At 40.4% G+C, this 143,234-nt stretch overlaps 2 protein-coding genes and 1 pseudogene across 2 annotated transcripts in view; 2 read left to right on the top strand and 1 right to left on the bottom strand.

The window, feature by feature from the left end:
• The window catches only part of Yae1 (YAE1 maturation factor of ABCE1), a 4,910-nt gene extending 3,448 nt beyond the window's left edge, over positions 1–1,462 (top strand). Inside the window, exon 3 of the mRNA XM_028860123.2 lies at positions 343–1,462. Coding sequence (XP_028715956.1) covers positions 343–772 — 430 coding nt within the window. The 3' untranslated portion in view covers positions 773–1,462. The remainder of the gene's footprint in view (positions 1–342) is intronic.
• Positions 1,463–58,172: 56,710 nt separating this feature from the next.
• Rala (RAS like proto-oncogene A) lies at positions 58,173–121,508 on the top strand. The gene is made up of 5 exons (XM_028860108.2): positions 58,173–58,365; positions 101,695–101,844; positions 106,300–106,508; positions 111,336–111,510; positions 119,581–121,508. Exons 2-5 carry the CDS (start codon positions 101,731–101,733, stop codon positions 119,701–119,703), a joined length of 621 nt encoding a protein of 206 aa, XP_028715941.1. The 5' UTR covers positions 58,173–58,365; positions 101,695–101,730; the 3' UTR covers positions 119,704–121,508.
• A 15,407-nt stretch (positions 121,509–136,915) lies between these two features.
• On the bottom strand, positions 136,916–137,373 carry LOC114685820 (annotated as a pseudogene).
• Between the last annotated feature and the right edge of the window lie 5,861 nt (positions 137,374–143,234).

A 143,234-nucleotide genomic window follows, 5' to 3' on the forward strand; every position in this document is an offset into this window, starting at 1 on the left:
GGAAAGAAAAGAGAAAACTGGTTTTTCTGGTCTTTATGTAAGTTATATCTTATTGCATAGAAGTTACATGGTAAAATTGATACAGAGCTGTGAAGGAGGAGGTATGAGTTATAAACAGTTTATATAACTAAGTCTTCTTGGCTAACTTGTATTAAAAGATGCTTTGTTTGCTCTTTAGTGTTTTTTACATAGTTACTTTCTCATTTTGACATGCATTATTATCATTAATCTATTTTTGCATGGTATTGTCTAGAAGAAAAACATGTGGGACCTGGCATTTTAAATGCCTGTGACTGTTAGATTTTTTTTTCCTATTTAACTCTTGTTTATATTTTCACTCAGTGCTTTGCTCTCCTGGTGTCACCTTCATGGCAATAGTTCAGCTTTGATCAGCAAAATAAATCATCTTCTGGATGCAGTTGGCCAGTGCGAAGAGTGTGTGCTCAAACGTCTGAAATCAGTCACGTCACAGCCCCAAGTTACAGATTTATTGGACTCCATTGAGGATATGGACCTTTGTCATGGAGTTCCAGCTGAGAAAAGGATTGATGAAGCTAAAGATGAAAGACTCTGTGAAAATAGTGCTGAGTTGAACAGAACCTCTGACGAGAGTCCTGGCAGGACAGACTGTTCACTTTCCGAATGGTGCAGAACACAAGAGCACACACACTTGGAAAAACCAAGCCTCGCTTGGATTCTGGACCAGACTGCCAACTTAGTGAAACAGCTGGGGGTATCAGTGGACATATTGCAGCACCTGAGGCAGCTATAAAATTATCTCCCTTCTGTAGTGGAAGTAATGCTCCGAATAGTCCTCAGAGCAGTGTGTTTCTAGATGAGGGGACCATTGGTTGAGCCCGTCTACTCTAGTTACCCCTTATGGAGGTATGAAGGGTCTTCAGTGTTAACACCAGTAAATGGAATATAAGCCTTTGTCTTTGTAATTGGTAAATTTTTAAATTTTAGATATACTCAGAAATCCTCATTGTCGTTTTCAAATTCCAAACAAAATCAGTCATTTTTAGACTAGCCAAACCTAAGAACAAGAGAAAAAAGAAATCTAATGCTGCTTTCTGTTTCTGTCAGTATCTGGTGGTTCAGGGCCTCGTCACCAGCAACCAAACCAAAGTTGCCAGAAATAACCTAAAGGTTAGCATAGATATATAGAAGGAGATATGTAGATAGCTACACATTAAAGTCAAGAGACCATAGAAACTGACAATATATATATATATATCATTGAATAAATAATTAAAAACAAAGTACTAAAATTCACCTTATTTACATATTGGATGTAGATGTTCAATCTATGAAAAATAGAAAAAGTACATTTCATGCTATATTGTAAAGAACTGCTTAGTTTTCTAGGTAGTGAGGAGTTGGCCATGTTTTCTCAAAACAGACTTATTTCTGAACTGCAACCTTGTTATTTACATTGGAATAAAGCACTTGAGACCATTGACCTATATTGCTTCGACATGAAATGTGTAATCTAGCATAGACAGAATCACATTCAGATTTTTTTTCCATGACTTAGAGATCAGGAAAGGATTTTTTATCACTTTTCCCCACCTGGAGTTAGTATGAAGTGCCTGACTTGAGAGGCACCCAAGTAATTGTCCCTTACTGACAGCTTCGGTTGCTGTTTGGCCAGGATTTCACTGTGCTGAAAGATGCTGTACTAGTGAGAGGTTGTCAGGAAGACATGGGGGACTACGAAAATGTTCTGCTGGCTTCTTCAGTCCTCTTTAAAATGCACAGAATATTCAGAAATTGAGGCAGCAAAATTTGAAGTGTTGTAGAGTTTCCAGTCTACTAAGCCATGCTTAAGATATCAAAGTAACATTTCATGGCTGGTTTTGTTTGTTTGTTTTAAACTTTATTTTATGGTACTGGGACCTAGGACCTCATAAGTGAGTTTTATATTAAAATCTCAAATCCACAGAATATTATAAATAGTCTCTAGATCAGTGGTTCTCAATCTTTCTTATTCTGTGACCCTTTAATACAGTTCTTCATGTTGTGGTGACCCCCAACCATAAAATTATTTTCATTGCTACTTCATAGCTAATTTTGCTACTGGAGTGAATCTAATATAAATATTTTTGGAGTTCGAAGTTTGTTAAAGGGGTCGAGATCCACATGTTGAGAACAGCTGCCCTAGTCACTGTTGTTCGACCTTGTATATTATATGGAAATAACCATTTCTAACAGTGCATCTCAAAATGGCTACTCTAAGTAAAGATTAGAGGTTTACTTGGACATTCCCTGATAAGATTCCCTAAAGATAAGACCCCTTGAAACCATTAATCACGTAAGGTGTCCTTATACTAATAGTCACAGAAAAGGAAATTAGCTAGGGGAGCTAGAGAGGTGGTTCAGTGGTTAAAAGCATTTGCTGCACGACCTTGAGTTCAGGTCCCAGTATCCACTTAAAAGATAGATTTGGGCTGGGTGGTGGTGGTGGTGGTGGTGGTGGTGGTGGTGGTGGTGGTGCACACCTTTAATCCCAGGGGAGAGGGGGCGGCAGGTGGATCTCTGTGAGTTCGAGGGGCAGCCTGGGCTATAGAATGAGTTCCAGGAAAGGTTCCAAAGCTACACGGAGAAACCCTGTCTCAAAAAAACAAAAAAAAAAAGATTTGGTCCCAAGTGTGCCTTAACCCCAGTGTGGGGACAGCGACTACATGATTGCAGGGACTTGCCAGTTTGCTGAAAGACATCCTGCCTCAAAGGAGTAAATCAGAGATTGCTGGAGGAGGACATCTGATGCCCTCCGACCTCTGTGCATGCAGAGATTTATACCAATGTGCACATACACACTACACACACAAGAGGCTGTTGGGTTAAGGGGGAAAGTCTCTTTACGTTTTAGAGAAGTCCCTGGACTACAGAGGAGTAGCAATGGTATGATGAACCAAGAACAGTAAAGAAAATCTATTTGTGCCCTTTGTCTTGCTTTCTGTGCTGTGAGCCAGCCATGTCTCCCCTGAAAAGGCCCTGGGTGAGTGTAAAAGGGAGTGCCTGCACCTGTGACCACAGTTTCATGGCCAAGAGATCACGTCTGAAACAAGTTGTTTCTGGTGCTAACACATCGAGGTCTCTCTAAGCAAACAGGGCAAGGACCACAATACTGTTTTCCTGACACTTAAGTCACTAGAACTACTAAGGCCAGTGAATTGTGATTTGCAGAAGAAGTAAGCAGCTAAATTCACCTACTGGCATCTTTATTTACAGCCATGCATCACTTGCTGGGCATGGATTCAGAGAAATGGTGACCGTGGGCAGTTCTACTGTGCAAACATTAACAGAGAAGCTCCTTATGATGTCACTGAGAGATAGGACCTTGTGGGACCATATCACGTCTGAACCTCATTTTTGGCCAAAACATAACTGTGTGGCACTTGACTATGCTGCACTGCTTGCTAATAGCTTTCATGGTAAACCCAGTTAAAGGCCAAGTTCAGATTCTTACCCTCTTCAAAGGAAGGTTACGGCTTTGTGTTCTAGTCTCAAGATCCAGGGCAAAATAGTTACATATATGTAGATATTTAGATGATAAAATCTTTAACTTATTTTTTAATTACTGTCAAGTTTTGACCAGTAGATGAAATAAACATATGCTGTTCATAAACTACCAGACAAGACTTCTTGCTCTACAGAAATCACAAATCTCCACTGTGAAGATGCCATACCCTCCTAGATGCCCTTTATGACTAACAGACTTACAGAATTGGATACTCCTGCCTTAACTGCTTGCTGCCCACTCATACCAGCTTCACACTGCTTTTTCCTACAGTCACTCACTGTTAGGTAAGGCCACAGCTGCCCATCACGGGAATGTTCTCAGTCTGGCCAGTTTCCTGTGTCTGTCAGTGAACTTGGTTAGCCACCCCTTCCGATAAGTTCCTCTGCTTGTCTTTCTTGTTAGTTACTATTGTTCTTTATCATTCTGTTAATGCTCCTCTTTTTGTCCACTCTTTACATTTCTGGGGCTTTCTTTCTTGGGCCCCTTCGGTTTTTTGACTCTAACCAGATGATCTTGCCTCCCATAGTTTCCACTGTACTGTCTCAAAGCTAGCATTTCAGCTTCCATCCTTAGCCCCAAGCTCCAGACCTAAATTTACAACTGCCAATTTCTCACACCTATTTCAGTGGCTTAACACAGCCTGTCTAGACAACCTATTCCTTTTGCCTGACTCACTTTGCCTTTGTGTTTTGACTCTTAATATCATCTGGGCTCTTCCAAAGCTAGAAATCATTAAGTCTTCTACTGATTTTCTTTGCCTTCATACTCTACATACAGTTGAGTATTTTTACACCTTCAAATCGTTGGAATTTGGCCTTTCATTCAAATAGTCAAGTTGTTCTTTTAAAATAAAAAAGCCGCCCTCCCCCCCCCCCCCCGTGTTCTTTTTGTTGTTGTTTTGTTTGTGGTAGGGTCTCCCTGTCCCTAGATGTGTTCCTAGATAGCCTTCTGATCATTCTGCCTCTAACTTCCAAATGCCAGGACCCAGGCATATACCATTAAACCTGGCTTCATCAGATATTAATTAACCTTGGTATTAGCCTCTCACTAGCCCTATTCTTGTCTTTTGTTTCACTTGTCTCTGCCTTCCTGAGATAGTTTATTAAACAGAACCTTGTATAGTTAGTTCCCTTTTTTCCTACCTATAAAATTACAAACTTGAGTTCTGGGTCCAAGCAGCATGGTGAGCCATATTTCCCATCCTGCCTCCTCCCCATCATATATTTTATATTTATGAACAGACTTTATTATGCTACAATACTTACTTAATAGAGCTGTTCTCAACCTCTGATTTTACTTATTTTCAGCTCCTGTCTAGGCTACTTTATCCCACACCAATCATACCCTGAAAATAACCACTCTTCAATTTAAATTTCAGTTTTATCAGTTTTTTCCAGTGTTACCTCTACATCATGTAGAGTGTCCTTCAGCTTCAGAGTTCTTCTGGAAAATGCCTTGTTCAGTGTTAAATACCCAGCATTTAGCATCCTACACTGTACAGAGCTGCATAGATAATGCTGGATGAGAAAAGAAAGTGTGAGTGAATTGTCTAGCCTAAAGAAAATACAGCGCCAGGCGGTGGTGGCACACCCCTTTAATCCCAGCACTCAGGAGGCAGAGGCAGGAGGATCTCTGTGAGTTCGAGGCCAGCCTGGTCTCCAAAGTGAGTTCCAGGAAAGGCGCAAAGCTACACAGAGAAACCCTGTCGAGAGAGAGAGAGAGAGAGAGAGAGAGAGAGAGAGAGAGAGAGAGACAGAGAGAGACAGAGAGAGAGAGAGGGAGAGGGAGGGAGGGAAGGAGGGAGGGAGGAAGGAAGGAAGAAAGGAAGAAAGAAAAAGAAAGAAAAAAAGAAAGAAAGAAAGAAAGAAAGAAAGAGAAGGAAGGAAGGAAGAAAGAAAGAAAAAAGAAAGAAAGAAAGAAAGAAAGAAAGAAAGAAAGAAAGAAAGAAAGAAAGAAAGAAAGAAAGAAAGAAAGAAAGAAAGAAAGAAAGAAAGAAAGAAAGAAAGAAAGAAAGAAAGAAAGAAAGAAAGAAAGAAAGAAAGAAAGAAAAAGAAAATACAGCTAGGAATGTGGGATTTCAGAATACCTATTTAGGGGAGATTTTTGCCCTTTAAAAAGATGTTGCTGGGTCTGGAGAAATAGCTCAGCAGTTAAGAGCACTGCTTACTCTTCCCAGGACTCAGTTTCAATTCCAAGTACTCACATGACAGTTCACAACCATCTGTAACTCCAGTTACAGAGATAGGAGGCCCACAGCTGGCTTACATAGCTACAGCATTCATGTGCTACACAGTCATGCATAAATTTTTAAAGATTTTTTTTGCATGTTAATGATAAAGATTCATATATCCAAACTTGGTCATTTTATACCAGAATAAATAGTAACATCAGGAACTAGTATTTCTGCCAGGCAGTGCACATGCACTTTAATCCCAGCACTCGGGAGGCAGAAGCAGGCAGATCTCTGTGAGTTTGAGGCCAGCCTGGTCTACAAAGCCAGTTCCAGAGCAGCTAGGAATGTTACACAGAGAAACCCTGTCTCAAAAAGTAGAAAGGAAGGAAGGAAGTGAGGGAGGCGGGGAGAAATAGCATTACCAATCTTTAACCAATCCTTAAAATTATAATGATTTGACTATAGCTCAGTAGTTGAACATTTCCCTAGTATATGTGAGGCCCTAGGTTCAATTCACTGTACCACCTAAAAGATGTACTAATGATTAAATAATATTACACTATAATGCTAATTTAAAAAAAAGAATCTATTTCATATTTGGGGGTATTAAAAAAGTACAGAAACTAGCCGGGCAGTGGTGGCACACACCTTTAATCCCAGCACTTGGGAGGCAGAGCCAGGTAGATCTCTGAGTTCAAGGCCAGCCTGATCTACAGATCGAGATCCAGGACAGGCACCAAAGCTATACAGAGAAACACTGTCTCGAAAAAACAAAAAAAAAAAAAAAAAAACACAACCAAAAAAAAGGTACAAAAACTGCCCAGAACTGGATAGAAGCAGTTTAATACATGCTTAGTGTTTAGCAAGATTCCTCAAGGTTTTAATAACAGGAATTGGCAGTAGAAGAGGAAAGTCAGTGAATACACTGTTTAGTATGCACAGTCCCTATTCTAAAAGCTTTACATACATTAATTTATGTAATCCTTATAACAACTCTGTATCAGAGAGAGATCCATTAGCCCCAGGCTAGAGATGAAGAATCTGAGTCAAGGAGCAGGTTGAGCAACTTAACCCAATTCGTAACTTCAAAATGGCACAGATGAGATGTAAAATAAGGTAAGTCTGGCCCCAGAGTTTGTGCTCTAGGTAGAGGCTCACTAAATAATTACATGGTAGCAGTGATAGTGTTTAATGGTAAGGCTAGGAGATCTATTTTCCCGTTTTCTTCTGTCTACATTTCACAAGTCTTCCCCATGAGCAAGTGTATTAGGGTTCTCTAGAGGAACAACCCTGAGAGAATAAATAATGTTATTAAAGGATTTGTCACATCAGATTACACAATAGGGATTTGGCAGGTGGGCAGTGACTTTCTACACATTGGAGAGGCTGAGAACCCGGTAGCTGCTTGTCCTCAAAACTGGGCACCTCAGCAGTCCAGGCACAGCAAAGGCCTGGAAGATTCTCTGAGAGCTGCTGGTCATTAGTTCACACTGGAAGCTGGTTTCTGTAGTAATATATTGTGTACTCTAATAAACTTGCCTGGGGATCGGAGGACAGAGCCAGCCACTAGATTAGACATAGAGGCTAGGCAGTGGTGCTATACACCCTTAATCCTATCACTCGAAAGGCAGAGATCCATCTGGATCTCTCAGAGTTCAAGGCCACACTGGGCTACATGAGAGAACCAGAGCCAGGCAGTGGTGGCAAACACCTTTAATCCCACCACATGAGATCTCATGCCTTTGCTTGGGAAGCATACATGCCTTTAATCCCAGGAAGTGATGTGGCTGGGCAGAGAAATGTATATAAGGTGTGAGGAAACAGGAACTCACTCTTGAACCTGAGGATTTCGTATAGATAGGAACTTGTGGCTGGCTTGCTCTGCTTCTCTGATCTTTCATCTTTCACCCCAGTATCTGGCTCCAGGTTTTCTATTAAGACCATTTAACAATTCATGTTTCATCTGGATGCTAGTCCAGAATGACAGTGATGGCAGCAACAGACACACATTCACCAACAAGAAATGAAGGCAGGTAAGCAGGCAATATTGCTTTTTCTTGGAACTTATCTGTATCTGGGGTGCTACCAGAAGGTGCTGCCTACTCTTGGGAGAGTCTTCTCCCCTCAATTAATCCCTGGTAATACCCTCACAGACCTGCCCAGAGGTATGTCTCTCTCTTAATTCCAGATCCAGTCAAGCTGACAAGATTAACCATCACAGCAAATATTACAATAAAATCTTGTTTTGATAATGTGAATAATAACCAGAAGTTAAAAGGAATGAAAGCACCTTTAGGAAAGAAAAAAATACCATTCCACACTTGAAGGAGAAAATTTTGATCACCTCTAAAGTGGTATGGCAAATTGTATTAGCATATACAGAAACTAAATTCTCAAACTCAAAACCCATGTTTGTGATAATGTGTCTTTCTTTTTATATATTCCTACTTAGTTCAAAAAGGGCCTGTTAGGGGGATGAAGCCATGGCTCCATGGTTAAGAGCATTTAAGTTCAGTTTCCAGAACCTACACAGGTTGGCACACAACTTACCTGTAACTCTGGCTCTGAGGGATCCAATACCCTCTCCTGGCATCTGTGGGCACAGGAACAGAGTGGTTAGTATATGGAAAAGCAGACTAAAAACATATAGTTGAAAAAGAAACAATTGTTTCAAAATGGAGCTGTTTGCAGACCCTTTCATGCTGCTACAGATTTTCCCAAAAAGAGCCACGACTCTCAACCTTTCCAGTACTGCGTTTTCTTGTCCTATCTTTTGTGTGTTTGTAAACAGCTCGCCATCAGGGAGGCCCGGGCATTTGAATTCCAAGAAAACTGTTGAATGAGTTCACAGCCACTGGGTGGTGCTGGTTCACTCTGCTGTGTCTCATTCCCACAAGAAGCTAGGCATCACCCCTGAAGTTGGGTCAAACTGGTTGAATCATTTGTAAGATTAGGCAAGTAGGGAGGGTTTAGGAAGGCTGCAGTAACAAACAAGAAACTAGGGTGTCAGCCTAATTCTAAGCTGAGAATTCTTCTAATATAAATCAGCACGGGCCTGGCACCAGTATTATGTAGCCAGGTATATGTTGAGACCCTATACCAAAAAGTACCCTTTATTCTGCTAAACTGAAGTCGAAAGTAAAAGATCTAAAACCCAAAGCACAGTTTTCAAAGAGAGACTGTGTGCAGTTACAGTCTCATGTGCAGGAAGAATCTACTTGCTAAGCAAGACTAACTTTTTCAAATACTTCTAAGCCATCCTTGTTCTCTACCTCTGAGTCCTACTTCTCTCTCACCCACACAATCAACTTTTTATAACGTAAAGGTAATGGTAGACACCTTTTTAATCCACTCTAGCACATCTTAACAAATTCACAACTAGATGTTCCTCACATAAAATACATGTCATTCCAGTAGTTAAGCTGTTCACTTAGGAATTGCCTAGTCATTATTAGGGTTGTAAGTGCTCTGATACTTTCTTTTTAATCCGTGCTCTCTGGGCAGGGGGACAGGAGTACCATGGCCTGAGTGTAAAGGTCAGAGGACACTTGCTGAGTTAGTTTTCTTCTCTCACCATATGGGTCTTGGGGATCAAATGCAGGTCTTCCGGCTTAGTGCCATGTGCCTTTACCAACTGAGCCCCCAATACTTATTTTTAAAAGCATATTATTCTGTATGAATTTTTAAACATTTTATCAAAATTTTCTAATAAAGTAAGACTGGTTTAACAACACTGGCAGCCCTTTCCTTTAAAACAAACCATACTGATATGATACCGAAATTTTCATTTTTTTCTTACTCAGAGAAACTGCAAAATACTTTTCTCCCATAATCAAAACCTAAAAACAACAGGGACTCTATAACTTACAATTATAAATTGTGGTATGAAACATCAGATCATTTTCATATTAAAAAACTAATTATGGAGCTGAGGAGATGACTCCGCAGTTGTGAACACTGGTTGCTTTTCCAGAGGACCTGGGTTCAATTTCCAGCACTCACATGGCAACTCACAACCATCTGTAACATCAGTTCTGGGGAATTCAATGCCCTCTTCCAGCCTCTGTGGGCACTGTACACATGTGGTACACATACATGCAAGCAAAACACATAAAATAAAAATGAATCTTTTTTTAAAAACTAATCATTAATCATGATATTGCTACTGATTCTTTGGTGAAAATCAACTGTGAAAATCTAGCAACCAATTTGTAATCTACTGCTCTAGAAGTTGATGCTATGGAGTTGATTATGGAAGAAAAAGGAATTTTATGCATTTAGACATTTAAATGTTTAAAACCCCACATGGGTTAAATACACTTTTCACTTGAAATCACTACACTGCATCAAGACGATAAATGATGTGCTATTGGCATGCCTGTATCAGGTTCATTTGATGTCTGGAAACAGGCACAGTGTCCATCACAACTCAAACATTTGTTAGCTTGAACAGCATTTGTGTCTGTGATTGGACAAAATGAGATCTTCATAAAAGATGGCAACAACTTGAACAACTTGAGATAAGGAACAACTTGAGAAAGTTAGGCAAAATAAGTTGCTGATGATAAAGGTATACATTGATGGCAAGAATGATTAGAGAAGGTGACTAGTACGTTTTCTGCCCCAGATAATAAATTTCTTCACCAACGCAGTGAGCCAGATCAAGCCAAGTTGAAAAAGTCTAACAGCAGGCTTATTGAGAAACAAAGCAACTCCCTGGCAGGTTCATTGGTCTCAGAGAATGAGGCCAGAGAAGTCACAGGCCTGAGCCAAGGCAGGAAAGTTTTATAGACTGTAGGTAAGGGGTAATGACTGTCCACCACAAGCTGGATTTGTGCCCAAGTATGGTCAAAAGCTAAGTACTCAGGCAGGGAGTTGGGCGGCTGTCAACTTCAGGGCAGGAAGTTGCAGTAGCCGCCAAGATTGCAGAACTGGAATTTTGGAGTCTTTCCTTTTTTTGGAGACTCCCTGTGCTGGTGGAGTTTGGAGAGAGAGAGAGAGAGAGAGAGAGAGAGAGAGAGAGAGAGAGAGAGAGAGAGAGAGAGAAATATGGTTTTCTGGACTGTGCAGAGGTGAGTTGGAGTGTCCAACCAAACATCCTAACCTTTTGGGTTATATGGATCTGGCTACTTCCTGTTGGCATGGGATGATGTGGAGAGGGGGAGTTGGGAGTCAGTGGGCTGGTCTTTAAAGGAAGGTACAAGTGTGGGAGCATTTGGTTAACCACCACCCTGTAGACCTTGCAAGTCTGTTCCTGGAGGAAGTGGAGAAAGCAAAGGGCTAGAATCAAAACTAGACCAATGAGAACAACTGGTCCCATAATAGGGTCGAGCAAAAGGGAAGACTGCCATTAGAGTAAGGGACAGGAAGTGGGTTTGGTTACACCATCTGAGAGTAACCCCAGTTTCTGGAGTGACTCCATCTGGGTCTGCACCAGGCCAGACTCACTGATGTAGCAGCAGCATTCTTACCCCAGGAAGACGCAGGGGCTTCCTTTGTTAGCTGTGAGGAAGTCCAGTGCTCTGCCATTCTATAATGCTACCTGAGCCACTGAGGTGATCTGGCCTTGGAGAGAGGCCAAGGACTCTGCTGAGTCCTTGATGGATTTGTTCAAATAGTTATTTATTTACAGTAACCAAGTGTGCTATGGCGCCTGTGCCTAAGCCAGATGCCACCAGGGCTGAGGTGAGCGAGATGTACACCATTGCGGAAAGACTTCGCAGTGTGTCCAGCCCAAGTCGGGCCTAAAAGGGGAGGAGGAAGTCATGGCAAACTCAGCCTGTCCACAGAGTGTTAGCTGTGGGACCCACGTTACTGAAAGGCACCTGGAGACGGATGGAGAGCTGGATTGGCTCATGTCAGCTTTCAGCAATTCTAGAACTCAAGCAGCTTGCAGTCCACAGGTGCTCCCTGGATGGTGTCGTAAAATGGCTAGAACAGATTTACACTTTGGCATCATAGCAAAAGCTATGGTTTTGTGTTAAAAGGCATGAACATTTTTTCTATTCCTAGAGAGCCTGACATTTTTAGTTTTCAGTTTTAGCCCAAAGAAATGCACCTTTAAGTCTGCACTTAGAAGACAACTAAAGGAAATTTAAAATCTTGAGCTCATGGCTGAATAGTAAGTAGTCAGTGCTCTATCAGTTTATCAGAACTCCATTAGTCAATGCTAAAACTCTGAACTTTTGAAATTTTCGTGTAACAATAGCATAGAATGGGAACAGAAATCTTAACCATTTCCCATCTTCACCTACCTTAAATTACTCACTTATATCTTTACAACTTGCATTTATACATCTTAAATCATTTTCTCAGACCCTCAGAACTTACTTAAGCTTCCACATCCTTGTGGTGATATATTGTGTACCCTAATAAACTTGCCTGAGGATCAGAGGACAAGCCAGCCACTACATTAGACATAGAGGTCAGGCAGTGGTGGCACAAACCTTTAATCCTATCACTTGGGAAGCAGAGATCCTTCCAGATCTCTGTGAGTTCAAGGCCACACTGAAAACAGAGCTAGGCAGTGGTGGCACACACCTTTAATCCCAGTACTGGGAAGCATACACGATTTTAATCCCAGGAAGTGACATGGCTGGGCAGAGAAAGGTATATAAGGTGTGAGGAAACAGAAACTCATGCTCTTTAGGCTGAGGATTTCATAGATGTAAGAACTAGTGGCTGGCTGCTCTGCTTCTCTGATCTTTCAGCTTTCACCCTAATATCTGCCTCTGGGTTTTTTATTAAAAGACCATCTAAGATTCAAAGAACACATCCTCAGACCTTTATATATCTTAAAATATTCTTAGATCCTCAAAATTTGCACAGACTTTAACCCTTTTTCCCTATCTAATCATTTATGAGACACATGTAATTATTACTGAAAACAATCATTGCAAATCATGTTCCTTGAGTGGAAAATTAGATCTGAAACCTGTTTATCCTTTAATATGAAGCCTGTGAACAAGGCAAACTTGTCTATTTTTTTTTAACAAGAAACCTAACTAATGAACTAACTAATGAACTACCAAGGTGGTTGTAGCCTTGTGGAAGGAGCTGATTGTCTGCTGTTACCTAGCTGACAAAACTAAAGTTAGTCTGATCACTGTGATCAGAGATTTGAGAAGGATCAACTAAAATGACAGAGACTAATCCATAGTCCTTACCTAGAAAGTTATCCCAGGCTCTTGTGGTCTCCATGGTATTGGGTGTAGGGGTACCAGGACAGTAGCCTCAGCTGCCAGGCCCAGAAGATGAGAGGCTTTTCTGTGGAGAAGGAAGAGAGAGACTGACCTTACTTTGTCTAGGCAAAGTGAGGCAATCAACTTTCCAATGTCCAGCTTGGTCAGAGTTTGAACTAAGCCTTGGCTGAAGGCTAGGCATTAGGGCAGTTTTGCCCTGTGGTTAGCATTACCACAGTCTAGGAGGAATTATGCATCACTGTGTCCATTGTCTTCTTGAAGACTTTGGGGGTCACTCCTAGGATCTGGGCATCTCTGTCTGTCATATAAGTTTAAATATCTTAAATGCCATACTTAGCAAATCTCTGACAGTTTGAGGGCCATTATCTATTATAGTTCTGAACATCTCAAGGCTTAATCACCTTTAACAGTTTATAATAAAATAACAATTTCTGAATTGAAGCTTTTTTAGTATCAAGATAAGACTTATAGTCTGCAAAAAGACTGGGAAATTCCATGATCCTTATATAGTGTACCACTATAGAAGTTAACAGTTCCATGTGTGACTCAGTTTACCAAAATAGCCATGGCTTAACAATGTTAGCAAGTGGTTCCAAGTTGTTTTGGGGTTTTTCATTTGTTTTTGTTTGTTTGTTTGTTTGTTTGTTTTGTGCTAAACTGCTTAGGTCATCATGTTATTGCATCATAGGATAGGAATATCCCAGTCTCTGATGTTTAGCTGTGGTCCTAAGTTCTAGATTTATGTTTACATATTTATCAAGATCATATATTAACAAAGACATTATAATAAAATATACATTTTAAAATGTTCCATAGTCTTATAAATTTAACCATTTAAAAAACTGTTTCTTAAAAATATCCAGTTTATTTAAATTTTCTGAAAAACTCTAAAATTTCCTTTTAAAGAAATTTAAGATCTCTCAACTATGTATTCTGATAATATTCAACTACAGTACCTGTTTTTATTTTAAGAATGAAGACACAGAGCTCAACAATAATTTGTAGAAAGCAAAACAAAGTTTTAATAGTACAAACAATTCAGTGTCTATAAAATCAATACCAATTGGATTGCTCTTACATAACAAAGTTTGGCTGCCAGCAAGCTAGATGAACACATGGAGGTTCTGCTTTAATACCTCATTAAACAAGTATTGTTTTAAATTCTATCTTTTATAAACCTGGTTTTAAGACAGAACTTGAATTATACAAAAGTCTTATCCCAATTTAAAAGTGTCATTTGAGACCTGTTGTCTCTTTGGCTGGCTCATTCTATGTGGTTGCCCTCAGTCAAGATGGCTGTAAAGCCATGACATCCATCTTCTCCAACCCTAGTCAAAATGGTGACTGCCCACATGGCTGCCCTTAGGTAAGACAGCAGCAAACCGAATGTTATTTCCCAAAAAGCTCCAAATCTGAGTTTTAAATTTTAAAATAACTTTTTGTTACAGATTTTTAACTGTACTCAAGTCCCTTAGCTGTATTGCTCTTGGTTTGTTTTTTGTGTTTTTGTTTGTTTTGTTTTGGTTTTTTCCTGCCCACAAGTTTTTTACCTCAGACATAGAGACTTTAAAAGCATGCCTGGGTCTGGGGCTGAGCCATAACCAATTCCAGGCTTTTTGTTGTTTTTTTTTTTAAATGAAATAGAACAGCATAAAACAACTTTAATATTATTTATACTCAAATGACATATGAATCTCTGTCATTACATCAGATTCAGTGGCCAGAAATCCCCCCCGAGGTAAATTCTGAACTTGGGTGGCTAGTTGCAACAGTTTGAGCTATTACCAAGACACACAGAACATAGTAAACTCACACACTCCAGACCAGTAAGGAACAAACATTCAACAGCCACATACATTTATACATTGAACTGAGCCTGACTAAATTTTATGTGGCTCTATGTCTGCAACAAAACTTACAGGTAAAAATCCATCCATAAATACAAAATACTTTTCCTACCTCCTCTAGTGTTGGAATTTTAGGGGAGAAGTACCTCGTGGGCCATTGAATTTAATTTTTGTGGGTACAGTAGTATTGGAACAGGACTGACTGCCAGATTTCCTACAGGAGGAGGATGGGGAGGTTTAGTTATAGGGGATGGCGTTGACCATTAGGTGGAGCCTATGGTGGTAGAGAAGGAGGGATAGGAGGAGGAAGGAGAGGAAAGAGGGTGGAAATAAAGGTGCGGAAAGGGGAAAGACTGGCCACTAGGTGGACATGTGGCAGTGTAGGAGGGGGGGGGGTTCAGGAATGGGTGGTGGTGCCAATGACTCAGGCAACTCAGTCAGGGGGTTGGGGTTAAGGGTCTGAGGATAAGTGAAAGGACATCCAGAGGCACTGTAATCCTGACCAAAAAGACTTGGGCCATTGAGCATTGACTACAGAGGCAGGGACTGGAGCGCAGTTCCCAAAAACGTGGACTTGAGAGAGTTCACACAGTTTGCCCATGCATTTGCAGAAATTTTCAAGATCACAGAAGACATTAAAGTCAAGAGTGCCTACAGGTGGCCACTTAGACTGGTTATCTAGAGTGTACTATGTATGGTCAGGCCACAAAACAATGGAAAATCAGGCATTTTGGCCATACAGTCTGAGAGAGTCACAATTTTGTATAAATTTTGCAGAAGACATCCCAGAGGTGGCTGAGGACCAAGTTTAGACCCAGAGCTGCCCACTTCCAAGCCAATGCCAGAGACCAAAGACATCCCACACAAAGCTTGGGGTCGAGCAATGGGGGTAGGGTAGCCTTTGGAAAGACATCTCCAAATCCAAAGGCTCCCTGGAACCAAGACCATCTCTGCTCCAGAACAGGCTTGCCCTGGCACAGCCACGACTCTTAACAGGGGATCCTGAGAGCCTGGACAATGAAGAGGCACCGGGTACCTCAAAGGTGGTAGCTGGGAAAATAATGACTTACTATGGTGATATTTTGTTTGTGCTCTAACAAATAAAGCTTGCCTGGAGGTCACAATGTGGAACTAGCCACTAAAGGCCAGGCAGTGGTGACACATATCTTTAATCCCAGCATTTGGGAATCTCGTGTCTTTGATCCCTGTACTTGGGAGGCACACACCTTTAATCCCAGCGCTTTGGAGAAGGAAACATATGGCTGGGCGGAGACGGGAACTCAGCCCTTTTCAGTCTGAGGATTCCTAGAGGTGAGAAGTCTTTCTAGTGGCTGGCTGCTCTGCTTCTCTGATCTTTCAGCTTTCACCTTGATATCTGACTCTGGGTTTTTATTATTAAGACCAGTTAGAATTCACCTTATAACTTACCCCGAATTGAAAGTCAGTAGTGTCCAGCAGAGAGAATAATGGGGGAAGAGGAGTGGTCCCCATGCAACAGGGTACCTGGTCCACTGGGCAGGGAACTAAACTCTCAGGTTTTGGCATCAAGATAATAGATTTTCTGCACCCACATATTAGGTTTCTCCACTAATGCAGTGAGCCAGATCAAGCCAAATTGGAAAATTATAACAGCAGGTTTATTGAGAACAAAGCAACTTCCAGGCAGGTTCACTGGTCTCAGAGAACAAGGCCAGAGAATTCACATGCCCAAGCCAGAGCAAGAAAGTTTTATAGATTGTAGGCAAGGGGTGATGATGTGTCCACCACAAGCTGGGTTTGTACCTAAATATGGTCAAAAGCTGAGCACTCAGGCCGGCAAGCTGCAGGCGCCACCAAGAACGTGAAACAGGGCTTTTGGTGCTTTTTCTTTGTTCAGAGACTCTCTGAGCTGGTAGGTTTGGGGAGAGAGGGGGGGAGAGAGGGAGGTAAGGGTGGGGAGGGGAGGGGAGGGGAGAAGAGAAGAGAGAGAAATGGGGCTTCCTGGACCAGGCAGGGGTGGGACATAGGTTCCAATCGAACATTGATGAAAGAACATTCTGGAAATCAATGTAGTTTTTTTAATTTGATATGGCAGAATACATATTGAATAAAAAGTAATAATATATTTGCTAAGAAATTCTAGCTCTGGGAATTGGGTTGAGGAAAGTAATGAGGAAATTTAAATTATTAGCACAAATATAATTTGTTGCCATACTACCTAGAATGGAATAATAAAAGACCAACAATTTAACAGTTTAAAAAATTATTAAGCTGGAGCAGTAGGATTACAAGTTTGGGGCCAGTTTAGGACATCTAAAAAAATTTTAAAATACTTTTACAACCTTAACTAGATTAAATGCTACAAATATAGCAACTGTAGAAACAAGATGTTTGGGAATATACATTTAAGTAAAAGTCACTACAAAATGTTATATAAACACATAGAGGCTCTATTCCAATGTTTTATGTGTATTTTGCAGATAAATCTAGATCCTTCTCAAATATGGTAGTTTTATATTGTTGTAGCGAGGTTATAGGGCTTGATTTATCAGAATTAGTTTTACTGTACTTTTTTTTATGGTAAAGGAAAAAAGGCCAGTGTCATGGTTCATGCCTGTTTCCTAAAACTTTTGCATAGGAGGCATGAGGTCATGAGTTCAAGACTAGCCTGGGCTGATCAAGGAGAAAAGCAAAAGTACTTAATTCAAAACATTTAATCAGAAAATATTCTTGTGGGAATAAAACATACAATGGGAAATCAGAAAAAGGTTTTTTCAATTATATAAGACCTCAAGTTTATGTCTTAATGTATACATGGTGTTATGGTTTGGGTCATAAACATCTCCCAAAGGCTTATATGTTAAAAGCATCTAGATCTCAGGATGTAGGTGCTACTGAGAACTGATAGGACCTTTAGAAGATGGAACATATTGGGAGGAAACTAGGTCCCTGGACGCATTTGCTTTAAGGAGATATGTAGACCTCAAAACTGCTTCCTCTCTCTTGTTACTTCCTAGACTGCACTGTGGTAGGCACAGTCCAGCTACGTTTTCCCAGCCATAATGGAAACACTTTGCTCTGTCACTCACTCCTTCCACTCTATATGTTGCCTTTAATGGACTAATCACCCTTCTGCATTCTGAATTAGCATTTTCAAGAGTCAAAGAATCAATTAATATTTGTCTGACTTCTGGATATGATACTATTCTATTTACAGCTGAAGTCAATCTTTGCAAAAAAAATTAGTAAAGGCTTCTTTGGGGCCTTGTATAATTTTAGTAAATGCCTCAGACCTCAAGCATTCAAAGCTGCTAATCAACATAGGACCAAGGTGTGATCATCAAATTCAAACTGTCTTTGCAAATCAGCATATTGGTCTTTACTGAGAAACTGATCTTAGGAAATATCAATATCTCTATGCCTGTCTCATTGTTCTATGGTCCTAACTTCATCTTTCCACCATGTTCTCCCTTATAACTCAAGACCAGCTTCTAATATATTATAATGATACACTATATTATATAAATAAACATTTTATATGCATATGAGCTATGATATAATATATGATTTGTATTGATATATATTATATGTTATTATGTCATGGCTTAGCATAATAATATAATATATATTATATTATAATCTATACTATATTATATATATATCCCTATTTTTAACCATAGATAGATAGTATATAATTTTTAGCAAATATAAAACAATACTATTCATTGAGGCTTTATCAAACAAAGGTGTTATTTGTCTCTTAACACCTCCTTTTCCTTCTGTATTGACCTCCCTCCTCCTCAGTTGAAGTTCCTCCACCACTGTACCATTTCCCACTTCTTATTACCTGTATCTTGCTCTTCCTCTCTCAGTGCCTTGTCCCACCTATGATCCCTTTATGCTTTCCTGGTTTCTGTGGTTACTCCATGTTGTATATTAACATTTGAGGATATGGACCTAGGAAGAGCAGATAAGAGAAAACATGCCAATTTGCCTTTTTTTAGTCTGGGTTACCACACTCAATATGATCTTTTCTAAGGCCATCCATTTGCTTGCAACTTTCATAATTCATTTTTCTTTACCACTAAATAGCACTTTTGTGGTGATATGTTGTTTATTATCTAACAAACAAAGCTTACCTGAAGATCAGAATGCAGAGCTAAGCCACTAGTTAACCATAGAGCCAGGTAGTATTGGCACACACCTTTAATCCCAGCACTCGGGAGGCAGAGGCAGATGGATCTCTGGTCTACGTGAGATTGATCCAGTCTAAAAGACAAACAGAGCCAGGCAGTGTTGGCACACACCATTGATCCTAGCCCTTGGGATCTCACGCCTTTAATCCCAGTACTAGGGAGGTAGAGACAGGAAGTGATATGGCTGGGCAGAGAGAGGAATACAAGGTGGAAGGAGACAGGAGCTCAGGGTTCTTTCAGGCTGAGGATTCAGTAGAGATAAGAACTCGAGTGGCTGGCTGTTCTGCTTCTCTGATCTTTCAGCTTTCACCCTGATATCTGATTCCAGGTTTTTATTAATAAGACCAATTAGAATTCATGCAACCGTATTTCATAGTGTATGTGTTCCACATTTTCATCAGCCATTCATTTGCTAGAGGACATTTAGGTCATTTCCATTTCCTGGCTATTGTGAATAGGACAGCAATGAACATGGCTGGACAAGTATCTATGGAGTAAAATGTTGAGTCTTTTGCACATATGCCACAGACTGGTAGCTTGGTCATATGGTAGATTTATTTTTAGATTTTTAAAAATTCTTCATACTGATTTCCAGAGTGGCTGTACCAATTTGCAATCTCCCTAAAACTTAAAAAGTCCTGTACAGCTAAGGAAACAATTAAGCAAGTGAAGAAGAAACCCACAGGTGTGAGAGAATCTTTGCAAGCTATGCACCTGACAGAGATGTATAAGCAGAATATAAAAAGAACAAACAAACAACAAAAAAGAAAAAGACAGAGTGAAAGAAACAAATGAACCAATTATGAAATGGGCCAGGATCTAAAAAACACAGTTCTCAACAGAAAAAATAAAAATGATTAAGAAATACATCAAAAAGTATTGTCATCATTAGCAACCAGGGAAATACAAATTAAAACAACATTGTGATTTCATCTCACCTCAGTCAGAATGGCTAAGATCAACAGTACATCTAGCAACAAATGCTGTTGAGGTCCTGGAGAAAAAGAAAGTCACATTCACTGCTGGTGTGAATGCAAATTGATGCAGTTGCCCTGAAAATCAGTATGGAGAATTCTCAGAAATTCTTAATCAGAGTTTTTATCAACTGCAGAATCTGGAGACCCAACTCAGATTTTCAGGTTTGTGGGGCAAAGGCTCTTTCCTGCTGAGTATCTCATCAAAGCCTAGCTGTTAAGTCCCCTGTTGCAGTGTTGCTAGCTCTGAAAGCTGGTGTTATTTACTACTTTGTATGTGTCAGAGGCTGGGAAGCTGGGGAGAGCTTGCTAACTGGAGAGGTGGCAGCTGTGGTGGGAATCACCACACACTGTTTTTCTAATACTGAGAGTCCTGTCTCACGGGAGACTTCCTCCTTGATATCATCAAGCCTGTGGCTCTCAACTTAGTAGATTCTTGCTGATTGTATCACTTACTCAGTCTTATTAACAGATTAAGCCAAGGCTTTCTATTTATTCTCTTGGCTCCTTCTGATTTTCAGGGGAAAAATGACTTGAAATTTTACTTTTAAAATTTAGACATAATTCAACTTAGTTTCAGTTGAAAATAAATATATTTTTTAGAGAACTAATGAAATATGAAAAGCATCAAAATAAAAATGAAGCTCCATGGAAATAGTTAAATATGTAGAAATGGTAAAAACCAAAATACTATGACATTTTCAGTAGCACAAATGGCTTTTATTACAAAACTTTACATTATAATCTTAGGTGGGACAGAAATTAATTTAACTTATAAACTGGTGAGTTTTGAAAGTGACAGAAGTAGATAAAAATTTCTGCTGTGTAGCTTTCTATGTGACTATTTCAGTAGTAATATGATTACATACATGTATTTTAGAATCTTAAATCTAAAATTGAAATCATTCATTATTTGTTTGGGAAGAGCATTCTTAAACAGGTAGAACATTGGCTCTTTCAGACTAAACATATGAACTAAGAATAATTTCATATTAGTATGAAGACAGGACTTCTGTATTTAAATGTGCATCCCTCTTAACTACTGCTAATAAATAGACAGTTCATTTTGATCACTTATTCTGTTTCCAGCCTTTATGTTTTCCATAATTAAAGGCAATTTGCTTAAGTACTCGACGTCTCCATTACCAAATAGGTTCCTGTTTCCCAGGAGGCCTATCAAAGGTAACTCCCAGGAGAAGCAGAACAGCCACAACAGCACCCAAGCAGCTGTAACCAGTCAGCCTGCCAAGGAAGTGAAGCCTTATTTCAGGAAGCAACACTCAGAGGCAGTAGACAGAGGACAAGGTCACTCACCACCAAAGACCCAGACTATGACTCACCAAAAGTCCCTTACCAAACCTTATGACTCAGACAGAGAAAACACCCAGTGGAAGATGCATGTGCTGTGATTTGTGGTTTGTGATTGTAAAAGCAGAGACATTCAGAGTAAAATGCAATGGGATTTCTATACATCCTAGTCCCATAAGGAAGAAAGTCATCTATGTATATATGTCAGTGATTACTAAATATATACTAAAGACTTAAATATGTTGTGTGTTAAGTAATTACTAAGCCTCTGCATTAACAATATACACTAGGCTAACATTATTGTTAACTTAACTCAAATGTTAATCATTTTAATTACTGGAGACACTTTTGAAGATTTTTTACAAATTTTAATAGTGTGTCGGCGGGGGTGGGGGGGGGGGGGGTGGTTGGGGGGTTGTGGGTGTGTGGGTGTGGGTGTAGGAACATGCATATGCGAACAGGTGCCCTCCAACACCAAAGGGATCCGTTTCTCTGGAGCTAGAGTTGCAGGCAGTTGTGAACTGCCCAAACTGGATTCCGGGAATCAAACACAAGTTCTCAGCAAAAACAGTGCATGTTATTATGTTATTAGCCATCTCTCCAGCTCTGGAGATACTTTTAAACAAATTATCACCTTAATACTAATTTTAGAGATTTAATGAAATAAAATGAGAATATGATGCTTATTGAACACCTGAAAATACATCAAGCCCAGTCTAATGTCTTCACAAGGATCATATTCTTCTCATAGGATCCTAGGAAGTTGTCTCTATTTTACAGACCACCATCACAATGAACCTCTATTGACCTCACTCTAAAACCGTTGTCTTAATTCCTGCAGCCACACCAAGTTGTTCGCCCAGAGGATGATCCCAGTCTTTTATTAGCTGCCTTTCCTCCCCTTTCTTGCTTTTCCAGTCCTTCCATGTTTCTGCTGTGACTGCGAAAACATACACCCTTGTTTGTGTGGTATATACAAGACATTCGTTCTCACAGTTGTGGGGGATAAGGAAGTGAGAAACAACTGTCACAGGTTGTCCTTTCCTGCACACACACACACACACACACACACACAAATACACACTCACAGAGAAGCACAAATAAATAAAATGTGAAATTGTGTTCTTTTTAAAGAAAATAAGTATTTTTTTCCTTTTTATAATGATACCAGTCCTGTTGGAGTAAGACCCACCCTTGATATCTCATTTGAACTCATTTGAATCGGCAAAAGGGCCTCAGCGCCAACACAATTACATTTGAAGATGGCATTAGAACTTCAACATATAAATTTAGTGAGGGTGACAAAATTCAGCCTGCAACACTAATCCAATAAAGCACTTCACCTGAAACTCTATTTTGGGTTGTCTTTAGCAGACATAAACCATGACACAAAACAGGAATGATATTATCTAATTTATTGTACAAAATGTGACTTTTTTTTAAAGTGTTGGTCTGCTGACATTAAATTCTCTTAATTTTCTTTTTTGAAGGAGTTTAAATCGCCATTTTGCCGTGGTTTTACATTTTTAAAATTCTAGTGTGTGTGGGTGGGTGTGCCTGCCTGTACACTGGTGGAGGCCAGAAGAGGGTTTGAGGATCCCTCAGAGCTGGAGTTACAGATGTCGGCAGGATGCACTGTCTTACAAGGGAGCTGGGATTTGAACTCCAGTCCTCATGACTGCACAGCAAACATCCTGGACTGAACCGTCACTCCAGCCCCCAGTTGGTTCACTTGTTTGTTTTTGTTTTGTTTTTTAAAGACAGCATCTCATATAGCTCAGGCTAGCCTCTACCTCACTCTGTATAAGAGGCTGGCCTTGAACTCCTGATCCTCCCTCTCCCACCTCCTGAATACCGAGTTTAAACTAGTCTCCCTTTATAAATCAGACTTTAGGTTCACAGCAGAATTGAACAGTAGGTATAAAATGTTCTCTTCCTGCATGCCTTATTGCAAACAGTCCCACCAACAATAATGACTCCCCATTTATCAATATCTTCAAGTTAGCATTTAAGGACATTTTTTAAATCTCCATGGGACACATCATTACATCAGGGTTCACACTTGGTGGTGTATATTCTATAGGTTTAAACATATACATAAGGGAATGAAATCCCCTATTATACAGAATACTTTCACAGCCTAAAAATAACCCAACTTATTCCATCCCCCTCACTGGGCAATCAGAATCTTTTTATTGTCAACGCAGTTCTACCTTTTCCAGAATGTCATATATTTGTAACCATGGGATATGCAGCCTTTTGTATCAGCTTATTTCACTAAAGAACATGTATTCAAGTTCCTCCTCCATCTTTTCATAGCTGTGTTCACTTCCAGTCAACACTGACAACGTCCCATTGTCGATTCATCACAAGTGTTTTCGATGTGCATCTACTGAAGGACAATTTGACAATTATGAATAATATAAATACATATGTGCATGGTCTTTTTAAACAAATTTTTTTCCACCTTTAGGTAATTGCCAAGAAGTACAACTGCTGTGTCGGGTGGCAAGAGTGTTTTGTTTTGTGAGAAATTGCCGAACTCTTTTCCCAAATGAGTCAGAATTTTGCAGTCCCACCAACAATGATGAACCTTCTTCCTATGGTTGCATGTGCTCCCAGCATGTGGGCCGTTCTAACGGTAGCTCCCTTTAATTTGCATGTGAGTGAGGATATGTTTCCTAGATGTAAGATTCTGCATACCTTTACCAGGTTCAAAATCCATATAAAACTCTGTTTTCTTTTTCTTTGGGGCCCTTGTAATGTGTAGCCTTTGAGTACATCAGTGATCACAGGCACCATTATTACTTGCTACCTACTGTTCTCTCTTTAAAGGTCTTTCTTTAACCTTGCTTTCAATAGTTTGATTAGGATGTACCCAAGTGTGGCTCTCTTTGTCTTGTCCCATTATGAATTTGCCAATACCTTGTACATTTCACCTAATCTGAAAACATTTTGACTTTTAGTTCTTCAAATATCCCATTTCCTCCCTTCTTTCACCCTCTTTCCCCCTCTAGAACCAATTACGCATATGTTAGGACTTTTATTTCCTCTTATGTCTAGTAAGTAGGGGTGATATTCTGGACATAGTGAATGGGTAGTATGTTGTAGAAATTGCAAACTTTGTCATGGTTTCTCAAGAATATGGACTTTGGTTTTAGTGGTAAACAGCTAACATGGTGGAACTGAAACTCAGAACTCTATGTGCTCTGTGTTGATTAGTAGTTGTCATCTCTGTTCAGGTTTCAGCCTTAGGTGGGTTGCTTAAATTCTGCCTTGCCTATATTTTGTAGAGCTGAGATTTTCAAAACAGAGTTCATTCTGTCTCCCACCTAGGACTCCCTACTTTCTGAAATACTCTCCTTCCTATTTCAGTTGTGCTTATCTCCAAATGAATCTGAATACTTAACCTGTAAGAGTGCACATTTTTGGATTTTACATTCCCTATGCAAGCTGAACACTATGCTCAGTCAACAACAAATGGAAAACTCACATCATCTCTCTCTTCTAGGGTTGACTACTCTCCATTTTCTTCCTGATTTGCTCATTTTTAATGCTTTTGTGTAGTTATTTTTCACATTTTGTCTAGAGTTTATATGTTCCTTCTGGGATAGTTGATCTGAATAATGCTACTTCATCATTCTCATAATTCACCATTTACTTTAAAAAGAAACACTCACTTTTAAAGAAAAAAATTCAAATTTATTATTGTTGTTTTATTATTTATTTATGTCAACTCTGTTGCTTCCCATGAACATATGCTTTGGTTTTTTTCTTTCCTTTTTTTCCCCCCAGACATAAAGCCCTGGAAAAGAACCTGCTCACACATTAGTGATCCTTGTGGTTGTATTGTGTTCCCCCAAATATTATGCACCCTAATAAAATTATGTGGAGTCAGAGAACAGAACAGCCACTAGATACAGAGTCTAGAAAATGGTGGCACTCAGACCTTTAAACCTAGCATTCCAGAGGCAGAAATTCCTCTGGATCTCTGTGAGTTCAAGGCCACACTGGAAACAGCCAGGCATGGTGACACACGCCTTTAATCCCAAGAAGTGAGCCTTTAATCCCAGGAAGTGATGGCAGAATGCAGAAAGGTATTTAAGGCTTGAAGACCAGAAACTAGAAGCATTTGGCTGGTTAAGCATTCAGGCTTTTAAGCAGCAGTTTAGCTGAGATTCATTTGGATAAGGACTCAGAGGCTTCCAGTCTGAGGAAACAGGATCACCTGAGGAACTGGTGAGGCGAGGTAGCTGTGGCTTGTTCTGCTTCTCTGATCTTCCAGCATTCATCCCAATAACTGGCCTCAGGTTTGTTTTTATTAATAAGGCCTATTAAGATTCATGCTACAGATCCTTGTATAGCTTTTCTGGTTCAAAAAATCAACAAGAACTAGAGAGCAAATACTGCTCTGAGAACCTGATTTGGGTTCCCAGTACCAACATTGGGCAGCTCACAACTGCTCCAGTTTCCTACAACATACTCTCCATTCACTATGTCCAGAATACCACCCCTACTTACTAGACATAAGAGGAAATAAAAGTCCTAACATATGCGTAATTGGTTCTAGATGGGGAAATAGGGTGAAAGAAGGGTGGAAATGGGATATTTGAAGAACTATAAGTCAAAATGTTTTCAGATTAGGTGAAATGTACAAGGTATTGGCAAGTTCAATTGAAACTCCAGTTTCAGGGAATCCAATGCCATCTCTATGGGCACATTTACATGTACACATCCCTATACTGATACACACACATGCAACAGAAAACTAAAATAATGAGAGCAGATTGGGAGAAGTTAGGGGGATGGGGGTAGACATGATCAAAGTACATTGTACAAAATTATATAATAAGAAGAAAAATATTGTATTGAAAAATAAAATAAGAGGCTGGAGAGATGGCTCAGAGGTTAAAGGCTCTTGCTCTTACAGAGAACTGGAGTTTGATTTCTAGGACCCAACATGGCAGCTCACAACTATCTGTACCTCTAGTCCTATGGATCCCTTTTATGACCCTTATGGGTATCAGGAATGCATGCAGTACACAGTTATACATGCAGACAAACATTCACACATATACATGAAAATTAATCTAAATAAATAAACAAATTAAAGAGATTGAAATAACTTCCTGTATCCTATCTGATCACAACACAATAAAACTTAAAATTGACAGAAAACAAATCTCTAGTAAATATACAAAGTCATGGATATTAAACAACTCATTACTGAATGATGAGTGGTTCAAAGAAAAAAATTTAAAAAAGGAGAAATTTAAAAAAACTCATGGAACTAAATGAAAATGAAAACATAACACAGTGGAAGCCCTGGCACACTGGAAGAAAGCAGTGCCAGGAGGGGAATATATAGCTCTGATTGCCTATATTGAAAACTCAGAAAGAGCACAAATAAATGACTTAATGATGCAACTGAAGAATTTTGAAAGACATGAACAAAAGAAGCCAAAATCCAGTAGACAGCAAGAAATAAAAATCAGAACAGAAACTAATAAAATAGGAACAAAGAAATACAAAGGGTCAGTGAATCAAAGAGCTGGTTCATTGAGAAGCAAGATTGACAGACCCTTGCCCCAGCTAAACAAAAAAGAGAACCCAAACTAACTACAGTCAGAAATGAACAGGAAAACATTACAACAAACATCAAATAAATTCAGGCTATTTATAAGGGAATATTTTTAAAAATCTATAGTCCTGCCAGTGCCGTGGTGGCACACGCCTTTAATCCCAGCATGGGAGTCAGAGCCAGGTGGATCTCTGTGAGTTCAAGGCCAGCCTGGTCTACAGAGCGAGATCCAGGACAGACACCAAAACTACACAGAGAAACCCTGTCTAGGAACAGTCCACTAAGCTAGGAAACCTAAAAGAAATAAATGGATTTCTAGATTTAGCCAAACTACCAAAATTAAACCAGGAAGAACTTAACAACCTAAACAGACACATAACAAATAAGGAGGTTGAAATATTAATAAAGTCTCCCAGCTTAGAAAAAAAAAAAGCCAGATCCAGATGGATTCACAACAGAATTCCACCAGACAATCAAAGATTTAGGCCAATCCTTCTCAAAGGATTTAGAAAATAAAAGAGGAGTGTGCTCCAAACTCCTTCTATTAAGCCAGTATCACTCTAATACCAGGTAAAGATACGACAAAGAAGGAAGGGAGGGAAGGAGGGAAGGAGGGAAGAAGGAAGGAAGGTATAGGCCAGTATCCCTGGTAAACATAGTGTAGTGGAATTTTTCTTGGAGTCACCAGCTCACAAATAACAATGTGGAGACTTATTATTAATTATGAAAGTTCAGCCTTAGCCCAGGCTTGTCCCACTAGCTCTTACAACTTAAATTAACCTGCTTTTATTAATCTATGCTTCGCCATGTGTCCTTTTACCTTGCTTTCATTCTGTATGTCCAACTCCCTCCATGTCTCATTGGCATCTCCCCTACATCTCAATTATCTCCTCCTACCTCTTCTCTCTGTATGGAAGTCTGCCTATACCTCCTGCCTAGCTATTGGCCATTCAGTTCTTTATTAAACCAATCATAGCAACATATCTTCACACAATGTACAAATGTCCCACAACAACATAGACTCAAAAGTGCTCAATTAAATGATTGTAAATGAATACAGACATATGCAAGTTAATAATAAAGGTAAACCACATAATAGACTTAAAGACAAAAAAAATCACATGATCATCTCAATAAATGCAAAAAAAAAAACCTTTGACAAAATTGAACATGGCTTTTTGATAAAGGACCTAGAGAAAGTAGGACTAGAGGGAACATAGTTCATCATAATAAAAGCTATGTATGAGAAACCCACAGATAACATCACCCTAAATGGAGAAATACTGAGACAATCCCACTGAAGTCAGGAGTGAAGCAGAGATGGCCACTGTCACCTCTCATTTTCAATATTGTGCTCAAAGCAGTAGCTGGAGCAAAAAGGCAAGAGAAAGAAATTAAAATAATATGAATAGAAAAAGTCAGAGCATTCCTATTTGCAGATGACATAGTATCATAGCTCTTACTTGTCCTGAATTACCCTTCAGTTCTATTCCTGTGACTGAGTGAGTAGAAATATAGACTGTTTTCAAGGTTGCAGACATTTTTGGGAATATGTCCAGGCATCCCATTAAATTATTCTGTTATTGATGAAGATTTTATACAGCTCTTTTGGAAGTTTGAACAGTAAGTTTCTGAATTAAAGGAATTTGAATTCATTTGCAGTGGTATTAATTAAAAGGAGAGAAGACTGTCACCATGTGTAGCACAAATCTTAAAAGTCCTTATTAATAAAAACAAACCTGAAGTCAGTTATTGGAGTTAAAGCTGGAAGATCAGAGGAGCAGAACATGCCACAGCCACCTCACCTTGCCAACTTCTCTGCCAATTCGTGTTTCCTCATACTGGAAGCCTCTGAGTCCTCATCCAAAATGAATCTCAGCTGAACTGCTGCTCAAAAGCCTGAAAGCTTAATCAGGCTCTAGTTTCTGGTTTTCACGTCTTATATACCTTTCTGCTTTCTGCCACCACTTCCTGGGATTAAAGGCTCTTGTTACCATGCCTAGCTGTTTCCAGTGTGGCTTTGAATTTACAGAGGTCCAGATGAATTTCTGCCTCTGGAATGCTAGGATTAAAGGCGTGTGTGTCACCATTTTCTGGCCTTTATATCTAGTGGCTATTCTATTCTCTGACCCCAGATAATTTTATTAGGGTGCACAATATTTTGGGGAACACTACAACCATGAGACATTGTCTCAAGGAAAATGGGACCACTGCAGAGGAACCAGAAGTACCATAGAGTCAACCCAGTTCCACAACTGCATATGTGACAGACTGCTTGCCTGAAGGGAGCACTTTGAAATAGACCATCCATGGCTTTTAAAAAACAGCATTATTGGGTCTGAGGATGTACCTCAGTTGGTAGAGTGCCTGAGCAGCCTCCATAAAACTCTGGGTTCCATCCCTAGAATCACATAAGCCAAGTGTGATAATGCACACCTATAATCCTAGCACCTCAGAGATGAGGGCAGAAAGATCAGAAATTCCTATATCGTCTTCAGCAAGTCCACTCTGGCATACAAGGGCCCCTACATCAAAAAGAAAAAGGAAAGACAAATCTCAGATTTTTAAGATATGCAGGCCCAATGTCCCTAGTCAAACCCTGGAATCTGAAATGTTCCAAATGAAAAATTTTGGGGTGTGAAGGCAACATTACAGATGGAAGCCGCACTTGACCTCATGATGAGTTTCAGTTAAAATCTGGACACGTGAAAGCACAGTATCAAACGGCTTCAGGTCATGTGTACAAACAATACTTTTACTCCCAGAATTCTGTCACTTATTAGAAAGAAAGACAGATGTGTATCTGGGAGCTTGTTTCATTTATCCCAAGTACTTCTGGAGAAGGCGCTCTAAGAAACAACTCACCTGTCTCATCACATTTCGGGTTTCCTTCCAGAGGTGGCTTTACTGAGCTGTTTTCAACACTGACACTGCTTTCCATCGCCATAGCAGTAGTTCGTTTGGATTTGTTGACAGCTCAGAAGTATTTTTACACACTGGAACAGCTGAGTTATGCTTTTGCTTAAAGCTTCAAGTGAAAACAACTTTTTGAAGCATGGAGGGATGCACTGAAGTACTTTTCAGAAAGGAAAACAATCCAGTGTTGGATAGGGCCTACCCTGGGTCGTTTTACTTCCTATAAAGTATTTCACTACATCCCTCCACACTTCAAAAAGTTTCCCTCTAAAGAACTAAATGTTTCTGGCCTTTGTCCTAAACTAGTAAGCCAACCACTTCCCAGTTACTCTTCCAATAAGAGAGACGATTACCCATCAACACTCTCACTTGGGATTTTCTTGAGCTTGAACCCAAGGCCTTGCATTGGCCAGGCAACTACTACATCAATAGGATACATCCACATAACCAGCATGTTCTGTGGAGGGAATTCAGTGTCTAGGTAGAAATGGGGGGAAAAAAGAAGATAAAACTCTTTTTTAGGACTAAATATTGACAGAAGAGGTAAACGAATTTTCAAATGCTGACAAGTAAAACAGCAACACAGGGAAGAAGAAATTAGCAGATTGATGCTACCTTCCATGCATCACACAGAAAGAAAAACTGTTTTTTCACGTCTTTCCACCACTAGAAGATATATATTGTGTGGTTGTGTGGCTTGGGGAAGCTTGCTCAGGGACAGATCATGCTGCATTTTGAGTCTCACTCTGCTCCTCGGTAGGCTTCTCAGAGTCTTGGTTTCTTCACCTGTAGACAGAGGTAGTTACAACAGTTCCCACTGTGCAGTGTTGTTTTAAGAATAAAATGGCAAGCTGGGTAGTGGTGGCTCATACCTTTAATCCCAACACTAGGGAGGCAGAGGCAGACAGATCTCTGTGAGTTCGAGGCCAGCCTGGTCTATAAAACAAGTTCCAGGACAGGCACCAAAGCTACACAGAGAAACTCTGTCTCAAAAAACAAAAACAAACAAACAAAAAGAATAAAATGGCAGAATTAATATGATGATGCTTCAATAATGTTCAAAAAATATTGACCACTGTTATTGTTTTTAGTTATTATGCCCTGTAATCCTTAGTCATTTAAGCTCCTCCTATTTTTCCCCCCTTAGGAGTGACAAGCTATAAATAAAAAGCCACAGATCCTTAAGATGTTGCTTCCTAAGAACAAGAACTATATTTCATCTATTGCTATATTCCCAATGACTAGCATAATGTCTGATACATATGCAAATGTTTGTTGGTAAAATAAAAAAATCTTTTCTCTAAAACATAATTTTAATTGCTAATGGAATGAATTGAATTATGTCACCTCAGAATCATATGCCAAAATCTTAATTTCTGGTATTTCATAATGTGATCTTACATGATAATACTGTTGACATAATTAAGATAAAGTCATAATAAAATAGACTGGACCCTTACTCCAATACCAAGAGAGGAAAATGACTAATATTGACATAATTCATCTTCAATCCAAGGAACATCATAGATTTACATAAATTCAGAATCTGGGGGAGGTACATGGAATCTGTTCCATATCAGAAGGAGATAACTCAAAGACTAAATGGATAAGAATGCTTGCCACAAAGCCTGATGATCTGGGTTTAATTCCTCAGACCTACATTGTGGAAGGAGAGAATCAACTCCCACAAGCTGGCCTCTGACCTCCACCTTAAGCACGGCACATTTGTGTGTAGATGGATTTTTCTTGGGGCTTCCAGCTCACAAATAATGACACAGAGACTTATTATTAATTATGAAGGCCTGGCCTTAGCTTAGGCTTGTCTCACTAGTTCTTATAATTTAAATTAATCCATTTATTTTAAACTGCATTCTGTCATATGGATCACTACCTCATCTCTCCATACTACCCATGCTGCTTCCTCCACATCTGGCTAGTGACTCCATCTTTCGTCTTCCCAGAGTTCTCTGTCCCAAGAAGTCCCACTTAACCTCTTCCTGCCTAGCTATTGGCCATTCAGCTCTTTATTAAACCAATTAGAAGATGCCTTGACAAATACATATCTTCACAGTGTAAACAAATATTCTGCAACATATATATACTCACAAACTCACACACATAAATGTAAAAATTAAAGAAACTAACCCCTCAATGACATTGTGATCTCACATTTGTAGCTTCTAGAACTATGAAATTATAAACGAATTTCTAAATAGTCTTATTAAATAAGAAACATGGAGCCAAATACAGTTAAAGCCCAAGAGATCAGAGTGATTAGCCACGACTAGCCTTAGCTTACCACCAGCAGTAGCTTCTACAGAGAGTTTCTTCCTGTCTGGTCTGTGCTTTTATTGCCTTCCTGTTCTGCCTTCTCATTGGCTCTAAGCCCAGCCACATGACTTCCTCATCACTTCCTGTCTATACAGACCTCCAGGTCTCTGCTTGGTACTGGGATTAAAGGTTCATGTCACCATGCTTGGCTGTGTCCTTGACCACACAGAGACTCTGCCTGCCATGTGATCAGGATTAAGGGTGTGTGCTACCACCGCCTGACTTCTGTTTATGACTTGCTGACCTCTGATCTCCAGGCAAACTTTATTTATTAACATACAAATAAAATCACATTTCAGCACAAATAAAATATCACCACATGAAATGATAAATTTCTGTTGTTTAAGCCATTCAGCTTGTAATATTTTATTATTACAGCCTAATAGAATGATAAAGATTCTCTCCAGATGCTGTAATTTTCTGATGATTGAATGTGCTCTGAAAAGAACCTTCAACTGATACTATTTTATATAAGCAGGGAAAATAGAAAATGAAATTGCTTTTCAGGTACATCTCTTCTTGTGTTTTCTTTCATTTTGTTTTGTTGAGACAAGGTCTCGCTATGTAGTCTAACTTGGCCCTAAACTTGTGGTCCTGCCTCTTCCTCTAAGATGGTTGGATTATATGTATGTATCATCATCACTTTTTGCAGTTAAGCACAAGGACAGATGAAGTGCCTGGCTCCAAGGCAAGAGGGAATCAAGAATACAGCCCATTTCAGAGCAAATGACTCTTCCATTTACCAAGACATGGCAGAATTGCTCTTCCTGCTAAGAGTAGTTTATTGATAAGCAGACGCAGTAAACAGGCTGAGACAGTAACAGAGAGTTCCATCTATTGATTTTTCTGTAATCACTTTTTGCATGTTTACAAGGCCAACTACTGCTGGTAAACCAAACTTCTGACTATGTGTATGAGTTAATTAGGTTCTTCATAGCTGTGAAAGTATACCAGACAAAAGTGACTTATTGAAGAAAGGATTTATTTTGACCCACAGTTTAGGAAAACATAGTCTATCATGGCAGGAAAGCTGTGAAACATATCTCCAATGCATCTGCAGTCAAGAAGCAAAGGGAGATGGATTCTGGAATTCAGCTTGCTTTCTCCTTTAAAATATATATATATATATATATATATATATATATATATATATATATATATATATATATATATATATATATATTCAGTATATGGGACCCTAGCCTTTTCCCTGCTCAACTAACTCTTTCCAGAAACACCATCAAGACAAGCTCAGAGGTGTGTCTCATTGGTGGTGCTAAACCCCGTCAAGCTGACAATGGTGATTAATAATAAGTCCATCCCATATCAACTTGACACTGAAACACATCACTTTAATATATAATATCCCACCCATTACCCCAAAAGGCTTATGACTATTTCATAGAGTAAAGTACATTTTTAATCTCCAAAAGTCTTAATAACTCTAATATCTCAAACTACACATCTCTTCTTAGATTCAAGGCAAGCTCTTAACTGTGAGTCCCTGAAAAACGACTGTAAACAAATAGTTAAAGATTAGATAGTTATAATTATAGTTCTCCTTGTTAAGACTTCAGAAAAGAAACTCACTAAAGAGGTGTAAGTGTACAAATTTGAAAGACATTATAAGATAGTTCTCTGTTAGTAATATAAATTAGGATAGAAAGTGAATCAGGTACATTTTGGACTTACCAAAATAGGATAGATAATAGAATATTTTCTGAGTCTGTCAAATGCAAATGGATTAGACATTAAGTATTTATTGCTTGTATATATCGTATATAGTTATTGTACTTATTGTATATAGTTTTTCTTATATTAGTTAGAATTCTTTTTTCCTTTTTTCTTTTTATTAGAATAATAGGGGAAATCTGGTGAGATTTTAATTGCTGAAATGTGATTTTATTTATATGTTAATAAATAAAGTTTGCCTGGAGATCAGAGGTCATAGTGAGCCAAGGATAGCAGTCAGGCGGTGGTAGCCCACACCCTTAATCCAATCACATGGCAGGCAGTCTCTTTGTGGTCAAGGACACAGCCAAGCGTGGTGCCTGAATCTTTAATCCCAGTACCAACCATAGAGACCAGGAGGTCTGTATAGACAGGCAGTGATGAGGAAGTCATGTGGCTGGGCTTAGAGCCAATGAGAAAGCAGGACAAGAAAGCAATAAAAACACAAGTCAGACATTATAAGGTCTCTCTCTGTGTGGAAGCTACTGCTGGTGGTAAGCTAAAGCTAGGTGGCTCTTGCTCTGATCTCTTGGGCTTTACCTCTGTATTTGGCTCTGTGTTTCTTATTTAATAAGACTGTTTAGAAATTCATCAACAAACAACCAACCAACCAACCTGCAGAGTCACACACTTTCATATACAATGATATAGAGAAACTATCCCCATTACTAAAGAGAGGAATGGGGAGATAACAAGGAAAGACTAGGAAAAACAAAAATGAAATCCAGCAAGGAAAACATCACATCCTGCAGTTTCATATCCAGTATCTTTGTGGTGGCATTATGCAGGCATGAGAAGCCCCTAGCCTCTGACTCTGCGGCTTGAAGCCCATGTGCTAGCTCTCTTCAGCTCGCCCACCCAATGCCTACAGCTCTCTTCAGAACATATCCCACGATCCTGGTACTTCAACACCTCAGAATCTCCATAGAAACTTCACTGAGGCTTCACTTCACAGGCACACAGAGACTTCCTTACAGGCAATCAAGCCCTGGTATGCATTCCAGACCTCAGCTTTCCAGAATCATATTACAAACCTTCATGATCCTGTAACTCTTCAATTTTGCATGTCTGAAAAACTACATAGATGAATTGCTAAGTTATCCAGCCAGCTCCAGATATAGTCTGGTCCCCCAACACAGCTGTAGGAGCCTTCGTGTACCTAGGCAAACACCTTCGTGAACCTGGGAAAACACCTCCCTAACTGGCTGGGGGGTGGAGGTGGGGGTTGTTTATTCAGTTTTTAATCAGGAAACACCTTCAGTGACCTTCTCTGTTCAATGTCTTCCATTTCAAACAGATTTGCACTTTTATAAACTGAGCCCTTGGTGAGTGAGGTCTTGATCCTCGAGTATTCTTCTTATTAGCTCAGTGCAAAGCCTGAGGTTTCTCTCACACGATTCTAGTTGCTTTCCCCCACCTGATTTTCTGTCAGTTCAAACTCTCTCATTCTCTCTTCATTATAAAACTGGACAGTTTTAATGTTTTCCTGCTTCAGCTTCTCATTACGCAGTAATAGCCATGCCACAGGTGAATGTTACACTGCCTTGAGATTTCCTCCTCTTGGGGATAGTAGAACATTTATTTGTAACATGAATGTAGAAAGGTGAACAATGAGGACAGAAAGGCTTAAGCAGAGATGGAGGCAGAGAGAGAGAGAGAGAGAGAAGAGTAAGAGATTGGGAGGGGCAATCAAAACAAAAGATGTATGAAAAAGTCATGTGGGCAATAGTTTGTACTATTGTGCAACTTAGTGTACAATAACTTTAAAATATAATTAAAATGAGACTTTTGATGGATATAGCCTACATGGGTGGATAATGCTGCTCCCAGAAGCCATAGGTTATTCAATGAAAATCCTAGTACCAGGTGATCCCACCTCCTGTGAGTGGTTGGTTAGGAAGTTTCCAGAGGCCACCAAAATAATGCAGGCTATGGCCATTACTCTTTGTAGCTAGAGTTTTCCAGCCTTGCCCACAGTCAGGACAAATCTTTGTCACCCGCCAATCCCACAGCCGCTCAGACCCAACCAAGTAAACACAGAGACTTATATTGCATACAAACTGTATGGCCGTGGCAGGCTTCTTGCTAACTGTTCTTATAGCCTAAATTAATACATTTCCATAAGTCTATACCTTGCCACGTGGCTGGTGGCTTACTGGCGTCTTCACATGCTGCTGGTCATGGTGGCGGCTGCAGTGTCTCTCCGCCTCAGCCTTCTGCTTCCCAGAATTCTCCTCTCTCCTTGTCCCACCTACTTCCTGCCTGGCCACTGGCCAACCAGTGTTTTATTTATTGACCAATCAGAGCAATTTGACATACAGACCGTCCCACAGCAACTCTTTGTTGCCCACCATAGCTAGATCACAAGGCCCTTTGAGGACACTACATATTTTGGGTTTAGGGCATAGACAAATGCAGCTGGAACTGAGCTGGGAGCTTTCTCCCTATTGGCTAGCTTCCTTCGTGCTATGAAAATGCGGGCTACTAAAGGAGAAAAATCATCAACAGTCTTACCCAGCTGTGAACCACTGAGTTACAGTGCCAACCTGTCAGGGAAGGTGTGTGCACCGCTGCAAGAATGAACGACTATGTGGTTCATAGGCCCTAGTGGGGAACTTACTGCTATTACTATCCAAATATACCTATTATCTTCAGTAAAGTTACACACACACACACACACACACACACACACACACACACACACACACACAAGTTTTTATGTCTAATTTGAGTGAGTTTTTAACTGAACAAAAGAGATCTTCCATGACTGGCTCAGTCTAGGGCTCAAGAGTTCAGTATCAGGAAAATGGCTGTGGAAAAATCATCCAGAAAGAATTAAAAGAAATACTGGACTTCCTATCAAATGTGATATAAGGATTAGCTTAATTTTAAAATATGTAAGGACAGAATTTATCTATTTATATGCCTTTGTCAGTAATGGAAAACTTGTGGTTCAACTTGTCTGAAACAACCAAGGAGTCATTATCTTATGTCACAGGGATTACAGAAAAAGAATGGAAAATATGGAGAGATGGTTGACACCAAGGACTTTGGTTTTCTCTTATGTTCACTAAACATTTTCAGCTGTTACCAAAATGGCTCTAAAAGTGTCTAGTAACACAGCCACAGAAAACTCAGAGGCAACAAAGGGGCCCTTTATTGAGTTTGTCTTTAAATAAGTCTTCCAAAAACACAACTCCAGCAGATTCTCTGACTTGTCTGAGGAGCCAGAACTTCATCACACACTTACCACTAAACCAATCTCATGCCAGGAAAAGTTGCTGTCATTCTGGAATTCCTTGATTGACTTAGGTCAGAATGTATTCAGACCTACCATCTTCACCCTAGTCACAATGGGGATGCATTCCTGAGAAACTCAGGATTACTGGGTGTACAGTGTGACCAACACTGACATTGAGTCTCAAGGAAAACACAACATTTCAGAATTGCTAATAGGTATGCCATATAGATATTGCATATATGTGTGTGTGCATGCGTGCGTGCGTGCGTGCGTGCGTGCATGCATGCGTTGTGCGTGTGTTGGGGGGGTTATTTATGGATAAGATTAATGTTTAGATCAGGAAAGAAGCAGACTGACTTCTATCATGGGGCACAATTTCCAAATTAATAGAATAAGGAAGTGCTGACCTCCTCAAGGAAGAAGAAACACCTCTTGCCAGACCTGGAGCTTCTCTCTCTCTCTCTCTCTCTCTCTCTCTCTCTCTCTCTCTCTCTCTCTCTCTCTCTCTCTCACACACACACACACACACACACACACACACACACACACACACACACACACACACACACACACACACACACACACACACACACACACACACACACACATGAATTTTGTTTTCATCTCCAGTTAACCTCTTTCACCCCTTTCCTGATGTAACTCACCCTTTTCTCTCTTCTTGACTTCTGTCTCCGATTAAAACATGAGCTCCTCCTGGCACCAAGACTGGTTCAAGAACTTAAGCACAAAGCTGTTAAACACTAGCACATGGGAGTGGAAGTGGAAGGATCAGGAGTTCAAAGCCAGCCTCGGCAACATGAAACAATTTCTCAAAACTTTAACTTATTCCATACTTACACTTGGACATCTCAGAGTAGAACTTAATATCCTGTTTTGCTGCCTGGGGGTCTTGGGACATCTCAGTTTTTATTATCAAAATAATCTTTCTTTTTCTCCTCCTCCCCCACCTATATACCCATGTAAAATTGGTCCTGTTTCTCTGGAGAAACTTAATACATAGGCTGTGGTGGCTTAAATGTAATTGGCCCCTATAAGCTCATAGGAAGTGGCACTACTAGAAGGTATGGGTTTGTTGCAGTAGATATGGTCTTATTGGAGGAAGTGTGTCACTGTGGTGGTGGACTTTGAGATCTTCTATGTTCAAGCTATGCTCAGTGTCACAGTTCACTTCCTGCTACCTGCTAATTAAGATGTAGAACTTACAGCGCCTTCTCCGGCACTCTGTCTCCCTGCTTATTGTCATGTGCCACCATGATAATGGACTAAACCTATAAACCTGTAAGCCACCCCAATTAAATGTTACCTTTATAAGAGTTGCCCTGGTCATGGTGTCTCTTCACAGCAATAGAAACCCCAAGACATAGGTTAAAAAATTCTCCCAAAGTAAGTCCTTTCTTGAGTTCTTATAGGTAAGTGATACATGTCCACTATGCTATCCTTGTTGGGTTTAGGGATGAATAGAATTCATTATTTTTTATTTTTATTTCAGAATAGATTGGTTAGAGCACAGGTGGGGTTGTCCAGACTGGGCTATAGCATGGGACGTGGGAACCAGGCTCGGCTGCCAGACTTAGTGGTGGCAGGAGAAGAGGATGATGAGAATTCTACTTTCGCTTTCATTTTTATAAATTCATTCATAACCACCTTGCTCTTCTTAATGGAAAACTGATAGAGTACTAGAGGTCATGGTAAATCTTTTTGAAAACCTTTATCTATACCATCTTATAAATCTACAGTCTTCAAATCTCATTATGGTATCAACGTATTACTTTATTTTTTTTCCTTTGTGACTTCTTTCTCTGCCCTCCCCCACCACAGTGAGCTCCCAAAGAGAAAGTTTTATCACAAGTCAGCAGTAGAAGGATGGGAGATATAGATTGCATTTTTAAACTTTGTATTTTTTAAAATCGTATTTTAAAATGCATTTCAAAACTACAGAGACATTTGGATTTAGATTTCAACTCCCATTTTACAAGTTTTTGGCAAGTAGAAGAGTGCTAGTGTATTAAACACCCACTTACAGCTAAATTTCCCTTTATCACTGGAAGGCTTATGCAAATGCAAAAAGAACACAGAATTCTATTCTCCCTCTCTTTGACAGTGATTAGTCTGTGGCTCCTTGAAGAACAAAAGGGAAAAGTGGAACCATTCTTCTGCACGGTTCAGATCGACTCCACCCTGGTGCGTTTGCTGAGATGCAGTAGAACCAACCCAGCAGATGGTGGGAGACAGACTCATCTTACTTGTTAGATTTCTGCATACACATGAGGGTGTGCCCAAGATTTTCTATCTAGCTTTAGGGGTAAAAATCTCGTTACATCCCAGATGTAATACCAAAATAGCACTGAAATAATAAAAATAACCAGTATCACTTATAGGATATAATTCTTTTGTTGCCCTTATACTTTGTTGTTTCAGAATGACTTACATGTAATTACCTACTGCCAACATCAGTTCATGCTGTTAAAGGTAGTCTCATCTACTTGAACTGCCAATCGTTAAACAGCAGCTACATATAAATTGCCTTTACAGAAATATCTAGATTGGAGCTTGCTTAAGTAACAGCCTGGAGTCTAGTCAAACTGACATATAAAATTAGCCATCACAATCCTCCATTCTTGAGGAGTGGGTGATTGAATTTGTTCTCTGACTCTGTTAACTGGTTCACAGACAGCTGGTCCAGAAGGATATACCTGACTCCTATGACCCAGATTTATTAAGAAAACTAGAACAAGAATGACAAAAATGTAGCCTTCCCTGGTGAGGTAGGAGCCAACAAGCATGAGGCTTGGAAGGACCAGTGGCACTAGGGACAGCTGATCATGCTGTGACAGAGGTTGAAGCAAACCTGTGGAAAGAGACACCACGTGGGCTGTCTTGGCTCCCAGCCAGTGAGGCCTAGGTGCATTCTTTCGTTTTCACTGATACAATTACTTCAGTCTTATGAGCTATTCTCATTGTTTCCTTCACAAATCAAGGGATGTTCTAGCAGCGCTGAGCTGGATTTATGTCATATACAACTAGAAGTGGCTGTATTAAGATACCCTGAAAAAATTGTATCACTGGTCTATATACAAACATTTATATCGCTCTTTCTATGGGCATGTGGTCTGCTTACCCACCTTGAACAGGAATAGTACATAAGTAGAAGTATGCCACTTTAAATTCAGAGCAACATTTGGAAGGTCCTCTGTGGGCATTGTGGTGTCTTGAATGGCAGAGTTCCTAATATTGATAAACAGCAAACCCAGAAAATGGTACATATATCATGAACAAGCATGAGGTTAAAGACACTGAGATTTTTAAGTTTTTCTGTTACTGCAGTATATCCCAGCTTATTTTAATATAAAGGTGTGCTGGCTGGTTCTGTGTGTCAATTTGACACAAGCTAGAGTCATCAGAGAGAAAGAAGCCTTAGTTGAGGAAATGCCTAATGAGATCCAGCTGTAAGGCATTTTCTCAATTAGTGATCAATTGGAGAGGGCCCAGCCCATGGTGGGTGGTGCCATCCCTAGGCTGCTAGTCCCGGATTCTATAAGAAAGCAGGCTAAGCAAGCCAGTAAGCAGCACTCCTCCACAGCCTCTGCATCAGCTCCTGCCTCCAGGTTTCTGCCCTGCTACAGGTCCTGTCCTGACTTCCTTTGGTGATGAACAGCAATGTGGGAGTGTAAGCAAAATAAACCCTTTCTTTCCCAACTTGCTTTTTTTTTTTTGTTTTGTTTTTTTTGTTTTTGTTTTTCGAGACAGGGTTTCTCTGTGTAGCTTTGCGCCTTTCCTGGAGCTCACTTGGTAGCCCAGGCTGGCCTCGAACTCACAGAGATCCGCCTGGCTCTGCCTCCCAAGTGCTGGGATTAAAGGCGTGCGCCACCAAAGCCCGGCTGCTTTTTGATAATGGTGTTTTTGTCACAGCAGTAGAAACCCTAACTAAGATAAGTTGGTACCAGGAGTAGGGTATTTCTGTGACAGACCTGACCATATCTGGGGGAGGACTGTGGAACGATTTTGGAACTTTGGGCTAGAAAAGCCATTGAGTACTAAGACCTTAATAGGATGTTTTGTAGGAGATTGGATGCTGTGGAATGTCGATAAGAATGTGGACAGCAGTGCAGAAAGCAGATGGAGGCCTGGCTTGTGAAATTACAGAGGGAAGATTAAAGACTCTATCAGGGCCGTTTGCTATTTTAAGATTCTGTGGTTCTGGCTAGCTGGGGTTCTTAATCATCTGTGATTAAGAAGATAATGAGAACTGAAGTGAAACCTTTATGTTACTGGAACAATTGATGCTGGTCAGCTGGAGCTAAAAAATTAGCAGTGATTAAGAAGAGATAGTAGAGCTGAGGTAAAATCTTCTGGGAAGAGTTTTCTGAAAGCACAGAGAATCTGTGTTTCAGAAGCAGCCAAGGCTGTACCTTGTGCTGGCAGCCGGACTTGGTAATGTGTAAGAGTCATCCAGATGGTACTGGTTTTGAAGGGATGAAGGGCTCATGGAGAGCAGCTGAGGCTTGGCACTGTGAGAGGCCAGGAGAAGCCATTGGTGAAGATGCAATCTCAGTGGCAGTTGAAGGCCCAGGACTGAAGGGGTCATACAAAGAAGTTGAGTCTTGGCACCATGAAGAGAGCCCATGAGAGGCTATTGGTGAAAGTGCAGCAGAAGACCCTAGCATTTTGGATATGCCAGTACCATGGGATGACCACTAAGGATAGCAGTAGCTGTGGAGTAGAGCCAGCTGGAGCCTAGAAGACAAGCTATGTGCCACAGAGAGCAGAGCTGGAGAAGTGACCCAAGCCCTTTGGAGGAGTCCAGAAGATCATGTGAATCCCAGCCATTGGACAGTTGGAGGTTGGTTTTGCTTTGGTTTGACTGTGACTGTGCCCTTGCTTTCCTCTCTTGAAGTAAGAAAGTATTTTACTGGAGCCCACAGTTGAAAGACTTTGAATTTTAAGAGATTGGCTATTTTAAAGGACTGGAATTTTAATGTGTTTAAATTTGTGAAGACTGGGACTTTTAAAGTTATTTGCTTTTTTTTTTTTAATGTGAGATCTTGGGGATGAATAAGAAAGGAAGGGTTGTGCTTAATAGTGATGTGTTTGTGTGTCAAGTTGACAAGGGGTAGGTTGTACTGGATAGTTTTGTGTGTCAACTTGGCACAAGCTAGAGACACTAGAGAGAAAGAAGCCTCAGTTGAGGAAATGCCTACATGAGATCCAACTGTAAGGCATTTTCTCAAGTAGTGATCAGTAGCAAGGGTCCAGCCTATGGTGGGTGGTGCCATCCCTGGGCTTGTAGTCCTAGATTCTATAAGAAAGCAGGCTAAGCAAGCCAGTAAGCAGCACCCCTCCATGGCCTCTTCATCAGCTCCTGCCTCCAAGTTTCTGCCCTGTTACAGGTCCTGTCCTGACTTCCTTTGGTGATGAACAGCAATGTGGAAGTGTAAGCCAAATACACTTTCTTTACCCAATTTGCCTTTTTATCATGGTCTTTTTTGTCACAGCAATGAAAACCCTAACTAAGACAAGAAAGAACTTTCAAATATTTTCCTATAATTCACCCATCTTAGACAAAATCAGTACTGAACCAACATAGTGTTAATAGCAGTAAACAAAACTTACTATCGATGCAGTTTCTGCCCTCTCTAGTAAGAAAGCCTGTTGAGATAATCTTCGTGTACACTGTGTGAAGATGTGTCTCTGTCCTTCCTCACCTGCCTAAGGCACCTTCTGGTTGGTTTAATAAAGAGCTGAAGCCAGGCGGTGGTCGCACACACCTTTAATCCCAGCAACTTGGGAGGCAGAGCCAGGTGGATCTCTGTGAGTTGGAGGCCAGCCTGGTCTACAGAGCGAGATCCAGGACAGGCACCAAAACTACACAGAGAAACCCTGTCTAGAAAAACAAAACAAAACAAAAAGAGCAGAATGACCAATAACAAGGCAGGAGAGGACAGGCAGGACTTCTGGGAAGAGATAGGAACTCTGGGAAAGAATCTGAGGTGCAAGAGATTCAACAGCAGATGTAGAGGGAGTCAGAAGCATAGCACTGAAGAGAGGTGATGAGTCACGTGACAGAACATGGATTAATATAACTGGGTTCATTTACGTTTTAAGAGCTAGTTGGGAACAAGATTTTATCATAATAAACAGTTTCCATGTTATTCAGGAGCTGGTAGTCCAAAGAAAGACTAGTTACATATATCCAAGCAAAGAGCCTGAGAAAGCTGAGAAAAGTTCAGGACATGGAGCCGATGTAATTTCCTAGAAACATCAGTCTCTCAGGCAGTGCTAGTGGGTGCTCACCAAGTACAGAGGTACTGCTCTTTTAAGAGGCCCTATAGTGCAGCTGAGCATTTGATAGGGCCTGTGAATAACTGGTGTGCTACTCAGCAGGAGACTAGGTAGTATAGACAGTCATAAAAAATAGTTTGAAAATAATGAAGTGAAGTTCTTAAAGAGAGAGTAAGGTGATATAAAAGGGTAAGTCATGTAAGGGTAGGAAATACCATAACACAGGGTGTTTGGACTCTATTTAGTGCTTTATTAATTTTAAATTTTTTAAATGCTAACGAACAAAAAAACAGCTACTGAGAGACATTGGATTTGTGGGGGAAAAAACTGCTGAATTAAACCATCTTATATATTTTAAGAATGTCTTAACTTCAAATAGAAGTCAGGAAATGTGTTGTGTTGGGGGATAGGTTATGCCTTTGTTTCCATGGGAAACAAAAAAAAACTATGGATTCCTTCAAAGTTAATAAAGATCAGATTTAACAAGGAGAGACCTGAAAATCTCAGCTGCAGACATGAAGAAAGAAACCAAGAAAAATGACAAGACAGGTGATACATATGCTAATCCCTTCTACATGGGAACAGCTCTGATAAGACATGATAAATCTTATTGACTACAGAGTCCTAATGGCTCATTATTACATGTCATCCTTTCATATGGCACGGGTGGAGATTTGTATTACAATTTGGTTATACAGTCCATACAGACTTATAAATTTGACAGATCCCTTTTACCTGCTCAAACAGAGCAGAGAGTTGTCTTTAGCTGACTTGTGCACATTGCACATTCAATAATTGTGTGATGCATATATGTGTGTTATCTTTAAAAGCTTATATGTAGCCAAATTTCTAAGCAGTCTTATTAAATAAAAAACATGGAGCCAAATATAGGGGTGAAAGCCTTAGAGATCAGGGAAATAGTAAAAGCCACCAACCACCTTATCTCACCAGCTCTGTAGCTTCCAAAATGCCATGACTTCCTGTCTCCCCAGACTTTTTTTTTTCTTTTTTTTCTTTTTTTTTTTTGAGACAGGGTTTCTCTTTCCCCAGACTTTTATTGCCTTGCTGTTCTGCCCTCTCATTGGCTCTTAGCCCAGCTATCTCACTTCCTTGCCACTGACTATCTGTACAGACCTCCAGGTCTCTATGGTTAGTACTGGGATTAAAGGCATGTGTCACCATGCTGGGCTCTGTTCCCTAGTGTGGCCTTGAACACATAGAGACTCTGCCTGTCAAGTGATCAGATTAAGGGTGTGTGCTACCACTGCCTAACTTTTGTGTTTACTTAAAATGGCTTGGTATTTCCTCTGATCTCCAGGCAAATTTTATTTATTAACATACAAATAAAATATCACATTTCAGCACAAATAAAGTCTCACCACATTTGTATATTTTCAGAGCAAAAGGACAAGATATAAATGAAGACAAGTAGCCCAGGTGATCCAGCCTCACAGAATGCCTCCATTGCTGTTTCCTCAAAAATCTGCATCCAGGACAACTTAAAAGTGGTTAGCTAAGATGGTCCAGCCTCACAGACTACTTCAGCCTTGACTTCAGTTAATCCCTGCACTTTCCCATCACACAGAGACTAGACAACAAATGGCACAGCTAGCTCTCCCAGGACATGACCATTATCCTGATTTTTTTCAGAGTCCCCTAAAAATGTCCTCACCTGCAGATAGCAGGAAGCAATTTTAAGATCATGATGCCCACATTCCCAAGAGGTGGGGTGGGTGGTTTTTTGGTTGTTCAGTGGGTTATTTGTCATCATTTAGAGGGATTGGTTGCAAGTTGTTATTGGTAATGGTCAGGGAGATAATTAAGCAAAGAGGTTAGATTTGGGGTCCTTTCTAAAAAACAAGGAGGGGATATAGGAATGATAAGATAAAAGGGTAGATTATTGAATCTACTTTTAAACTAAAAAGTAACAACTAGTATCAAATATTTTACATTAATATGGATTTTTGTATATTGATAGAAATTTAAAAAAAAGAAATTTAAAGTTATTTCTATTACAACATACTATGTATATATGTTTCTACCCTTGTTTAATGCATTGTACCTATGCATCTCATTTGAAACTGTAAAGTTCTAGTCCTTAAAAGCTACTATTACAAACTGTTTAGAATAAGTAAGAAATGCAGGTTAGTTGTTAATCACCTATACAAATCAAATTTGTAGTCATGTTAGGTATGCTTTCAAGCTTAAACAAAGATATATTTTAGATAGGTTATCTTCAAACTCTTCAGAGATCTACATAATATGGCATTTAAGATGTTTTAATAACATAAGGCTTTTCATGACAGTGAGACATGTCTGCTCCTGGCAGCACTAATCTACTTCAAAGATGATAAGCATCAAAGAACCTCCATATCATTTACCTCAAACGTGCAAAGCTAACCACTGGGACAGAAACTGTCCTTGCCTCAACTGTGGACAGTATGCTGTCCAAATTGGATGAGCAGAAACACGGCCTAAGTTTGCCAAGACAAAGTAGGACAGCCCTTCAAAATTCCTGCTTCACAGAAGAGTTTGTCAGATATTCTGGGCCTGTAGGCCAAAGATGGATGCTCTAATGTTGCAGAGGAACCTTGGGTAACTGTCCAGGCAGCCTGCATTCTTTGTTATTTCTATAGTTTTGGAAATTGCTTGCTCTGCACTTCCTATTTACTCAGGTAATATTTATCCTTCTTGGGTCTCTAAGAAGTTGAAAACTAGATAGTTATAGTTTTACAGTTTTTCTTGTTGCCAAATTTTTAGAACAAAGAAACTCACAAAAGAGATGTAAAGTTTATAAAAGTTAAGAGGCATAAAAGCTTAAGTCATTTGTCTAAGAAAATGTTTTAAGGTGTAAAAAGATATTTTTAGGTTGTTATTACAAGTTATGATAGACAGTGATTTAGGTACAAAACTTTGGGCTCACCAGGATAGGAGATTGTACTTTCTCTGAAGTTCCCAAATACAAATGGACTGGACATTGTGAATGAAATTCTTACCTGATAATTGTTCATATTGTATATAGTTTATTGATGTTAGAGAAAGAGACTTTTATTGGACTAAAAGGGGGAGATGTTGGGATAATCTTTTTGTACACTGTGTGAAGATGGGTCTCTGTTTTACCTTACCTACCTAAGGCACCTTCTGGTTGGTTTAGTAAAGAGCTGATTGGCCAATAGCTAGGCAGGAGAGGATGGGGGAGGGCTTCCAGGGAGACATTGGAACTCTGGGAAAGAACCTGAGGTGTGGGAGATTTGCCTGCCAGATGTGGAGGAAGTTAGGTGTACAGTACTAAGGAGAGGTAATGAGCCACATAGCAGAACATAGATTAACATAAACAGGTTAATTTAAGTTTGAAGAACTGATTGGGAACAAGCCTACACTAAGGCCAAGTTTTCATACTTAATAAGAAGTCTCTGTGTCATTATTCAGGAGTTAGTGATATAAAGAAAGACCCTTTACAAAAAGACACCCCCAACTATTCTGGGATTAAAGTACTCAAGAAATTTAAGAGGAGGAAGTGTAAGGTCATATTTTTCCCCAGACTCTTGTGGTTGCATGGCTAAGATTGGATTTTAAACAGCAGTAATAATAGGGAGTTAGTAACAGCTTAAATTAAGAAAATTAAGAAACAGAGTGGAATGAGTGGCTTCAAGATACAGCAGGGAGGGATGGGGTAGTTTGAAAGAAAATGGCCTCCAAAGCAGGTGGCACTATTAAGAAGTGTGGTCTTGTTGGAGTAGGTGTAGTCTTGTTGGAGGAAGTGTGCCACTGGGGAACCAGGCTTAAAGGTCTCATACGGTCAAGCCACACCCAGTGAGACAATTGACTTCATGTTGCCTGCAAGATGTAAGATTCTCAGCTGCTCCAGCACCATGTCTGCCTGCATGCCACCATGCTCCTTGTCATAATGAACTGAACCTCTGAAACTGTAAGCAAGCCACCCCAATTAAACGTTTTCTTTTTAAGAATTGCTACAATCATGGTGTCTTTTCGTAGCAATAAAACCCCTAAGACAGGGAGATAGGGCGTTGAATAGATATTGAAGAAATAAAAATTGAAAGAAAAATTTCACATTTTTTTGAGTTTGGGGATTCAGTTTAAACATGCTAGGTTTGAGTTGGGTGCCTTTAAAATACCCAAGAGACATTAGGTAGAGAAATGCACGTGTGGGCATCAAGCTTACCAGTGCCCTATGGAAGCCTCACAATCCAATTTTAAAAAGTAACTGGAGGGAGTAGAATACGTGTGAAATGAAAGATGAGTGAAGAATACTGTGGGTTAAAAGATTAAGCAGGGATGGGCACAGAGACTAGAAGGGGATAGTGTTGCATTAATCAAAACACAGGATATATAAAATAGCCTTATAGAAGCCCACTAGTTAACAAGCTAATTTCAAAATGCAACTTAAAAAGTTTGAACAGAAGTACTTTGCATGGGTGGACAGTGTCACCCCCAGAATACATGGGTTATTAAGTGCAAGGCATGGGATATCTCCCAATGAGTTACTGGTCAAGGAGGTCCCAGAAGCCTCCAAACCACCAGCTATCCATTGCCCTTGGTTACCCACTGTGATTACATGGTGGCCCATTGCTGAAAACACCACACACTTTGACTGCAGGACATAGATAAATCAATCTCAAACTGAACAAGAAACTTCCTCTCTGGTGGCTAGCTTTCCTAGTGTCAAAGGTACTACGCAGGCTCCTGGAAGAGAAGAAATATTAATGGACTTACCAGCACAGTACTTGGCATGATGCAATACAGATCTGCCAGGAAAGATGTGCTCACTGCTGCAATAGTGGCATGACTGTTATGGAGTAACTAATTGCTTTCTGATTGGATGTGAGGCCTGCTCCATGTGAGGAATTTCATGCCTAGTACTGTAATTCTGGTCAAAAGCCTATCACTAGAAAGGTTATAGGCCTTAGTGAAAAACCTGATGTTGTCATTTTGCTAAATGGTCAGGCTGTCAAATTGCCACCTAAGCATTTATGTTTATACATATAGACCTGGGCTTCTCTCAAGCTTGATCAGAAAGCTTTTTGCAGTGGACACCAGTTGATGGGAAGATGTGTATTTAGTCAAAGTACTGAGAATGAGTCTAAATACTTGGACCTAAATGGGATGTTTATAACTAACACACACACACACACACACACACATATTGGAGAAATTATTTTGGCCACTCCACGTAGTTAAAAGGATATTTATTTAATGGCGAAACTCACAAATTAAGTAATGGGTAGGTCGCAGGGTCTGGGGAAGGTGTAATGCAGTCCAACGGTGTTCTCCGGAGCTCTACACAGTCAATCTGCACTGGTCAGCGTCCCGGCACGAGAGAGCGCCCAGAGCGAGCGCTGGCCCATCCAGCTCTCCGGTCCCCAGGCGCCTCCCCTCGCCCCGCCTCGTAGGCGTGACAGTTGCCAGAGTCTCAATGGGGGTTGGAACTTCCAGAACCAAGTTGGAATGGCTACCCACTACACACACACACACACACACACACACACACACATACACACACACACACACACACACACAGCTTAGGAAACATTTCAGAACAGAAGGTGGAAAGAATATAAGAGCTGGAGAATGGGGAGGAATGCAGTGAAGTGCTATCCTCTGGATATGACATGGCTATCATACTTACAAATTCACAGAAGCTGTAGTTACTTTCATAAGACCAGCATAAGGTCAAGCCAGCTAAAATTCTGGTTTATATGGGGTAGATTATCTCCATGCCCCACATATTCCTGAGGAGCTATTGATGGCTGATAGTTTCTGGGGCACAGAGAATCTTTCTTTTTTGGAGACTATGGCCAACAGATAGGATTCCTATGCTCCAGTAGACAACTGCATGCCCATGCACATAGAAGCAGCACTAATTGAACTTAGTGGTTTATTTAAAAAAAAAAATGTTTGCAGGGGTCAGGCTGGGGGAGTATGAAAGGAGTTGAAGGTGGAGAAAAGGGTATATTATTGCATTTAAATGTGTGAAATTCTCAAAAATAAGAACAAAGGACTTAAGACATAAAAAATAAGCATAAGTGGGCTAACTCAAGAAGCATTCGTAGCCTGGCTACACATGGCACCGTCAGGATTCCTTAGAGCTGCAAAGACAAAAACACCAAAGGGAAAGGGGAAGTGAAATAAAGAGTGAGGTCCAGTGTCAGAGAAGCCTGAAGAGATTGTTTCAAAAAGGAAGGAATGTCCAGCTGCTTTCAATGTCACTGAAACATGAGAACTGGGAGACAGCAAGTAATAGTTTCATGGCAGTTTTGAGGGTGAAATTCTGAATATAAATGACTGAAGAGTAACTGAGAGGTGAGCGAGAGGAGGCAGCAAGCACAGACAATTTTCAAAGTTTCTCATAGTGAAAAATGACAATCTGAATGAGAAGCTAAAAGGAGATGCATGATGAAGGCACTTCAAAAAAATGAGAATACAAATGGCACAGTACAGAGTGAAAAAATGAAGATACACAAAATGAGTAGCTGACTATGAAGGTCTCTAAAAGAATCAGAAGGAAATGAAATCTAAAACACAGATTGAAAAATGGCTCTTCTGGCCCTGTCCCTCACCTGAGCAACTTGGGAGAGCTGGCTCCTCCCCTCACCTGAGCAACTTGGGAGGGCTGAACAGCTCAGCTTCTACCCAGGCCCAGATTCAGGCCTTAGCGTTTGCCCAGTCCAACATCCACCCCATCAACGAGCTCCTGGAGCTGGGAAGGGGCCAGTCCTCCAAAACCATAGCCACAGGATCTCCATGACTCAGGACAACAGCACAATATCGGAGAGGAGTCTTGGTGAGGGTCTAGCATTAGTGTTGAAGCAGAAGCCAGAGGCCTTGATCCAGACCTACAGCTCATTGCAATGAACCTTTGCAAGTAAAGCTGTTTGGGCAAAAGGGTCTACTGAGTGACACACAGCAGCTTCCAACAACAAGCTGATATGTGACGGAGAGGCAGGAAAGACAGAGGAGCAGAATGGTACATGCACAGTGGAACTGCAGGGGCAGGTCATGCTCAAAGGGATCAGGGAGATTTTTGCTTAAGTTTTACTTTAACTTTTTAAATTTTCTTTTATGGGGGGAGGTTACAGGGTGGAGGGTGGATATGGAAGTACTGGGAAATGAGTGGGATTAGGGTGCATGATGTGAAATTCCTAAAGAATCAATTAAAAAATATGTAAACAAGAAAAAGAAAAATGGCTTTTTACTATGAAAAAGAAAGAAGGCATAAACAATATGCTCAATAAGTTAACTTCACTATATTCAATACTATGCATCCTTAATTTTTCAGTGGCTTCTTACAATAAACTATGCAATAGTGTTACAAAAAAGAAAGCAGCAGAATTTATCCAGGTGTCCTACTTATTACTACTATCTTTTATGACTCCAAAGACTCAAACACCTATACATTAGGAACATTTTGGGACATTTCTTCTTTTCTAGGGTACCTAGTACAGGGTCTGAAATACATTAAGTGTTCAGTAAGTGGTGACCTCATCGCCCTTCCTTGACTCTGAGCTTAAATAGCTGCTTCCTCTCTAACAGCATTTGCTGCTTCTGGCTTCTCTGCTCTGTACTTGCTGGTTTAGTTCACTGTCTGCTAGATCCACCCAGCTTTTATAAATACTTTCTCTTCTGCTCTGTCCTTATTTCTGCTCTTCTCTGGGAAAAACCAATCTGTTTATAAAGTAGCTCATTTTAACAAGTTCATTTAAATTAGCTTAGAACTCTGCATGAAGATATGAAGGTTTTCTGTTGACACATATATCCATACCTGTCTGTGGACACAGGAGCAATTAGAAACTGATGCTAAGTTGTGATAACACCTCTGGAAAATAACATAAAATTGAATAAAAGCTAAAGTGGATCTCAATTTTGATATTCACAGACGCTGACCAAAGTTCATTTTCATACTTTGTCAAAACACATCAAAGAGCACTTTAAAACATTAATTTGGGTTCATTCATTTCCAGTGATAAAATGCACAATTTTTTATAACTAACTAGTATAAAACATGTTCAATAATAAAAGACTGAAGAAATTTACAGGGAATTAAACAGAATTAAGTATATCTATTACCTCATTTAAAAGAAATTTTTCATTTGGAAGATCACACCAAGCAGAAAATGTCTTCTAAATAATTAATACAATGATAAAAGGATAATGTAAAATAATTTGTGTACCTTAATGATATCTTAAGAGTACAAAATACTACACAACTATAGAGCCAAAATTTTATTTTGTATTATTAACATTTCTTATATCAGAAAAGGGACACTAGGCATTGTAGTGAATGCCTGTAATACCAGTATTAGGGAGTTGAAAGCAGGAAGATCTGGATTTCAAGGCCATTGTGGGCTTCATGAGACCTGTACACAGGCACACATAATCATCTCAAAAATTTCAAATCAGAGCATATTAAAATAACAATATAAAAACATCTTCGGCTATATAAATCAGGGACTTCATAACAAATGAAGGATTGCTACCACCTTTATTTGTACTTTTTTTTCTACACAGATAATATCTGATGAGATTTTACATGATTTAACCCAGAGCAAAGTAACTATTAGAACCAGACAATGAAAATTTGTGAATTCATCTTTTTTATCCTTACCACACACCAGAATGTGATTTAAAAAAAAAATCTCAAGAAAAAATTTCTTTCTGTCTCACCTCTCCATTCTGCAATAACATATAGTCACGAAGAAGACAACAAGAGCCTAATGACAATTTAACTTAAGACTCATGAGACTTGGGGCAGTTATTGGCTCTGTTTAGTGTTCTGTACAATGTCAGACATTATGAGAACCAGAACTTCCCAAACCCAGCCACTCATCAGAATCCGAGGGAGCAAATGCCTTGTAGTTTACCCAACATGTTTTAATTGACTATGCCTGGGGTGGGAATTGAGGCAACTGAATTTCTGTTACTCTGATGTTCAGTTGCGTTGGTAATCACTGAATAGTCTTTCCCTCTAACCTTATAGGAAGTCTGAAAATGTGTGATCCACAAGGGTAGACATGGAGGAGTGAGTTATAAGGTCTTAAGTTGTCAGAACACCATTCTTTGTGTTCTCACTAATGTAGCTATATCAATGAGGCCATCTAGAATACCTATACCCAGATAGATACATTCATGTTGACATACAAGTGATACCCATTCTTAGCCTCTACTTAGGCTTGCCTATCTCCATGACATGATACCAACAAAAGTTAATCTGGAAACTGAGCCAATAGTCCTACTAACTTAAAAGTATAAAACAACAAACTACCTGTTCTGGTTAGTTTTTTTGTCAACTTGATACAAGTTAGTCATCCAGGGAGAGGGACCTCCAATTGTGAAAATTCCCTTACCAGTTGTTCTGTAGGCAAGCCTGAAGGGCGTTTTCTTGATTAAAGACTGATGTGGGTAGGTCAAACCCATTATGGTTGGTGCCACCCTTGGACAGGTCATCTGGAGTTGTACAAGAAAGAAGGCTGAGTAAGCCATGGGAAGCAAGCCAGTAAGCATCTTTACCCCAAGGCCTCTTCAGTTCCTGCCATGAGTTTCTAACCTGACTGCCTTTATAATGGACTGTGATATGAAAGTGTAATATAGAACAGTAACTAAGATACCTCCCCACTTTTAACCATGGTATTTTATCAAAGCAATAGAAAATCTTTATTTCAATGTGCAGGAAATCTGTGTACATACATGGCTCTTGAAGTTTCATAAGCAAAATTGGGGTTTTCGTTCCCATTCAACTAAATACAATATGCTTTTTATTCATTGCTAAAAATATTTTCTGAATACTTACATCTGACCCCATGAAGAATACAAAGATAAGTAAAACAAAGTGCTTATCTTCAGGCTGGCAAAGATACAGCCACAGATACACAATTTAGTCTAAGATTAAAAGATGTAAGTTTTGCTGAATTTTAAAGATTCTGCAAGCATTCAATAATAAGACAGAAATACTCAAGTAACAAAATGCCCTGATATAACTATCATATCCAGATGAACATGGTAGGAAATAACAGAAGGAACAGTGCAATTGAGAGTCTCAGGGGCGTTTTCTCTAAACATTAGTAGCCTGTAAGATTCCTGCAGAGTCCCTGGTCCCTAATCAATGATGAAAGTTTGGAAGTGTTTGTTCTGACATCAGGGAAGGAATCCGCAGCAGCAGCAGCAATGGGGAAAATAATTCAGCAAGAAGCAAGGCCAAACAACCAAAATGCAAGATGATTTTCCTTCTGTCATACCTTTTATCTGTACTGCAACCAGAAGGTGCCACCCACAGCCAGGATTGGTCCTTCTACATCAGTCAAAGCAATCAGGACACTTCTTCAAGTGATGCTCCCTGCTCAGGTCATTCTAATTTGTGGCAAATTGACATTAAAACCAATCATAATACAAGGTAAGTCTGATTCTATTATTTGAAAATGATAAAGATTTGAGTGCTTAGGCATGTTGTTAAAGCCTCTGGGACAACATCTTGGAATAAACAAAAAAAATCTCATAAGCTGTTGTGCAGACAAAATGAAATACAAATGTTAGCTTGTCATGTGTCTTAAGATGTTCATAACTGTAACATTACTTAAACACATACTCTGATTTTTTTTTTTAATCAATGGTGACAAACTATTAACCAACCACTTTTCTATTTAGCCCCCAATACATCTTAGGGATTTTAATTGCTGTTTTAAGATGTATAATTAGTGTATCTTTTTCATATATTTTTATAAATTGGTATATAATAAACATATCTATAGGTATGCATTATTTAGCCAAGAATATGTTTAAATATTTATAATGCATAAATCTTTCCCCCAAGGAATACTGATGCTATGAACCTAATATCTACCATCTGTGATAAACCCCTGGACAATCCTCACGGGACTCCACTTGCCACTATACATTTTACTAACCAGTGATACCAATTTCAGGTTCACAGGAATGCTGACATTAAGTTTCAGATAAGCATATAGGTGAGTGTAAATTCCAATTATTCCATAGAAACATGAGCAATATTTTGAACACAAAAATCTCAGGTGACTACAGTAGCTGGTCATGAATTCTGATGTCTCAAAAAAATCTCAATTACTTTGTATTTTTCCCTAAAGCATATATACCCTATGAATAGCCATGAACATATAAACTGTTTACTTAAACTTTCCATGTTATTATTATACTACATGTATTTTAATGTATAAGTTTGGCTCATAAATAACAAAAGCAAATTTGTAATTCAAGGGGAAATCTAAGCCTGTTTGAAAAGATCCTTCATGTTCTTTGATTTGCCCAAGGAGCAAATCTAGTAATGAATGCTCCTGGGTTCTACTAGACAAGAGTGATATTCTGAGTTCTAGCTAATATTAGTTCACTTAGCGATACCTACTTATGATACCTTTTCATTTAAATTCTTGGAGAGCTTATAATACTGTTATTTTTTTTATAGTGTCTCTGAAAAGCAGACTAGTAGAAAGTTTTTGCCTTTATTTTATAGGTAGAGAAAATAAGGCACAGAAATGTTAAGTAACTTTGCTAGGGTCATACGATGAACACTGAACAACAGAAAGTACTCAAGGCAGGTGGGGTGACAAAGGTGGTCCCAGAACTTGGAAGGTGGAGTCAGAATGATCAGTGCTTCAAGGTCATCTTTGGTTATGTAGAAAGCTATGAGATTAGCCTGGGTTACTCAATACTCTATCTCAAAATTCTACAACTGGGGGTTGTAGAGGAGAGAGCAATGGCAACAAAGATTCCAGTTAACTGTTCTCATTCCTAGTTCATAGACAAGTTTTGTTTTTTTGTTCTTCTTTATTTTGTTTTGTGGTTTTGTTTTAGACAGAGCTTACTATGTAACAGCCTAACCTGATCCCAAATTGACCATCATCCTTCTGCCTCACCTTCCTAAATGCTGGGATTGCAATCTCGAGTCTCTACATGCAGCTATATGGTTAAAACACCTAAACATACTTCTCTTCCAAGAAATGAGAAAGTGCACTTAAGTCATCTAAGAACTAAAGGTAAATAAGTAAATATCACTATGTATTCAAAACACTATTCTACAGGCATATAATAGAGTAAAAACTACTAATTTGTTTTGGGCTGGCTGCTATAGCTATTATATGTAGGTTTTGTTACTTGAGGCTTTCAGAAGCTCCTGTTTTAAAATGAACTGTTTGATTTCTGTCATCTGATGCTAGGTGAACACAGCTGTGAACAACTCAGCATTGGTTGAGACAGTCTGATGGATCTGAGGTTGTCTCTACTGCTCACTCTAGTTCTCCATTCAGCAGCTATTTGTGAGGCCCACTGTCCCCAACCTTGATCTGTAGCTAGTACATGCTGTTACTGATTATTAAAAATATTTTACAAATATCAACATAGACAACACTTCATCTGAGTTTGCAATACTATATGAGGGTTAGCACTAACTTCTGTTTCTGGTATGCCTGACCTTTATAGTCACTAGACCATTAGGTATTAGAGCATATTAGACTATTAGAATGTCTATGGATAGTGATATACTAATATAGTAGTTTAAATTTTTCTCAAGTAAAGGCAGAAAGGAGAAAAGGTTTTGCAATTGTGCCCAATGAAGTGAGACTGCATCTGCCTGAATGTGGTAACATAAACCTGTGGTGTGTCTAACTTCAGCTCCTCCAGCCCCCTCCAGCCCCCTAAATCCACCACACAGCAACTGCCATTAGATAACACCATTCATTTCAAACTAAAGAAATCCTTCTCCCATAACCTATGTCCATCCTTCTTCATCTCTTTAGTAAAGTACACCTTTATGCAATGGAGATATAGCTCTGTTAGTGTTTGCTGGCTAGGCATGAAACCCACGGTTCTATCTCCAGCATAAACCAGACATGATGGTGCAGGTCTGTATTACCAGCACTTGAGAGATGGAGTTAGGAGAGTCTGAAGTTCAAGGTCATCTTCAGTTAAGTGACCAAATGGAGGTCTGTCTGGGATAAATGACATTGTCTCAAAACATCAAAAACCACACATACACAGTAAGGAGGAAGGGGGAATACTTTCATCCTGCATTGTGGTATTTTGTGTATGCTCTAACAAATAAAGCTTGCCTGAAGATCAGAGGGCAAAGCCAGCCACTAGTTAGCCATAGAAGCCAGGCAGTAGTGGCATACACCTTTAATGCCAGAATTTGGGATCTCATGCTCTTCCTCCCAGTACTTGAGAGGCACACACACCTTTAATCCCAGTACTAGGGAGGTTGAGACCGGAAGTGATATGCTGTGCAGAGAAAGGAATATAAGGCAGGAGACAGGAGTTCAGCTTTCTGCTGAGGAGCTGGTGAGATGAGAGGTGGCTGTGGTTTGTTCCTTTGTCTCTCTGATCTTTCAGCATTTACCCTGATATCTGGCTCCAGGTTTTTATTATGAGGAATCGTGCTACACTGCATCTCTCCCAAGGCAAAACAAAACATTCCCATGGCCACTTCCATTCTCTTATGCACCAGTTGCCCCAGCAAACAGTTCTCAGCTTATATGGCTTCATCGTTCAAACCATCTCCTTTAGACATTCACTGCCACGGCCACAAAGATCCTTCTCCTTCCTCTTCTTTACTTCTGCAGGGGTTCACGTCTCTTCTCTGCTTGCCTTATGCACACCCGCCACCACCACCCCACATTAATCTGTCCTCCTTTCACAAACCGACAGCTTAAATTTTAATCTGTCTAGCCACTGTACTCCCAGAATTTAGAAGACACAGCACAAACGACAGCTCAGGATTTGACTCCTGTCTCCTTCTGCAGCCCTATCTTTCTCAGCAACTCAGGTTGACGTAAGTGCTACTCAGCCTTCTCAATGCCCACGACTGGTCCCTGTTCATCAGGGACCCCCTTTGGATCCATTTTTACCATCTTCTTTTTGTACTGGAAAAAGATGCCTGCTTATGTTTAAAACTAGTTAGTAAAGTCATCAATTATTCCCTCCACACACACGTTCAAAGACAATTTTACTCTTTAAAATTTATTTTATGTGCATTAGTGTTTTGCCATGGGTGTTGAGTCCCCAGGAACTGGAGTTACAGACAGTTGTGAGCTGCCATGTGGGTGCTGGGAATTGAACTAGGGTCCTCTGGAAGCAGTGAGTGCTCTTAACAGATGACCCATCTCTCCAGATCCAATTATTTGTTTTCTTGACTGAGTGGGCATTCCTCGAAATAGTTATGCCAACCAATTTGCTGGTTCTCAATGGGGGCGGCCAAGGGAAACGAGAATTTTAAAGTTCAGGGAGGGACGCTAGGCAAAGTATTTCGAACTTGTGGGAAGATTTAAAGAAAACAACCGATTCAGTTAAACTACTAATTTAGGACATCAGTGTGTCACGGGGCCACCGCCTTATCTGGGCGCCGTATCTAGTGTGGAAGGGGACCTTAAACTCCTCCAAAAGGAACCAGAAGCCCATCCGCAGAGGCCAGTTCTTCAGGTAACCACTGAGACCCTCCAACCAGGGCAGGCGACCAACCCACCTCCCCAGACCTGATCTGCGATAAGCCACGTCGCAGGCTGCACTGGAAAACGCCTGTCCGAGAACCCTGCAGCCCCCAGCAGCAAGATGGCGGCCTCCCCTTCCCCTCCTTTCCCCAGGAGCCCCTCCGTGTCCTGAGAAGACGAAGACGCCGCAGCACCGGAACCTCGGCCAGGCGTTGGGAGGTGCTTGCGCCTCGCAGACGGAGAGAGCCACCATGAGGCCGCCGGGAGCCTATCCCACTGCCCTTGGTCCGCGCCCGTAAAGCTTTTGTTCGCGCCGCCATGGCCTTTCCGGCCCCGCGGACAGGAAGTGCCCGCGGGCGCCCCGCCCCGCTCCCCCGTGCCCCGGAAGTGATCTGGGGCGGCTGCTGCAGAGCGGCCGGGAGGAGGGTGGGTCTCCCCAGAGCGGAGCGCAGGAGTCCTCCTCCTCCGCCGCCCAGGCCGCCGCCGCCCTCCCGACTCCTGCCGCGCTCCGCGCGGAACTCCGAGCGCAGTGCCGAGCGCGGTCCGATCGGCGCAGCCGAGGCCCGAGAGCCCGTGGGGCGAGCCGCTCGCGGGGCAGGTGAGCGCCCGCCGGCCGGGGAGGCCGGGCCGCGGCGGGGGTGTGTCCGACGGGCCAGGCCCACGGCCGCCGTGATTGCACGTCCCACCAGCCACCCGGGCTGGAACCTGTCTGCGCCCCGAGCGCTGGCGGCCTCCCCGGAAGGTCACCTGCATCACGCCGGTGGCTCCCAGGGCCGCGCCCGGGCGGTGCCGGCGACCTGGGGCCGCCGCATCCGCAGTCCCTGCGCCGCACTCCACCCCTGTCCTCCCTCGCTTTCAGTCCACTCCTTGCTGGTACAGAGCAGCTGCTTTTCACGCTTCTCCGCCAGGGTTTGGTGCCAGTTAAAGGGATGGCTTTTGGTCTTTAGACGCTCCGCGTCCAGCCGAATGCTCATGGGTTCTTGTTCAGGTTTAGCGTCTAGAAGAGGAAGGGAATGTGGGTATTGTGTGATGGGGGTGTCTTCCGTGCTTGGTTCCTGAAAGATGTCCAGGACTGGAAGATAAGATTTGTGTGCTTTAACTGGTGTATGTGTGCTTGAGTGGACGGGCGTGGCGGCTTGAGGTGGACTTAGGGAAAATTAAGGAATTAACTGGCCTTTGGAAACCAGAATGTCCAGACTTGTGAGAGCTCATCCAAGTGTCTTTGAGCTACTGTGAGAACTCTGGTGCCACGCCCTACCTGTCAAGCTGGAAAGCACCCAATCTACAGTGTGGGTTTGTGTGCTGGGAGAACCTTTATTTCTATAAATTCTTTCCCTGTAAATAAATCACAGCTTTAATCACGTTCCCCAAATTGGGTAACAGATTCATTACTCACGATGTAGAAGGCATTCTTTTTGGCTTATGTTTGTTAATAGGTCTAAGAGTATTATTGGCTTATGTTTTTGTGTGTGTGTGTTTGTTGATACAATATTCTTGTGAATGACTCTTGAGACCCTTAAGATGTTTCTTACACCTTAACTTTTTTCAGAGTAGGAGCCATTTCATCTTCCCTTCTGTTTCCATATGAAGTGCTTGGAATTCCCCACATTTCTTCACTGAATGAATGACTGTAGTTGATCTCATAGTCACTTTCCAGAAGCAGTTGATTGTGGCTGGAGGTATATGTAGCTTGATGACAGCAGTTCCCTACAAAGGATACTAGATTCAGTCTCTAGCAAGGCCCCGAACAATTTTGTTAGAGTAGTTTTGTTCCTTTGATATTCTTGGAGTATAAAAATTTTGCTTTGTCTTTTTGTTCTCCAGAAGATCAAAGAACAACTCAGGAAGAATTTGCTTTTCACAACTCTGTTCTTGTAATTAGATGATATAATAATTTATATTTTGTTGTTCGGTGTTTACTTCTAAAGTATATCCAGGGTTAGAAGGAGATTTCCTGGCAAAAGGCAGCAGGTGTATGCTTGGAGTTGATAATCATACCCAGTCTCAATCAAAAAGAAGTTAAGAGTTGATGCTGCTCAGAAGCATGCTGCAGAGGAGGATTGTCAGAGTGGCTCATTTTGAAGTCTTCCGACACCCTGATGTGACCTTGGCATCTTTTACCAGCCGGCACTTTCATGTTTTTGTTCTAAGATCCACATGCTTCTTTCCCTCTGCTGAGTGTGCAGTTGTGTGGAACATTTATTTTGAAGCAGTATTTCATTACAACACTTTTTCCCTAGGGTTTTCAGGGTGGGGGAGACTAATTATAGGAAAGAATCTTGCTCACCACTTTTAAGGGAACATCTTGGTCTATAGATGGTTGCATTATTCTCAGTTTAGGGATGTCCAAATAAGAACAAGCTGCTGATGTCTTCTTCTAATATGTGGTGACCCTGCATTGGCTTTCTAAGCACTGTTTCTAAAGAGCATAAAAAAATAACAATATCATTTCTTATATGTGGGTCTACCAAACTAATAAATACATTCTCGTGTTCTTTCATAAATGAATGTCAAGGACAGTCATTTTATAAATACTGGAATAAGAAACTGTGATGTTAACTAGGGAAGAAAGTAGGGTCTTGAATTGGCAGGAGACAATAAGTTTCCATTTTTTTATAAGACATTTTAATTCTTAGATAAAGGAGAGGGAAGCCTTTGGTTTCTTAACATTACTATAAAGAAGTTCGGTTTCCCTTCTTTAATTCAACAGCCATCTTAGCATTAATAGTTCTCATATATTGATTGCCCTTCAAGCACTGTGGTAAGAGGATTGTGATACTACTAGTACTGCTTATATTGCACAATATCTCTGCAAGATAGGTGGACTTTCCCAATGCTAAATGAAGTTATTTGGCCAGAGGCTCACAAGATAGTGTGTAGCAGAGCTCGTATTTGAAAGTACAGTAACCATTTCTAAGAGCACTGAAAATTGCAGCTAATCCTAAAAGTCAAGGGAAAGGTGATTGTGACTGAGCTGAGCTTCCAGAAAGCAGATACTACTCTTAGTACTCTTAGCTATGAAGTATGGCCTGGAGTCACCAAGGAACTTCAAGTGGGAACTGCTGGCATCTTTATCTCCAGGGTGCTTGCAAACACAGTGTACCCCTACATACAGTCTTTGTGTGCCAAGGTGGAAAGTGGTCAAACATTATTCTCACTGATGTCCTGGCAAAGTACTAGGAACTCAGCACGGGCACTTTGATGACTTTCTACTTTTGCAGCACCTGTTTGCCATGGCCTTGTTTTGAAATGTTTGCTTCCTTGTTCTTTCTTCCACTAATGTAGGTGGGGTCCAAGTAGGACAGTAAACGGAATCTTTAAAAAAAGCAAACAAGAATTGTACAGACCTCTGTACGTGTAGGTCTGATTGTTTTCCCCCTGTAAGTATGTACTTTAAAAAATACTGTTTTTAATGGGCTTGGTCTGGAGAATGTGTCCATCCCTTGGTTTAAAAGATGGGAAGGAAGAGGCTATCAATCCAAATAGCAAAGCTCCTTTTCAAGCCCTCCCCCCCAGGAACAGTTATTCTTTGTTTCTTTTCTTAACTGTGAGACACCTTTCTTATTATGTTACTGTGTTTAGAAAAAATTGCCTATCAGAGAGACAATGAAATTAAAGCTCTGTGAGTTTTTTTTTTTAACACTGCAGACATTTTAAAAGGGAATTTTCATCATTGATTTAATCATACATGAATGTGAAAGTTTATTTTCCCCAAAATTAAGAAAGTAGTATTTATAAGCCATTGAATAAATATTCTTAAATGAAAAAAACTTTGAAAAGCTGAAGGGAAAAGTACCAATAAATCATATAGAAAATTAAATATTATGATACTTTTCTGAAAACTCTGCACAGTGTCCTGTATTATACACAAAAGACAGAATATCAGACGTACTTAATTTCCTTAACTCTGAGTTCCAATTCTTGTGTTTGATTCAGTTTTGAAACTGAGTGTCAGGGTTTCACAGTATAATTATGAACAGTCAAACACAAGATTATGAAATGATCTTGACTTCCAGGTGCAATGTGAAGACAGATAAAAATCCCATTTGCACAAAGAATATGATGCTGGTCGTTTAAGCCACAAGATCGCTGTGTCTTTTTTTTAGCTATGGTGGTATTATTGAAAATGGAGGCTGCTCAGTGAGTTGGGAGTGCTTTATGGATAGCACCCTGTCTGGGTTTATTCTAATTACTGGGACTCCTGCTCACCATGGTTTGCCTCCTTGTAATCTTTTCTCATATTTAAAACAGCCATCATACCCTACTTGTTGAAATCCTCCTGTGGCTCCTTTTTGAACATTATCCTTAATATGGTATATAGAACCTTCCAGAAGTACTACTTACCTAACTCCCTCACTGGCCTCAACCCTTTGCAGGAGCACAGTTCCAACAGTGCTGTGATCTGAGAATCCCGATGTTTACTCAGGTGATCCCATTTTCCCTTCCTGGAGTTCTGGCCACTCTTCTTCCCAGTCTAGTAAACTGCAAGCCCTTCAGACTCAGGTTAGGTTACACCTTTCCCAAGAATTGTGTCTATCTGGGCTTTTTTTTTTTTTTCTTTCTCTCTCTCTTCCTGGACCCATATCTCGAAAGAAAGAAAAATCTTCAAGGCTGGGCTAAATAGGAGTAGCTGGGCACTGTGGCCATTCCTATAATTCTCAGCTGAGGCCGGATGACTGAGTTGAAGTAGTGAGACTCCGCCTTAGGTTGAGGGGAGCCTTATGTGCTTCCGTGACTCTCTCTATTCCCGTCTGTACTGGAGTAAGCTTGTGGAGAATGCTTTTGTCAGCTTATTTCAGGTTTTGTTGTACTCTCCTGAGTACTGAGGTCCAGGGGGGTGCCATAGTTTTCTTTTGTATTTCTCTTATTATAAGTGAGTTGAACACTTTTTAATATGCCTATGGACCATTTTATTATTGTTATTAGCCTGGTTTTCTACATGATTTTTTGGTATTTTTCCTTTATCTTTTCAATTTTTTTTATTTTTTGTATTTAAGAACATTAGCTTTTAATTTTGTCATAAGCTAAATATTTAGTTCAGTCATCCTTTGGTGTTGCTTATGCTGTTTTTGTCATGAAAAATTTTCTTTTGTTTAGTCAGATATATTTATCTTAAACTTACTTAGGGTTTTTTTTTTTTTTTTTTTTTTTTTTTTTTTTTTTTTTGGTTTTTCGAGACAGGATTTCTCTATGTAGCTTTGCGCCTTTCCTGGAACTCACTTGGCAGCCCAGGCTGGCCTCGAACTCACAGAGATCCGCCTGGCTCTGCCTCCCGAGTGCTGGGATTAAAGGCGTGCGCCACCACCGCCTGGTGCCTTACTTAGTTTTAATCACAGAAAAGAAAGCTTTTCTGTGCCCTTAGGTTGTGGAGGAATTAATATTTTCGTATAGTTTTATTTCTCATATTTAGTTCCACATGGGGCATATTTCTGTATATGGTGTGATAAATGAATCTAATTTACTACCTTCCAAATATTGATGGTAGTTGTCAAGTGCCATTTATGAAAACCAGTGTTTTGCTTGTTTACACACGCTCTATGAACTTACTCTGTTGGCTTCTCTGACCAGTGCTGTGCCTGTACCAACACTCTGGGCATGGAGGCTTCCATCACACTGAGGGAGCTCTGATGTACTGTTTGACTGGGTACTCCCCCCCCCCCCCATTGCTGCAGCTCCTCCTCTGTGTTTCTATTGCTATTCTAGTTTGGGTTTGTTTTTTCCCTGGTGAGTTTTATCACCAATTTGCCTGACTGTTGTTATTCTTACTGGAATTGCATTAAATTTATGAATTGACTTAGGAGCAGTTGACTTCTTGATGATATTGAGACATTTTAACATTAACATAAAATGTCTTTATTTCCTAAAGTTTATTTTTGTCTTTAAGAACTGACATGTTTTTAATACAACTTTTGTATGTTTCTTGTAAGTTTAGTCATATTTTATCCTTTTAAAGCACATCTTCAAGCTGATTATTATTTATGCAGATAAATACTGTTGATTTCTGCTCATTTTCCTGATACTTTATACTGTTTTCTCTTAGGCTACTGTTTTCTCTTAGGCTTTCCGGATACTGTCACATCATCTGTAAATACAACTCTTCTTTGTGTTTATGTGTTTTTACTTGTCTAGTTACTTGAGCTGGTCTCTAAAACAATATTAAGTGGCTATACAGATGCATACATTGTGCCTGGATGTTAATTTAATTATGGATACACATTTCAAAGACTGAAGTTCTCTGCTGTCTCTTTAAGAGAGACTTAACTAGAGACAGATACATTGAGAGGCAGTCAAGGTTGGGAGCAGCAGACTACAATGATGAGCAATGTTAAGACTGCTTGGTGGTTCATATATCAATCCTGTTTTTTTCCAGCTTCTCTTTGGTGGTCTTCCAGATTTTACTGTTGTCTTCTCCCAGCCTCCTAAGCTAAAACTGCCATAAATATAAAAATTGAAGGGATGTCCTATAGGATTTCTCAGTCTGAAGTGGTTTCTGAACTTTGCAGATGAATTCAGGTCACTTTGTCATGCTGTGGCTCTGGCTTGCATCATTGGTTCTCTAAGGCATATAGCAAAGCTCGTGTGTAATCCAATGAGTGTATCCAGGGATAACCGAGAGCACACAGCTATGGGGTGATTGTAGACAGGATTATCCAAGGGCCTGGATCATCTGGCTTTGAGGTTATACTTTCTTAAGTTTATTTATGCAGGCCTAGTCTTCTTCGTAGAATGATGTGTTGATGTAAAATCAGGTGTTGGTCCAGAATCCTGCAGACATTTTGTTCATATAACAGTATACAACACATACCAGTGTTCAGTCTTCCGAGGCCCAAAGAGTGTGTTTATTTTACTGCTATGTAATTCATATAGAAAACATTTCCAATAGTCTTTTTTTTTAAACAGGATCTCGTGTAGCTCAGATTGACCTGGAATTGCTATGTAGCTAAGGATAACCTTGAATTTCTGATCCTGCCACCACCTCACAAATACTGGGATTATAGGCTTATACCAACCACTATGTCTCATGAGAATAACTTTTTGTTGATGATGAGGATTGAACCTAGGACCTTGCCTATGCTGAGCAGGTGCTCTTATCACTGAGGTACATCCCAGTTAGTATATAGATTCTTATAATTTCTGGATTATGTAGGTCCATGTGTGAATGCCCAGTCCATATCCCATTGTCTATTGTTTAAGTCTTTCTTAGGGGTGCTGGATGGTAGGCAGTTATTTTTTTGGACCTTAGGCTGCAGAGCTTGTCCCTAGATGTCCCTGCACTGGCCTGTTTATCTTTACAGTCTTAGTGCTATCAGTAATTTTCTCTGCATCTTGCTGCCTCACTGGCCTGGAATTCTGACTTGCTTGAGGGTTTGAGGAACTTGATACTTTGGAGAAGAACCTCAGATCTCACTCTTGGGCACATGTTGCTGTTCTAGTAGAGTTTGCAGTAATTGTCTCTTCTTTTTTTGTCTTCCTTTTCATTACCTTCTTTCCAGAGAAATATGTGTCCTTTCACTTTTCTTCTCCTTTCTTCCCTCTGCTCCCCACCTTTTTCTGAAGGGGTAGGATGGCTCTTTTTTTCAAGAACATCTGGCCTGGAACTTTTGATCCCCTGCCTCCATTATGCTAGGGTTGCAGGAATGTATCACCTCACTTGGCTCCACCCATCTTTTTGCTGAAGACATTCCATCAGTGAAAGAAAATCTCTGTCTTCTGAGGCTTTAGGTTTCTGGGACACCAGCCCTGATCACTTAGTGCTTAGATAATTGGTACCTTTCCTGCAGCCCTACTAGTCTCTCAGGTCTCCCTGATTCTCCTGTCTTTGTGCTACAATTAGGATAATTCTCTATGCCCCTTACTTTTTTTTATTATTGTTTGCTACTTTTGTTATTTGTTGTTTCCTTAGTCCCAAATAAATGAAAAAATGGCCTCTTCTTATTCTTGCTTTCAGTTCAGAAAAATTTAGTCTTGTTGTTGTTGGGTTTTTGTTTTGTTTTTACTCTAGGATTGTCTTCTTATAGTGGTTTGAAATTTGTATATTTATTGGTCATTTGCTTTGCTTTTCTGTGACTTGTTTTAATGTTGTTTGTCCTCTTTTTCTGCAGTGAAGGTGCTAATTCTTTTTTAAAAAACATTATTGAAATGTAATTCATCTACCATAAACTCATCTTTTTTTATTTAATTTCATAGTTCAGTGGGTTTTGGTCTAGTCAGAGAGCTGTGTTACCTTTACCACTACTAGAACACTTCCAGTGTCCCTTAAGAAGAAAGCCATGCCCATTTGCTAGAGCTGTCATAGTAGATTTATCCTGCTTTGGCTGCTGTACTTCATGTCTCTACAGATTTGCCAATTCTGGATGTTCTAGATTCCATAGATGGTCTTTTATATCTGACTGCTTTGATTAACAGAGTGTTTTTCAGGGCTCACCATGTCAGAGAATATATGAAAAGTTCATTTTTTTATGGTTGAATGATCTGTTGTGTGAATATGCTGTGCTTTATGCATTCATTAGTTGATTGATATTTGAGTGCTTTTGCTTAGGGGTTTATATGAGTGTCTTAACACTGAACTATATCTGCTGACTTACCCTTGATATTTTGAGGAATGGCCAAAGTATCCCCCAAGGTACTTGTTCCATTTGGTGAAGATATGGAAGAATTAGCAGTGTATTTTCAGTTTTATTCCATCTGTTATTTATTCCACTTGTTATTGTCCTTTCTTTTTTTTTTTTTTTTTTTTTGTTTGTTTGTTTCTAGCCATGGTAGTAGGTATAATTTTACATTCTTTCATCTGCTAGGGTAATTTAAGCAGTCCTGTGTATGAAGTAATCTGTATTTTGGCATACCATGTCATTTCTTCTTACATGTCTTTGTTTAAGATCAAATGCTGAGAAAGCTTTATTATAAGAATTATAGCTGGGCGGTGGTGGAGCATGCCTTTAATCCCAGCACTTAGGAGGCAGAGGCAGGTAGATCTCTGTGAATTCAAGGCCAGCGTGGTCTACAGAGTGAGTTCCAGGACAGCCAAAGCTACACAGAGAAACCCTGTCTTGGGGAGGAAAAAAAGCCTTTAACTGAGGGTGTGGCTCAGTGGTAGAGCACTTACCTAGAGAGCAAAAGGTCCTGGATTTGATTCACCAGACCAGAATATTCCCCCAGGGTTTTTAGTGGGCGGGAGAGATGGGTCAGTGGTTAAGAGCCTTGGCTTCTTTTCCAGAGGACCTAGGTTTGATTTCCAGCACCTACATGGTGACTCACAACTGTCTGTAACTCCAGTTCCAATGGAGCTGGTGCCTTCTTCTGGCCCCTGTAAGGCACTGCATACATGTAGTGCACAGACATACATGCAAGGATAAAATATAAAATAAAATATGTACACATAAAATACAAGAATTATAATGTGACTTTTTTGAACTTCTAAGTAAATTTCCTTTTTAGTTCACTAACAAGATTTATGTTTTACATTAGAGCTTTTGATGAGTTTCATACTATTAAAATTATATATATATATATGTTTAATGTGTACATGTCTGTATCCGTGTATCTGCTGTGTATATGTGAGTGCCCAAGGAGGCCAAAGAGGGTGTTGGATCCCCTGAAGCTTGAGGTACATACAGGTAGTTATGAACTGCCTGACATGGGTGTTGGGAACTGAACTTTGGTTCTTTGGGAAAGCAACAGATGCTCTTAACTGCTGAGCCATCATCTCTTTAGTGCCACTGTTAAAACTTTAAATTGTTGAAATGCATCATTAGAATTTGTGGAATAGCAAGTAGCAAGAAAAATGAGGTGGAGGAGTCAAGAGTATTCATAGGGAATACTGGCTGGGTCTCATAAGTGAATAGTGTAGTGTTGACTACAACACTGCAGAGCTCAAATTCGGATAAAGAGTAACCGAAAATGGTAGTTACATGTTATATACATCTTAGTATGTAATATTAAATATATAACCATGAAACTTAACCAGTTTTATATATATGATATTATTTGGCTTTTTTCTTTTTGAGACAGGACCTTTCTCTGTACTACTGGAATTGTGTGATTGTGCTGCTATGCCTGTTCTATCTATATCTCCTGTTTGTTCCATATAAAGATCCAGTGAGGGCTAATGATATGGTTCAGTGAGTAAAGATGCTTGCTACCAGGTCTGACAATCTTAGTTTCATCCATAGAACCCACATGTTGAAAGGAGAGGATCAATTTCCACAAGTTGTCCTTTGACCTCCACCCACTCAGTGGCATACTTGCGTCCATGCTCATACGTCACACACATAAATAAATAAATAAATAAATAAAGACAGATTTAATAGAGATCAAATGAGAAGCTGGGTGTGGTCCCACGTTTAAACCTCAGCACTCAAGATGCTGAGATAAGAGGACTGAAAGTCTTTTGGAAGCCAGCCTGAACTACACAGTGAGCCTCTGTCTCCTAAGACTAAACAGTAAAACTAATATAAATTGAACAAATGAGAGTTCCATTTGGAATGTTTGATTTTGAAGCTATTCACACCTACAGAAAAGTTAGAAGAGCAGTGTAGATGTAACCAACCATCTTATTAAATAAGAAACACAGAAACAGTGTAAAAGAGAAAGCCAAGAGGTCAGAGCTAAAATCTCACCCTTCCTCCTGCGGTGTCCCAGCTTCCCGAAAGAGTGCTATTTCCCTGTGTGTAAGTCGTTTCATAGTCATTTTGCCTTCTCATTGGTTGTAAACCCAAACACGTGACTGCCTCGTCACTGTCTGTATGTACAGCACCCCCCCACCCCCGGTCTTAAAGGCATATGTCTCCAATGCTGGCTGTATCCCTGAACACACAGAGATCTATTTTTTTTGGGGGGGGGGTGGTAAAAAGCAGAAAGATATATAAGGCGTGAGTACCAGAAACTAGCAGCATTTGGCTGGTTAAGCATGTGGCTGGTTAAGCTTCAGGCTTTCGAGCAGCAGTTCAGCTGAGATTCATTCTGGATGAGGACACAGAAGCTTCCAGTCTGAGGAAACAAGACCAACTGAGAAGTCGACCAGGTGAGGAAGCTGTGGCTTGTTCTCTGATCTTCCAGTTCACCCCAATACCTGGCTCCGGGTTTGATTTTATCAATAAGAACTTTTAAGATTCCTGCAACAGAGCAGTATGTTGGATACGTACAAACCCCAACCTGTATTCACCATCTATGGATTATCATGTTTTCAATGTATTTGTTCATCCATCGACCCATTCAGTTTGGTGCTGGGGATTGAACCAGGGCCTCATGCATCTGCTGGGTGTGCTACTGATGAGCTATATGCCAGCCCTGATTTTCATCTTGCTACCTTTGCTTTTCTTTCAGAAGTTAAGGGATTCTTGTTTATTTGTTGATTAATTCATCATTTAGCTCTTTCAGAGTAAATGGAGAACTTAATCTCTCTGCTCTTTTACTTGCATCTTTTGAGCATAAAGGCAGGCTTCTACATAACTACCATATTCTAAAGCCCAAGACAGTAATATTTCTGCAATACTGTCTAGTATTTGGTTCAAATTAATATTTCTCAGTTGTCTCTTAATGTTCTGAATAGCTGTTTTTTCCTTGTCTTAGGATCCAGTTAGGGTTTATGATTTCTCTTTCCCAGTTATGTCTTTAGTTCCTTATCTTTTTGAATGAACCAACCCATGAACCTTTATGAGATATAATTTATGTAACATTTATCCACTTAAGGTTTATGTCATTTTTAATAACTCCTGAATTGTGTAACCATTGCCATAACATAATATTAAAACTAAGTTTTCAGACTTTGATAAGATTCTCTTTTATGCATATGTGTATGTACTTGGTATGTGTGTGAGGCCATCAGGTGTCATCCTCAGGAACTGCTCTGATGCACTGTCTCTCATTGGCCTGGGAGCCCCAGTGATCCTCCTGTCTCCACCTTTGTAGCTGGAATTACAGGTGTCTACCATCATGCCTGGCATTTGTACATTCTTGGGATCAGACCCGGTCCTCATATTTGCTTTACCAACCAAGGCTCCCCCACCTCTAGCCCAACTCTTAATAAGATTCTGTAGACCCGAGTTAGCCCCTATATCTACTCCCTAGTACTAGGCAACTACTATTTTATATTCTTTTCTAGGAATTTTCCCATTGCCCTTTCTGGACAGAACATAAATATTGAATCATATAATATGTGGATTTTGTGCTGTTTTTTTTTTTTTTAACATGTGTGTTTTTTAATAGCTTGTTCGTTTTGTAACATGTACTAGTAGTTTTTCCATTTTTATTGATGAGTTTTCTCCATTCTATAGATATATTACATTTTGCTTATCTGTTCGTTGGTTTGTGGTATCTGGATTAGTTCTATGGATTTTGGTGGGTTTTTTTTATTGTTAAATAATCTTGCTATGAATGTTCATGTAAAAGTCTTTATATGAACATGTTTTCATTTCTCTTGGTATATACCCAGGGGTATAATTGCTGGGTTGTGTGGTACATTTATTCTTAACTTTTTATGAAACTGCCAAGCTGTCTTCTAAATTGGCAACATACTATTTTTTTTTCATTCCCATCACCCACTTTTGAGGGCTCCTGTTTGAGGGCTCAGCCATAAAAACATATTTACCAGCCATTGTTATGATGTTTTTATTGTCATTTTGTGTTATATAGCCATTTTAGTGGATATAAAATGATATCTCATGGTGGTGAATTCTGTTTATATGGTTGTTTTTTTCTCCACCTCCCAGGTGCTGGGATTACATGTGTTCATAACTGCTTTGATGGTACTGCAGGTTGAACCCAGGACTTTGTACTTGCTAGGCATGCCCTCTTCAGACTGAGCTATGTCCCTAGTCTTCCTTGGGATTTAATGTGCGTGTCTCTAATGACCATGGTGTCAAGCATCTCTGTATGTCCTTAGAGGCCATTCATATATCTTCTCTAGTGAAATGAGTAATGAAATTTTCTTCCCTATTCCTTTTTAAATTGGGTTGATACCGTATTATTATGGAGTTGTGTGAAATCTATATCTATATCTATACATATTAGCTTTTCCTTAGATGTGTGTCATCAGTAAATGATTTAGTTGATGAGTGCTGATATTCTGTAATGATGTTAACCATGAGTGATGTATAATGCTTCATTTGCTATAAAGCTGTTTTTTGAGGGTTGGAATAAAAAAAATGAACTTTGCTTAATTTCTCTGCATGTTTATTCTTGAGCCACATACATAGCTCTTGATTTAGTTTTGTTGTGGTGGAGTGAGGAGATAGTTAATTTCCCTCTCTAAAAAGAAGAGATGATACACAGACAAATCATATGTGTGCTTGTCTTACGGTGTTACATATTCTATAGTGACTAGAAGGTTGGTTAATTATGAAGTATTTAAAAGCAAAAACATGTTTCTTACCTGATTAATTTGACTCTGATCAGACTTTGTGAGTAGCACTTTTTTCAAATCCCATTGAGGTGGGAAACAATGAAATAACTTGATAATGGCCCAACTTGGCTTCTCCTAACCATTCTTTTATGTTTTCTTTAGCTCTCTGAAGGCTTATATCCAACTGTTTTGGAGTCCCTGAATTCCTACAGATTTCTGAAATCAATCTTTTATAATTAGTTTGCTACCCTTTCACATTCACTGAAGTGGGGTTCTCAAGCTGTGTCAATGCCCATATGTTACATGATTCATCTTTGAAGTGATTTTTTAAAAAGTAAGGCGTTCCCAGTTTGTTTTCATGACTGGGTGTGTGATAGATATAGTGACAATCATGAGGACTGTTGATGTAGCTGATTTTCCTGCTCAAAACCAGAATTTTTTTTTCTCACTTGAAGTGTTGTTGTTTTTTTTTTTTTAATCTAAATCCTGAATCAGTAATACAACTAGTTGTTCATATAATTGAGCAAGTAACTTTGGATTCTATGTGGATTTTGCATTTCTCCCATATACTGCCTTTCAAGATTTTTTTTCAGCATGTAAAGGGGGAGGGATTTAAAAGGTCATCTAGTGTATTTCTCCACTTGCCAGAGAAGCATCTTAGTGTTTAACTGCCATGGGTTCTCTAACAAAAGATAGTTGTTAGAAAGAAAACAGTGAGTTTCTTAGTGCATGTGACACACAGAGGAAAGCTCAATGAAGAGTATACAGAGTAGTGGCTAAAGAGCATCTTCAACAGAGAATGATGTATTTGTGGAGAAAGAGAGGCCTCCCCAAAAGCAGACAGACAAACAGAAAGGGACAAGAAACTGGGAAGATGTGTGCATGGGAAAAAACTAATGCAGTGATATGTATGGATTGATTGTGGTATTGTTGTCCAGAACCCACTGCAGTGAGGGTTTATCCTGTCTCTTGGCAGAAAAGAGGTGGATAGAGAGCTGGCACTTACTTTCTATCTCGTGATTGACTTCAGGTTGTTGTTTTTGGTTTTTTGTTTGTTTGCTTTAAAGTCAGAGACATGTTTTCTGTTGTGTAGCTAGAGTTTTCCTGGTCCTGCCTGGCCTACAGTCAGGACAAATTTCTCTCACTCGCCAGTCCCGCAGCTGCTCAGACCCAACCAAGTAAACACACAGAGACTTATATTATTTAAACTGTTTGGCCTAATAGCTCAAGCTTCTTGCTAGCTGTTCTTATATCTTAAATTAACCCATTTCTGTTCATCTATAAGTTGCCACGTGGCTGGTGGCTTACCGGTATCTTAACATCTTCTTATGGCGGCAGCTGGCAGCATCTCTGTGACTCAGCCTTCCACTTCCCAGAATTCTCCTCTCTCCTTGTCCCGCCTATACTTCCTGCCTGGCTACTGGCTAAACAGTGTTTTATTTATTAACCAATCAGAGCAACACATTAACATACAGAACATCCCACAGCACTTCCCCTTTTCTTTTCTTTTTTTTTTTATTTTTAAAGGAAGGTTTTAACTTTCACATAGTAAAATTACAGATAACAAAACAATTTGGAAAACTCTAGCTACACTGTTGTTTCTCCCCCCTCATCTTTTAACAAGTGCGGGCGCACACACAATTATCCACCCACTAGCCATTGTTAAACACTTGTAGTGGTGCTGTGGAATATGCTTCATTGGGTGCTGTTTGCATTTAAAAATATGTTCCTAATCCGGGCGGTGGTGGCGCACGCCTTTAATCCCAGCACTCGGGAGGCAGAGCCAGGCAGATCTCTGTGAGTTCAAGGCCAGCCTGGGCTACCAAGTGAGCTCCAGGAAAGGCGCAAAGCTACACAGAGAAACCCTGTCTCGAAAAACCAAAAAAAAAAAAAAAAAAAATGTTCCTGTAGGGAACATTATCTTGAGGCTTCTCTTGGTTCTTTGTTTGACTTTCTGGATTCTGCACTTGAGGACTTGTTAAACTACATCGGCTAACAAACTGGGAAGTAGCCATTTACAGTGTTGTGTACCTTACTCAAGCTGGTAGTTATAAAACTGGTGCTTCCCATGTGATCCACCAGTTCATCTCTTCAGTTTGTCACCATCCTACTTTTAAAAGATATCGTAGTTAACATTCACTTATTCAAGCTTAAGTTTTAGAGATCAACTATGAATTCCTAGAATCTGCAGATTACCTTCTGGGACCAGGCTCTAACCTAGGCAGTTTCAGTGTTTCCATGTACTCATCCAAACACACACCATGTAGCAGAAAATCACCCAAGTTTAAGACTGTATCTTTAAGAATTAAGTAGTCTGCCTGCCTGCCTGCCTGCCTGCCTCCCTCCCTCCCTCACTCCCTCCCTCACTCCCTCTCTCTCTCTCTCTCTTTCTTTCTTTCAATAAAAAAAAGATGTGTTACATTTGTTAATAAATAAATAAATAAATAAAGTCTAATGTAACCAAACCTTTGATGAATATAAAGTACCTTTTGGTTAGAAATATTATTATAATCATAATCGTAACTTTTAACATCATTAGGATTTAGAACTGAACACACACACACACAATACTGTTGCTTATTGTCTCAGTTAGAGTTTCTATTGCTGTGAAGAGACATTATGACCATGGCAACTCTTATAAAGGAGAACATTTAATTGGGGTGGCTTACGGTTCAGAGGGTTAGTTCATTATCATCATGGCAGGACATGGCAGTGTGCAGGCAGACATAGTGCTACAGAAGGAGCAGAGTCTTACATCTTGATCAGCAGGCAACAGGAAGTGAACTGAACTAAGCTTGAGCATAGGCAACCTCAAAGCTCACCCCCTCCAACAGGGCCACACCTACTTCAGCAAAGTCACACCTCCTAATAGTGACATTCCCTGTGAGCTTATGGGAGCCAGTTACAGTCAAACTACCACACTTACATTACAATTATTAGGCCAAGGGTAAATAACAGGTTTCTTTTTTGGCCTTTTTTGTCATATTAGTCAACAAAGCCCATTTTTTTGACTTTGTTAAGGTGTGGGATATGAAAGAGGTTCAGAAATGACGTTTCCTTTTTAAGCTGGTTATATGAACATAGGTTGAGATGAAAGTGGTTATTAAGGGGTTTTCTTCATACCCAAAACTGGGGTGAATTGAAAGTTATTGCTTCATAAATGAAATAGAAAGAGAAAAATGACAGCAACTGGGGGTTTTGTTTGGTTGGTTGGTTTGTTTTAAGACTCTATTGGTTGTTCTTTAACATTTGGAGGAGCTAACGTATACATCTGTTATGTGTAGAGTGTAAAATCTCAAAGCAGCAGCCTGTGGTGGAGGAAACAATGTGTGGCACCACAGTACAAGTCATGTTTAGTGAACAAAACAAAAACAGGCCTAGACTTTCAACCCTGCATTCTTCACTTCTATTTTTCAGTATTGTCTTGGGTGTGTGGAGCCTTAGTATTTTCACATTTTCAAACTAACTAACCAGTTTCCACACTGAGCCTATAGATAAATTGGGGGAGGAATGTCATTTCTGCAGTCTGAGTGTTTGTCTTAGTTACTTGTTTCATTGCTGTGATAAAGTACCCTGACAAACCAGTGGAAGGAAGGAAGGGTCCATTTGGGTTCCCCCTTCAAGAGAACCAGTTCATCGTGGAAAGGAGGAGCATGGGGCAGCCACAGTCAGGAAGCAGAGGAAGAAGAATGCTTGTGCTCAGCTCAAACGCTTTATTTAAGAGAGTTTTGTAATTTTATTTACCACCCTCAGTAAAGGTGGGCCTTCCCACCTCAATCAACCAAATCTAGGTTGTCCCTCACAACATGCCCAGAGGGCAATCTACTCTACATAATCTCTTACCTGTATGCCTAGAGATTATCAAATTGGAGATGTTAACCATCACTATGTTCTAATCCATAAACACAATCTAAATTATTTAGGTTTCTTAGCAATGTTTTCTAGTTTTCTAGCAAAGTTGTTTGTGGTAGCTGTGCTCCAAGATGTCTGCCAAATGTCTTTGCTTCTTTATATTCAACCCTTTGTGTGATTTCTTTCACAATAAATAATGGCAAACCTGCAGAGCCAAAAGACTATTTTGAGAAATAATATTACCATGTGACTTCAAAGGCTTTTAAAAGCTTTGCCTTCTTAGATAACCCAGTCTAAAAGAAGTGAGTTATCATTATGATGACCTTAAAGTAGCCCAGTGGAGAGGCCCAAGTGGCAAGGAACTGAGGTCTCCTGCCAACAACCACATGAGTGAAACATCTTAAAAACAGATTGTCCTGGCATAACAACATCCTTAAGAGTAACTCCTGTTGATACAGTGGTGTGAATTGTATCAGGAGATTGAGAAAGGTGGCTGGATCTGAGGCGTGATCCATAGGATTGGGGATGACTGTACACATGAAGAGTTAAAAGGAACAGCAAGAGTAACTTCATGTTTGTGGTGTGGGTATCTCAACATAACTGAATGGTAATGCCATCGACTGAAATTTGGAATCTAGGAGAAAGATCAGGTTGTTTTAATGAGTTCAAGCATATGAGTATCCCACGGTAGCAGTTGGAAACAGGTGGGTTCCATCACCTCAAGTCTTTAACTGTTAAGATTGTATTTTGAGGCAAGATACATAATTCCTTGTGTAGTCTTATGAGTCTTAATTTACACCTGTCTGGTTCCTGCTTTATGAAACATTTTTATGAATACTATAAAATATTAGGAGACAGTAGGTATTCATCCTCAGAAGTTAGCTTCATTTCCTTTCAAAATAAGCAGCGGTATCAGTATGGATTGAGACCTCTAAAGATTTCTTTTGACTTAGGAGACAGTTACTTCTAGGAGAACATTTCTGTCACCTCTGCCCTTATGGGTCTTGCCCTGTCAGTGTTCTTTGTAATGACTCAACTGTGAAGATTAGTTTTGTACTTGTTAGAGTCTAGTTGGTTATCTCTGATTAAAGAGTTCTTTAGGTGTCTGCGGCTATTCCAATGTATTTCCTAAAACTAAAACTTGTATTGGTATAGTTTGGGGATTTCTCTAGCTCCATATTTTAATTCCAGTTAAGACATGCATGTTTATGTATCCCCAACATTCATATACTGAACTCCTAACTTCCAAGATGATAGGTTTAGAAGATGGAGCTTTGAGGTGATGAGGTCGTGAAGGTAGAACCCACAAGAAGGGATTTGTATGGCCCTAGAGAAATCCTTCACTCCTCATACCATGGGAAATTATGATGAGGAGAGAGCTGTCTGTGAACCAGACTCCAAATATTCTGGCACTGTAACACGAATCTTAAAAGGTTTTATTAAATAAAAAACATGGGAGCCAGACACTGAGGTAAATGCTGAAAGATCAGAGAAGCAGAACAAACCACAGCTGACCTCACCAACTTCTCAGCCAATCCTGTTTCCTCACACTGGAAGCCTCTGAGTCCTCATCCGAATGGATCTCAGCTGAACTGCTGCTAAAACCTAAAAGTTTAAAGGGTTCTAGTTCCTGGTTTTTACACCTTCTATATCTTTCTGCTTCCCGCCACCACTTCCTGGGATTAAAGGTGTGTGCCACCATGCCTGGCTCAGTTTCCAGTGTGGCCTTGAAATCACAGAGACGGATGAATCTCTGCCTCCAGAATGCTAGGATTAAAGGTGTGTGTGCCACCATTTTCTGGCCTCTATGTCTATCTAGTGGCTGTTCTGTTCTCTGACCCCAGATAAGTTTATTAGGGTACACAATATATTGGGGGACACAATACCACCACATGGCACCCTGCTCTTGGCTTTTAAAGTCTTAAGAATTAAAAGAAGTAAGTGCTTGTTGTCTATAACCACTCAGCCTATGGTGTTTTGTTCTAGCACTCTAAATGGCTTTGGGGTCCTATTTGTGTGGCATATCATAAAAATAAAAAGTCCAGAAATTCTTCTTATCTGTGTTATAATTAAAGACTGGTGAGTTTTTAAGTCCTTGAATAGTCTTTATCCACTGGTGTGACACTTAAGTATATCAGGACATTTTCCAGGAAGTCACACTTAACACCTTCCTATCAGTCTTTAAAATGCGGTCTCTAAAGTCACACCTGGGAGGGCAAGATGGCTCACTTGCCATACAAGTCTGACTACCCAAGTTTGATTTCTGGGATGCAGGTAAAGGTAGGAGAGAACCAAGTTCACACAGTTGTCCTCTGACCTTCACACTTGTACATACATACACACATACACGATAATTTTTTAAATCAGTTATATCCAAATTTTAGAGATTTATAGATTTTTTTAAGGTTCTAGGGCTTTCTGTTCAGTCTTTTCATGCTATACATACAGACCTGAAAAACATGGTCTGTAAAGATTTTTTTTTTCTTCTGGTTTTTTTGAGACAGGGTTTCCCTGTGTAGCTTTGCGTCTTTTCCTGGAACTCACTTGGTAGCCCAGGCTGGCCTTGAACTCACAGAGATCTGCCTGGCTCTGCCCCCTTAGTGCTGGGATTAAAGGCGTGTGCCACCACCTCCCAGCATGTAAAGATTTATGAGCATCAATAAACCAGAATTTTTAGAGGGTCAGCCCCAGAACCTAGGCCCATTGCTACAAATTCTAGACCTCTTTCTGGTTTAGTTTATAATCAGAGCTTTGATTGTTTAAAATACTGGAAAAGTAAAAAATGAATATATAAAGTGTTTTGCTGACAATTTTCCATTAACTTTAGGAAATACACACTGCCTTTTTCACACTTCATTCATTCAGTCAACAAACATTAAGTGAATACTGTATGTCAGGAACTATCCAAGGCAGTAGTTCTGTAACAACAAACTGAGTAGAGTCCATGTCTACATGGATGTTCTGTTCTACAAAAGAGTATCCGTGGACATAAGAGAGTGAGCTATGCTTTATTTTCTTCCTATATAAAGATAGCAAAAGCATATAGGATAGATAGAGGCCCTGTGGGGCTTTATTCTGATCACATGGAAGTCTGGAGTAGATACAGTTTGAGAAATTTGTCAGCAGAAAAGATCTTAACTATGATAATGAATCCAAGGGTTTTAACCTAAGCAACTTGATGTATGGGGTTGCCCCTTTACTAATAGAGGGAGAGTGAAGAGAGACCTGTTGAGTAGATGAAATCAGAGTTCCGTTTTGGTAGCTTGGAGTATAGATAGTTATGTTAAAGATAATTCAACAGGTATCACTCCACAAAACTGTCTTCTTGTCATTCATCAATTTGTTTCTGACACACATCCCTCCCTTCATCTTAACAGTAACTGCTCTGCTCTACTTCCATTTTTTTAAATTCATTGACGTGCTCCTCTCATTGTCTCTTGTTGATGTAATTAACAGTCTTATTAAATAAGAAACACAGAAACAATGTAAAAGAGAAAGCCGAGAGGTCAGAGCTCAGAGCTAAAATCTCACCCTTCGGCCTGCGGTGTCCCAGCTTCCCGAAAGAGAGCTATATCCTGTCTGTTTGTTTTTTTTATAGTATGTTGTTCTGCCTTCTCATTGGTTGTAAACCCAAACACATGACTGCCTCGTCACTGTCTGAATGTACAGCCCCCTAGGTCTTAAAGGCATATGTCTCCAATGCTGGCTGTATCCCTGAACACACAGAGATCTATGGGATTAAAGGCGTGTGCCACCACTGCCACACTCTGTCTATGGCTCTAATAGCTCTGACCCCCCGGGCAACTTTATTTATTAACATACAATCAAAATCACATTTCAGTACAATTAGAATACCACCACAGTCTCTCATGCCTATCTATTCTTCCTGGCTCTCGTCAAGGACGTCAGTGATCACATTGCTAACACCAATGGCCAGTTTTAAAGGTTATTAGACAACTGGCTCTGGTATTGGGTAGGAAAATGAATATGACTCTGGCATTAGGGGAAAAATAAAATCTGAAGTATAAATGAGTATCTTTACATATTGTCGTACCTAGTACAGTGGTTTAAATGTTCATCACCTCCAAAGTTCATATTGAAACTCAATCCACAAGGCAGAGTAATACCAAGTGGAGCTTTGGGGAGATCAAGCTATGAGGACAGAACCCTCACAAATGGGATGTGTGTATTTATAAAAGACTAGAGAGAACTGCTCTCCCACTGTATGAGGACAGTATTTGTCATCTTGGAGGTACCATCTTGAAATAAGAATAGTGCTCTCGAGACAACAAACCTGTGGCATCTTGATATTAGATTTACTGCCTCAAATATACAAAAAGTAAATTTCTTTGTTTTATAACCACTCAATCTCAGATACTTTGTTGTGATACAAATAGCACAAGAATTGAGTTGAAGTCCTTGGCTAAAGATAGATAGAAAAAGGAGGTCCAACTAAACCAACATTTAGAGTGGAGTAAGTAAAAAAGGTAAATAGAAATTTGTGGGGGAAAACAACAATTATAATACCCCGGAAATCAAGTTTTATAAGTGGCTGGCAAGATGGTTCAGTGGTTAAAAGATCTTGCTGCTCCTCCAGAGAGCCAGAGTACAGTTCTTAGTCCATACCAGGCAGCTCACAATTACCTGTAACTCCAGCTCCAGAGGATCCAGCACTCCTGGCCTCCATGATCACCCCCACACATACATGGCTTACATACAGATACACACATACATACACGTAAGTAGAAATAATTTTTTTTTCTCCCTGATATAGTGGCACACACCTTTAATCCCAGCACTTGGGAGGCAGAGGCAGACAGATCTCTGTTATTTTGATGCTAGCCTGGTCTACAGAGTAAGTTCCATGAAAGCCAGGTTATTACATGGAGAAACCCTTGTCTCAAAAAAACAAAAACAAAATGATTTCTCAAGGAAATTGTTTATGAAAAAGAGAATGAGTGTCTCAGTGAACTGCTACCAACAAGTGAAGAATACTGAAGATGGAAAATTGGCCATTAGTGTTAGCAATGAGATCACTGACGTCCTTGACAAGAGCCAGGAAGAATAGGCATGAGAGACAATGAGAGAAGCACATCATTGAATTTTAAAAAATGGAAGTAGAGCAGAGCAGTTACTGTTCTTTAAGATGAAGGGAGGGATGTGTGTCAGAAACAAATTGATGAATGACAAGAAGACAGTTTTGTGGAGTGATACCTGTTGAATTATCTGCAGGGAATGGGATCTGATGTATAAGTGGAAGCATTAGGATTATCAACATTTATTAAAAAAAAAAAAAAAAAAAAGGCAAAGAGCCAAGTCCACCCCACTGCCAGATTTTAGATAAAAGTTGTTTTGGAATCCAGCCATACTCTTTTACTTAGGTATTGTCAGTGACTGCTTTGGAGTCCCAGTGGCATTGTTTAGATGCTACAAAGCTTTACGTACTTGCTAGAAAGCTTGCAGACTCTAGATTTATAGTAGCTGAAGAAGAGGAGTTGAAATATGAATGGGAAAGGCAAAGAAGCAGAAGTTAAATAAGGGAACTGAAGTTTTTCAAGAATGAGTTCAACTATCTGTTTTGTTTTGGTCAAAACATTGGAAATCAGAACCTTGAACTTATTAGCAAACTGGCTTGCAGCTTAGGTACTTTCCTAAGGTGGGTTTCTGGAAAGACCTCAGTCTCTGTTAGCTTTCCATCTACATGACAAAATATTGAGGAAAAAAAATCAGTGTAAAAGAAAGATTGTTTCCGGGCCCTTGTGAGGCAGAGCATCACGACATGAAGTACATAGCAAAGCAGAGCCACTTGACTCATGGGACAAGCAAAGGAAGGAGTAAGGGAGGAAAAGAGAGAAAGGGATTGAGGAACTAGACCTTGTCTCCTCAGGTTCCCATTGCCTCCTCCCCAATAGTCTATTTATCTATGACTCCATTAGTGGATAATGTATTGATAAGATTAGAGTCCCCAGTCCAGTTACTTCCCAAAGGCTCTACCTCTGATTCTTGTATTGGAGGTCAAGCCTTCAGAACATGACGTTTTAAATCCAAATGTTAATCCAAATCATAACGACCTCTAAAATTGTTAACTAGCTGTGCAGTTATATATTGCTATAGTACAAATCATCCCAATCTCTGCTCCTTGGAACAGCATACATTTATTTCTCTCACCCCTTCTGTGAGTCACGAGTCTAAAACCTGCTTAGCTATATGGTTCTAACTCAGTATCTCACCAGACAGCCCTCAACTGAAACTTGGCTAGGTCTAGAGAATCTGCTTCCTAGTTTGTACTGCTGTTCACAAGAGGCCTCAGTTCCTTGCACCTTGGGCCTCTCCATAGAACTACTTACAGCATGGTTTACTCCCAAATAAAACAATGAGAGAACAGCAAGAACAGAAACTTTGATCCTTTATAACTATGTCCTAGAAATTACATGCCTTTATCTCAACTGTATTGTATTGGTCACACATACCAGCCCTAGTACAACAGTGCTTGGGAGCCTTCTTGGGGCTGTGGCCCACAATGGACTAATAGAATGTTAATAAAACTCTTGAAGTTGTGTTCTTCTAGCCCTGCCATGTGGCCAATGTTTTTGTAGTTGCCCAAAGTAGTTACTTGTGACAGTTTGGTTATATTATAATCATAAACACTTGTAAATTCTTTTCATTTTCAGTAAGCTTTTTCTTTTTCTTGATTTCAAGAGTAACATTCAGGGTAAAAAAAAAAAAAAAAAAAAAAACAGGAATGCAGATAGCCAAATGTCCTAGGAATTAAACATTTTGTATGTATCCTTAGGTCAGGTTACTTTTACTGAAATTTTCCTAATAGTTTCTTGTTTGTATTCATGTGTTAAAATAAAGCTTCTACATGAATGCTGTTTGCTAACTTCTGTATTAGTTACTTTCCTGTTGCTGTGACAAACACTATGACCAAGAAGGCACCTTATAAAAGAAAGCGTTTAATTGGGCTTACAGGTTCATAGGGTTAGAGTCCATGATGGTAGAGTGAAGGCATAGTGGTGGGAATAGCTGAGAGCTCACATCTGGATCTGTAAGCAGGAGGCAGAGAGAGCACACTGGTAATGGCAAGAGATTTAAATAACTCACCTCCCCCCCTCCCCAAGTGAAATATCTCCTCCATCAAGGCCACACCTCCTAATCCTTCCTAAACAGTTCACTAACTAGAGGCCAAGTATTCAAATATATGAGCCTGTGGGTGCCATTCTCATTCAAACCACATAGACTTCTGGCCATATCTTAATGCTAAATGTATTAGTCCAACTTCAAAAGTCCTCATAGTCTTTCAGTCTCAACACTGTTTTAAAGTCCAAAGTCTCTTCTGAGACACAAAGCAATGGACTACAGAGTGAGTTCCATGAAAGGCGCAAAGCTACACAGAGAAACCCTGTCTCGAAAAGCCAAAAAAAAATAAAATAAAATAACATTGGATTCAAATACTTTATTTAAAAAAAAAAAAAAGATACCTCTCTCAGGCTGGTTCCACTCTCTGTGTGCAGCTCTCCTTGGCAGATAGATGTACCACAGCTCTGGCATCTCTAACTTCTTGGCATCTCTAACATAATCCAGGCTTCACTTTCATAGCTCCACATAATGATCTCTCAGGGCCTGCATGCAGGGGGCTCCCCTGCCACACAGCTCTAGCCTCAACAGCTCCCCTTAACTGTGGAGGAGGATTCCACACCCCTCTTTGTCTTGTGTCTTCATGACTAAAGCCGGAACCACATGGACAGCACTGCTGAGTGCTACCTGCTTGGAGTGGGGCCTGGCCCCTTGAGTCACATTTGCAGCAGCTTTTGTTTGTTGCTTTGGAGGAACAGCAAAGTGTGGAGGCCATTTTGTAGTTGGAAGCTTAGCCAGCCAGGGTGGGGAGTGTCTTGCCCTGATGGCACTCCTCCCTTTATTCCAGTGCACGTCAGGCCTCACCTCAGTCTCCTTAGCTCAGCTCAAGCCTTGGCTCCAGCATTAAATTTCCAGGTGCTCTTTTTCTCTTAAAACCATATTTTGTATTTCTTTTTTGCCCCATTTGCTCTTTTTCATGGTAGACCTGTATTAGAGTAATGATTATGAACATGTGACCAAGAGTCATTAGTTGGTTTTGAAATCTCCTGTGCCCTCATTGCATGAGTTGGTTGTTTGAAACCTGGGACTTATGCAGGGACGCTTGGCTCAATCTGGGAGGAGGGGACTGGACCTGCCTGGACTGGGTCTACCAGGTCGATCTCAGTCCTCGGGGGAGGCTTTGCCCTGGAGGAGGTGGGAATGGGAGGTGGGCTGGGGGGAAGGGGAGGAGAGCAGGAAGGGGGAGAACAAGGGAATCTGTGGCTGTTATGTAGAACTGAATGGTATTGTAAAATAAAATAAAATTAAATTTAAAAAAATAAAAATTAAAAAAAAAATAAAAAAAGAAATCTCCTGTGCGAAAGAGATTAGTTCATTATTTTTCAGTTTAGCTTCAGGAAAATTCCCAGGACAAGGACAGAAAGCAGCCACATCCTTTGCCAGACTATCACAAAAAATGGTTTCTAGCCCAGTTGTTAATATTGTTCCCCTCTGAAACCTCTTAGGCTAAGCCTTCACAGTCCATGTTGTTCTCAGCTCCACTGTCTTCCACACTTTTATTTGATAGCTCATTAAGCTCTGCTTATAGCATTCAACCACTTTTCTAGTCCAGCATCCCAAAGTCTTCTGCATTTGTCTAGGGAACCCACATGGTCAGGTCTGTCACGGCACTACCTGCTCCCTGGTACTAATTTCTGTCTTCTCTTGCTGCCACAAAACACCATAACAAGGCAGCTTATAAAAGAAAGTGTTTAATTGGGCTTACAATTCAAAGGGTTAGAGTCCATGGTGGTGGAGTGAAGGCCTGGTGAAAGGAACAGGTGAGAGGTCGCAGCTGGGTCTGCAAGCAGGAGGCAGAGAGGAATGGCAAGAGTTGAAATTTCAAAGCCTGCCCCCAGGGCCACACCTTCGTCAGGGTCACACTTTCTAATCCTTACTAAATAGTCCACCATCTGGGGACCAAGTATTCAAACATGAGCATGTGAGGGTCATTCAGACCACAGCAGCCTTTGCATTTTCCTGAAAATTTACACTGACATCCAGTACTTTATTCTTTTGAGACAGCATCTTGCTATGTGTAGCCTGGGCATTGAATTTAAGATTCTCCTGTGTCTAACTCCTGGGATTATAGTTGTGTGTCACACATCATTGTGTGATGACTATCTCTCAATACTCAACTTTCAGCATCATGATTAAATGCTTTTCTGTAATTAAATCCTTTTTATGAGTACTGTCATAAACAGATATTAACTTGCTAAGCACAGTCATGATCCTATTAGCTGTTCTATCCTAAATATCAATTCTCACTAATAATTCACATATACATTCAGCAAAAGCAGTAAATTTACCAAAGGTGTATAATGTTTGTTAAAAGGAACATAGTAGAACTTATAATTGAGAAATTATTGAATTCTCAAGGAGGACTGGGATATTCTTATGCTGAGAAAATTTGCAAACAGCACAGTCACTATAAACATGTCATATAGATTGTTTAGCTGGATATAAACTGTAGCAGTTATAATGTTCCTTAAATTTCTAAGTCTCCAATTGCCTTTAGAAGGTAAGAAGAAAGGCTTTATAGAGATTCACCTCTTGCTAGAGCTTTGAGTTGATGATTACCATATCAGAAGATAGAATTCCATTGTAGTCAAGTCTTCTATAAAAGACTTCTATTGATATGTTTGGATTAATACATTAAGGTAATTGCATGAAAGTTGGCTGAACTTGGCAGAATTGTCTCTGACAGTTCCATCTTATTATGAACACTTAACACAACTTCTGAGTCCATGTTTCATTTTCCCCTGTGCGGTATAGACTGGGAGCAGTCTGACTCATCGACCCTGATTTGCTGGTTCTTCTTTTACTGCCCAGACCTCCAGTTAGGATTTTCAGGGATGAGAGTTGGGAACTGGGGCAGTGGTGGTGTAACCCAGAACATTACATATCTAGGCAGTCACGTTACTACTGAGCTACATCCCAGACTTTTAATGAAGAATTCTGAGTAGTGTTCCTGTTCCTCCTGGGGTATAACCCAGTTTTATAAGTACTAATAAACTATTCTTCAAGGTCATTTCCTGGAGTTGTTTCCTGTCCAAATATGTATGTGTGTGGTTTCCTTTACAGAAAGTGTACTTAGTTGAAGTAAAACAGACAGCTCCCACCAGGAAATCCTGATTACATGGGGAGGAACACTGATAGAAATCTGGTCTAGAAATTCTGGGAGATCACTGAAGAGTTGACCACATGGAAAGCAGGCAGGAGGAAGGGAAAGCAGTGCAAAATCAACTCTGTTTAACAGCTGCCTTTACCGCCATGGGCACATTTACTTTACCCAACTAGAGAAAAATGGGAGTTTGTTTTTCCTTTTTTTGAGACTGTCTTGTCTGTAGTCCAAGGTGGCCTAAAATTCATGATCCTCAAGGGTTTCCGGCATGCATCTTGTGAAAAAAAATACTTTTATTTTTGTGTGTAGGTGTGTGTGTACACGTGGGGAAGTGTGGGTGCCCATGCTCTTGAATATGGAGGCTATAGATATTGGGTGGCTTCCTCTGTCACTTTATTCCCTTAAGACAGGCTCTCACTGAACCTGAAGCTGGAGGTTTGTGCTAGACAGACTAGCCAGTGAGTTCTCAGCATCTACCTGTCCTGCAAATGCTAGGGTGATAGCCCCGCCTGGCTTTTATATGTATGATGGGGATTCAAACTCAGGTCCCCAGGCTTAGACCGCAAACACTCTTACTCACTTGAGCCACCTCTGCAGCCCCCAAAATGTTTTTAATTAAAAACATTTTGATTGAGTTGTTTGGACCACAAAATAATTGCTGTGTTTATCCCCGACTGTTATAGCAAATCTGTATTAAAGTTGTCATCTTAGAAATAACTAAAATGTGTACATAGGATGAGAAGAAATTTAATCAGCTCAGTCTTCTGCCCCATTTTTGTGTGCTTAATTCTTTGATGAGTGCTTATAGGCAGTCCGTTCCATTTTTTACAGTAATAAACCAGAAAGATTTTGCCAATGGGACAAAATCTGCACATTTTTGCCTTTTCTGCGGTAATTTTATTTTTAAATTGTAAAAATCATCTCCCATTCAGAAGCTTATCTATTTCAGTTTCTTAATTGTATTTTCAAGAGCAAAGTTTTCAATTTGATGAACTCAACTTCATCCATTTGATCTTTCATGGATTTTGCTTTTGGTGTTAAATATAAAAGATATTACCTAAGTCAAGGTCACATGCCTACTTCCATGTTTTCTTCCAGAAGATTCGAGGGTTTAGTTTGTTTATCTAGAATGGTCCAGTAGAGTTAGTTACTTGTGTATATGGTATGACATGGTTCTGTGTTAACTTTTACATATGGATATTTAGTTATTTCGGCATCATGTTTGAGAAGCTTATCTCTACTGTATTAATCACCCTTTGCCCATTTGTTAACAGATGTTAAAAGTTGTAAGCAATAGCAATGCCCACGAGAAAGTGAATGGATAAGGAATTGCATGCAGTATGTCCGTACTGCAGAGACTACTTAGCAATGAAAGGAAATGAACTATTGATAGAAAGCAACAGGGATGGATCTCAAAATTATGCTAAATGAAAGAAGTGAAACAAAGCATTGTATATTGTCCCATGAATAAATGTAATTTTTACATTTTGTTTGTTGATTTCTGCATATCCATGCTTGCCAGGCAAGCAGTTAATTTTCTTTCTTAGCTTTTTGTAATTTTTCAGAAATCAATATAAAAGAAAAAAGCAGTACATATTGCATAACTTCATTTTTATGTGACTCTAGAAAATGCTTAACTAATCTTTTATAGAAAAATCAGATCTATGGAGAGTATAGGGGAAAGAAGGGATTATTATGTCCAAATGTGTGAATATGTGCAGTTTACTTACTATATAGTATATTTCAGGAACCCTGTTGCAGGTAAAAATTCTAAAGTTATATGTAGAGTAACAGTGGTTAGGCCAAATTTTAATAATGGAGGCTTTCTTTTCCCATCTAAACATAACATTTGGGGGATTCTCTGTTGTAAATTAAGTATACCAAGTCATGGCATGTCAGTCCTAATAGGGCCTGTTTTTGATACCAGTATTCAGCTGTTTACAAATCCATTTTGGTAGTTGACTCAAATGTCCACAAATTGTCCTCAAATATTTCATTAGCAGAAATTGTAAAATGCATCAGAATTAATATTCAACATTTAAAAGGTGAAGAATGAAAAAAAGAAAAGAGCCATGAAAGATGGTGCTAAGGTATTAACATCTTAACCTGTGGTCAGGATACAGTCTTTGGAGAATTTTAAATAAGCTATGCAAACTACTTTCACTTTTTTACAAGGTGGATTTACCTTTCATTACAGTGCAGTTAGTATTCCTAAAAGGAGTTTTGTAGTCCCTGTGACATTGTAGCTAATCTGTAGATGTTTTGAGGGTCAAAGTCAAACCCTTTATTCTGCTGTCTTATTTAGTCCCAGCTTCATTATAGTTGTGTCCTGTTTACTGAAATGTAACTCATGATTCAAAATTCAGCATTATTTGATCTTTCTTAGTTCTGAATATTCCTTTGGTTTATGAGAGTAACAACTATATTTAGGCCTAAGAATTTATTTTACTTGAATTAAACACCCCAGGCTTCATCTGCTCATGCTTGTAGTTTCTCAGGTTGAACTCTTGTAAAATAGCATGTAAAGAGCTTTAACCTTTTCTTTTCTTCTTTCCGAGCCTTAGAATCAAGGCTGACTCATTTGGGATTAGTTATGAGGCAGGTATGATTCATGATCAGCAAGAACTGGGAAAGAGAAAGGTGATGTAAGCACTGCTGCAGATTCCCTGGCGACGGAATGCAGCTGCTAAAGCGTCCACTGAAACAAGTCTTTGTCTTCAGAAGCTCCCACTGCAGCCAAGGTGTGTTCTAAAGCCCTGCTCAATAAGAAGCTGCTAAGTCACATTCTGGCCAGCCCTGCTGCAAATTAAACCCAGTCTTGTAATATGGCAGGTTAGTGAATATGGAAACTACCAGTTCTGGGTCCAGTTACTAAATAAACCAGTTATGGCAGCCTGCCTCTTGAATTCTGAGTCAGTTCGAGGTTTAACTCTACCACAGCGGTTCTCAATCAGATATCCTGCATATCAGATATTTACATTATAATTCATAGCAGTAGCAAAATTACAGTTATGAAGTAGCAATGAAATAATTTTATGGTTGGGGTCAACACATGGTGAGGAATTGTATTAGAGGGTCACAGCATTAGGAAGGTTGAGAACCACTGCTGTACCACAACTCCCTGGAACTTCTCATAAGTGACTTAACTCTCTGATGCCTCTATTTCCTCATAGGAAAATGGAGGGCTTGACTTACGCTACCTTCTGTACTTCTTCAGTTTTATTGTATGTATTATAAAAAAGAAATCTTACTTCAAGGTAGAAACAAAGCAGCTTATTAAAATCACATTGCTTTGTAAAACTGAAAAGCAGGGGAACTGAAGGATATAGTATTGGAAGAGTTCTCCAGGAAAAGCCTATTTCCCTGGGGGTTAGATCTTCCAAATGTTATTGCTTTACCTATCAAACTGCTCTCTTAGTTGAGCCTGATAAGGTTCATAAGTGGTATAATTTTGCTTTTAACCATTCGATTGAATTTATATATATATATATATATATATATATATATATATATATATATATATATATTTGGTTTTTTGAGACAGGGTTTCTCTGTGTAGCTTTGCACCTTTACTGGAACTCACTTGGTAGCCCAGGCTGGCCTCAAACTCACAGAGATCCGCCTGGCTCTGCCTCCCAAGTGCTGGGATTAATTTTTATTTGTGTGTGTGTGGCCATGTATGTGTGTATGGTGTATATGAATATTGGGAGACTGGGGTTGCACATTTTTGGAGAGTCTCAATGAATCTGGAATTAGAACAGAACATACTATATTGAGTAAACTAATTTAGACCCAAAAATGGTTGTATCCTTAATCAAGGGGGTTAGCCAAAGACTTTGTTCTTTGGCATAGAAGGAGTAGATACAATGGATTCAATTTTTGACTGAGAGGATTTGAAGTAATAGATGTGTCACAAGAAAAAGACGAGAGCTGGAGATGTTACTTTGGAACTTGGATCCAGTTGTTTGAACCTGGAAGTGTAAGGTAGCTAGGAGGTTATAGTGAGTACTGGTGACAGGATCATGGAAGGAAACATTACCATGTTCCTGGAAGACCCACAGAGACTTGGAAAAAAGGAGTGAAAATAGAATATTATCAGCTTTGAATACGTGAAGAGTGTGTAAAGAATAAAGACTGAGCATGCTCACCTTGATTGCTCTCACCGAAGTCAATGCAGAACTTAACAATAGCAATTCCTGCTGTGTTGGGTAATGCTTCGGGAAACACCAAATGGTTGTGTGTCTTTCTTATTTGAGGGTAAGAATCTTGTCTAATGCCCCTTTTTGTCTTGTGTTGACCATATGAATTTTCTCATTGAGTCTGTTCATGATTATTTTTAATAGCATTATTTTAGATATTTGTTTCTGTGTATGGGTGTTTTGTCTCTGTATATGTAAGTACATTGAGTGTGTATGTGCCTGGTGCCCTCAGAGGACATAAGAGGGTGTCAGATTTCCTGGAACTGAAGTTAGGGATGGTTGTAAGCTTCCATGTGGGTGCTGTAGATCAGACCCAGGTTCTCTGCAAGAACAACAACTGCTCTTAAGTTAAGAGCCATCTCTCCAGCCCTCACCCCTTATGTTTAAAATCGTGAAAATGTGTTGAGAGGTAAAGAGAGCACAGGTTCCAGGAGTGCTTGTTTGTGCCTTGGATGACCAACACCAGTGTGAAGATTAGAAGAGAAGTTCTTGGGAATGAGCCTGTGGTAAGCAGATTAGGAAGTGGTCTTTGTAACTCTTTAGATGTACAGTAAGCATCTTACAGTGCTACTGAGATGCTGACCTGACTGGATGACTGTGTGTATGTGTATGTGTAGCAGGCAGAATTTAAAGTTTGCTGCTTTATGCCCCCTTCCTGACTTTCCTCCTCCCTCCCATTCCTCCCCATTGTTCCTTAAAAAGAATTGATTGTTCAACTACAGTTCCTCAGACTAGCAGTTCAACGAGTGATCTGTAAAAGGACAGAATTCATTGACACAAAGAGAATCTTTGTGGCTTGAGAGTTGATCATCAGTTTTAAATTCCTGGTTTCTAGAAATTATTTTATATTTATATTTAGGATGTAATTTTAAAAGCATTGACTAATCAATATGTCCTTAAGACAGTACCTGACTTTCACAATAAATACATATGGATTTGGGTTGTGGGAAAAAGCATGGCCAAAGGAAGTATTAAGTCAAAAGATCAAAGAATTCAATATAAAGAGAATACTAACTCTACCTTAAAAAGTAGACTCTCAAATGTTTGTAAACCAGAAGCTATACTTAGATTCTTATTTTAAAGTGTTTTATTTGTAGCTAAGCATGGCTTTGCATGCTTATAATTCTAGTACTTGGAAGGCTGAAGCAGGAGAATTGTTAAGTTTCAGGCCAGTTAGAACTGCAGAATGAGAACGTTTCCCCCTTTTATTGAAAATAGATTTTTTTTTCTCATATAGTATATCCTCAGTACAGTTTCCTCTCACTCTGCTCCTCCCAGTTCCTCCCATACGGATTCACTCACTTTCTGTCTCATTAGAAAACAAACAGGCTTCTAAGGGGTAATAATAAAATATAACAAAATATAGTGAAATAAAGCAAAACTGTCACATCAGATTTGGATGAAACAAACAAAAGGAGAAGAGCTCAAAAGAAGACACAAGAATCAGAGACCCATACGTTCCTACACAGGAATCCCATTAAAACACTAAACTGGAAGCAATAATATATATGCAAAGGAACTGGTGCAGACAGACCCATGCAGGCCCTGTGCGGCTGCCTCAGTCTCTGTGAGTTCATATGAGCTTTGCTGGTGTTGATTTAGACGGTCTTGTTTTCTTGTCCTCCAGCCCCTCTTACATTCTTTCCACCTTTTCTTTAGAGAGGTTTCCTGAGCCCTAGGGGAGGGATTTGATAGAGATATCCCATTTGGGGCTGTGTGTTTTAAGAGACCTTTTCTTAATAATAGTAATAGCAATATTTCATTTTCTAATCATTGTTTATTAGTCAAAGTTTTCCTATATTTCTTTAGTATATGGTTTGAGGGACAATAGCTTCATTTGGCAAAGATGTTTGCCATGCAAACCTAGCTATCCCAGTTTAATTCCCAGAACTCTTATAAAAGTAGAAGGAGAGAATAGAATCTACAAAATTATCCTCTGACTGCCACACAAATGCCACAACATACATATATACCAAAAATATGTGTATGGTTTCATACTTGATTTAAATCTTGTTCAGTTGACCAATTCCCTACTCGTGGGGTACGGTGTGGGTTTATTAGAGTTTTTAGGTGCTTGTCTCTCTGTTTTGGTTTTGGGGAATGAACCCAGGGCTTCAAGCATCCTACTAATTTTTTTGAGCTGGATCACTGAAACATGGTTAAATTAATTTTATTTTGATTGCAGTGTTTTAATTAGCAAAATTTTCACATGCAATAAGCAATGGATTTTGATATTGCAGAAAAAAACCCCACTAATACTAAGCCAGTAAGTAACACCATACTTACTGTTCATACATAAAACATAAATTGTTTTCAATCTTCTAGTGTCTTCTTCAGATCCTTTTGTAGAGATCGTTAGTTTCCTTGGTTAGCTTTATTCCTAAGTGCTTGTTTGTTTGTTTGTTTGTTTTTTATGGCTGCTGTGAATAGAATTTATTCCTTGATATCTTTTCCAAAATATGTTTGTCACTGTTATACATAGGAAGTTTACTGATTTATATGTTGTTTTTAAATTTTTATTTAATTTTTTATTGTTTGAGAATTTTATACATGCAGACAATGCAGATTGATTTTTTAAGAGAATTGTTTATTTTTATGTGTATGAGTATTTTGCCTGCATGTGTGCATATGCACCACATGTGTGCCTGGTGCCCATAGAGGGCATCAGATCTCCAGGAAATGGAGTGACAAATGGCTGTGAGCCACCCATGTGAGTACTGGTAGTTAATACAGGCCTCTGCAAGCACAGCAAGTGCTTTTGACTGCTAAGCTATCGCTACAGATCCTATAATGTATTTTCATCAAGTCCACCTCCCAAATCCCCTGTTCTGATTGCTCTTTCGCTTCTCTATCCATGTGTTCCCTCCCAACTTCATGTGTTGTGTTGTGTTTGTTTGTTTGTTCTTAAAACCTGCTGAATTCACTCGGATCTGCTAGTATGTTTATGGATGTGCGGCTATCTCCTAGAACATGGGTAGCCTCTCATGGGCCACATCCCTGAAGAAAAATGACTCTTCGTTTGCCAAGAGCTTCTCAACTGGACTGGGCTGGGACTTCATGATCACCTCTCCCTTCCATGCTAGGATTTTGTCTGGCTTGATCTCAGCACCCCACAGTCTCTTGTTCTCTCCATCTTGACCAGTTGTGGGTCCTTGTGTTTATATCTGTTGCTAAAAGTAGCCTCTCTGGGTGAAGATAAAGAAGTGCACTAATTTGTGGGTGTAACAATAAGTCATAAGAAGTAAGTTTAATACTATGTCCATTTAACAAAATAATAGCAATAGATTCTCTTTTAGAACCTAACCTATCTAGCCACAGGTTCTTGGCCCCAGTAATGGTACCAGGCATGAGTTCCAGCTTACAGAGCTCGCCCTAAGTCAAATCAGAAAGTAATTGGTTACTCCATAACATTTATATATTGGTGAAAGTGTTCACCAGCTTTTAAGAGTTGTCCGGTGGAGTCTCTAGGGTTTTTTCTATATAGAATCATAGAATCTACAATTAGGGATACTTAGAGTTCCTCTTTTCCAGTTTTCATCTCCTTTATTATTTCTTTTAACTTAATGCTGTAGCTGAGTCTTCAGATATTACTGAATATGAGGAAAGAGAGTAGACACCCTTTTTAATTCATGATCTTAGCAGAAATGCTTTGAGTTTTTCTCCATTTAGTTTGACATTGGCTATGAGTTTGCCATAGCTTTATTATGTGAAGGTGTGCTCCCTCTGTCTTTAGCCTGTCCATAGCTTTGATCATGAGGGTATTGTTGGATTTTATTGAAGACTTTTTCTATATGTATTGAGATAATCCTGTGATTTCTGTCTTTGAGTGCATTTAAATGATGTGTTACATTTATGGATATACATCTGTGCATCTCCTAAATGAAGGCAAATTGATCACAATGAATTATCTTTTTGTTAAGATCTTGAATTCTCTTTGCCAATATTTTATTGAGAATTTTTGCATCTGTGTTCACAAGGGAGATTGGCCTCTAATCTCATTTTTTGTTGTATCTTTACTGGGCTTAGTATCACAGTAACACTGGGTTCATAAAAATAATTTCCTTTTTTGTTTTATTGAGTAATTTGAGTGATGTTGATATTCTTTTTTTTGAAGGTCTCATAGAACTCTGCAGTGAATCCATCTGGTCTGTGGAATTTTTTAGTGGAGAAACCTTTTATTAATGTTTCAATCTCGTTGCTGCTTATAGATCTGTTTAAATCATTTATTCCCATTTGGTTTAACTTTATGGGTCTAATGAATCTAGAAATTGATTCATTTCTTCTAGACTTCCCATGTTAGTGGAATACAGGGCTTTAAATGTATCCTTATAATTTTCTGAATTTCTTTGATGTCTATTGTGATGTTTCTCTTTGTAATCTTATTAATTTTTGGATAATTTGGCTAGGGGTTTGGCCTTTAAACAACTATCTTCATTTCATTCATTCTTTGTATTTTTTCTTTTCTCTTTCTCTAGTTTCTTTTCCAATTTTAATTATTTCCCCCCCATATATTAGTTTGGGAGTTTGTTCTTTTTCCAGGGCCTTAAGGTGCATCATTATGCTCTTAGGAGTGCCTTTATTATATCCCATAGATTTTGGCATATTATACTTTCATTTTCATTCAGTTCTAGGAAAATTTTTAGTTCAAAGTGACCTATTTAATATCCAGTAGTGTGTTGTTTAGTCTCTTTGAGTTTGTACATTCTGTGGTTTCTCTTGTTGCTGATGTGATGACATCTAAATGCTGGTGTCATTTAGAAAACAGGATGTTTTTTCAATATTTTTATGTTTGTTAATGTTTGCTTTATGTCCCAATAATTTTGGGGAAGGTTCTGTGAACTTTTGCAAAACATATGTACATTCTTTAGTGTTTAGGTGGAATGGTCTGTTAGGTCTGTTTTTGATTTATAGATTCATTTAACTAAAATCTCTCCCCTTCCCCTTGCCTCCCCCTTTCTCTCTTTCCCTTTCCCTCTTTTTTTTTCTTCTCCCCTCCCCCACCTTCCCATTCTTTCATCCAGGTAACCTGTCTACAGCGGGGTATTGAAATCTCCCACTACAACTATGTAGACGAATTACTAAACAGTCTTATTAAATAAGAAACATGGAGCCAGATATAGGGATGAAAATCTGAGAGATCAGGGAAATAGGGAAAGCCACAGCTAACCTTACTTCACCAACTCTGCAGCTTCCAAAAGTGAGCTACTTCCTGTCTACCCACGCCTGTATGCCTTGCTGTTCTGCCATCTGATTTGCTCTCTCTGTCCAACTATATCACTTTCTTTTCCTGCCCAGCTCTGTCACTTCCTGTCTGTCTGTACAGACCTACAGACCTCCATGGTTAACTAGTGTTGGAATTTAAGGTGTGTGCCATCATGCCTGACTCTGTTGCCAGTGTGGCCTTGAACTCACAGAGATCCAGACAGATGGCTCCCAAGTGATAGGATTAAAGGCATGTAATAACATTGCATGGCTTTTGTTTACTATAGTGGCTGGCTTTTACCTCTGATCCTCAGATAACTTTTATTGGAACACACAGTATATGGAAGACACAATACATCACCACACAACTATGCTGGGGTTAATCTGATGTTCTATATATAGTAATATTTGTTTTATGAAATTGGGTACATCTTTGTTTGGTATATAGAATTGTACTGTTCTCTTGATGGATTTTCCCATTAATAAATATGAAATGACCTTTATCTTTTATAACTAGTTTTAGAGCCTATTTTGCCTGATAATAGAATAATTATGTTTGCTTGGTTCCTAGATCCATGTTCTTAGAGTAGCCTTTACTATCTTTTCACCCGGAGGTGTGTTTCTTAGAGACTGCAAAAAGACAAATCTTGTTTTCTAACCCACTCTGCTAGTCTGTGTCTTTTTATTAGGAAATTCAGACCATTAATATTCATAGTACTTTTCATTTTCTTGATTTTGTATTGTTTTCTTAGACTTTTTATTATTAAGCATTATTTTATTATTATTATTATTATTATTATTATTATTATTATTATTATTATTAATTCCTCCTCTATGCCATCCTGGGTGTGTTTATCCCTTTCTTCAGTCCAAAGTATTCCTTCCCGGATCATATATAGATCTGGCTCAGTGGTCATTTATTCCTTTAGTCTATTTTTGTCATAGAAAGTTTTTATTTCTTCTATTTTAATTTAATTTTCTTTACTGGGTCTAGCAGTCTAATTGGTAATCATGATCTTCCAGAACTTGGACTACATCTTTCTAAGCTCTTCTGGCTTTAGAAGTTTTCATCAAATAATTAGCTGCTCTTTTGATGGGCCTGCCTTTCTATGTGACTTGGGTCTTCTCTTTTGCACCTTTTTCAGTACTTCTTTAGTCTTTGTTTCCAGTGTTTTGACTATTATTGATGGGGAGTTTCCGTTCTTCTTGATTTAGTGTTCTTTGAGCCTCTTCTGCTTGGATGAGTATCTCTTTAGATTTGGGAAATTCTCTGTATGATTTTATTAAAAATATTAACTGTGCCTTTGGTCTGGAATTCATCTCATTTTATGCCCATAATTCGTAAATTTGGTTTTCATAGTACCTCAAAATTCATCATTGTTTAATTTATTTTTTTTTATTTACCACTTTCTTTGATTGAATGATTCAGTTGCTATATTTCCTCTTAAAGCCCTAATATTCTGTCTTCCACATGATTCACTCTGTTGGTGAGGCATTCCACTGAGTTTTTTACTGGACTTAGTTTTTTATTTCTTGTTTCAATTCAATTTGAGTTTTCTTTAGTGTTTCTCTTTATTGAACTTAATTTTTATATCCGTTATCTTCATTATTTCATTAAGCCATTTGTTTATGTTTTCTTGGACTTGAGTCATTTTTTTCCTGTCTTGTTTAAGTTCAGGTATTTGTTGCCTCTTTAAATGCTTTAAACTAGCTGAACATGCTTGTAATTATTCTTTTGAATTCTGTGCCTTGAATTCCATCTAAGATAGAGGACATTACTTTGGAAGTGGTGATTGAGGTGGGGCATATTGTCTTGGTTTATTGTGTTATTTGTGTTTTTACAGTGGGACCTGAACATCTGGATTTGGGGTCTTCTCTTAATATGAGTTTTAGACTACCAAACTGAAATCCCAAGGCTGGCTGGTGGCTTTGAGGTGTCTCAAGAGAGCCCGGCTAAGGTGAGAGGCTAGCCACCGGCCAGGGTCTTTTAAATCTGGAGCAGCTGTGGCAGGCAGGTTGGGATAGAGACAGGGTGATTACTGGATCCAGATCTGTTTCTGGGCCTACAGAGCTGCTGTGTCCTGTGGGTCCAGTGTAGGTCTGGACTTAGGACCAGAGATGACACAGAGTGGCCTGGATTCAGATAGGCAAGTTTTTTTCTATAAAGTGCCAGTAGAATTTTAGGCTTTCAGGCCACATACATTCTCTGTTGTAAATTCATGACTAGGTTTGTTTACAATCCTTCAAAAACATAAAAAACTGCTTTTAATTTATTGACGATATAAAAATAGGTCAGAGGAGCTCAGGTTTGCTGGACTTTGAAAAAAATGTATCTGATGAGTAAAATAATGATATCCCATTATAGTTTGAGTTGTATTCTCTTAAACTTATTTAGAACCATTCTGTCTCATATTCCACAGTTTCCTACATTGATCTTACTTAAGTAGCTCTTACATGTATAGGAAATTATTACTATACTAGTGTGTTGAGACAAAGTCTTGTTATATAGTCAAGGCTGGTCTTAAGCTTGCCATCCTCCTGCCTTGGTGTCCTAAATGCTGGGACTATAGTATACTCTGCCATGACCAGCCAAAAATGTGGCTTTCATCTGTAAAAATGAATAAATAGATATCTTCCACAGTTTTATATTTTTACTTCCCTGTCCAAGATTATGAAATCGATCCTCTGTTTTTGTCTGATTCATCTCAGCTTATATAGTATAATAAACCCAGCTATTTTTTTTTTTCAGGATGATTTACCAAATGCCCTAAAATCGTTCACTGCATTGCTATCATCCTTACCTCTGCATGTAATTTGCCACCTTTGTTACACAGTATCACATTATGTATTTAGATGTTTCTGTATATTCTATCTATTGATCAACTAGCCAAGCTTGCTTTTGAATTCTCTCTCACTGTCTGTATGATCATATTCCATTGAAGAAATGGAGAAACAACTGAGGACATCACAAAATCCATCTGCAGTCTTCATTTGTACCCTCATTCTTTCTTGGCTTTATCTCCCATTACATTAGAAGAAATGCCCCTGCCTCTGCCTCTGCCATATTCTGGGTTGCATTAGAGGACTTAGATACTAGAGATGGCCCTTTTCAGCATCATCAGATTTATCCCCTTTTTGATGATTACTATACAGACACATCTTTTACCAATACCAAAAGGCAACTAAATGACAAACTTTGTTTGCTGATAACACCAGGACTCCATTCCTCCATCTTCAAGGTAAAAATCCATTTCTGTGCTTTTCTCTCGACTTCTGTCTGCCTTGATACTAAGTGAGACTTCCCGTAGTCACTAGACCTGCTCCACCTTGCCCGATCTGTTTGTCTCTTGTCTCACTGCATCTCCCAGACTCAACAGGAGTCAAGGTAGCCAGCCTGATAGCTATCTCAGGCCCCTTTCCTCACTTGCCTTCTCATCTCTAGCTCTACCTTGTCCCTGAGAGAGCTTGTTCAGTTTTGTAACTTTAAATGTTATCTGAAAACTGATGTTTATATTTATGTCTCTGTTTCTACCCTTGCCTTGAACTATGGATTGACCTCTAATTCCCTATTTAAAAACTTGAGTTGGATGGCATACCCAAGTAGTGCTCGAAATTTCTCTCCTAGGTCTATTTCTTCCTAGGTTTGCTCCATCTTTTGTAGTAGTATTACCACACATTCAGATGTTTGTACCAGAAGCTTAGAAGTATGTCTTGTTTTCCTCTATCAAGTCAAATCAGTTGGTCTTGATTTGCCTACCTAGACAGCAGGGTGATTAGAAAGGCCAGGCTATGGAAGAAGGAGAGGGAGGATTTTAGAAGCCAGAGGTGTTGAGGACACCACAAGAACAGGGCCCACAGATGCAGCTAAAAAGGAAAGGCTCATAAGGGCTCACAGAGACTGAACCACTAATCAGGGCGCCTGTGTGGATCGGACCTCTGCAGATATGTTATGGTTGTGTAACTTAGTGTTCTTGCAGGACTCCTAACAGTGGGAACAGGGGCTGTCTCTGACTCTTTGCTGCTTTTTGGACCCTTTTCCTCCTACTGGGTTGCTTCCTCGAGCCTTGATATGAGGGTATGTGCCTAGTCTTATTATAACTTGTTATGCCATGTTTGGTTGATATCCCTGGTAGGCCTGCTCTTTTCTGAAGGGAAATGGAGGAGGAGTGGATCTAGGGAAGAGGAGAGATGGGTGGGGAGGGACTGGGAGGAGAGGAGGGAGGGGAAACTGTAGTCAGGATGTAATATAAGAAGAATAAATTCAAAAAAAATAAAATAAAGCTCAGGCTGCTTAGTTGGAGCATGTCACCTTTGCAACTCATGTAACTCATCTGTTTCAGGAAACTAAACAGTACATATACCATAGAGTTGCCCATAAATGAACTAGAGAGAGGTACTGTGTGTGTAGTGTACTCAAACAATGCCTGGCACTTGGTGAGTGCTCAGTAAATGTTACTGTCCCTGGTGTAGATGTATTTACTCCAGAATAGTTGAGAGGGCAGAGTCAGCATTGCTGTGGTGTCTCTGCTGCCTGTCATTGCAGCTCATCCCTCTCTTCTCCCTGTGTGTACAGCTAAGATCAACTCCTGTATTTTCAAGTCTTTTTGTTTGGGGGAGGGGGATTGGGTATGATACAGGGTCCCCTGTAGTTCAGGCTTACCTTGAGCTCCAGTGTAGCCAAGCATGACCTTGAACCATTGATTCTTTTGCCTTCACTTCCCAAGTGCTAGAGTAACAGACATGTGCCACCAAGTTCTTTCAACCATTTTTAGCTTTTATACTTGTACCATCAGTTCTCCACATATCAGCCAGGGTAATCTTTATAAAAATCAAATGAAATTATGGCACACTCCTGCCCAGAAAGTCTCCAGAGTCTGCTTGGTGTAATAAAACCCAGGCACTTTTCCATGACTTTCCTTGCCTTTCTGATCCTGCCTTTGCCTGCCTCTCAGTCCCGCCTCATGCTGCTTTCATGGTACTCATGAGGCTTCATCTTCACTGGCCTTTTTCTAGTCTTCAAAGCATGCCAGCTCCTTCATGGTTTAGATTCACTGTGCTCTGTATCTGTGATGTCTGAAATGCTCTGCCCTCAGAACTGGCAGATGCTTTCATGAACTTCAGTTCTCAGCTCTTAGATGTCACCTCTTCAGAGAAGTCAGTCTTGACTGTCTGTTAAACTATCTATCTCCCTGCTCTTTATCCCATTATCCCCACCCCACCCCCGCCTTTTTTTATCACACTAGTGGAATTTTCTTATTTTGTGCATGTCTAATGTTTTGGTGGGAAGGGGCCTTAGCTGTTTACCATGTAAAAGAACATCTGGATCGATTTTTATAGTTTGTTTCTTAAACATTGAAAGCTCTGCTGCTAACTTGTGGTGCTGTTGGGCAATGGTACAATGTTTAGGAGGTGTGACCTAGTAGAAAGAAGTTAGGTCATTTGGGGCATGCCCTTAAAGGGACTCTTGGGAGCCCCATCCCTCTCCTTTCTGTCTTTGCTTCCTTTCCTCCATTAACATGAAAATCTTTGGTTCACTACACGTTCTCTGTTGTGATTCCCTACCACAAGCCCAAAGCAATACCACCAAGCAACCTGGTGACCCAGTTTTGATCCTCCACATGTCCACCATGGCATGTGCATGCCTACAGTCTCATATCATGTGTTCACAAGCATATATACACATACACAAATTATGTGACAATAATAAAAAACATAATCAAATAGACATGGTGGTCCTGCATTCAAGTGGCTTCTGGCATACTATACCTGAGAAAACCCATATTGAACAACTACACACTCAGGCAGTTTCCAAATTGTGATAGGGGTTATAAAAGGGAAGTATCAGGTGCTACTTGGAAACACAGAAAAAGAAAGCCTAATTTATATTAAGTGTTTTGGTAAGGCTGAGACCCCCAAACTGAGAAGAGATAGCTGGATAGATAGGAAAAGTTCATGGCAAAGGTGGAAGGCAGAAAAGAGCATTTACAGAACAAGGAAACCAGTGAAGTATTGGCTAGCTGAGCTGAGACACGGGGCACAGGGAGGTGGGCAGAGAGGGATAGGTCTGAACTGCTACTAAGCAAAGCTGTTACCAACATGTGGAGGAGGCACTGAGGGAGCTGCAACCCTTGATTGCCTAACAACACAAAGTTTTACTTGAGCTTCCCTATATGCTCAGTGTTTGCTGTGAGTTTGCAGCCGCTTTTTCCTCATGAGTCCTGGTACCCCCGCCAAAGGCAACTGTGTGCCCTTAGCACCCATCACCACTACAGCTTCTATAAGAATCTGGACTCCGGCTAGAGAGATGGCTCAGAGGTTGAGAGCACTGGCTGCTCTTCCAGAGGTCCTGAGTTCAATTGCCAGCCACCACATGGTGGCTCACAACCATCTACAATGAGATCTGGTGCCCTCTTCTGGCTTGCAGACAAACATGCCCGCACAAACACTATAAAATCTTTTTAAAAGAGGAAAAGAGGAAAGATTTATTGGGGAAAAAAAAAAAAAAAGAATCTGGACTCCACATTGTGAGCCTTAATATAGTAAAATGAATGTCCTAAGGAAAGGGAGGGCATGCTACATCAAAGCAGTCAAGTTATATTGATTACTCTCAAAACCACAGATGTCCCCATAGCATGGTTGTTGAATTACACACTGCTGGGATCCTATCTGTAAGACTGTTACCAGTTCTTGGATGAGATTTCTTCACTTACAGCAAGCCTTTCCAAGGAGGTCCTTAACGTAAATGGCAGTCTCTGTTTCTTACTGAAATTAGGAGGGACATTTCTTTAAGTGCTGCCCATATGAATTAACACAAAAACAAAATAACCCTTTAGCCTGTTCTCATACTCGAGTGAAGATATTCCAATGTAACTAATACCCCATTATTACCAGCATGTGGTTGCCCTGGGAAATGTTCACATTTGGTCACAGCTTATTCATTACAGAATCTATTCAAAGATAATGCCCTTGAATCAGTCTTGTCTTATTGCTGTTGCATTCTCTGATGGATGATTCTCCCTCTAAGGACATTGTGTTTCTTTCCTCCACTGGAATTCTAAGGAGTGTACTGAGCCCTACCTATTTCATTTGTCTTAGATTCTTCTTAATCCTCTGAAGACTCTGGGAAACAGGATGGCTGCAAATAAACCCAAGGGTCAGAATTCTTTGGCCTTACACAAAGTCATCATGGTGGGCAGTGGTGGTGTGGGCAAGTCTGCCCTGACTCTGCAGTTCATGTATGATGAGGTAAGTGTGACTTCACTTGAATAGCATGAGTTGGGCTTCCACAGAGTCGACCTCTAGCTTAGGTTAGTGTTATTTGGTTGGATTCTTTCAATCCTTGAAAGCTCCTAATAATATCTTTCCACTTTTACATTTAGAGCCAACATCTGTTCCTACTTAATTTTACAATCAAAAACTCAAGAGCCAGTCTCTAGATCCCAGGCTTTCAAAACAAAATAAAATTGAAAACTGCCTCTTTTTTTTTTTTTTTTTTTTTGTTTGGTAATCTAACTTTAGTGTTTTTAAAATACATTAATGGCAATTCCCTCCTTGAATTTCTAGTAGGTGTAGAATATCATTGAGTCCTGAAATTAACATATGAAATCTTTGTTAACCTCAAACAAAGTCCATGTTCACCATGGTACTGCACCCACCATAAATAGATACAAAATAGATAGGCCTAGGCCATGTCACAAAAATTTATAATTATTAGTCAGATCACAGATTTGTGTGTATGTGTATCAGACTGTTTTCTTTTCCCAGTGGACTATTATCAAGTCTAATTATTATAAGTGATAATAAAGTTAGAAATTAGAAACATATATTTGGTCACTTATTCTCACCTCCTCCTCTCAATAGACTCCCTGTTTATAGTTGCAGTGGACTTTCTTTCCTAATCCTTGTAACAATCCTGGGTGGTAAGTAGTAGTGTCCCTGTTTTAGAAGGAAAAAAAATAGAACCTCAGAGAGGTTCCCCACCTTGTCCAGGAAGAATCATCTCTGGTGAATGACCAACTATTAAACTTGGTGACCAAAAAAAAAAAAAAAAAAAAAAAAAAACCTGCAATTTTTTACACCTCAAGTCCGTTTCTGTTGCTTACATATCTGCCCTTTCACATACACCCCACACCCTCAAATCTGTGATTGTCCTGTTTGTCAGTGACGAAAAACACTGGGAGGAGGCTGAGGCAGCCCTGGTTTATTTGTTCATTTTCTTTTCTGTACTGTTCATTTTGTGTCAGTCTTCTCTCAAACTAGTCTTTGTATTAGTCCTCCCGTCCCCTTTTTTGGGTGGGGGTTTGAGGCAGGGTCTCACTGTCTAATCTACCGGCTTGAAACTCAGGGCAGTTTGTCTGCCTCAGCTTCCCACAGGCTAAGATTACAGGTCTGAGCCACCGTGCCCATCACTAGTTCCTTTCCTACCAGAAAGGAAACCAAAAATAAGAACATTCATGTTTTAACTTTTTAAAAATAGGTAAGAGACTTTATTCTAATAGCTATAATTTCAGTGCTTGTCAAAGTGACAGCTGAAAACAAGTGTATAAACAGTTGATTGCTAATTATGTACTAAAAGCAGTAAAATGCTCCACAACACCAAATAAACCAGTTCTGAGGTTTCTCTAAGACAGATTGAACAGCTCCAGCTTCTTTAGTGTTTATCAAAACACAAAAGGAAAAAAACCAAAGGTCATCTTTGGATGGCAGGTCAGACCCTTGCAGGCGGAGGGAGGCAGCTGCTGCACACACAGAGATGGCGTGCTCAAGGATGTGGGGCTGGAGTGAACCTACCCTGCCAGCTTATTCCAGCTCCTAGGCTGCCACCAGCATGTCCAAGTGGGCCCAAGAACAAGGTGCCAATGTGGATTGCCTTCTAGCCCAGCCTCCCACTAGCCAAGGACAAGGCCAGGCCCTGCACCCTCATGGCTGCCAGCCTGCCCCATTGTGACCACAAGTACAATCAAGCTATGGCATGCAGGTGACCCAAAGGCAGTCAGGTCACAGGGTCTCCACTGGTCATGCAGCTGATTGTGGTTTGTTCCCACAGGTAACACCTATCCAGTGGGCTAGTATGCAGGCTGCTACTGCAAAACTTCCCCGGGCATATCCCCACTTCTGTGTGTTGAAGTGTTCTCGTCTTACTTTTTTTTAAAAGCACTGAGTTTGGGTTAAAAACCAACCACCAAAATGAATCCTAACACTGGTCTACAGCCTGCAGGCTCCAGGAATCCAGTGCCCTGACATCCAAATCCCTCCTCACTACTATCAGAGAATTGGTTCTCTTTTCAGAATCAAAAGGCTAAGTAATACTACTGCATAGGAGTACCAGAAATTGGGTAGAAACAGAAACTATTTACATTATATATAACCTGGCTATAGGCTGTATGTGCATGGGACCAACCCATGAAGACAGCCATGGCACTCAAGACCATGAAGTCATGCTTGCCACATGAAAAGAAAGCTGAGGGCAGAGAGGTAAGATGGGGAAGGATCTGGTTCACTTCTGGTTGCAGACCTGATTAGACAGCCAGTCTATTCCTCTAGAGAGCCATCCCGCTGGTGAGACAGGTGACCTGAATATACCAGTTCTGTGTCATAGAGAGTGCAGCCCCAGCTTGTGTGTGTTTCAGCTGTACTCGTGCCAGTGGGGGTGGGGGCAGTTAGTGTCTGTCTGCTTGTTGGCAAACACCACAGAAGCATCGCATAGCTCAGCCTCAGCCAGCATCCTGATGACTCCTCAGGAACCTCATTCATACGCTGTCTATTATGAAGATCAAGCCGTGGGTGTTGTGGAAGTAGCACCACAGTGGCCAATCTTGTCCTGGCTGCCCGAACCCCACGTGGTGAAGCTGATGTCCTTGTGCTCAGCAGTCACCCTGAGACCAGTGGTGGGGGTGACGACTGTCGTCTCACTGGGCTGCAGTTGTAGAGAACCCTTGTCTTACTGTCCAGGCCCGTCCTGAGAATGTACATTGCTTTTCTGGTTTGCAAAGGTATTTACCATGCTAGTATAAAGATAGAAGTGATAGAGCCAGAGACCTCTGCAAAGGCTGCTCAGAACCAGGCACTGGTTTCACTCCCAGAAGATGCTGGGGTTCTCAGTGTTTTAACTTGGACTGAATAGTTAAGCACAGTGTTAGGAGAAACAAAACAAAACTAGAATAGAATGTTGGTAGAATATTGGATAATTTTACAGTTACTAAAATGTGTTTTATAAGCAACCCCAAAAATTCTACCAGGGAACTCCTACAGCTCTTAAACACCTTTAATGAAGTGGCTGGATACAAGATTAACTCAAAAGAGTAAGTAGCTCTCCTATATACAAATGATAAATGGGCTGAGGAAGAAGTCAAGGAAATAACACCCTTCACAATAGCCACAAATATTATAAAATATCTTGGGGTGACTCTAACCAAGCAAGGGAAAGACCTGTATGACAAGAAGTCTTTGAAGAAAGAAATTGGAGAAGCTATCAGAAAATGGAAAGATCTCCCATGCTCAGTGGCAGCAGGGGCTGTTTTTGACTCTTTTACTGACTTGGGACCCTATTCCTCATATTGGGTCACCTTGCCCAGCCTTAATACATGGGGAGGTGCTTCGTCTTACTGCAACTTGATATGCCGTGTTTTGTTGATATCCATAGGAGGCCTGACCTTTTCTGAACAGAAACGGAGGATGAGGGGATGGAAGGGGCAGAAGGGAGGTGGGAGGGGGGGCTCGGAAGAGAGGAGGGAGGGGAAACTGCAGTTGGGATGTACAATAAATTTAAGAACTTAAGCAATTATGTCTCAATTATTGTGATTGTCTACACAATAGTTCTCAACCTGTGAGTCACAACCACTTTGGGGGTTGAACAACCCTTTCACAGGGGTTGCCTGAGACCATCAGAAAACTCAGATATTTACAGTTTATAACTAGCAAAATAACAGTTATGAAGTAGCAACGAAAATAATTTTTTGGTTGGGGTCACCACAACATGAGGAGCTATATTAAGGGGTCGCAGCATTAGGAAAGTTGAGAACCACTGGTATACCATGTACTGTTTACTGTCCTAGACTTAGGATATATAGAGCTGAGGAAGTAATAGTTCAGGGCCCATGCTGTCAAAGGTAAGTTCTAGTAACTGTGAGAAACGTTAAGCAAATAACGAAAATATTTATAAAAACAAATTTTAAAACCCCACACTGTGGGTGAGTGCGTATAGCAAAGAGATCTGTGGGCATAATAATGGGAGTGGGAATGGCACTGTAAAGGTCAGATCGGATGGTTTGGGGTCTCAAAGGTTAAGGTTTACTGGAGAGTGGTAGCCATACTGTATTGACTCGTCTCATTGTGGAGAAAGACTTAGTGGTACTTATCTAAGTAGTTTGTTAATTATCTCCATAATTCTGGTAAAAAAAAATCTTGCATATTTGGAGTCATCAAGAGTGGGATTCCAAATCTGATAAAAATATATATGTAATATGTTTTGTATATATAGTGCTTTTAGAAAAAAAATGGACTAATTTCAAGCTGTAAGTAGCCTAGAAGACTTCAACCCAGTCTTTTTGCAGATAAAGAAGCTGACCAGTTATCTAAAATGAAAATTGATATAGTTTTTACCATTTGGGGAAAACAGGTAAAGAGTAGTGATTTCTAAATACGATTTTTTTTAAGTAAAAATAATAATTAAAAGACTGATGTGTGTTTCATGTTTTCTAGTTTGTAGAGGACTATGAACCTACTAAAGCAGACAGCTACCGGAAGAAGGTAGTGCTGGACGGGGAGGAGGTACAGATCGACATCTTAGATACAGCTGGGCAGGAAGACTACGCTGCAATTAGAGACAACTACTTCCGGAGTGGGGAGGGCTTCCTCTGTGTCTTCTCTATCACAGAGATGGAATCCTTTGCAGCCACAGCTGACTTCAGGTATGGCTGAGCCTAATCTCAGGTTGTACACATGACTGTTCTTTCCAGAAACAGGTGGATAACTAGAGCTTTTTGCTTATTAATCTTTTAGTGTCTTGAATAGTGTGTCTTTCCACTTTGATGTCAGTGTGTGACTCTGGCCACTGTGGATATATGCATACATATTCAGATCTTACAGCTGCCCTAGCATTAGCAGTGTGGTTTCAAGTACCCAGGGACCCCTTATGCTTTCCTAAGCCATCTCTCTTTAAGAGTACAGCATTACTGTTGCTGTGATAGTACAGGGATCACAATGACGCTCTCCATAGTTTTGTAGTTATTAATTTCTAAGCACTTGTGTCATAGTCAAGGACACATTGCCATTCTCCTTACAATATCAGTGCCTAGAATTTTTAAAATACAAATAATCTTATAGATTTTTTTTTTTTTTTTTTTTTGGTTTTTCGAGACAGGGTTTCTTTGTGTAGCTTTGCGCCTTTCCTGGAACTCGCTTTGGAGACCAGGCTGGCCTCGAACTCACAGAGATCCACCTGGCTCTGCCTCCCGAGTGCTGGGATTAAAGGCGTGCCACCACCACCGCCCGGCAAAATACAAATAATCTTATAGATTTACATGCTCTCATTTATAAAATGAGAATAATCATCACTGTCAATTAGCATACTTGACTGTGTTCTACAGTGTATTTTCTTTACTTTGTACCTAATCAGAGTGTAGCATACATTTGGCTTAGAGACAAATGGCATTACTCTATCTGAGGGACATCGGCATGAACAGTCTCTGGAGTAATCTTGAAAGTACTGAGTGCATCATCAAAGATGCTCCTTCCTTCTATATTTTTGTTTCTGTGATAGGAATTTCATTGTGCAAGGCACAGAAGAAGCATGTACTATGTCCTCTAATCAAGATTTGCACAGCCTAGTTGTATATATAAGGCATGAAGTAAAACCTAATGGAGGGTAAAGTAGGAAACATGGGCAGTGATATTATAGAAGATCCAGAAAGGGGAGGGATTGGGAAAACTTCACAAAAAAGATGAGCCTGTGAGAAATAATGAGCCTTAAAGGAATCTAAGAGAGTAGTCTTCCCCCTACAAAGGCATGTAATTGAGAAAATGCACAAGATAACTTGATTTACAAGATTAGATTTGTTGTTTCTGTAAAGGAATTTCATATGTGATATTGCATAAAGGACTACAGATCCTGGAAACTTATAAACTAGAGACATGGAAAGTTATGTAAGTGTTAATGTATGCCCATCCATTCCCCCAGAAAATACAAAAGGGTTTATTATGTAGCAGGCCCTGTGTAGGTAATGGAATACATTTTTTCACCATAGTTATTATGGACCACTCTAGGAAATCAGGATGATTCATTGCTCTTCTGTGTACCTCCAGTATGTTCCCTTCCCATAAAGAAAAGTGGGCCTAGTGACTCAGCAACAGCGGGGAAGTCTGACTGGTCACGGCAGGTACTCCACGTGATCTAACCTGCAAGTGTAGCCCAGGTGCTACTTCCTAAATATCTGCAGCCTCCACCCTTCCTGCTCATCTGTCACCAGGGCAGGCCATTGCTTCCTGTCTCCACAAATGATGTGTTTGTACAGTACTAGTGTCGCACTTACCATGCCACACTGCTTTTAGTATGTGTGGGTGGTTTGCCTGAATGCATGTCTATGCACCATGGAGGCTAGAAGAGGCCATTGGCTCCCCTAGAACTGAAGTTCCAGTTGTTAGCTGCCAAGTGGGTGGGAATAAAATCCTGGTCCTCTGGAAGAACAGCAAGTACTCCAACCTTCTGAGCCATATCTCCAGCTTCACATTACCACACTCTTGTACTGAACTTGATTTCTATATTTTTTTTTACCAAGTAAAAAGTCTTGAGAGCAGAACTCATTTCTTTCTCACCTACAGCAGTTACGATCATATAACAGTATGCCGCGTGGTAATACATGCTGGACTTGAGAACTGTGCACTCTGAACTTTTGGGAGCTCCCTTTCCTTATGTATGAAATTGGGCCATATTTTAAAGGGACTTTCATATTTTAAAATTTTATAGCAATGTCTATATTAATAGTAACTATAGCATTAAGCAAAATATGTATGAAGGTTACAGACCTAACAGTATCTTTCTGTGACAGGAAAGTAGTTAATAAAAAAACAAACAAACAAACAAAAAAACATGTTATGCCTAAGAAAAATCATCTTCCTGGGCATAGAATGATGGCTCTGTGTGTAAGAGCACTTGTTGCTCTTGTACCCAGGTTTAGTTTCCAGAAGCCACATAATGGCTTACAACTATCCCTATCCCTAACTCCAGTTCTAAGGAATCCAGTACCCTCTTCTGACCTCCACAGGTACCAGTCATGCATATAATACACAGCCATACATGCAAACAAAACATCCATACATAAAATAAATAAATCTAAAAAAAATTATAAAAAGAAGAGTCATCATCTTGCCTCTGGCCCAGTGGGTTTAGGTCTTGCATGTTTCTGATAAGTGTGGTCACTGTAGTTTCAGAATGGGTCTTCCTGCAGCACCTGGCTAAGTGGCGCATTTATCAGCAGCACAGGAGACTAGGAGCAGAAGTCAGTCACTCACTGAGTAGTTAGGAGACCGAGTGGTAGTCATTGTCCTTAGCATCTTAGCTCAGTCTTCAGCTTGGAAGAAGCTGACCAAGAAGGTAACTAACCAGGAACTGAGCCCGGCACTGGACATGGCAGGGCTACAAAGGAAGTTTGAGGCCAACCTGAAACCATGAGAATCTGTTCCTCAATAGACAAAAATGTAATAGAAATTTTGTTGTTGCCAGCCCCAGAAACAAACTACGATGGGCCAAAATTCTCTCTACAAACCTAACAATTAAATAGCAAAAATGGCGAGTTGTTGATATACTTTCTCAAGACATTGTGAGTGGTAACCAATATAACACATGGAACTGTACAAACTAATCAGGTCTATTTTGCTGACCTACTACTCAAATAGTCCATTAACATTCTCATTTTCTCAACTGAAAATGTTTGCGTTCCTGTAATTTCTGCATCTTTCAATAATTTCAAAGGCATGGCATGTCTAAGATAGCAAGATATTCTAAGTAAGATATTTCTATTTCTTAATTTAAATCTGTAGTTACACTTATTTATTTTGTGCGTGCATGTGTGCACGTGTGTGTGCACGTGCGCCTGTTTACATGTGCCATAGGATAAATGTGGAAGTCAAAGGACAGTGGCAATCTACTCCCTTCTTCTAGCATGTGTGTCCAGAGAGTGAAGTCAGGTTGTCAGGCTTGGCAACAGGAGCCTTTCCTAGCTGAGTCATCCAGCCGGCCCATCTTCCTTCATTTTTTTAACTGAAAAGGCCAGACAGGGTTGTGAATACCTGTAACTCTAGTTCCCTGTGATGCTGAGGCAGAAGAATCACAAGTTCAAGGCCAGACCACACTGGCAACTTAGTGAGACCTCTCAGAATGAAAGGGATTGAGGGCATAAGTCAGTAGTATAGCTTTTGCCCAGCATGCACAAAGCCTAGGATTCAATCCTATGATCTGTAAAATAAATACACAAACAAACTAGCTAAGGATCTCCCTCCAGTAAACAGTAAGAGCACCTGCAGCTTACTGCATAAATTGTTATATACCATATATAGACACTTCACTTCTAATCCTCACAGCAGTGGTGTGGTAATGCATTGTCAGTCCATGTTACAGATGAGGGAGGTGAGGCAAAGTACTTTGCTCAGAATCACATGACTACGAAGAACAGAGTCATGGCACTTTACAATTGGTAATACCTTTGTAATATATAACATCTTTATATAGAAGAGCTACCTTCAGAAATTTCTGTCCTTTGTGGGGCTTTCAAAGCACTTGGGGGAACCTTTGGAATATAATAAGAATAGTGCTATCTATCTTTGAGAACTTCTTCTATAATCCCAGTTGAATTATGAGAAAAACATCACAAAAAAACCAACTGACAGACATACTGTAATGTCCCTCCCTCAACTCTTCCAAGGAAATCGTCAAAACAAGGATAGTCTTAGAAGCCACACAGCCTATTGGAGTGTCAGGAAACTAAGTGTTGCATCATGCCCTGAATGAGTGCCTGGAGCAGAAAAAAGATGCTGTGCACAAATTGGGAGCATCTGGCTGAGAATGGGACGCTGTGGTGGAACACTTGTCTAGCATCTATGGGGCCCTGAGTTCCGTCCAACACTGAGGGGAAACACTAAAACAAAAATACAACTAAGGATAGCCAAATAAAGTTTGGATCTGGGTAGTAAGTGATATGTGATGTTGCTGATGCATGAAATGTGCTCACACTCACACAGCAACCAAGGAAAGTAAAGTCACCTGCACTGGAGTATGTCCTCACAGCTTTTCTGCTACTGCTATGCTTGTGTTCCCGACTTTGCTGTATTTCTCTATTGTTATTTAAGGAAATACGTAGCTGGATTGATCAATGGGAGGTAATAAATCAACTTGTTACTATATAGAAACATGGTCATAAATAAATTCTGATTGCAGGTGGCTAGTTGTTGTATTGTTTATTTTTAGATTTATTTTATTCGTATGAGTGTGTTTTGCCTTCATGTAGGTATGTGCACTATATATGTGCCTGGTGCCCACAGAGATCAGAACAGGGCATCAGATCCCTTGGAGCTGGAGTTAGGAATGGTTGGGAACCACCGTGCGGGTGCTGGGAACTGAACCTGGGTCCTCTGCAAGAGCAACAAATGCTCTTGACTGCTGAGCCATTGCTCCAGCCCCAGTTTTGTAATTTTTAATGTATAAGCATTGTGTTAATATTTCTTTCTTGCTTTTACTTACCTAGGGAGCAGATTTTAAGAGTAAAAGAAGATGAGAATGTTCCGTTTCTCCTGGTTGGTAACAAATCAGATTTGGAAGATAAAAGGCAGGTTTCTGTAGAAGAGGCAAAAAACAGAGCTGACCAGTGGAATGTTAACTATGTGGAGACATCTGCTAAAACACGCGCCAATGTTGACAAGGTAAAATGTGGCTCTCACTGTTACTTCGGGGTGTGTAAGTTGATTGGCCTGTTATACTACTTTATCTAGATTCTGAGATCCAAACTAAGATTTCATAGAGTGATTTTTTTTTTTTTAGTTTGCTTTTATTTATTGGGGAGAGGGATGCCATTGCACACCTGTGGATGTCAGAAGCCAACTCACAGGAGTCTGTTCTCTCCTTCCACCAGAGATTAAACTGAGGTCCTCAGGCTTGGTGGCAAACGCCGTCATCCACTAAGCATTTCAGCATCCCAGAAAGAGACTGATTTTTATCATCCCTAAATACTAAGACATGTTAGAAATTTTATACTTCACCTTGTCTTTGACTTTTTCAGATACAAGACATTATGGCTAAATGTGCTTTTTAAAAATCAGCAGCATCCCCCATCCCACTTACTGCTTTATTTTTAATGGGATTGCATAGTGTAAAAGAAATTCTCTAGACTCTAACATGCCAGCACTGTATGTGCTTCCCCTGACTGATGCCTTCCTGGTGCTATGTAAGGTCTCTAAAGGGAAGATGCCTTCTGGATGGAGGAACTCCTATTTAAGATTATTCTAAAGTCTCTATTACTGCTGTGATTCTTTATCCTCAGCCTTTGTTTTCCTGAGTGCAAAGGGAAATCCTCTACATTCCCCTTATCTTCCTACACTGTGTATAGAGACCCTTCTTGGGAACTAACTGTGTGGAACCCTTTCGAGGATTAGAGGAGACTATCTTCAGGGCTGAGATGGCTCTGGCTCTTAGAGACTGGGTGTTCTCCAGTCTCTATACTGTGACTGTCCATAGGAACCTCTTAAACCTACTGCACAGGCTAGCTGTTCATTATTCCTAACAAGCACGCATCCTTAAGTATTGCTTTATACTTGGGGACCAACCTCCAGGAGCCCAGGGTATGCAAAAAAAAAAAAAACCACAAAGGCGGCAAGGGCTAGACTTTTCTATCTGAGGGGAAAATAAGGAAGCATACATGCTTTGTGATGGTAACTTTCTCTTTTACTTCATCTTCAAAAATCATCTCTCTGTTTCCACACAGCTACATTCTTTACATACAGTTACATATCTGTCTTTACATATATACATCTCTCTGCACAACTACACATCTCTGTACATAGTTACAACTCTTTTCTATATAGTTTCACATCTCTCTTGTATACACATTTCTTCTCTGCTCTGGTACATTCCTTCACATACTACTGCATCATTCACTCACTCTTTACTCACTCATTTACTCTCTCTCTCAATCACTCACTTATTCACCTCTTCTCTCTACACTACATGCACATCTCTGTCCTATACAGCTACATCTTCTATATCTTTCTACCCACTCAACTCCATCTCTTCACACTTCTCGCACACTTTTACATATCTCACACTTCTTCTACAGCAAAAATTCTGGACAAATATGAATCACATTTTCAGAGTCACAAAGCATTTCTTGAGTAAACAATAAGAGACAGAGCCATGAGAAATCACACAGTTTCTCTCAGGCTAGTGTGGTCACGCTGACCGGGCATGGTGAGTAGAGCAGACTTTGAAATTCAAGACTTAAGCAATAAACAATTAGTTTGCTGAACCTTGAGTGACCAGGAGTATGTGCAGAGAGTCAACTGCTGAGAAAATTTTGTGTACTAAAGTTGTTTTGTGCCTGACTTTGATTCAACAAACACTTGAGAACTTGTTCTTGTGTATTCTCTGCAGGAGCAGCTAGTCTGTTTTGAATTTGTTCTAAAGTCTAAAATCAGCTAAATGTGTAAAAGGCAGTCTTTGTAGCTGAAATTTTTCCTGTGTCAGTAGTAGTAATGAAAAACATCCTAATATTATTTCTATTTATCAGAATTATACAGCTTAAACAGAAATCATCTTCCTGACCATCCACAGCTATATGTGTGCCCAATAGATGGAATATTTTCACAAGATAAACATACAAGCAGTGGGAAAACACCTATAGCTGTTTTTAGGGAAGAAATGTAGTAGCACATGAGAAAAATTATAGACAGAAGCAACCAGTCATTTACAGTCAATAACCCTATGGTCTTTGCCAAGTGAGGTTCCCCATCAGAGAGTTATTCATCTGGTTGGTCAACCTGTTAAATACTAGTTGTCACCTGCTGTATACTCCCATGACTTTCAGCACTTAAGGCTCACCACTAGAGATTTTTCTGCAACATTTGTTCTGGAACAGGGCCTGAGCATTTGCATTTCTAGAAAGCTTCCAGATGGGCCATACTTGAGTCACGTTTCTGTAGATGGCCTCAAGTTTTTGTAGATTGGTCTGCTTATACTTACAAGTCCATAATCCTGATTTAGAAAGCATAAGGTTGACCAGGCGTGATAGCATGACCTTTAATCCCAGCACTGAGGAGGCAAAGGCAGGCAGAGCTCTGTGAGGTCAAGGCCAGCCTAGTCTACATAGTCACGGTGAGAGCATGTCTCAAGAAGAAACACCCATACACACTAAGAAAAGAAAAAGAAAATTGAGGCAGAAAACATGAGGTTAAAAAAAAATCATAAGTTATTTTTGTTGATCTGTGTTAGGGTTTCTATTGCTGTGAAAAGAAACCATGACCTCGGCAGCTCTTAAAAAGGAAAACGTTTACTTAGGGTGGTTTACAGTTTCAGAGGTTTATTCCATTATTATCATGGCAGGTCATGGCAGCATGCAGGCAGACATGGTACTGGAGAAGGAGCTGAGAGTTGATCAACAGGCAACAGGAAGTGAATTGTCTCATGGGGTATAGCTTGAGCATAGGAGACCTCAAATCCCACCCCCACAGTGACATACTTCCTCCAACAAGTCCGCACATACCTACTCCAACAAAGCTACACCTTCTAATAGTGCCACTCCCTATGAGCTTATAGGGGCCAATTACATTCAAACTACTACAATCTGTAATAGATATAATGGCATCATTATAATTAAATTTTTGTAGGAATGTGATCAGACTTTTAGTACTTATATACAGTGAGTCCTAAAATATTTATGTTCCATATGATATACTGGTTTCTGTAAGATTATGTTAAATATTTTTAAAGTACTGATATATTTTAAGATTCAGTGTCTTGGGTGGATGGGGGTGGAAGGAAAAATTGAACACTGTTGGAACATACGAGTTCTTTCTTCCTAATTGTCTTAAGCAGCTTCTGAACATCCTAAAAGTGACTGGGACTAAAGAGAAGAGAGGCAAATAGTAGCAGTCCACAGAGATGAGCTGTGCTGTCACAGCCTTGTGGTAATCATCTGCTGACCTCAGAGGCTGTGGAGGTGAGATCAGAGTACTCACAGGATAGTGAGAAGACAGCCATCGATCTAGCAAGACTGCAGTCCAAATGCATTACAGGAAAACAATGTAGATGGCCTTCAACTTGAGAAGGAGCTGAGTCTTACCTGTAAAAACAGAAGTACTATTTAAAAACATAATGTCATACTTTTAGTCCATCTCATTAGGAAAATTAAGATATATTCTTGGCAAGAATGTAGAAAAGGCCTCATGCTTATGGACGGGCAGTGTGGTGGTTATCTATCACTTCCAATTCTAAAAGTATGTTGATCCTAGCAAGGACAAGAGGAAGTGGCACAACGTGCCACTCCTACCCAAGAAGCTCTTAGTAATTTATGGTGAGTGGGAGAGAGAAAATCCGTTTTCTCCAATGCACTGTCACTGGATTTACCAACCTACACTGCAGGGCAGCTCAGGGGTAGTTGGCCAACACAAAAGGGACTCTGTGGTTTTGGTATGTTTTTTATTTTATTTATTTATTTGTTTGTTTGTTTGTTTGTTTATTGTCTTGGGGAGGAGGTGTATGTTTGTTTTCATTTGTTTTTGTGTTGTTAGAGTGAAAAAAGAAAAAATAAAGTTGGGTGGATAGGGAGGTGGAGAAGACTGGAAGGAAGGAGTTGGGGGAGAGAAAGAATATGATCAAAATATATTGTATGAAAAAATTTAAAGCCAATAAACACAAAATTATTGAAGTAACAAATTAAAGTGTATTTAGAGAAAAAAATCATATATATATATTTACAGTTGTAGTCATTGAAACAATATTTATAGATGCAAAAGACTAGAACTACATGTGTCCAATAACTAGTTTTAAGTCATGATGAATCTTTATAATGAACCATTAAAAGGAAAAGGTGCTTTTACACACTGTGCCATCTCTCCCCCAGCACCCACAAATCTTTCTACTACAAACAGTACTGCACTGAACTTTCTGTGGGTGCTCAGAAAAAGGCAAGGATTCTTTTTAAACTATGATGACAAAGTGCCCACCATAACAGTGTCCTTGTGTTCCATCATCTTTATAAGAAGCCATTTTCATATAGCCTTTCTAGTCCAATTTAAACAGCCATTACAACTTACATGAAAATGGTGAGCCCTGATGACCAGTGAGACTGCTCAAGCCTTGATTGATTCATTGGCCTGCTGTCAATCTTCTGCCAAGTCTGAATTCTCTGTTTTCTGCCTGCCTATCAACAGACTTCATACCTTTTGATTTGTGTCTACTTTATAGTAATAACATTGATCCTTTGTCTACTTTCCTCTGTTGTCATTATCGTCTCCTTATCAGCGCATGTCTTCACTCGGCATACTTCACTTTAACCATGAAAGACATGGAAGACTATGCTGTCAGAATTTGGGTGGTTTATTTTGTGATTTCTGGGTTGGGTGGCTTAGAGCCTTCAACCATTATAAGCTTTACATATACAGTTACTTTCTTTTTGTATTGGTTTTTATAATAGCTCCTTAGTCTTCTTGAAAGTTTAATGTAGTCTATGGTGTGAACTCAGGGCCAAAATATACTTAAAGTGGAAATACTGATGAGGGTAGTTTTTATTTTTCAACCATAGATATTTTAAGTCAAGCATAAGCCTTTGGATTTGTTTTGTCTGCCTTTATTTTGATTTATGTGAAGAGGATTTCCTGTAGCACAAATTGTTAGACAGTTCTTATTAATAAAAACAAAGCTGGAGCCAGGTATTGGGGTGAATGCTAGATCAGAGAAGCCGAACAAGCCACAACCACCTCTCCTTGCCAATTCCTCAGCTGATCCTGTTTCCTCAGACTGGAACCTTCTGAGTCCTCATCCAAATGGATCTCAGCTGAACTGTGCTGCTCAAAGCCTAAAAGCTTAACCAGGCTCTAGTTCCTTGTCCTCACACCTTAAATACCTTTCTGCTTCCTGCCATTACTTCCTGGGATTAAAGGCTCACTGTTACCATGCCTGGCTCTTTCCAGTGTGGCTTTGAACTCACAGAGATCCAAATGGATCTCTGCCTCTGGAATGCTAGGATTAAAGGCGTGTGTGCCACCATTTTCTGGCTTCTATATCTAGTGGCTGTTCTGTTCTCTGACCCCAGATAAGTTTATTAGGGTGCACAATATTTTGGGGAACACAATATCACCACAATTTCCTGTGGTCATTAGTGTAGAATTAGCCAAATTTCATACATACTAGGTGCCCTAAAATGATAAAAGAGGATGGAGCCAGAACAGGATGGGAGGAAGGAGAGAGAAATGTAGTAAAGAAGTTAATGGTCCTCTGATTGGGGGACTGCTGGTTGTCTGGTCCTTGTTCCTCTTTTCTAGTTGCTGTTTCCTTTAGTTGGACCTTGAAACGGGACTTTTCTTTAATTCATCAAATTAGCTGATGCCAACTTTCAAGGTTTTCTACCATGTTTTCTAGTTTGGGTGGTTTCTAAAAGGGATTCACATATTAGAAATTTAAGCCTTCTTATACATCCTTTTCATAGTGCACTGTATCTGTCAGCAGTAGAGATGAATACTGGAGGGCTCTCATGAAGACTTTTGGTCAGAAAGAAGGCTTCTTGCTAGAGCTAGTCCCATCTGGATTGGAAGCAGAGGCTTCCGAAATCTCTGGGAGAAGTTGAGATCCAACAGTGGTGTTTATACCATTGTGGTATTTCAGCATTATGTGTCCCCCACCTCTGGGATTTACCCTTTAATCATTCATTCCTCTTTTGTGCCATTAGTATTTTATAGCACCCTCACTTTCTTGTCTAAATTTTATATTTCTTGCTCCAGCTCAAAAATCAGCTATTTACCTAAGAATCCTTGGTTCCTTTGATAGATTGTTATTCAGTAGCCTCAACCTGAGAATATTTGTCAGTTAGTATCACTTTGTGGATTTTCACTGAACCATGACAAGGGGTACTTTTTAAAAATGGAAGAAAAGCTCATGAATTCACATGTGACCAGTTCAGATTTGCTATTGTAGATCCTTACCACTTTGAGGTACCATTCCCCTGGAAATCCTGGCTTCACAGCAACAGAACAGCACTGTGTTGTCCTGTAGTGGGAGGGACTTTCACAGTAAGCCACAGAGTGACTCTTGAGACTTGTTTGGCTTTTTTGTTGTTGATGATGGGACTTCGGGTGTATGTATGTGTGTGTGCCTGTGTGTGCATGTGTGTGAATATGAGTGTATACATATGTGTATGTGTTATTCAGGATCACACCTAGAGCCTCATGCATGCTGAGCATCTTTGTGGTCCTTCTTGTTGATGGACTTTTGTTTTTATTTTTAATCTTTAACACCTAAGGTGAATTTGCCATGTACTGTGTTCCAAAGGTTTTCCAAAGACTCTTGAAGTACTGCTTTCCTCTTCATGATTGTGTCGTCAACTTGAATGTAAATCATTCTTGTTTTTAATTTTCAATTTTTAATGATTTTTATGTTTTATTACTGGTTCTAATGTACACAATTTTAATTTTCCCAGGTAGAAGTTACTTAACAAAGTATATTCAGAGGTGCCCAATGGTTCTAATGTCTTCCATTGCTCTTGAAAACAGTTCTCCTAAGAAGCTAGTGGGTGTTTGCCTCATCATTTCATTGCTTCCCTTTTACAAATGCAAGTAGATGCGCATGCCCTGCTCCTCCCACACCGGTGCCTTCTCCATATGTCTGTACTTTGCAGTTTTCAATTGGTTTCCCTTGAGAGCTAAAGGCATGTTAGACATTGCAGTCATTGTCATTTGAGGTGCATGTGTACATGTGACATGTTATCTTTTATATTTCTTGTTTGTTTTTAGTCTTATTGAGGTTGAGGGTTTTTTTTGTATTTTTTTTTTAATTCCATAAGTAGTAACAATTTTTGGAGAAAATTCAAACATTTGTAAAGCTTAGGCAGGAAATTGATGAGTTCAAGGCAGCAAGACTCTAAAAACCAACAGAATGTTAAAATATGGACTGTGAGAGTTAATTTCCCCTCTCACACTTAGCTTATTATGTTTTTCTAGGCCTTTCTTTGTTAGAGAACAGAAGATTTACAATTGAAATTTAATGTCTCAGTTATTTCACTAGCAATTTTTAGTTACTATGATAATTTTTTCATTATAAACTTAATCACCATTAATTAGCAAAGTACATTTGTTGGTCACAAAGTGCTCAAAATATATATTTATATGGTCTGGAGAGATGGCTCAGCTGTTAAAAGCACTGGCTGCTCTTGCAGAAGACCCAGGTTCAGTGCCCAGCACTCATATGACAGTTCAGAACAATCTGGAACACCAGTTCCAGGGGATCCATCGCCTTCTGGCCATATCAGACACACAGCACACCATTGGTGCACATGCATACATTTAGGCAAAACACTCATACACATAAAATATAATAGCCTTTCAGAAGTACTTCATGTTATCACTTGAGTTTTATCTTGGGCCCTATCATTACTATATAGCAGTTTTCATTGGAGTCTTGAGAATGACTATAAATAGACTTTTTTTTCTTATACAAAATGTTTGTTTCTTACACAAACCAAGAGGTATATGCCATTCAGAAAAGTTGCTGTTTTTTTCTCAAGCTCCTTGGAGGCTCCGACTTGCTTGTGTGCTTTCCTCTGCTGCACTCGCCAGCAAGCCTTCTTAGGGGCAGGGCAGCAGGTGCCACCTTGTGAGGTGCCCTGGGTCCATCTCAGGAAGGAGCTCTGGATAAGGTTCTCTCATCCCCAAGGTTTGCAGCTGTGACAGGGAAGCACCGAGTTCATGCTGTTGCCTATTTTATTTACTCTACTTTCTTATTATTTCCAGGTATTTTTTGATTTAATGAGGGAAATTCGAGCCAGAAAGATGGAAGACAGCAAAGAAAAGAATGGAAAGAAGAAGAGGAAAAGTTTAGCCAAGAGAATCAGAGAAAGATGCTGCATTTTATAATCAAAGCCCAAACTCCTTTCTTATCCTGACCATACTAATAAATGTAATTTATAAGCATTGCCATCGAAGGCTCAATTGACTGAAATTACTCTAACATTTTGGAAATTGTTATGTATCACTAAAAGCATGAATTGGAACTGCACTGGAAGTCAAATTCACTTAAAAAGAAATTGTGTGGCTTCACCAAGAAGCGAGCTCAACTTACTTCATAATTGCCTACATTTATCACAGTCCTGAATGTAGCGTGTAAGCTTGTTTTTTTTTTTGGGGGGGGGGGGACGGGGACAGTCTTTCTTGAACTGTTAATCAAGAGGTGAGATGGGGTGGGGTGGGAGGAATGGCCACTTCCTCTGGTGTTTATTATAAAGCTTAAATTTTATATTATTTTAAAATGTCTTGGTCTTCTACTGCCTTGAAAAATGACAATTGTGAACATGTTAACTGTACCACTTTTTAAACTGTTGTTATGCAAATCTAGAAGAAGAAGTTACTGGCATGGTTGTTGCATATAGTAAAACTGAGAGTAATTCATCTGTGAATCTGCATATTAATTACCTGGTAATTAACTTAGAAAAATGGTGTGAACTTATACATGGACATTTTTGAATATGCCTTAATTTAGAAACTGAAAATAATCCAGTTACATCATTCTGGGTGTGTTTTCACTAGCACTTGGGGCCACTCACTGCCCACATGACTGGTAACAGGCTTTATCTTGCCAGGCAGTGTAGAGCTACAAGGAAGATTCCTGAGAAATGTGTGTCTGCTAGGAGTCTGACCAAATTGATGATGTGTGCCATACTCTGGTTCTTAGAGTTCCAGAGCTCCTTCATTGATTTTAATGAACTATAAGGTAGTTAAAGATGAAGGGCCAGCATATATTTATATGATGATTTTGGATTATGGGCGTGAGTACCAATTAAGTTTGAGTGAGTGCTCCTTTTATGTAGGATGCTGGTCCCAGTAATCACTTTCTGCAAGTGATATGCATTTAAGTGTTTAATCTCCTGGAAGCGGGGCATAGGGAAGACCATCAGGAGAGCTAATGTGGTTTGCACTAGGACACTTGAGGAAAGATGCTTGCCACCTGTCAGTTCTAAATGTGTACTCATGAGGTTACAGTCTGGGCATTAGGAGGAGTCTTTGTAGTCTCTTTATGTTCATAATGAATACTGTACCTATATTTCCTAAGGTTAACATGAAGCAGTTGAACATGTTTGGCACACTCTGACCAAATGTCAGGCTGTAATGTTTCTGCTGCAAGAATTCAAGCATGCTGTTAGGAAAATAATTTCAATGGGAAGTAAACCACTATTAGATTTTTCTTTTCTTCTGTGAGGCTAAGACACTTGATTAAACAGTTTTTCTTGTTGCACAGTCCTAATTTCATCAGGTCAAAGAGATGCTCAGGCATTCCAGGAAACAAGTGTATACATGAAGTTACCAGAGACAGGCGTTCAGGAACTCTGCTGTCTAGATACTACATTCAGCATATCATAAATCTTTGTCCTTCAAGGGTTTGGTTTAATCTTTTCACAGGCTAGGCCATGTGCAGTTAGAGTTCCCTGTGTAACCCCAGCCAGCACGCCCAGCATGGCTGCGTACGCTCATTGCAGCCTTGTTGAGCCAGGGGCCTAACCACTAACATTGCAGTTTGCTTTGAGACCTTTCCCTCTCCTGGGTACTCGGTGCTATGAAGCCAGCTGACAGAGATGCATCACATGTCTTAGGCTGATGCCACTACCCGGTTCATTTATTTGCAATTTGAGCCATTTAAAGACCAATAAACTTCCTTTTTTAAAAAATGTTTGTGGTGTTAATTAATGTTTACAGTGTGGTATTTTTACTTTACCCCTTGGGCATCATGATCAGAGATGAAAACAGCTGAATCTTTTGAGCCATTAGTTTGGAGACCTTCTTGGAATGGCAGATAAACTAATAATAAATTATGGTGGTATAGGTGCTCAGGTTTAAGTTGGTGCCCAGGATGGGAGACTCCTGTGCACAGTTGCCGGCAGATGGGCTCTGCACTGTCATAAAAATCTCAGCTGCCTTCTCCTTCAGATACTTCTAAGTTCGTATTTGTTTTCTAATCAGAACATTCCAGAGACAGTTTTGCTTCTAAAGGTTTGGTAGGAGTGACCACCCTGTTACCTTTAACATTGGATGTCTTCTGGTAAATTGTGGCCCTTAACTGTTGAATGGACTTTGAGTTAGAAGATCACATCCTTCCAAATGCAGTTTGTCTAAATACCATAACTCATAAGCAGTGATGGAAGGAGTGCACTTACATTACAACTGGAAACCAAACACCAACCAAACACCATGAAACATGATGCTGACTGCTATGAACCCGTCCAGTTAGGCTAAGTTCTAGACTAAATCAGAATGCCATAGCTCATTTTTAACTTCAGTTGCCTTAGTGAACCTGAAAGGTGGACTATCAAAGCATTCTCTAAAATTCCCAGAGAGGTGTCAAAAATTACAAAGCTCTTTTTGCAAATTCCTTTGTGTGTCAAGAATGTGTCAGTAGTGCATGCCTTCAGTTTTCAGTAGTATTTTTTGATTTGCCTATTCTGGCTATTGCTAGGAATATGCCAGTGAAGGGAAGACAGGTTAAGGACAATCACAACAGTTGCTACTAAAGGAAGTGCCTACACACCCCATACGCAAGGAGAGGATGTGAAGCTAAAAGATCTGAGATTAAACATAGTTCTTAATCTTACTGCTAATCCTTTTAATAGTAGCAAACATTTACCTGCAGGTAAAATACTAACCTTATAGATTTAACTGGAGGAAATAGGTGCTCTTGTTCGCTTTTAGTTTGCACATGAGTGTGGGGCATAGGAAAGGATGACTTTGAACATTTGATTCTCCTGCCTCACTAGTGCTGGGGTTGTTACATGTACAAAATTATAGGATGCTGGGGATCAAATCCAAGAACTCATGCATACTACAAAAGCCCCAGACCCCCAGTTCATACTCTAGAAGCAGAGTGGAGCTGAGACTATATAGAAAATAATTCATTTCAAGTTCACTAAGGTGGGAATCACCCAAGGTTTCCCAGCATTTAAGGGTCTTTAGAAAGCTGGCAGATGTTGCTGTGTAAACAGAAAAGCTTCTGATTGCATCCTGGTGGCTATCCCCCCACCCCCACCCCCCAGAGAGAAACTGCAGAGCTCAGCCTGGAGTCAGACTGTGTGCTTTTATTTCCCATTTCAGTCAAAAAGCAGCACGGAGCCTTCACCCACAACAAGTTACTGCAAAATCATTTCTTAGTCCTAAGCTCCAGTAGCTCTGCACACAAGCTGTTGTAGAGGCGTGAGCAGGGGTGGAGAGGCTTTTAGTTATCCATTAGTACTGACTTGTGCCTTTTTAGGCATGAGAAAGGTGCAAAGGGCTTAACTTTCTGTGTGTTTGTGGTGCTGGGAATCCAACCTAGGGCCTTATGTATGCTAGGCAAGCACTCTACCTAGTGATCTGTATCCCCAAATCTAGGTTAGAAAAGCTTCAAGCCATGTTAACACATGATATATCTGGTAGAAGGACAAAATTGCTTTTTATCAGAAGCCCCAAGGGAAGAACACCTAAAGCATTTAAGTACTTCAAACATCCTTATACCTAGGGCAGGGGATGTTTGAACCAGCCAAGGAGAGTGGGAGCTTGAACTGAAAAAAACATACCTGGCATGTGGGCATTTGCTCCGGTGTCCCTGTAACTGTTACAATTCATACCCCCTTTAATAAGAGTTTCTGTGTGACACCGTTTAACACTGATTAAACCATGAAATAACTCGAGTCTATTTTATTTGGTATGTTGACAAAAAAAAAAAAAAAAGGAACTGAAAAACTAGTTGAAGGATCCAGAGACTCAAGTTGCCTCCCTTCAGTATTCCCTAAATCTGAGCACTAAGAGGACTCTCAGAAGTAAACTGCAGAGACCAGGTGGCCTTGTCGGCTAGAGAAGCCAGATCAGGACTTAATTCTGTGCTACTGGGTCCTTCTTGCTTCTCCCACCCCCTTCCAGTATCTCACAACAACCAGGAATCCCTGTGATCGGTTTTCTGTAACCTGATAATAGGTCTCACAGTAAGCCAAATCAAACTGAATTTTAAAAGACCAGGTTTATTTGGACAAAGCACTCCCAGGTGACCCTCCAGCCCTCAGAGACCAAGGTAGGGGAGTTGGAACAGGAGAAAAACCACACAGCCAGTAGTCTAAAGGAAGGGACTTAAATACCCTGCAGTTGAGGGACACTGACATCTGCTGCAGGCTGAGTCTGTACCCAAGTATGGTATGCCAATCTAGACAGGGTTCTGAGCAGCTAGCAGCTTCCGGGGACCCTTGATGGTTTCTCCAAGAGGGCGGGGTTTGGAGAGAGAGGAATTGCCCCATCAAGCAGGGGTGCGCTAGAGATGCCAGCTGAACACCCTGTACTTGCCTAGCATTCTCAAAGCACTAGGTTCAATTCCCAGCATTGCCAGAAAGAAAAATAACTGATGACTGATGTAGGGAAGGTTGTAATTGGACTTTCTTTGGACCACGAGCCCCTGAATAATGACACAGAATTTTTTTTAATTATAAAACCTTGTCCTTAGCTTAGGCTTGTTCCCAACTAGCTTTTAAAATGTAAATTAATCCATTTATATTAATCTATGTTCTGCCACGTGGCTTGACACTTCTCAGTATCCTACCTCCAGCTTCCTCCAGGTATGGCTGGTGAATCCCCAACTCTCAGATTCTTCCCAGAGTTCCTCTCTCTGCCCAGAAGTCCTGCCTATCCTCTCCTGCCTAGCTGTTGGCTATGCAGCTCTTTATTAAATCAATCAGTAGATGCCTTAGGTAGGTGAGGTAAAACAGACACCTTCACACAGTGTACAAAAAGATTATCCCAACAGAGGGCGGAGTATGAAGACCCTGGAAGGAAGGATGGGTCAGAGATGCAGCCACTGGTAGCCAAAGTTATCTCTAAGAGAGAGAAAATGATTACTAGAGCCAGGGAAGTATCAGGGAAGGGATGGAGAGAAAATGGTTAGTAGGTACGGGAATATAGTTAGGAAGAGTAACTTAGTGATCTGTAACACAATAGGATAACTATAATCAACAATTAACTGAACTAATAGGTAGTTGTCAGGGTCGGTCCAGTCCTGACCTGTTGAAGGATTCTTGGAGTGAAGAGGGAAGAAGTGAGAAATAATAGGAAGATACATAGATGTAGACAGAGAGAAAGACAGAAACACAGGATGTTTCAAGAGAGCCCTGGGTCAACACCCAGCTGCCTGAAGTTTACTCATGGTAGGCTTTTTAATGTATCAGCAAGGGGAGGAGCAAAAGACTTCCCCCTCTCAAGGCCGGGGTATAAAGTACCAACAAGTGTAAACCTTTCAAAACACCTGTAACCACGGCCTTGACCAATGTGTCCCATTATGCAGCCCTACTGGGTAAAGCAAGCTCCGACTTTCTGACCTTGAGTAAGGCCTTACTTACTAGGGAGCCTCCGTGGGCTCCCACAGGCAGTGCGCAGGATTTTTAATGTTTCCAACAGAAATGAATGATAAGTGTTCCACCTTACTTGGAAATTATACCTGGTTACAGGTAATGAAATGTCATGCTGTATCCTTTAAATCTGTACAAGTCCTACACATCAATTTTAAGGTTTAGCTAGGTTTACAGTGGTACACAGCTGCTTAAGGTGCTCGCTCAAGCCTAGGGGTTCCTCACTGAGCGGGTGAGAGCCTAGCATATTTTAAAAAGTTAGGAAAACATAACGTACTTAAATACTGAGAAAACAGATTTTAAAATAAGTGTACTCTGCCACTTAGAGTAGGTGAGGGGGGAAGAGGGGGAGGAGGGGGGGGGCTAGCTCATAACTTAGCCTCACCAAAGGCCTGGAGGAGAGAGTGAGAAATCACTAGAGTGAGGATGGAGATTCTCTTTGGCCTTTGATGTGAACGTGTGACTGTTCTGACCTAGTGAAAGCTATTAGTGTGCTCCTACTCACTGACTGAAACGCTGGGCAATCCAGCCTCCCGGTGATGTTTTGTTTTAGGGTGAGGTTGTGTGTGCACGGGCCCACATGCTTTCTGGGTGTTTGTGCATGTATGGGTGCATACATATGTGGGAGTCAGAGGTTGGCAGTGGCTGTCTTCCTCAGTCACTACCTTATTTTGTCAGGCAGTGTTTCTCACTGAACCTGGAGCTCCCTTATTGGGCTGGACTGTCTGAGAGTCATCCTAACTCTGCATTTCCCAGTGTTGGCGTTACAGATGTGTGCCCCATGCCCAGCTTTTACATTGGTGCTAGTGATCTCAACTCATGCTTATGTAGCAATCCCTTTGCCCACTGGGCCCTCACCCCACCTCCTTTCAGTGTTTCTGATAACAAGTAGGCAAGGGGATGATGTAGCCAAGGATAGTGCAGCTGTATCTTGCCAGCTGTGTCTCCTGAAGGTCAGATGCCCCTTTGTGGTTAAGCATCCTTAAAGCTGTCGTTAGGTTGTCCCCACTGTGTCAGGAAGTAAGGCACCAGGACATTCCCTCACACATGTACACTAGCAAAGGGCCCACATCCTCAAAAGTCGAGATGCCATTATGCTACCACTCGCGTTGTGTCTGTTCTAGAGGACCATGAGAAGAAATATCCTATAAAGTGTAAGACAGGCCCCTCGGGCCAAGGAAATTGGCTCAGACCACTTGCCAAGGCATGCACATAATGTGCTCCTTAAGAGCCAACCTGGAGCCGGGCAGTGGTGGCGCATGCCTTTAATCCCAGCACTTGGGAGGCAGAGCCAGGCGGATCTCTGTGAGTTCGAGGCCAGCCTGGGCTACCAAGTGAGCTCCAGGAAAGGCGCAAAGCTACACAGAGAAACCCTGTCTCGAAAAAACCAAAAAAACAAACAAACAAACAAAAAAAGAGCCAACCTGGAGTCTGCCTGAGGGCCTAGCAACAGTTGCTGTCAGAGTTCCTGATCATGCCCAGCCAATGAGGGACGACCACACAGACTGGGTGCTGGGGGGAGGGTGTATAAGGCCTTCTCTGTTATTGAATAAATGAGCTCGTTATTTGCCTTCAACAGACTCCAGGTGTCGGTGCCCCTGATGCTGCACCTTTTCACCCCCCTCCCCACAGGGAGAGGTTAGAATCCAAGCAGCTTCTGGTGCTTGAACATTGGGGCCTCTGTTACTTTGTTTCTCCCGGTGCAGGTTCTGATGTCTCCCTCTCTTCACTTGAGGTGCTTGACAGCGCCCCCAAGATGGTGTTTCGGTGAGAAGGCCCCTCAGTGTTGCCGTCTTTCGGTCCCTTTGGCAGGTGAGCATTGGCACCCCCACTTCTTTCCTTCTTCCGTGCTGTCTGTCATGTTTGTCTGCCCATCCCATTAGGAAGGTACGTTTGTTTTTTTGTTTGTTTGTTTGTTTGTTTGTTTTCCGTTTTGGTTCGCCCAGCACCTCCACATAAGAATTGACCCCCCCCAGGAGGTGGAGCCAAGGCTCGGCTCCCAATGACTGTCCCTCGTCCGGAGACACTGTGTGGGCATACGGTCGGTCGTGGCCTAAAACACACGGAAGTCCCCCACTAAGCACAGGACATAAGGGTCCGATACAAATTTTCATCCCGTTGCAAAGGTGAGTCATCTTTTCATCACCCCCACCACTTCCCTGTCAGATATCTCGACGGTATCCGATGAGGAGGAGACAGACAATTTGGGCCCCACAAAATCTGTCAGTTTAGGTCCTACTGGGAGCTGAGAAGAGCTGTTAGCCCATGAGCCCTGGTGAGAAGTTAGGTCATGGGGGAGTGCCCTTCTGGGGGCCTGGAAGACTTTAACCCTTTCTTCTTCATTTCTTCCACTCCTGGCCATGCGGTGAGGGGGGTTTTCTTTGTCATTCACCCTTGCCATGATTTGCTGCCATAAGTGCTAAGCAATGGAGCCAAATGATCACAGACTGAACCTCTAAAGATGCTGTGCCAACTTTTCTCTTTATAAATTGATCATCTCGGTTTCTTGTTCTAGGGATGGAAAGCTGACTAACAAAACTTAGCAGGCCCCATTGTATAGGATGTGAGCAAAGTTGCATTTGGGGAATTGCTGAGTGGTTCACTCACTATCTTACACCTTGAAAGTAGAGCAGTCTGCCTTCTCCTTGGTTCTCCAGTTTCAGGATCCATTTGCATCACAAAAGACAACCTTCTTGAGTGGGCCACAAAGAGCACAGGTGGGATGCTCACACATGCTGACATAACACTTCAGAGCCCGACAGGAAAACACCATAAGCCTCTGGAGAGTGATGGTAAATGAAAGTTATGGTACATGTGGAATCAGCTAAATAACATGCAGGACCTAAGCCATACTTGTATTTATGCCAAAACAGAATAGCATCAGGGGTTCATATCACACAGGATTTTTGTTTTTTAACATAGAAAAAGAAAAACAAGAAAACTACATATAGCAACAGAATCACTTGTGGAAAGGCCAGCAACTGCCATGTACAGGTTATGTCACCCCCATAGAACACCTGCCCAATGGAAGTGCCCCCCCCCTTCTGCCAGATGGAAGGCACCATGTCTGCCTGTGTGCTGCCATGCTCCCTGCCATGAGAATAATGGACTAAACCTCTGAATCTGTAAGCAAGCCCCAATTAAATGCTTTCCTTTATAAGTCTTGGTTTTAAAAAATGATAAGTGGCACTGGTTAGTGGTGCTGGTTACCACACGGGAAGGTCACAAGCCGCAACAAAACCCAGTATTGGTATCAGAGCTTTATTGGGGGGGGACACAAAAAAACAGGCCTGGGGGAAGCATTGCAGAGAGCAGAGAGAGATAGAGGTGGGGGGGGGCAGAGAGAACAGAACAGAAAGAGGGGTTGGGGTCCGTGTCTGGCTCTAAGGCGCAGGTGGGCTGACGGAGCTATGCCAGGCTTGCGTTGATTGCGTGACCACACCGAGTGCACGTAGTCACCAGCACACAATGATGACATAAGACGCAAGACCCTTTGCTTAGCTCCTGAACTGCGCACATGCGGTCTTACAGCTGGAGCACGGCAGAATCCCAACAATAAGAGCTGGTCATAGCACAATAGCTAAGACACTGGTCACTGACTCATGGGTATCACATCTGGGTAAGACTGTTGATTGCTTCCCCAGTTTGGCAGTTTGCATCACACCTCTTCGTACTATGAAAGCTAGTCCACAACTGAAGCTTTTGAAGATCAGTGAAGAACAGACCCTCTCTTGGCTGCCTTCATTTTCTCTGTGTGTGTTCTTGTGTGTGTATGTGTATATCTGCATAGGCACACAAGTTTATGCACATGTATATGAAGGCCAGAGGACAACCCCAGGTGTTTCTGGGTGGCATCTACCTTGTGTTTTGAGACAAGGTATCTTACTGGCTTAGGAACTCACCTGGTAGGATAGGCTGGCCAGCGAGCCCCAGGATTCTACCTGTCTCTACCTTCCTGGCCCTGGCATCACAAACCTGAGCCGTTGTATTCAGCTTCTTTTTTCAAGGGGTCTGAGGATTGAACTCATGCTGTCACGCTTATATAGTATGTACTGTACCAACTAAACCATATCCCAGCCGTTATTTTACCACAGAAACAACTAAGAGCCTAACTATAGCACTAGACCAATTTGAGGAGTTGGTACCTCCAGTCACCCAGGAACAATTCAAGAGTGAAATTCTTCAGTAACACGTAAATTGTGAAATGATCCCATGAAACAAGCAATAAAATAATATAGGAATCTCTTGGTTCTTGCTTTCTTGAAGGAAAGAATTCAGTCAGAAGATCTAGACAGTTTCAACAAAAGTTTATTGAGTAGAGCAATGCTAAGCCCATGGAATACTCCAAATGGAGACTGAAGTAAGGCTACACCAAGGCTAGCGGCCTCTGAGTCGTATGCTTTACAGAAGTTTTAGTGAATATTTGTGAGGCGAATGACATATTCATGGAGTAAGGTGACCCTCCTTCTTCCCAAGGCACAATGGATAGGACCTCCTTTACTGTTGCTGGATTCTAACGGCTCCCTTGGGGGAGGGGGTGAGAAGGTGTGACATCAATGGCACAGACACCAGGAGTCTGTTGAAGGCAAATAATGAACTCCTTTATTCAATAACAGGGAAGGCCTTATACACCCTCCTCCCAGCACCTAATCTGTGTGGTCGTCCCTCATTGGCTGGGCACAATCAGAAACTCTGACAGCGACTGTTGCTAGGCCCTCAGGCAAACTCCAGATTGGCTCTTAAGGAGTATAAGCAACTGGCCTCAGCTGATTTCCTCGACCCTATGGGCCTGTCCTACTATATTACCACCCTTTTATTTTATTACATGGGCATTCAGCGGGAGTTGGAGTTCTTTGCTCCAGCCTTATTGCCCCCATTCAAATCCAAGCTGAAGAACTTCACCCCAATGACAGACAGCTGCAGCCCCCATTGACTCCATAACTGCCCTTGCTCTTCTGCCCCTCTCCCAGGCCCATCTATGCTGGATACAGCAGTGACACTGAGCTGCACGTCTGATCGTGGCTCCTTCTGCTTAAGCTGTTCGACCATTTCCCATTCTTCTTAGGATAAACACATGTCTTCAGAAAAGGAACATTGAAGACATGATTGTGTGAAGTATCTTGAGCTAGTTTGATTATTCTGCTGGGTCCAAGGTCTTCACAAGAGTCCTCATTGTTTGAAGCTACCAAGTCTGTGGTAGCTTCAGGAAGCAACAGGAAGCCAAGGATGGAGGCTACCTGGGTCTCACAGAGCTGAGACTGCCCGTTCTCCCTGTCAGACACCTTGCCTCCTTCCCTGAACTGTGTTTCCACCGCATTGGTTCTTTGGAGCCTTTCCCAGTTCAGGACTGTCTCCTGATCTGGCCTCGCTGCCAGGAAAGCTCTTTTTCCTTTCTCTTTGGCAAGCACCATTTATTTCCTACCTGAGTTTATTCCTCTAGCACCCACTCTTCCTTCCAGACAGTTTTACTAAAGAGTAGAGTCTGAGGAAGAGACCCAGGGCCCAGCCTACCTACAGCTGGGGATGCAGGGCTTCGTTCTTGATTGTCTGAGCAAACAGGAAAGCGCATTCCCTTGGCTGTCAGCTGGATTAGATGCCCCTTGTTTCCAGCCAGTGGATTTGAGGCAACACCTGCTTCCTGACTTCAAGAAAATGTTTATGCTAAAAATAGACATGTAAGATAGTTGCCCCAAACTTGTTAGCAATGATTACCCTGGGGAGACATCTGGATCTCTGAACCTCACCTGGAATGTGAGCTAATATAGACCACAGCCAGGGGAAAGGAAGTTGGCTTTTTCGTTGTTTTTTGTTTGCTGTTTTGTTCTGTAGTGCTGGAAATTGAAACCTTGTCTAGGCTAGACAAACACACTTCCCCTATCCTGTGTCCTCAGCCCTGAACTGGACTGATGTTGTTGAGCCATTGTATTGACCAACGTGGAAGACTCCTTTTTTCTGGGCATCCTCTGGGGGGATGAAGCATTTTCCTCTTATTTGAGTTAATTGAGTTAGGGTTTTTGTTACTTGAACCAAGAGCATCTTAACTGATGAATGAGGGTCATTTCCTCTCATCTTTCAGATCAAAGCTTCCAGTAACTGATCATTGCTTCCTCAGAAACCTCCAGAGCTTTGTTTTGTGTTGTTTTTCTAAAACAGGCATTTTCTGTGTTTTACAGGTCAGCTTTGAACTCCCAATCCTCTTCCTCAGCTCCTGCATGCTGGGACTATAGGCCTATTCTGCTACACCTATCCCGGTGTCTTTACCCCTTGTCATGTTGTGGTGCCACCCAGAGATGAATGCAAAGTGATGGTCTACATGTATGTGTCAGGTGAACAGGGTTGGTTCAGAGACACAACAGTAAACAGGAAGTGCTTCCTGACAAGATGGGGAGAGAAACACTTCATAAGCAATGTAAACCACAGAAAGTGCCGCTGAGAAGAGAAAACACCCCAAAGAAGAAAGAAGCAGGGAGTCCAGAGTCACCGAATCACTGCCTTTAACAGATCAGTTTTCACTATTTAGAAACTATCTTTCCCTTGTGTGTTTGTGGTACCAAGGCTGGAACAAGGGCTTTGAAGATGCCATAGGAACTCTACCACTGAGCTGCATCACCAGCCATACTGTGGAACATGTAACCACTTTAGAACTAGAGAGTATGACAGCAAGGTCTCTGTACACCTTTTAAAAAAAAATAACTTATTTATTTTATTTTATTTGCATTGATGCTTTGCCTGCATGTATGTCTGTGTGAGGGTGTCAGATCTTGGAGGTAGAGACAGTTGTTAGCTGCCATGTGGGTGCTGGGAATTGAACCCAGGTCCTCTGGAAGAGCAGCCAGTGCTCTTAACCGCTGAGCCACCTCTCCAGCCCCCTCTGTACACCTTTGATCCAGTGTCAGTAAGTACCAATATTCTGTCCATCTTTCCCATCCTTTTCTCCAATTACAATTTTGGGGAGCGTTTTAAGATAGCCTGAAGAAATTATAAGTTTACCCATAAATGCTTCCATTGTTTGTTTCATAACTTTCTGGGCGTCTTAGAACAATAGAACAAAAGAATGATAGGATACGATAGTAGCACATAGCTCAATGGTACAGCACTAGTCTCATGTGTAAGGCCCTAGGCTGGAGATCCATGTCTTAACTAGGTTTCTATGACTGTGATAAACACCATGACCAAAAGCAACTTGGAGAGGAAAGGGTTTGTTCCACCTTACGTCTCTCAGGCCACATTCCACCACTGAGGGAAGTCAGGACAGGAATGGAAGCAGAGGCCATGGAAGAACTCTGCTTACATGTGGGGGCCCACAGAGGCTTCCTAGGAAGGCCTTACTCAAGGGCAGGAAGTCTGAGCTTGCCTTGCTCAGCAGGACTGCATAATGATGATGTGGCCAAGGGTGTGGGTACCAGGTGTTTTGAAGGGTCTATACTTGTTGGTATTTTATACTTCAACCTTGGAAGGGGGAGGTCTTTTGCCCCCTCCCCTTGCTGATGTATAAAAGACCAATTATGAATAAATTCAGGCAGCTGGGTATTGGCCCAGGACCCTCCCAAAGCTATCCTATGTCTCTGTCTCTCTCATCGTCTATGTCTATATTTCTATGTAATACTTCCTCATTCCTCACTCCTTCCCCCAAGAACCTTTGACAGGTCAGAGCTGGTCTCCTACACTTACTGGCTTGTTCCCCATGGCTTAGCAGCCTGCTTTCTTATATACACCAGGATGAATGTACAGGACTGGCATTGCCCACAATGGATTGAGGCTTCCCACATCAATCACAAATCAAGAAAATGTCCTACAAACTTGCCTACGGGCCAATCATATGGAGATATTTTCCCAATAAAGATTTCTTCTTCCCATATGACCCTAGCTTGTGTCAATTTACATTAAAAATTAGCCAACCTCAGAGAGGGAGGGAGGGAGGGAGGGAGAGAGAAGAGAAGAGAAGAGAAGAGAAGAGAAGAGAAGAGAAGAGAAGAGAAGAGAAGAGAAGAGAAGAGAAGGATGGATGGAAGAATAGAAGGAAAGAAGGAAGGGATTGAAGGAAAGAAAGAAAGCCATTCCTTACTATTATTCCTTAACATCAGCCAGTCTGTCTTAAAACATGTGCTGTTTTCTGCCCCCTGCCCCACACCCTCTTTATAGCTGGTTTGCTTGAATCAGGATCTAAATGCTGTTCTCAGAAAACAATTAATTGTATATTGAAGTCTCTCATATGTCTTTGTTTTGAAATAATTTTAGATTGACAGGAAAGTTGCAGATTATGAAGAACATTACTTCTCCCAGACTCCCCAGCTGGCAACAGAAGACAGAAGACACAAGTCCCGATTCACAGATTAACAATGATAACATACAGCTTGCCTCCTTGTATCTTTCATGAGTCTGGCACAATTCTCAGGAGACAAGAGCTAAAATTAAGCTGTCCACAGTCTCAGAGGTTCTAGGGATGTGCTGACTGGTTTTATGTCGACTTGACACAAGCTGAAGTTGTCCGAAAGGATTGAAGCACCTGAGAAAATGCCTCCATAAGATCTGGCTTTAAGGCATTTTCTTACTTAGTGACTGATGGGGGAGGGCCCAGCCCACTGAGGGTGGCACCACCCCTGGGCTGGTGGTCCTGGGTTCTATAAGAAAGCAGGTTGAGAGTCTCTGATAACACATAGGCCACTCCAGCCAGGAGAGCAGCTAGGCTAACTGCAGAGCTTCACCTCTCCCTCTGCTCCTCCAAATTAATGCCCCAGCCTCATTCCAGCTTTGCAGAAAAGCACCTGCTACAGGCCCCCTTCCCCTCCTGCACCCATCTCCAGTGGATCACACAGATCTTCCCTTCCAAGCTTCCTTCCCCAAACTCATTGATTTATCCCAGCCCCCAACTCCAACAAGCACTCTCTGGAAACACACAGGCCACTCCTGCCAGGAAAGCAGGGAGATTAACTGCAGATCTTCGCATCTCCCTCCATATCACAGGTCCAATCCCCTAGTCTTATTCCCAGCTCTGTAGCAGACCTTCTGCTGTAACCTCTCCACATTCTCTGACCCCGTTTCCATGGGACTAACTAAGCAGATCCTAGCTGAACATGCTGCTTTCCTCTCTTGTGAAGCTCCTCTACTCCCCCCATCCCATCAGCATTCCTATGTCTCAGGTCCAAATACGCAGAAACACATTTTACCTGGAACCCCCAGTGCCCACACCCATCAGGACCTACAGGCAATTCACAGCCACCACACTTTCCTAAGAACCAGAGAGGAAACAGAAACCAAGGTACAAAACATTCACCCAACAAATCAAGACTACATATCAGCACCTAGAATTACAATCTTTCCAATCTGAGATGCCTAGACACCACTGCAAAAATGCAATCAGTAACATCCAGGACAATATGTATACACATACTCAGCAGCCCTACCACAGCAGACTCTGAATATTCCAACATAATTGAAGCACAGATAAAAAAAAGCTTAAAATAGCCTTTAATGCATATGATAGAGATCCATAAAGAGGAAATGAATAAAACCCATAATAAAAATGCAAACAAACAGTGAAAGAAAAGCATTCAAGACTTGAAAGTGGAAATAGAATTGATAAAGAAAACTCAAACTGAAATAAATCTGAAAATGAAAAATTTAGGAACTCAAACAGGAACCACAGAGGCAAACTTCACCAACAGAATACAAGAGATGGGAGAGAATCTCAGGCATTAAAGATGCAATAGAAGAAATGGATACCTCAGTCAACAAAAATGTTAAATCTAAAAAACCTCTGGCACAAAACATTCAGGAAATATAGTACATTATGGAAAAAAAATGAACCTAAGAATAATAGGAATGGAGGAAGGAGAAAAATACCCAGGTCAAAGGTACAGAAAATGTTTTCAACAAAATCATAGAAGAAAAATTTTATAACCTAAAGAAGTAAATGCCTATCAAGGAGCAATAAACATGCACAAAACCTTGGCTCATAATAAAACACTAAAATACAGAACAAAAAAAGATTATTAAAGCTACAAGGGAAAAAACAAGATACATATAAAGGCAGACCTATTAGAATAGCACCTGCCATCTCAATGGAGACTCTAAAAGCCAAAGTGTCCAGACAGATGTTCTACAGATGCTAAGAGACCACAGATGCCAGCCTAAACTACTATACCCAGCAAAACATCCAATCACAATACATGGAGAAAATAAAACATTACATGATAAAACCAAATTTAAGCAATATCTGTCTATAAATTCAGCCCCACAGAAGCACTAGAAGGAAAACTCCAACCTAAAGAGGTTAACTACATCCAAGAAAACACAGGGAATAAATAATTCTAGACCACCAAAGTCAAAAGAAAGAAAATACACACACATCATCACCACTACCACCACCAACAACAACAACAACAAAGTAACAGAAATCAACAACCCATTGGTCTTTAATGTCTCTCAACATCAACAGTCTCAATTCCCCAAGAAAAAGACAGAATGAGTGCAAAAACAAGATCCATTCTTCTGCTGCATACAAGAAACAAACCTCAACATCAAGGATAGACATCACCTCAGAGTAAAGGGTTTGTAAAGATATTTCAGGCAAATGGAACTAAGAAGCAAGCTGGTGTAGCCATTTTTATATCTGACAAAATAGACTTTAAGCCAAAACTAATCAAAAGATATTGGGAAGGACATACCCATGAAAGGAAAATCCACCAAGAGGACATTGGATTCTTAACATCTATCCCTCAAACAAAAGGGCACCCAAGTTTGGAAAAGAACCACAACACTACAATGGCTTAACTCACATATTGGTCCTCACATACCAATAATGGCAGACTTCTATACCCCAGTCTTGCTAATAGACAGGTCATCCAGACGAAACTGGAGAAATGCTGAAGTTAACCAAAATTACAAAGCACATGGACCTAGCAGATATTTACAGAACATGTGTCACCCAAACACAAAAGAACATACCTTTTTTATCAGCACCTCATGGACCTTTCTCCAAAACTGAGCACATGCTCAGACACAAAGAAAAATCTCAACAGATACAAGAAAATGGAAATAGCACCCTGAATCCTAACTGACCACCATGGATTAAAGATAGTTATCAACAACAGAAAGCTTATAAACTCACGGAAACTGAACATTCTCTACTGAATGAAAAATGGGTCAAGACAGGGACTAAGAAATAAATAAGGGCTTTCTACAATTGAATGAAAATGAATACACAACATATTCAAACATATGGGACACATGAAAGCTGTTCTAAGAAGCAAGTTCATAACACCAAATGCCTACATTAAAAAAAATTGGAACGATCTCACACTAGTAACTTAACAACACACTTAAAAGCTCTAGAACAAAAAGGAAAAAAGTCATACCCAAAAAGAGTAGATAGCAAGAAATAATCAAACTCAGGGCTAAAATTCAATAAAACAGAATCCCCCCTCCCCCCACAAAAAAAACCCGAAGAATCAATGAAACAAAGAGTTGGTTCTTTGAGAAAATCAGTAAGATTGACAAGTCCATGTACAAATTAACTAAAAGGCAGAGAGAAAAGATCCAAATTAACAAAATCAGAAATGAAAAGGGGAATGTAACAACAGACACCAATGAAACCCAGAGTATTATAATGACATACTTAAAAAAACCTGTATTTCACCAAATTGGAAAATCTAAGAGAAATGGATAATTTTCTCGATATATACCACTTACCAGGCTAGTAAAGACCAGATAAGCAATTTTTTTTTCAGTAACAATAACTTTATTTTCTAACAGGCAATTTTCCTACTGCTTCAGTATTTTCCTCTCAGAAAACACAAGTTTTAGAACTGGATCACTTGGCCCTTTCTCTTCTTGTCTCCTCCCAGTTCAAAATGCTTGCACCTCTTAATGGCCAGCATCCTCTTGGATCTGCAGTTGGACTCGACACACTCAAGCCTGAGCATAATCTTCTTTGTGGTTTTGGCCTTCTTTCAGAAAATTGGCTTTGTCTGCCCACCGTAACCACTCTGTTTCCGATCGTAGTGCCGCTTTCCTTGGGCGTACAGAAAATCCTTGCCCTTCTTATACTGGGTCACTTTGTGAGGCTGATGCTTGCCACATTTATTACAGAAAGTCCTCTGGGTTTTAGGTACGTTGACCATCTTTGCAGTAGAAGTGTCTATGCGATGAAAATGAGAGACCCGGTGTCCAAGATCAAGACCAGATAAGCAATTTAAACAGTTCTATAATCCATGATGAAATAGAAGAAGTCATTAAAAGTCTCCCAACCAAAAAGCCCAGGGTCAGATGGTTTTAGCACAGAATTCTGCCAGACTTTCAAAAATAGTAAATGCCAATATTCTACAAAATAGAAACAGAAAGGATGTTGCCCAATTCATTTTATGAGGCCACAGTTACCCTGATACCCAAACCACATAAAAACTCAACAAAGAAGCCAGGCAGTGGTGGTGCACACCTTTAATCCCAGCACTTGGAGGTAGAGCCAGAGGCCAGCCCGGTCTACAGAGAAAGATCCAGGACAGGCACCAAAACTACACAGAGAAACCCTGTCTTGGAAAACCCAAAAAAAAAAAAAAAAAAAAAAAAAAAAAAAAACCTCAACAAAGAAAGAGAATTATAGACCAATTTCCCTTGTGAATATAGATGCAAAAATATTCAATAAAATACAAGAACATGTCAAAAAGATCATTCACCATGATCAAGTAGGCTTCATCTCAGAAAGGCAAAGATGGGTCGACATACGTAAATGAATAAATGAATGCTCATATAAACAAACTGAATGACAAAAAGCAAATGATTATCTCATAAGATGCTGAAAAAAACTGAGAAAATCCAACTTCCCTTCATGATAAAAGTACTGGAGAGATTAGGGATACGAGGAACATACCTCCTCATAATGAAAGAAGTTTACAGCAAGCCCATAGCCAACATCAACTTAAATGGAAACTCAAAGCAATTCCACTAAAATCAGGAACAAGACAAGGTTTTCCAGTCTCTTTGTATCTATTCAATATAGTATTTGGAATGTTAGATAGAGTAATAAAGACAACTGAAGAAAATCAAAGGTATACAAATAGGAAAGGAAGAAGTCACAGTATCACTATTTGCAGATGATATGATAGTATACATAAGTGACCCTAAAAATTCCACAGAGAAACTCCTACAGCTGATAAACACTTTCAGCAAAGTAGCTGTATACAAAATAAAATCACAAAAAGTTGTCCTTCTACATACAAAGGACAAACAAACTGAGAAAGAAATCGGGGAAACAACACCCTTCACTAACTTCAAATAATATAAAATGTCTTGGAGTATCTCTAACCTGTTGTTGGAGGGCTTCTCTCCAGGTTCCCCAAGCCCCGCAGTCCCACAATCCACTTATAAAATAATCACTCAAATGCTTATATCACTTATAAACTGTATGGCCGTGGCAGGCTTCTTGCTAACTGTTCTTTTATCTTAACCCATTTTTATAAATCTATACCTTGCCACGTGGCTGGTGGCTTACCGGCGTCTTTACATGCTGCTTGTCCTGGCGGTGGCTGCAGTGTCTCCCCTCCTTCTTCCTGTTTCCCCAATTCTCCTCTCTCTTTGTCCCGCCTATACTTCCTGCCTGGTCACTGGCCATCAGTGTTTTATTTATATAGAGTGATATCCACAGCACTAACCAAGCAAGTGAAAGACTTGTATGATAAAAAAAACCTTCAAGACACAAGAAAGAAATTGAAGAAATGTACACAAATGATGCCTCGTAATATTGAGTTCAGGTGAAGAGTTTCATTGTCTTACTTATTACTATAGCCCCATATTGTGGAATAGGGCCGCGTTCATAGATGGTCCCTAATGTAGACTGAGACATCCTTCCTAAACAGAACTAAGCAGGTTCCATCTGAGAAATATCAGCCCAACATCCTAGCTTCAAAGAACCTTCAGCAAAGAAGGTTCTTTTCTTCTTCCCTAAATAGTAATGTCTAGGTTTCTTGATTAGTTGCTTAGGGTTTTGCTGTTTGTCAAAACAATACAAGTTAGAGTTCTCTGGGAAGAGGAAATAAAATTGAGAAAACACCTCCATCAGATTGCTTGAGGCAAGTCTATAGGGCATTTTCTTGATTGATGTGGGCAGGCCAGGCTCACTGTGGGCGGTGCCACCCCTGGGCACTGGATCTGGGGGTAAATGCAGACAGCAGGATGAGCAAGCCAGTAAGCAGCCTTTCTCTATGACCTCTGCTTCAGCTCCTGCATCGAGGTTCCTGCTTCAAGTTTGAGCTTGGCTTCTCTCAGGAGACTGTAACCCAGAATTTGCAAGTCAAATAAAGCCCTTCCTCTGAGAGCTGCTTGTGGTCTTTATCACAGACAGAGAAAGCAAACTAAGGCACTAGTGACTGTTTTAGGAACAATGTTCATCTGCGGCTCTGGGGCTCCAGACCCACATTTCTCACTGCTGACCAGGGGAGGCTCACAGGTCGGAATTAGGCTTTCTACAGCTGCCACTGGTCACACCCCTACTCCCAGTGCCACTGTAGGCAGCTGACTAGACCTCTCTTCCCAGGATAGGAAAGCTCCCACCATCACCCCTGACTGGGCCCCACCCAGTCTTTCCTGGCAGAATCCAGTCAGGACCAGATTGCTGAGTGAAGCCTGCTCCCCTTCCCAGCTGCCTCAGCCAACAGGCTCTTCTAAAGTAGCAGAAGATGGTGTTGGCATGGAAACTGACTTCAAGGGAGGAGCTGCTGGGGGAGGGGCAAACGTGAACATGATGGGAGGTGCCTTGGTGTGGTGGGATCTGTGCAACCCAACACATAGACAGAAACCAGTAAGTGAGTCTTGAGACCATTTTGTTCTACAGCCAGAAGTCTGAGAAGACAGGGATTCACATCCTAAAGATCTTCAGTCTCTAGCCTGAAGATCCCCTATGCCGCTACACAAGGAAAAACCAAGGCCAAGTTTCATAGTCCAGTCTTGGCCTCTGGTCCTGTCGGTCTCTCTCCTGAGGTTTGTGTGTTGGTCATTCTCTCCTTATCCATTCATGGCTCTGTGTAACTGGCGTTGGACTCTGACTTTTTCCTCGTTATTATCTCTCTGTAAAGGAGCGGACGGTTTGTATATACCAAGACCACTGAGTCTTACATTGCTCCTGAGCCCCTTATTTGAATACCATCTAGATTGAAGGTTAATTCAGAACAAATATTAGCAGTCTGAATACAGATTCCTTCTTACAGAATGAGTACAAATGTGCTCTTACAGACTGCAAAATGCCTATCATTAGGACTTCTGGGAGCAGAGGAGGCTGTCTTTCTGACTCCCTTTCCAACCCCTGACCAGAGTAGCTCCAAGTGTCCAATTAACCTGTCTGCACACTGCTAGAAAGATGCCTGTCTTACCTACCCTTGACATCACAGGAATCCCCCCCCCCAACTCTCTCCTCCCATCTCTCTCTTCCCTCTCCAGTGGCTAAGTCCTGATCATGGAGGGGAAGGAAAACAGAGGAAGAGCCGTGGATTCTTGGGAACCTGGGAAGAGGGTTCCCTGATGAAGGCAAGCAGGCTGCTCCTGAGCCAGCCCAGAGGCACTGAATCCACTAATGGCAGGAGGGAGGTGGGGCCATCTCACTCCTCACAAGTAACAAGGTCTCAGAACAGGAGTCTTTGCTGCCTTAGCACAAGGTAATGGGTCTTTCTTTGGACCACCAGCCCCCAAATAATAACACAGAGACTTCTTATTAATTATGAAAGCTTGACCTTAGCTTAGGCTTGTACCCAATTAGCTCTTAAAACCTAAATTAACCCATTTATATTAATCTACATTCTGCCACATGGCTCGTTACCTCTCCTCAGAACCATACGCTCGACTTCCTCCATGCCTCAGATTCCCCCCAGAGTTCCTACCTCTGCCTGGAAGTCCCACCTATCCTCTCCTGCCTAGTTGTTGGCCCTTCAATTCTTTATTGAGACAATCTGAAAGTGCTTTAGACAGGTGAGGTAAAACAGAGACATCTTCACACAGTGTGATCAAATATCCTAGCAAGACCAGTTTTTCCAGCACAGAGCTGGAGGAAAGGGGACTGTCTAAGATGACAAGCAGCTGCAGGCTCAGAACCAGAGCCCACATTCCGGGCTTCACTTTGCTCTGAGTTATTTGTCTGTTAAAACACTGATCTGCAGTGGACGGTCTTAGAACCCCAGAGGCCTGTGATTCTGATCTCTCACCTGCTTGAAGTCTTTCAGTAGTCAAATACGAAGTGAAGAAAAGAGAAAGAGGAAGGGGAAGGGAGAGGAAGAGAGAAATAAGAAAAAACGAAAGGTCAGTCTGGTGTTCTTTCAGTGGTAGAGAGCTTCCTGCTGCCAGGTCTTCCAAACTGAAATAACACTGGCGTGCTTTATGTTTCGTTCAGAAAGCTTATTTTTGTACTCTGTAATAAGAAATTGTCATCTAACCCACTTAAACGTTTGTACTTCTGTCTGTGATGGCTAATCTTTATGGTTGTCAACTTGACCACATCTGGAACCAACTAAAACTCAAGCAGTTGGGCACACTGTTGATAGAGTGTCTTAATTGGATCATTTGAGGTGGGAAAACCCACCCTAAAGCTGGGCTCCATCTTCTGTAGACAGCTCACATACAAGGACATGGACTAAAGAAGCTTTTGCTTTTTTGCCTGCTTGCCCTTACTCTCTCTGGCAAATTCATTCATCCTGCTGCTGAGGCATTCCTTCACGGGGATTAGCATCTATTTCTTCAGGATTCCAACACAGGCTCAAGACTAACAGCTCTCTAGTAATCCTCCAGGACTCCAGCATCAGACTGCAGCTGCTGAGACATCCAGTGTCCTGCACTGAATTCTTGCTGGATTCTTGGCCTTTCGTGGCAAGACAGCCATGTTGGACCACCCAGACTGCAGGTCAAATAGATGCCCTGGACTGAATCACCCTGAGCACCATGCATATAGGGCACACGCTCTTTGACTTTGCCACACACTCAGCCAAGGAAGCTCTTACCTTGAAGCGGTACCCACAGAGAAACATGACTAATAACTGCCTGGAAAATAGCTCTGGGTCTGCCTACAGAATTCAGGTTTCTAGGGGAGGCAACAATCTGTTTATCAGCAGTCAGTGTGTCTTAATATAAATAAATGGCTAACCTTGGAAAGATAAGAGTTTAGTAAAAAAAAAAAAAAAAAAAAAAAAAAAAAAGATAAAACAATAAAGCTAAAGGAAAACTTTACATAGCTCCCACCCAAAGCTACCAAGGGAATCACTTATTTTATTTGAAAGCATCAGACAAATACCTGCTTTGCCCCCCCCCCCCCCAGGAGCCTTTTTCTACTCCATGAAAGCAGGTCTGGGCGGTCTACAGTTGGCTGGGTAGTGTTTCAGCAAGGCATGTCTCATAAATTATTCATCTGGTTTCCCTAGCATCAGGCATTTAGGGTTTTTTTTTTCTATATTTATGATAAACATTACTTCAACACATGTCTTTTGGGGCCTTTGTTATTGTTTCCTTAGGAACCATTTCTATCTACAAGGAGGGTTGCAAGGTCAAAAGGAATGCACATGTTTTAAAATCTGAAAAAAAAAAAACAACAAGCAAATTGAATACATAAAAAGGGTAGACCAATAGTTTTAGATGGTGTTTAGATGGTGGGGGTCCCTAAGAGCTCGTTAGGGGTAAATAGAACATATATGTCAAAGGTCACAACATTTCAATTTCATAGTATAATAAAACCTGAGCCCTGATTTACAACACAGGAACTGGAGTTAATACTGTATACCAGCAACTGGGCAAGGTAGCAGATTTTAGGTGCTACACACACATAGTCCACATGCATGGAAAGTGGAGGGGAGAAGCTACAGTTGTGGTATGTCAGCATGTTTGCATGCATGTCACTTTACTATACATGTGTATTTTACACATATCAAGATCAATGAATGTTTCCAATCCTAGCATTACTAATCATAGCCACCTCTAGGATGGCATTTCTTAACTCCTGGCTACTATCACTATGACCATGTTTTTTTATGTTTAGGGAATTGAGTCTCTTCATTATTACTTTTTCTT

This window comes from Peromyscus leucopus, chromosome 5, assembly GCF_004664715.2.
Source record: "Peromyscus leucopus breed LL Stock chromosome 5, UCI_PerLeu_2.1, whole genome shotgun sequence".
In the NCBI taxonomy this organism is placed as follows: domain Eukaryota; kingdom Metazoa; phylum Chordata; class Mammalia; order Rodentia; family Cricetidae; genus Peromyscus; species Peromyscus leucopus.

Excerpts from the sequence above, each read along its gene's own strand:
- Rala (XM_028860108.2), top strand. The coding sequence starts at position 101,731 with ATGGCTGCAAATAAACCCAAGGGTCAGAATTCTTTGGCCTTACACAAA. Across the intron at positions 101,845-106,299 it reads TGCAGTTCATGTATGATGAG|TTTGTAGAGGACTATGAACC; the intron begins GTAAGTGTGACT and ends CATGTTTTCTAG. Across the intron at positions 106,509-111,335 it reads GCAGCCACAGCTGACTTCAG|GGAGCAGATTTTAAGAGTAA; the intron begins GTATGGCTGAGC and ends TTACTTACCTAG.